Genomic DNA, 140,585 nt, shown 5'->3' with positions numbered 1-140,585 from the left:
AGAATGAAAGCTGTACAAAGGTAAGGGTTTTACCTGGTACTCCTGCCCTTTTAGCCCCAGCCCCTAAAACCATGCTTGGGAAACGCAGCGCTCAGTATGTATCTGTGGTTTGGTGTTTGGTCCATGCACTGTAGGAACAAATGACTTGATTCATGAAATGACAGAGCTACCATTTCTGGAGTGTTTACTGTGTGCCAGGCCCTGGGTCAATCTTCACCCCCGCCCACGGCTCCGAGGATGGTCAATTACTATACCCATTGTACAGCTAGGGAAATGGAGTCCTAGAGAGGTTGAACAACTTGCCCCACATCCTACGGTCTGGCTTTGAACCTCTGCATGACTGAGCCCAGTGCCCATCAGAATGCTTCGTCAACGCAAGGTCCCTAACACTCAAGTGGTCTATGTCAACAGAGCATCTCCTGGCCTTGTTATGAGCCACACCTCGTACCTCAGTGGAGCCCCAAGCACGTCCAACCTTCTCGGCTTCTTGCTCTTGCCAAGGGGAGAAGCACTGAGGCTCCACAGGAGCCCCGAGTACAGAGCCCTGGATCCTTTTCCTCTCATGGGCAAGGGTCCAAAATTGAAAACAAACACTTTAAAATAAAAGCCATATTAAAAAACAAACCCAACTTTCTGCCTTAAAATATTGTGAGTCAGGGGGGCAATTAGCAATTATGCTGTATTTTATTATGAGGAGATGGAATTCTAATTGGACTGATTTGAATTCCACACACCTCCACAGATTGTTTTGGGAATTAAGGTATCAGTTGTATCGGTAATTATGGTTTACCATTAAATTACCCCCCCACAGAAAACTGTTAAATTGTCTGTGACGGTGCTTAAATTTAGCCCAGACCCATGTCCTATGAAGACTGCGCGAGTCAACACAAGCCACCCGGAAACCGCTGGGTGCCCTGTGCCAGGCGGTAATTAGGGGTTGAGGTTTCCAAAATTTCACCTGAGACAGCAAGGACAAGCCCCTGGGCTGCAGGATACTCACGTGGAAGCCTTGGACGCCCCCCACCCCGAGCGATGTTCTTGGATCTTGTCCTGCTTTGCTGAGCTGTAGTAAGCATTCTGGAAGGCAGTGTGCCTTGGCTGATAGGTGACACTTGGTGACAGCAGCACAGCAGGAGCCATGGGCCCACGAGGGACAGTGTGTGGCTCGAGGGCATCACAAGCAGACCCCCCTGGGAACCTCTGTCTGATCTTTCTGTGCGCGACACACACAGCTGTCAGGACCAGTCGGGAGGGAAGGCTGGTGGTCATGACATTGAAGGGTTATAAACAGGGCTTGTTGCTTGGGATAGTTTCAGTGTGTGAAAGATCTTCTCCCTCTCTCACCTTGGCTTCTGCTGTGTCTTCTACCCAGAATGATGTCTCCCCATCCAGATTTTACAATCCTACCCACTCTTGAAAGCTGGATCCAAATTCCCCTTCATGGAAGAAGTTTTCCAGATTTCTTAACCAAGTCAGACCTCTCCTTCCTCTGGCCCTAATAGGGCTTGCTTTCATGGTCCTGGCCAGGTTCTGCGTGGCTGGGATTTTGTTCTTAGACTTGTCACCCAGGCAGCAACTCTGAGAGGTGCCCCCCCCAACCCCACCCATCGCACGGTGTTGGATCCAGGGAACAATCACAGGGTGTGTGTTAAATGGAACAAAACTGCCCTCCCAAAGTGCTTTTTCTCTTTTCAATATTCGCTTCATGCCAGATCCTTTATAAACCCATATTCTGTATTCCTCCCCATCCCTATGAAGGGTAATTCTCTGTTTTATAAATGAGAAAACTGGGGCCACAGAGAAGTTAGATAACTTGCCCACAGTCACGTGACTTCTTAAGCAGGGCAGCTGGGATGCAAACCCGGGCCGCCAAGCACCATGGCCCAAACACGAAACCTCCATGCCAGGTGCCCTCTGCATCTCTCCCTCTGTCTGACAGTGCTTTGAAAGGACCCAGCCAATGCAGGAGTATTTTCTCTGTATTTTCTATTTCAAGAATTCCCCTTACCCACAAAAGATTCTATGGGCAGTTCCTTTCCTCTGAATACAGAACCAAGAAGTGGTCATAGGAAACTGGGTTTTTAAATCTTATGGTGCAAAGGAGCTAGTTTTGCCGTGGCCTCCTTGCCATGACCTGATGGAGCAAGGGTAGGATGAACCACACCACGTGAACTAAGGAGATCACCCTCCATGGGGGGTGGAGTAGAGAGGAGATAAGGAATCCTGCAAAAGGGTAGTCTTTGAGGAAGATAAGGATCACGGGCAGGGTATGGATGGTTCCTTCTGGCACCATCAGTGGTTGACACATGGCTTTTGGCTCAAGTCCTGGTTCTCTACCAATTTAGTTAGTAGCTGTGTGACCTTGAACAAGTCACTTGACTTCTCTGATCCTCGGGGTCTTATGGGGTTTTGTGGGGGGCTATTGTGAAGATCGAGGGAGATGATGAATGTAAAGGGCCCCGTATAAGACTTGACATTTATTAAGTGTTAAGGATATATTAGCTGTTTTTGTCATAGGATTCAAGGCTTCCTCATCTCTGGCACAGACTGCTCCCAGAGCCTCAAGCCCACTATCACTCTCCACAGTCCAGTCATACCAAGCAGCCACGATGGCCTGAGCAGCCTCTGATTCTGTCATGCCTCTATGCCTTTACACATGCTGTGCCTTCCACCTGGAATGCCCTTCCCTTTTTCTTCTACCCGCTCGAGTCCATCTACTTGTCCCTCAGACCCAGCTAGACAGTAGCTTCTGTGTGATGTTGTCCTAACTCCTGGGCAGGCCTGCTGCTCCCTTGACCATTAGCCCCCCTCCCCTTTTTAAAGATTTTATTTAGTCCTTTGACAGAGAGAGAGAGAGAGAGAGAACGAGGGCGCACAAGCCAAGGGAGTGGCAGGCAGAGGGAAGGGGAGAAACAGACTCTCTGAGAAGCAGGGAGCCCGATGCAGGACTGGATCCCCAGACCCTGGGATCATGACCTGAGTGGCAGGGAGATGCTTAACCCACCGAGCCACCCAGGCACCCCGAACTTTAACCCCTTTAGTTCAACCCTGACCGCTGTGAGGATGAGATGGGATGACCTCTGAGAAAGCCAACGGACAGCGGCTGGCAGGGAGTAGGTGGCCGTAAATGATAACCAGAGCTGAGGTTGTTTTCCCATCCATGTCCCTGCCTGGCCGGGGCCTGGCTTCCTCATGTCTGCATTCCAGCACAAGAGTGATGCCTGGGACACTCTCAGTAACTATTAGACATTTGTCATTTGGGGCTGGGGGGGCAGTCTGCATCCCACTTGGGGTGTGGAACAGGCCTGGAGTAGGCCTGGAAGGAAGAGATCCTACCACACTAGTCCGGGAGTCCACATCCTCTACCCTTGTCTGGGTTTGGACGTGTAACCCAGGCTGGGCCCACCGGATGCTTCCCCATCTTGCCCAGAATCCACACGTGGCAGTGACCTCACAACAGAGCGGTGGCGGTCAGCAGGGGTGGTGCCTGGGCAGCCTCCTAACCCGATTTCCTGAGGTGTGACACTGGCTGGTTTCCTGTCCCCCGGCCTCCCTTGCCCATGCCATCCCGATGCCCAGCCTTCCTGCAGACCCCCTGTGCTCATTAACCGCCTTCCAGTTAACTCCTCTGCTGCTTCTCAGCCAGCGTCGTTTCCTGTCACTTGCAGCCAAGACCCTGATCAGGCCGAAGGAGTGGGAGAAACAGCTGAAATTGACCCATGTGCATTTCAGAGCTGGGCTGGACACTGGTGTTCAAATGCCCTGTAAGTGCCATGAGCGGGTCCTGACGCTCTGGGGAGCCAGACGCTGTGTGAGCCTGTGAACAAGAACACGGCATGAGGTTGGGCTAATGGGCCCGGCAGGCACTTGGGGACGATGATGTGGAGCGTGTATCGGTGGGGACCAACACAAAGTATAAAATAGATTATGCCATTAGAACCGGAGGCACTGGGACAATATTCCAGATTAGGGACTGGGGCTGAAGGGACTGAACAGAGTTGAGTGGGGCGGCAGGAGGGGATTGCCTGCTAGGCAGCACTTGTGGGAGAACACGGCTCAAGGCAGGGAAGGACCAGCCTTGAGTGAGCAGCCAAATCCCCCAGTTTATACCCATTTCCTCCCAAGGGGGAGTCAAGGTAATACCATGACCAGTCCAGGTAGTTCCCCTGGGTGTGGTCTTCCCTCTGTCCTCTCCGGCAGGGTAGCCAAGGGGTCATGAACTTTACCCAAGGGGATGGAGAGTCAGAGGCACAGCTGGATCCCAGGGCCTGGTTGGCGAGTCCGAGTGTGATGCCCTCTGGGGATGGTGTGGTGGGAAGTCCCTTGGGCAGCAGACCACGGACGAAAGAGTGGGGGGCTTTGGGGTCAGCAGAAAGCACTGTGGTACCTCAGGCCAGGCTCTCCTTGGCAGGTAGTCATTTATCCCGGGAGCCTTCAGACTCCCTGTCCTGTCCTCTCCCTCCTCCTTCAGATGCTCAGACTTGTCCTGCCACTGATGGGGCTGACCCACCCAGAACCTCATCTCCTGAGCCAAGTTGGGACTCACGCCCCCTGAGCGGCTTAACCAAAGAACACACGGGTTTCTACAGAAGAGGAGAAACCAAGTCTGCCCTCCCTTTGCCCAGCTGTCCCCTCCCATTGTCCCCTCTCTGTGGGAGACAAAGCATCACACCAGGTGCTTGGAGTGTGGACAGGAGACAGTCTGTCTTCCGTTTCACCTTACAGTCCCGGTCTTTGTAAACACAGAGGGTGCCACTGCAGCCCAACCTGGAGAGGACTTGGCTGCTCTGAGAGGGCCAAGAAGGACGTGGTTTCTCCCGGCGGCATCTCCAGCTGCCCCTGCTTAGCCCGTCACTAAGGGCTCAGCTCCACTGCAGGAAACAAAGATGACAAGAAGCCAAAGGCGAGAATCTCTCCCTTTTCATGATAAGCTGGCTCAGCAAATCTGCTAAAGGGAATTCTGAGGGCTGGATGGTGAAATGAGGGTTTGGGGGTGACAGGTCTGACCATCTGACGGAGGGGACAGGGCAGGAGAGGGAGTCCAAAATCCAGGAAGTCTGCCCTTCCAGAAAGTGCCGACATTGGGGGAAGGGCTCTCCCAACACCCACCGCTCTGGGTCACCCTTCACCTACCCCCACCTTGAGCTGCCCCCAGGGACCCTCTCTGCTGATCCCCAAGGTCATACCTCTTGCATGTGGCTAGCAAAGTGCTTGTACACTTTTGGTTAGCTCCTCCTTTAAAACTGTAAATTATCAGACACAGCCCTTTTGGAAAGCAATTTAGCAATAATACCAAGTGACATAAAAATGTTCATAGCCTTTGGCCCCATAATCTTCCTCCTGGGAATTAATCCTAAGGAAATAATTCATCAGGAAGAGAGAACCATTCCATATCTACAAAGACATTTACCGCGATTTTATTTATGATAGGGAGAAACCCAAGACACCTCCAGCCAACACAGGGGGATGGTCTTGTAAGTGTTGGTGTGGCTGTTCAGTGTAATACTGGGCCGCGAGTATTTCCACGGGAAAGTGGAAAATTCTCTAACAACCAAAACCAGTATTTAGTAGTTAAAGTGATGCGGGGGGTGGGGTGTAGTTAAAAAAAAAAAAAAAGGAGCGCGGTATCGTACCTGTGCTACGATTACTACATTACTACAACGCAGACTGATCTGTGCCGTGCAGGGGTGAGGATGGGCCCCAAGCTAGGAAAACTGAAATCCCCTGCAGGGGGATGGGAAGGCGGGTGTCACCGAGCTTCAAATGTCCTCCTCCCTGGCTGCAGAGCCCTTACTGAGAAATCATGTGTGTGAGATCATACTTGGCCACCGCGGGGGTTTGGCTTTCTTCACCGCCTGGTGCCCCCCCACCCCACCCCCGCCGCCCATCTCCCACCAAGCCTTGGGTTTGGCGCCCCCGAAGGAAGGTGCCGCTGCTCCCCCAAGTCCGCACGGTCGCGGCTCCCATTTTGCTCGGAGCTCTCGGCGGCAGGTAGAGACTTGGGGTGCTTTTTTCACGATCCTAATTCAAATTAGCTGTGGAAGCCGGTCCATGAAAAAATAGCAGCTCCGCCCGCACGCGGGCCTGCGGGGGCGCGGGGAGCGCCGGGGCGGCTGCAGCGCGCTCTCCGCGGCGGCCCGGCCCTGAGCTCATTTCCTGGGGCGCGCGCGCCGGGCTATTTCAGCCTGGCGCTGTGCAAACAGGACAATTTACTGCGGCCAAAAGGCGCCCAAATTACAATCGTATCGCACACAAATATCCGCCACGCCAGGCCTCCGGAGGCTGGGGAGGGGCCTCTCTCCCAGTGCGGGTGGCCGCGCGGGGTCAGGCAGGTCCGCGGGGCTCAGCCCCTGGGGCCGGGAGCGCCCTTCCTGCTTCGCCCCTGCCGGCGTGGCCCTGCACCCCCCCCAACCCCCACGAGCAGCGCCTGCTCCCCCATTGCTGAAAGGGGGACCGCGGGGAGATGGGCCCTCTCTGAGATGCAGTGCAGAAAACCTTGCCCTTCTGGGGGTTCTTCCTGACTTAGGGGTGCTTCTCTACATCCAGGATGAAAACCATCCCTCCATCCAGCCACTGCAGGGCTCAAAATCCTATCTCTTTGCTCCGAAAGCTCCTGCCTTTCCATCACCCTTAGAGAAAAACCCTGAATCCTTAGCGAGGCAGTCAGAGCACCCGGCATCCGGGCCGGTTCGCTGTCTCAGAGTGAGCCCCCACACCCCTCCTGTTCAAGGCACTGAGAACATGCCAGACCTTTTCCCAACGTCGTGGCTTGGCATTTGCCTTTTCACTTTACCTAAATCTTTCCAGTTTTCTCTTCCTGGTGAACTCTCATACATTCTTCAAGACCCAGCTCACATGTCACCTCTACCATGAAGGTGTCCTTGTCCTCCAGGCAGAAGCAGACCTGTTCCCTTCCCAGCACTGTGCAGAAGTATATGGTACTTCTCCTATACTACAATTATTTGCTTACGTACCAGTGACACACTGCCTCATCGTTCACGAATATTCTCTCCTCCTCTCTGGAGGAGAATTCTAATTCCCTGGTCCATTGGCCTTACTCAGGCTTGGCCAAGTGACTTGTGCTCGCTAGTGAGTGGGACGGGGGAGTCAGTGGGGAATGCAAGCTTCTAAGGCCAAGCATGGTTCCCCATGCTCTTTCCCTCTGCTGTGAGGATGGCCCTGCCCCAGTCAGAAACCTTGTTGCTGGCCTGGCACTGGGGCAAAGCAAGTTTAGACTGCAGCAGGAGCTGACACGTGACACACATGAAGTGTGAGAGAGAAATGAACTTGACCGTGGTCCTTGACACTACTGAGACCCTGGAATCATCGGTTCCTGCCGCACAAACCAGCTGATCCCGACTTCTACGACCTCTCTTCTCTTCCCAGGCTTCACCATCACCAAATCAAGAATCCCGTCTTGATTACAGGGCCGGGCCCTCAGCCCAGGTTCTTCGAACGGTTGATAACATTAATAGCTCAGGTTTGTTGAGTGTTGATTGTGTGATCCCTCTTGCCAGGCATAGTATCCTTTCCACAGCATTGTGTGGTGGTTACTCTCACAGAGAGCTTGCAAAAGAGAAAGGGGCTCAGAGGAATGTTGGGGGCTTGCCTGAGCTCTTAAAGTCAAGAGAGGTGCTCAAATCCATCCGATGCCAGAGATACGGGACTTTCTGCCATTCAATGGTGCGTGTTCTCACTCCACCAGCACTTCTCAAGGAGGACCTGTGGAGGGCAAGATGGAGGCTGTAACTATGGTGGACACCTGTCTCCTCCCCTGGGCTAAGAGCAGCGTGACAGCGAGGGAGATCTTCATCATCCCTGATGCCCCATTCATTCAGTAACTCCACAGAGATTTACCAAGTCCCTACTATGTGCTGGGCACCATCTTATGGGCTGGGGGCACAGAAATAAATAGAACATGTAGAAATCTCTGCGATCAGTGGTTGCCTGGGGTGGGGGTGGGGGTTGGGAAGGGGGGGAGTGGAGGATGGCTGCAACTTTGGGGGGTGATGGAAAATGTTCAATATCTTGGTAGCAGGTTACTTTCACAGGTATATACGTCCAACAAGACTCAAAAATGTACATTTGGAATGTACATTTATAATATGTAATGATACCTCAATTAAGTTGTTTCTAAAAAATCTTTGCTCTTATGTAGAACCATTCTACTGGGAAAAAAAAATTAAATACATAGATAAATAAAACATATCTCAGAAGGTGGTAAGAGGTGCTGAGAAAAATCAGGGCAAGGGGATCAGGAGTGCTGGGTTTTGCAATTTAAGACAAGGGGCTCCAGGGAAACCATCCCCAGAAGGGAGAGTGCAACCAGACCCCTACAAAAACACACCTTCAACTGCACCCCCAGCTCATAAGCCTTTTGGAAGCTCCTTTAAAGAAAAGGCATGGAAAGATTCATTATCAGATTCTAGAAAAAGGTAGTGGGTCTTAAAGCAGCTTTGGACCCAGGGTTCTGTACATTAAGTAAAATTGACATGACTTCTGAAAATCTGGCCCCTCCTTTGGGCGCTGATGAAACTCTGTAGCAAGTCTATACCCAGGGATGGCACCGTTTTCTGCACATAGTGAATCCACAGCAAATGTATGTGGGATGAATATACTCCTCTTCCTCCACCCATTTGTTACTTGGTCCTTAGACCATTCATTCACAAAATTTAGCTGTTTCTGACACCCCCAGTGGGTGTTCCCTGCTCCTCTGAAGCCCAGGGTCTCAGTGTCAGCTCCAGGCCAACTGGCCTGATGCTCCTTTTTCTCTATATAACCCGACCTGTCCAGGATCCAGGTGAAGTCCTGAGCTAACTCTGGTCTTTTCTAAACTTCAGACGTTCTTTTCTGTGCCTTTTTCCTCCTCGTGGAGCCCCCTTCCAGCATTTGGTTCTCTCTTACAGCTCTTTTTACCATCTTTTTTTTTTTTTAAAGATTTTATTTATTTATTTGTCAGAGAGAGAGAGGGAGAGAGAGCAAGCACAGGCAGACAGAATGTCAGGCAGAGGCAGAGGGAGAAGCAGGCTCCCCGCCGAGCAAGGAGCCCGATGCGGGACTCGATCCCAGGACGCTGGGATCATGACCTGAGCCGAAGGCAGCTGCTTAACCAACTGAGCCACTCAGGCGTCCCTCTTTTTACCATCTTGCTATGGCAGTGAGAGTACAAGAAAGAATCCTTTATCAGTCATTTACACCTTAGTGAGAAATAGTTTAGATCTCTCCCAGAGCAGTTACATGTCCAGGCCCCTCTCTGATTCACAGAAGGAAGGTTGACCTTTTACTCTTAAAGAAATTTTAGGCTGAAGTTTGGCTGGGGAGGGGATGTGATAGGACCCTGACATTGCTCTACAGAGAGAGGCAGCAGTCCCTCTCTCCAGAGGATCTACTGGCCACACCATCTCTGCTGCTCCTTGGCAGGTGCTCCGAGAGGCAAAGGCAAGGCTGGGTTCTTGCCAGCTCCTTACAACAGAACAAGAAAAATGTGAAAATTCTCAAACACTCAGTTTTCTGTTCAGAAGAACTCCTAAAACCACCATGGCTCAAGATTCAAGTGCTCCTCAAAAAGACAAGATCACAAGTGTTGGTGAGGATGTGGAGAAAAGGGAACCCTCATGTACTGTTGGTGGGAATGTAAACTGGTGCAGCCACTGTGGAAAACAGTACGGAGGTCCCTCAAAAAATTAAAAATGGAACTACCCTATGACCCAATAATCCCACTTCTGGATCTCTAGCCAATGGAAATGAAATCACTATCTCGAAGAGATACCTTCATTCCTGTGTTCATTGAAGAATTAGTCACAATAACCAAGATATGGAAACCACTTGTATCCATCAATAGATAAAGAAAATGTGAAATATTATTCAATTACAAGAAGAAAGAGGCCCTGATGTTTCGAACGACATGGGTGGACCTTGAGGGCACTAGGCTAAGCGAGATATAAGTCCGCCAGAGAAAGGCAAACTGGATGACCTCACTTATATGTGGAATCTGAAAAGGCTGAGCTCATAGAAACAGGGAGTAGAATGGCGGTTGCCAGGGACTGGAGAAATGGGCAGATGTTGGTCAAAGAATATGGACTTCCAGTTATAAGATGAGTACATTCTAGGGCGCATCTAAACAACGGCATGACTAGAGTTAGCAACACTGTTTTGTATACTTGAAAGTGACCAAGAGAGTAGGTCTTCACATCACACCGAAAGGTAATCATGGGAGGTGATGGAGGTGGGAGCTAACCTGATCGTAGGATCATCTTGCAACATACACATGTATCAAATCATTAGGTTGGACATCTTAAACTTACACAGTGTTATTTGTCAATTGTATCTCAATAAACCTGGAAAAAAAAGATTGGCTGTATATCTTCAAAAAGAGATTTTGGGGCACCTGCCTGGCTCAGTCAGTTAACTTCCGACTCTTGTTTTAGACTCAGGTCATGATCCCAAGGTTGGGACATGGAGCCCTGCGTCAGGCTCTGTGTTCATTGTGGAGTCAGCTTGAGAGTCTCTCTCCTTCTCCCTCTGCCCCTCCTGCTTGTGTGCTCTCTCTCTCTCTAAAACAAATTTTTAAAAACTAATCAATCAATTAATTAACTAATTAATTAAAAGGGAGATTTCAAGTGCCCCAGAGAACATCCAAGATAGGGTACTAGGAGTTCAAGTTTATTTTAACACCCCAAAGCTAAAATCTTTTACCTCTTCCTAACTTTCATGACCTGAGACTTTAGCAGCATCCAGGGGACTTCCCTCATCTGAAGTCAACTTGGCCCCAAAGGTATCCATTCAGTCCTCACTGATTAAGTGCCGTGTGTCAGGGAGCGGGAAAGCAGAAATGAGTCTGAAGGTCTGTCTTCAAGGGGCTCAAAGTCCATGGGAAGGAAGGACCTGGAAGCAAATTAGAGCACAACAGTGTGCTGAGTGCCACAGTAGCCATGTGCATGGCTGGCTGAGAAAATACAAAGCAATGAACCACCACTTCTTATGGGAAGCTCAGGACCAAGTTTGAGTTGAGCTGAGCCTTGAAGGTTGAAGAGGAGTTTCTCACACAGAGAAGATGGAACAGTGTCCCGAATACTCTAGGGGATGCCTAGGGGCTCAGTCATTAAGCAACGGCCTCTGGCTCAGGTCATGATCCCAGAGTCCTGGGATTCAGTCCCGCAGGTGCCCTGCTCAGCAGGGAGCCTGCTTCTCCCTCCACCTGCCTTTCTCCCTGCTTGTGCATGTACTCTCTCTCCCTCTCTCCCTCTCTCTGACAAATAAGTAAATAAAATCTTAAAAAAATAAAACACAAACAAACAAACATGAAAAATGTCAAGTGCTTACCAAGCTCAGATAGGTAGCATAAGTAATGGGTAGGCAGGATTAAGGCAGCAGGGATTATTGGAGGTGGTGAACTGGAAGGCCCACATTCACCTACAGGGCCTCTCTGCTGGGCAGACAGCCTTGTTTGGAATCAACTTCCATTTGACCCATCCACCCAGTGCCTTTGTGCAGTGCACAACCCACACAACCCAACATGGCTGCCCTGACTGCCTAAGCTGGCCATCAGCTGCATATTGCCCTGCTGAAGAAGAGAGCTTGGTTTTGCTACATTCTGCTTTTTCAAGAAAAGCCAGACACCCAGGGTGTCAGGTAGAATTTTCCAATTTATTGAACACTGTCAAGGCCAAACAAAATCTAACCTTAGACTGGATCAACCCTAGAGTTCTGGTTTGCAGCTCCAGGGGCAACAAATCCCCCAGGACATGTTTTACCCTCTCTCCTTCCCACGTGCATCACACAACACAGCCTTTTGCTGGGAATTGACAGGGAAAAACACAGTCATTGATGACCCCCCTACAAGACGCTGCAAAGGCCTGACAGAAAAACCAGACAGGCCACCGAACAGGAGGAAACAACGTGGAGCTGCCCAACAGCGGCCACCCCATGAGATGAATGGGCAAAACTTTAATTTATCTTGGCACCTTGCTTTGAGAGAGCCTCCCCTACCCTCTCAGCTGTCCCGACCCCAAACCCCTCCTGTTTTGCTAATGATAAATGACAAGTAGGGGACGTGATTAATTAAACTGCCCCCAGTAGTCAGCGCTAAAACCCACGGCCACAAGCAGAGGACGTATTCAAAGCATTCCTGCTGCCCCCCTGCCTGGGGCACAGGCCCCAGTCTCCTTCCTGCCCTGGCTAGAGCAGGCCCCAGCTGCCTTGCACAAAGGACCTTCCTAGGAACTGTCTGGGCTCAGACCTGTCAAATGAAAATCACCCATACAGGTCATACAGTAATTAAACTCCTGGCATTCTGTTGACAGAAAGTGTTCCTCTTGGGGATTCCCACAGGCTGCTGAAGAACTGTCTGGGCCCTACAAGCTCCCAGCTGATTACCAAGGGATTTTTAAAGTTGGCCTTGACTGTGTATCAAAAGGGGGATGGGAGTTCAGGGGGTGAGGGCAGGGGTGGGAAGTGCCTTATAACAGAATTTCACATGTGGTCTTTCGGCTTGAAGCACTAACACCTGCTTCTGCAGGACCAAGAGGGGCACAGATAAAAACAGAGGTTCAAGGTCCTTTTCTTTATACTTCAACTGTTCGTTCACTGACGCATCCCGAGCACCTAAAACGGAGCCTGGCATCTAGTAGGTGTTCAATAAATATGTGCAGACATGAATTCTGCAAAGCGGCAATAAGGAGCAATTCCTGATTGAGGTCCTTGAACCAGCGATTTCTAACTGTTGCCACAAGATGGTAGATGTGATAAGGATGAGGCCAGTGTCTTATTCAACAGACTGTCCCCAGAACCAGGCAGAATGCCCAGCCCAGGGCCGACACGCGGTGGTTTCTTAACAGTAGCTGTTGACCGAACGCCCCCAGGGGGTGAACCGCATTCCCGAGCTGGTCCTGCAGAGCCTCACTGAGGCCTGACCTGGCTGTCCTTTGGCAGTGCCTTGAGCTGCGGTGGCATCAGCCGCTGCGGGGGCAGTGACAAGGTCAGAAAGGCCTGGAGTCAGACCTGCGGCAGACGCCACAGCTGCAATCTGGTGCTCCTACCCCACTTGACTACTGTCTTCAGCCTGAGCTGTGGATGTCCATGAAGGGAAGGTCACCAACCACAGGGACATGCAGAGGAGGGAACCCAGGTGATCCGGCAGCATTTGGTCCCCTGAATGTCGCCCTGGAGGTCAAGAAAGCAGGAAGGACTCACCCCAGGCACAGAGCATCAGGCCAAGAGCCCTGAGCCCTCCTCCTGAACCAGGCCCTACCCCAGGTTCTAGCACATTCTGCTGTAACAAGCTGGGTATGTGTCACTGTTTTAAATCACGGCTCAAAATTCTCGGACACTCTTCCTCTTCAGACCTGGGGTCTATGTCTACTTTTCTTGTGCATCGTGACACTGCTTCAGTGAGTAAAGAATAGCAAAGTGGCACCTTGGGACTTCCAAGTCGAGGCCATCCCAGCCCCCTGGTTCCTGCTTTGTTACCTGGAACACTTACCTTGAGAGCATGAGCTTCTGGGTAAAAGGTCCAATTACACCAAGGCTGCTATGCTGTGCGGAAGCCCAAGCCACATGCGAAGGCCCTGTGGTCGACAGTCCCTGCTGAGCCGTCCCTCCCGGGCTTGGGACATTTGAGAGAAGAAGCCTCCAGTACTTTCAGCTCTCGAGCCACGTCCAGCCACCTGAGTCTTCCCAGCTGATGCCGCAGACATTGTGGAGCTGAGCCGAGCCACCCCACTGGGCTCCGGTCAGATTCCTAACCCTCTGAATCTGTGAGCCTAATACAATGGTTGTTGACTTATGCCACCAGGTTTGGGGCAGTTTTCTCACTCGGCCACAGATAACTGAGATGGGGTGCCATCTGGGCCTACCGGGATCGTCTGGTATCCATGCTTCCGTCAACCCAAGCCGTATCTGCCGGCCAGCGAAGGTGTGATGGCGACCCTTGCTTTCGGGGACTTGGGTGAATGAAGCCTTTGCCATGTGTGGCTGGTGAGAAAAGGATATGGATTCCGGAGAGGCACCCTGGCAGCATCCCAGGGGAGTAAAGGAAGGGAAGTGAAACTGACTGGCAAGTTCCCGGCCCCAGCCATCCTCCTTTTGTTTATTCAACTAGGGCTCTTTGAGCATGGATGAAGGGCCAGGCCTTGGCGCTTAGACTCTGGGACGTGGATACAGGCCCATCCAGCCAGAGACAAACATTAGATGATTCTTTATGCACGTGCCTTGAATGAGGTAGGCTATCCTGAGAGTCGGCAGGGGGGGACTTGCTTCTTGTTGTGACATCCTCCTGAGGTGAGCATTATCATTTCTTTTTTGGAGGGGGACCCTGAGGCCCAGAGAGGGTAAGTGAGCTTCCCCAAGTCACCCAGCAGGGGAGACACAGATGGAAAAGAAGCCCAAGCAGGACCCTCCAGTGCCCCTAGAAAAGCCCAGGCACAAATGACCAACTGGGCTGGCTCTGGGAGTGACAGCTGCGCCAGCACACTCAGACTGGCCACATGAGTCCCGGGATCAGGAACAGCATGAGTCCCTGGGAAGCCACAGGCACTTGTTAAGCTGGCTGGGCCACCCCATCTTCCCAAGAGGAGGCGGTCCTCTCCTGGGAGAGGCTGATGGGGCTTCCAAGTCCTCTGCAAGTCCCTGGGCCATCACACTGATTGGTCGCCTGTTAAATGCAGGCAGGAACAGCTGGGATGCCCAACCCAGGCCTTGATTTTGAGTCCCAGGGGCCAGGGGTAGGGCATCTGGGGCTGAGGTGGGACGCCCAGACTGCCTCGAGATACTGCAGGGGAGTGGGTATCAGACCTTGGGGTGTGGAAGGAGCACCTGCGGAACAGGTCAAAATGCTCAGCTCCCACCCGGAGAGCTTTGATTCAGTCTGTCTGTCTGTCTGGAGGGAAGGCCCGGACACCTCTCTTCTTGAGTTTCCCTGGGGTTCTGACACACAGGGTTCACACCCCAGCATTTGGGTACTGCTGTCTTAGAGCACGCTCTCCAATGCCCTCAGCGGACAGAAGGGGAAATTAAGTCAGAGGACTGTGAAGAGTGCCCTCACCTCTGTCAGAGCCCTCAGCCGTGGGCAGATGGGAGGGAAGTCTGATGGAGACACTCAGCCTCGGCCTCCGACCCCCACCTCCAGCTGTTTCAGAGTCCAGGGGAAATCCTGTCTTCCTCTTCTCATTGAAGTGGGGAGCTCAAAGTCACTGCCAGGGGCATCAGACTGGCTGGATCTGACGCCCAGCTCTGCTACTCACTAGCAGTGGGACCCAGCAGTTTGGGTAAAGAGCCAGCAGGGTATTCTAAAACATATATATTTTTATGTTTTATCCTTTTTATGCAGTCTTTAGAATAACCGAAAGGGGAGAGAAAGCTAGGACACTGGAAGAGGCAGACAGGCAATTAAGCAAATAATTCATTAGGTGAATTGGCTGCAGGCTAATCGTTTGATTCCCGTGACACTGGACAACTTACTTGTCCATTCCAAACCTCAGTTTCCCCACCGGTAAAATGTAAAATGCAGCTGATAAAACCTATTCACAGGGTCGCGCAAGGGACTTCGTAAAGTGGCGTGAGTTACGTGCCAGGTAGATGGTAAATATTCAATAAATTTGACTTCCCTCCCTTCCTGAGCATTCGGACCACACAGAGGCCTCCCCTGCTCTTGGCTTTGGCTTTGAGGAGCTTGTGGTCGCCGGCAGGATTTCACACTGGAAGTACATGCATTCCAAATTGATACCTAACTGTATATTTTTTGGTGTAAACTATATGTCGACTCTAACTTTAGCCCGGGGTAGCTTTGCTACTTGTTTCCCTTTCATGAAAGCTATAATAGAGGAAGAGAAAACCTTGCCTTGTACATTCCAATTCCTAAATACACAATTTACAATTTTCTGGGATATTATTTAAGTTTATTTTAGTTCTGGAGTCTCACCATCCCCACGGGGAGCTTTTTTTCAGTTCCGGGTGGGCTCTAGAAAGGCCTGGAATGTCTCAGAGGGTGGGAAGGATAATCTTCACGTACATTAAAAAGCAGGGCCTGGGGTCTTTGCAGGATCTAAGACTTGGAAGCTTCCCAGATACCACCGAGGGTCTCAGGATGAGGGCCGAGCTCACACCAAGCTGTCCTTCTCATGGCCCGGAACTCCGGTAGTTGGGCTCCCTGACTTTTTCATTCTCTGCTCATTCTGAGGTCACTGAGGGACATGCTGGACCACGGTCTGGCCATGGTCTGGCTTCCTCTCTTCTTTCTGGAAAGGATCACAGGACTCTCTGCTCGTAGGTTGCCCCACTGTGTGAAAGACCTGTGACATTCGTCTGGTTCTCAGAAGACTCAGGGGACCCCTGAGGAATAGATGCCACTGGCCATATGGTCATAGATGCCACTGGCCATATGGTGTCTCCCTGTGTCCCACCCACTCCCTGCCTCAAGCCCTGTTCTTGAGACAAGACCTCTGGCATTTCATGACAGGACCCCAAGGAAGGCCCTGGTCTTGATAAACATCCTCCAGGAGGACTTCCATTCCTGGCCCTGCAGGGCGTGCTGTCCTTGCGGGGGACAATGGTACGGGACAGCCTCACACGATCTCCCTCCTTGTTCTGGCTGCAGATAATAAGTTCCTGTCCTGGAGTTTCACACTAGGATTCTCAAACTTCCTTGTGCGAGAGAATCTGGTGTGTTTTTAAAAGCACCCCGAGGGATTCAGAGGCAGGTGGTCGCTTGGAGAAACTCTTGCTTACTGAAGTTGTTTTAAAGCTGTTCCAACTTGCTGGATGTCTTTGAACTGTTCAAAGTCCAGAAAAAGGAGGCGCCCTTTAAGAAGGCAGATTGTAAAACAGAAGACCCACTCCCAAGGAGAGCAGGCTCTTGGCCCCATAATCACAGGAGCAGCGGGGAATGGTAACATCATGGGGTACTGGGCACGGTTCCCCGCGCTCACAAACCACAGCCCCACGAAGGAGGCACTCTTTATGTTTTCATTTCCCAGACGAGGAAATAAGCCCAGAGAGGTTAAATGGGGTGTCCAAGGCCCCACAGCTACCTTGGGTCTTCAACGTAAGAGTCTGGTGGAGATACAACCCAGGTCTTTGTAGAAAATGGCCAGAAGCTCTCTAACCCGAGCCAAGAGCACACAGAGAGGGATCGAGGGATGCACACACTGGTGAGGGTAGCTTGGCACTTATATACTAAAAAATTTGCCTGGTCTTCATGGGTTTATGGGAGAGAGCTTCTAAACCCTTGAAATTTCCCCAGTGATAGGAGTCTTGGTAGGTCCCTGAGATCACCCTGAGTTTCTGTGAACAAGGTGACTCATGGGGACCCCTGATAGTTTCAGGTTAGGGGCTGGTCATCTGAAAGGGTTGGGGTTCTGAGCCATGTGATACCAGCCTGACCTCCAGGGAGGGAACAGGGGCCGCAGATTGGGTTCTGTCCTGTGGCCCATGATCCAATCATTGATGCCTATGTAATGCACCTCCAGTAAAAACTCTGGTGATTAAAAACAAGTTTGGATGGGGCGCCTGGGTGGCTCAGTGGGTTAAGCCGCTGCCTTCGGCTCAGGTCATGATCTCAGGGTCCTGGGTTCGAGCCCCACATCGGGCTTTCTGCTCAGCAGGGAGCCTGCTTCCTCCTCTCTCTCTGCCTGCCTCTCTGCCCGCTTGTGATCTCTCTCTGTCAAATAAATAAATAAAATCTTTAAAAAAAAAATAAAAAAAATAAAAACAAGTTTGGTTGAGGGTTTCCGGTTGATGAACACATTGCTGTGTCGGGAGAGGGACACATTCTGATCCCACGGGGACAGGACAAGGAAGCTCTGCGTGCAGGACCCTCCTGAATCACTTCATTTGTCTTGTCCTGATTTGCATCCTTTATAGGATAAAACTGTAATGGTAAGTAAACTGCTTTTCTGACTTCTGTGAGCCATTCTAGCAAATTATCAAATACGAAGGGGTCGTGGGAAACTCCAAATTTATAGCCAGGGACTCAGAAGTTCAGGTGGTCCGGAGACCCCCAAACTTGAGGCTGCTGTCCGAAGGGAGGGCAGTCTTCTCGGCACCCTTAACCCCCAGAGTCTAACACTCCTTCCGGGTCGTGCTGAATTGCATTGTGTATCGTAACACTAGATTCATGAGTGCCTGATTCGAGAGCTGGACTTTATTTGCTTAGTGGCTGGGAGTCACAGGCTTATGAGAAGGTGATTGTCAGGATTAGTAACTGGGATTCTGGACGAATAATCCAGCAGAGACCGAGGCTGGCCAGAGTTCTCCTTGAGCCCCAAGCAGCCTTGGTCATGCAGGCTCAACACAGGCGGGCAAGTGCTGGTTACCCACGATGCTTCCTTTCCAAAAATAAGGAGCCGCTACAAAGCAGCCCGCATGCACTGGGAGCTTTGGAGCCCATCGGGGTAGGCCAGCCAAGAAGCTGCAGAAAATTCTCAGTTCTGGGAACAGAGGGGCAATTGCATCTTCCTGGTTCACGTTCTGCAGACATCAAAGGCCATGAAAGAGTCCTGGATGCAGGACTCTCTTTAAAACAAGGGGTGTCGGAGTGCCTGGGTGACTCAGTCAGTTTAAGCATCTGCCTTCGGCTCAGGTCCTGATCCCGGGGTCCTGGGATGGAGCCCCACGTCAGGCTCCTTGTGAAGCAAGGAGTCTGCTTCTCCCTCTGCCCCTCCCCATGCTCCTGCTCTCTCTCTCTTTCTCTCTCATGCACGGGTGTGTGCAAAAATAAACTAAAAATCTTAAAAAAAGAAAAAAAAAACCCACACAAGGGACGTAGCAGCAAGAAATCAGGGTACAGCTTCCCCTCAGGTATTTGGGAAACCCAGAGCCCCTTTTCTTAAGCTTCCTGTGCTCTCCAATCTGCTTCTTTCCAATGACAGCTAAGCGCTGGGAAATTATATTCCGACATTTCTTGAATGTCCACGGCAAGCTGGGCATCGGGCCTCCTGCTCCCCCTGCCCTGCCCCGCCCTGCTCCTGGCTCTGATTCAGCCTTCACTGCAGCCCTACCCAAGGAGATGACTTAATCTCTGGGCCCAGTGAGTGGAGCCACGAAGTTCAGTTGGATTTTGCAAGACAAAAACCTAAATCTATTTTGTGGCTGCTGATACACATTCCGACTTCACCACATCCGCGGTCATTCCGACCACAAACACAAAAGGTGCTATAAATTCATTTCCATGCGGTATTTCATTGTTTCTGGCATCCTTCATTTCTTGATAATTCAGCCGGTCCAAATAGCCCGTCCAGGTCTGTCATTGATCCCAAGAGCCCCATCGCGGTGTCCTTGATTTACTGACGGTGTTAGGCCTTAATGGCTTACAGCTGTTTTTTTCCACGAACTCTATTTTCTCATCGAATTTGATGAGAAAAAAATTTTGAGAGAGATGCTAGTCAAGAAGTTTAATTGCACTCACAGAAGCAGCAGGCTTTTTGCATTTTTATTTAATCTTTGTATTAAGTAGTGGTCAGCAGAGAAAACTAGAAAAATATGAGCATATAAAGAGGTGGGGGAAAAGCACCCAAAATTTCATGGCCTAGAGATAACTGATGTTAACATTTTGGCTTGCTTTCCTCTTTTTTCTATGCACATGTACATGCTTGAACCTCCCTGGGATTCTCTCTCTAAGATTTTGCCCTTGGTCCCAGCAAGCAGCAGAGGGATCGCCTGGGAGCCTGTTGAAAATGCAGAATCTGGGGCGCCTGGGTGGCTCAGTGGGTTAAAGCCTCTGCCTTTGGCTCAGGTCATGATCCCAGGGTCCTGGGATCAAGCCCCACACTGGGCTCTCTGCTCATCGGGGAACCTGCTTCCCCCTCTCTCTCTGCCTGCCTCTCTGCCTACTTGTGATTTCTGTCTGTCAAATAAATAAATAAAATCTTAAAAAAAGAAAGAAAGAAAGAAAGAAAGAAAGAAAGAATGCCACTTCCAGTCGGTGAATGGGAGAAGAATTAGGCACAAACAAGTCAGCTACAAGAGAAAGGGAGCAGGGGACAATAGTCAAAAAGACTGCTGCCCTGAGCAACTCCACAGTCTCACTTCTATTAGATAGAAACAATAACCAACAGAAGAGCAAACAGAAGGTCAAACAATCACAGGTCTTGTGGACAAACAAGAAGGAGGGTAAAGTTTATAGTTAAACAAGCACATTCAAAGGTCTCATCTAACTAACAACAGGCGCTTTTGGGAAGAGAAAGGATATACCGTCCTTTCCCCCAAAGACCTGTTCCCTGTATATGTTTTTTTTTTTTAAGATTTTATTTATTTATTTGACAGGCAGAGATCACAAGTAGGCAGAGAGGCAGATAGAGAGAGAGGGGGAAGCAGGTTCCCCGATGAGCAGAGAGCCCAATGCGGGGCTCGATCCCAGGACCCTGAGATCACGACCCAAGCCGAAGGCAGAGGCTTTTAACCCACTGAGCCACCCAGGCGTCCAGTATATGTTTTTCTTAAGGCCATATCTAAATGTGCTTGGTAACTAGTAGAATCATCCAGGGGTTATAGTTTAAGTAATACATTGTTCTGAGGGGCAGTTGCGTCTCCCCCTTTTGTTTGTGAAGAAGTAGAAAAGTTGATTTTGCAGCTTCCTGAGTCTTCAGTCGTTAGAAGAATTTTCGCGTGCATCTGAAGACTAAGCATAAAAAGATTATAGCAATAAAAAGAATAATCATTCCATCTGTAACGCCAAGACCAGTTTGTTTGATCCAAGTAAAAGGGTTTAAATCAGACAGAATATCATTAATTCTTTGAGTAAAACTCACTCCTGGAACTGATTGTAAGGATGAGTGAGTAATACTTAGAATAGTTTCTTGAAGTTGTTTAATATCTAAAGTTAGATTATCAACATAATGATTAGCAATATGCCGGCAAATTTTGCTCCAAGATATTTCTGATTCATTATAGGCATGGGGAGTAACACAGAAAAGAAGAAACATTCCGGTCACATAAAATATGAAGTCTAAGCTTTATATTTTGAAGATCATCTCCTATATATATCATGGCTGTTTCTAACTCAGAGATACTTTCATCTAATTTTTGATCTATGATCATTTGCTGATTCCAAGCCTTGCTAGCATTCCCGTGCCACTTCTGTACAAATTGCGTGGTTTGTACGGTTTGATGCAAGGTTATTCCTGCAGTGGTAGCTGTAGCAGTAATGGCTCTAATTCCTAAAATAGCTGTTATAAGCAACCCAAGAAAGCTTTTTGTTCTACGGACCCAGTCCTTTAAAACTGTTAAAAGTATATGTGTATCTGGAGAGCTTCCCAAACACGGTGGTGTTTCACCAGCAACCACATGTCTATTCTGTATCATGTCTGTATCATGTCTGTATCAACATTCTCATCTACACAGGTGAACATTTTACATTTCAGACAATTTATTTCTCTATGGCTATTATCAAAAGTCATTTTTCCAATAACAAAAACATAGGGATCTCTAACACAAGCTTTTACCCATTCTTCATCCATTAGGAAAAAAGAAAATGCATAGTCATGGGGCGCCTGGGTGGCTCAGTGGGTTAAGCCGCTGCCTTCGGCTCAGGTCATGATCTTGGAGTCCTGGGATCGAGCCCCGCATCGGGCTCTCTGCTCAGCGGGGAGCCTGCTTCCTCCTCTCTCTCTGTCTGCCTCTCTGCCTGCTTGTGATCTCTCTGTCAAATAAATAAATAAATAATCTTTAAAAAAAAAAAAAAGAAAAAAAGAAAATGCATAGTCATTAGACTGATGAATGTAAGAGCCGTTCCAAACTCTTATGAGATTTAAAGTGGTGGTGACCTTCCCTAAATTCTTTTGTCTTTTATGATAATTAACAAAAGGAGATGGCATAGAAAGTCCTTGCCCAAGCCAGACCAGGGGTGCATCCCCTGCGGTTAAGGTTTGTGGTAAAATGAGATCATCAAAAACTTGCCATTTTAAATTTTGATGAGAGGAGCAGGGTCCCCCAGTGCAACTGGTGACTGCCATCCCCTTAGGGGACCAGTCCCATACAACTCCATAGGAATCATTAATAACAATACTGGGGTGAAAAGCTCAACAATCCTCCCATAAAGGATGAATTCCCTCATCAGACCACATTTGTGTTAGTTTGCATTTGGGAACAGGGGGTGCTGCTGTGTTATAGCTAGGACCCTGATAATCATTGGCTTGGAATCCTTTAGTGGAGAGTAAATGTAACTGAACTTTAGTCAGATAATTATCAGTAGGAAAGTCCACCAACTATCTTTGATCATCAGGGATAAGACAACTAGAATGATTGCCGATACATATTGGTCTATTCTGATATCCAAAGGTAAGATTAATATTTGTGCCCTCCTCTAAGGGTAATAGCAGCAATCTAGGATCCAAAATTCCAGGTACCCATTTTGAGGCATTCAAATAAATTGGTATTGTATCTTCTCCCCACTCTACTGGACGGAGCAGGGGAGGAGTTATTTATTTGTGCATAACATCCAGGAAGACTAACGGCTACCGTGATGAGAGTCATCATATTACATCAGATGTAGAAACAGTAGTAGTTTTGATATGCTGTAAAACATATACTGTATATAAAGAATCAGATAACAGATTAAATGCAGAAGAAACATCTTGAAACAATGCAATAACCGCCATTAATTCTGATTTTTGTGCTGAGAGACCGGTAGTAGATATGACCTTCGAGGTAGGACCATAATAACAAGCTTTGCCTTTGACAGAGCCATCAGAAAAGTAAGTAGGGGCATCTGTTATCGGATTTTTAGAAGTAATTTTAGGAAGGACAAAAGCAGTATGTTTTAAGAAGGAAACAACATGGGGCACCTGGATGGCTCAGTGGATTAAAGCCTCTGCCTTCGGTTCAGGTCATGATCCCAGGGTCCTAGGATCGAGCCCCGCATCGGGCTCTCTGCTCAGCAGGGAGCCTGCTTCCTCCTCTCTCTCTCTGCCTGCCTCTCTGCCTACTTGTGATCTCTGTCTGTCAAATAAATAAATAAAATCTTTTTAAAAAAAGGAAATAATAGGTAAAGAGGGATAATGAGAAGAGGTGTTTCCAGTAAAGCCACTAAGGGCAATTTGCCAATTTAAATTATTTTGGAATGCCATTTCAATTTGTGTCTTATTTAAAGGCAGAACAATAACCTGTGGATCATACCCCTGTATTTGTGGAATTCTTTTTCTTCCTAATTGAGTAATACTGCCAATACGGTCTATATAGGTAGTGAGTGTTTTAACAGTATTATTTGGAAGAAAAATCCATTCTACAATTAGTTTCTTCTGGATAATTAATCCAGTGGGTGTATGTGGGGTATGAAAAATGAGAAGATCTAACGTTATCTCAGGTTGGACTCTATCCATTTGCATTGAATGAATCTGGCTTTCAACAAATTGTAATTATTTTAAGACCTCTTTTGATAGGGTCCTAGGGCTGTTTAAATTAGGATCTCCCTTTAAAGAGGCAAATAGATGCTGTAAAGCATAAGTGGAAATTCCAGTTTTAGGTCTTACTCAATTAATGTCTCCCAATAATTTTTGCAAATCATTCAAGGTTGTAATTTTATCTCTACGGATTTGAACTTTTTGGGGTTTAACTGAGATCCTGCCCATAATGAACCCCAAATATGAGAAAGGTGTGGTGACTTGTATTTTTTCTGGAGCTATAATTAGTTTGTATTTTTCAAATTGCAATGGAAGCGTTCTGAATGCCTCCTGCAATTGCATGTTGTCAGAGGCTGCACATAATATATCATCCATATAATGGATAAGATAAATTTGTGGAAATTGATTTCTAACCGGCTGTATAACTTTTGCCACATACTCCTGACAGATAGTGGGGCTATTCAACATTCCTTGTGGAAGAACTTTCCATTGATATCGTTTGGCTGGTTCCTTTAAATTTACACTAGGAATAGTGAAAGCAAAACGGGGACAGTCTTCCTTAGCAAGTGGTATAGTATAAAAGCAATCCTGTAAATCTATGATAATTATTGGCCATTCACATGGGACTAGATTAGGCGAAGGCAATCCAGGCTGGAGAGACCCCATGGGTTGGATAGCAGAATTAACCGCACGCAGGTCTGTTAAAAGTCTTCATTTTCCTGATTTTTTCTTAATAACAAAAACTGGAGAATTCCAAGGACTGTGAGATTCTTCAATATGTCCTTTTTCTATCTGTTCCACTACTAGGGTTTGCAGAGTAAGTAATTTCTCTTGTGTTAAGGGCCATTTGGAATTTTAATGGGAAGCTTGGTAGGCATTAAAAGATAATCTTTGGGAATGGGGATATCTAATTTAACACTATCGGGCTCTCAAACAACAACACTGGAGCTGCTCAATAGCTTGATCATTCATTAGTACCTGGTCTTGCACCTGGGCCCATGGTCCAATACCCATGAGCTGCTCCGTGGAAATAGGAACATCACGAGCTCTGTTATGGACAGCTGCTGTTTCTGCACGATCTTGCCACCATGTTTTAAATTGCAAGAACTCACTTGAAGATAGACCTGTCTTTGCTAACAATGACCAGTCAGTTGGAATAAGTCGATTGCCTTCTGCGATGCCTTGAATGATTCCCGTTGTAAATGGAGAGTTAACTCCATAGTTTTGTACTGCTTATTTTAGTTCCTTCAATAATTTGAAGGGAAATGGCTCATGCTTGGCCTCATAGATACCATTAGGGTTGTTAGGATTCTGTCCTGGAAGGACATGTTCTGTAATAATAACTGGGAAATTAAAATGTAAGGCATCTAGGTCTCCCCCTCGCTGTGCTTCAAGGAGGCCTTTCTGAACAGCTGATAGCGTGTATTTTTCATCTTTAGCCGATGGCGGCAGTGCCATTTGCATCTTTTGTTCCGTTATTGGAGGAGGAGGTGGAGGAGATTCCTCCTTTATATATTCCTTTCTGATGGCCTTAGTAATTTCTTTCTCCTCCTGAATGGCATGTTCAGGTTCCTCTTTTTTTAGTTTCTCCTGAACATTCATTATCACTCTTCAAATCAGGGGTTTGTAAAGACTCCAAAACGGAGCGAATGAGGGTCCACGTAGGCCATATAGTAACTGGAATTGGCTTTCCTTTAGTATACGAAAGTTTTAACTCATGACCTACTTTTTCGCATGTTTGTAAATCTAAAGTCCCTAATATAGGGAACCAGGAGCAATGTTCTTTAATTACCTTTAAAAGCTCCATAAGTTGGCCCTCACTGACTTTTGCTCCTCTGGCCTTTAGGAGCCGTCTCAGTAAACAAACGCAAGGGTGATAATCATTTGTGCTCTCTAGATTACCCGTACCCTGCGATAATTACCCACAACTCACCAGTGGGAGAAAGGCATGGCCGTACAATACTCACGTGCAATACTCAGGTTGGGGCTTCTACTCCTGTTTTGTTTCAAGTCCCTATTTGGGCGCCACTTGCCGCTTCCCGTCGGCAAACCGGAGAATTGGGCACAAACAAGTCAGCTGCAAGAGAAAGGGAGCAGGGGACAACAGTCGAAAAGGACTGCTGCCCTGAGCAACTCCACGGTCTCACTTTTATTAGATAGAAACAATAACCAACAGAAGAGCTGATGAAGGTCAAACAATCACATGTCTTGCGGACAAACAAGAAGGAAGGTAAAGTTTAGAGTTAAACAAGCACATTCAAAGGACTCCTCTAACTAACAACAGGCGCTTTTGGGAAGAGAAAGGAGATCTCGTCCTTTCCCCCAAAGACCTGTTGCCAGTATATGTTTTTCCTAAGGCCGTATCTGAATGTGCTTGGTAACTATGTGCTTGGTAAAATCATCCAAGGGTGGGGCACCTGGGTGGCTCAGTGGGTTAAAGCCTCTGCCTTCGGCTCTAGGTCATGATCTCAGGGTTCTGGGATCGAGCCCCGCATCGGGCTCTCTGCTCGGCAGGGAGCCTGCTTCCTCCTCTCTCTCTCTCTCTCTCTCTGCCTGCCTCTCTGCCTACTGTGATCTCTGTCAAATAAATAAATAAAGTCTTTTAAAAAAAATCATCCAAGGGTTATAGTTTAAGTAATACATTGTTCTGAGGGGCAGTTGCAAAAGAAGGAAAATGCAGAATCTCGGGCCCTACCCCAATCCTATGGAATCAGAATCTGCGTTTTAAGGAGGGAACTCTGTGGGTAGTAAAGGTTGATGAGCGCTGGTTTACCCCTTGCTGTTTGCATTCTGCGTCACATTGCAAGTATTTCCGCATGTCATTAAAAAAATTCTACTATAATATGATTCCTAATTGCATAACATTTCATCATGCGTGTGAACCACAATTTGCTTACCTCTGATCCTCTTGTCTTCCCTATTACAGGGAGCACCCCAGGGAACGTTTTGAATCCACTTTGCTCCCTATCCCTGATGGTGTCACTGGAACAGTCCCTAGAATTGAAATTACAGAGTTAAAGGCTATGATGTTACAGAATGTTTTTCATGCTTTTAGGCTGCTCAGCACCTTTTGAATACCCTTCCTGGATTTGATCAATTTCCCACCACGGGAGCCCCATCTCCCCATAGTAGAAACCCAAACTCCCGTTCTCAGAGTTCCTCAATGCTGACGTCAAGCCTGTGATCTGTGCTCCACTGGTGAGATGCACCAGTTCAGAGCAGAGTGGTTCAGAGTGGTTCAGAGCAGAGCCAGAGAAGGGGGAGGCACCCCACCGAGTCTGCTCTGGGAGGAGCAAGGAGGAGCAAGGGAGGGCCACCGCCTTTCAGGGGTACCGGCTTCTAGGTCCTGGGCCCAGCCTGCAGTGTGAGCCGATGCCTGCAGTGGGTTTTTTCCCGGAGCGTTATGTCCAGGGGGCTTGGTCTCTGGTGCCCTGGGGACAGGGGAGATGGCCAGCTCCCTCAAATCTTTAATTTATATCTGCTTAAACTGGCTATGAACCTGGCTGACCCCCAAACATTTTTAAGACTTTTGATACACGTTGCTGACAACTTTGTAGACATTCTTTTTTTCCTTTTTACTTATTGAAATGTATTTATTTATTTTTAAGATTTTATTTATTTATTTGCCAGAGAGAGAGGGAGAGAGCACAAGCACGGGGGAGCGGCAGGCAGAGAGAGAGGGAGAAGCAGATTCGCTGCCAATCAGAGAGCCCGACCTGGGGCTCGATCCTCGTACCCCGGGATCTTGAAGGCAGATCACGTCTGTCAGGAGCTGAAGGCAGAAACTCAACTGACTGAGCCACCCAGGTGCCCCAACTTACTGACATTTAATAGAACACTGATACAAGGGCTGAACTTAACTCAAAAGTAAAGTATAAAACCCATAGGAAACTTTCCATAGACTTCTACAGAAGCACAATGCCCATCTTAGTGCGTAAGTCTAGTCATTAATTATACCATTATAATATCCAATAGGCTGATTACTGTATTAGAGAACCCATTATCCTAACCATGTCAGATAACAGACACTCCATTATCTCCAACATATAATGCAGAGGATACATCAAGTCAGAGTAATTCTGAGACCAAGTTCCAGATTATGTAAGATGTTGTGGGTTCTATATTTTTAAATTTATTTTATGAAGATATAACTCATATACAAGGCACTCAACTCAGTTGGCTGGTGTCCGATTCTTGATTTCGGCTCGGGTCATGATCTCAGGGTCATGAGATCAAACCCCACTTTTGGCTGTGTGTTGGGCATGGAGCCTGCTTATGATTCTCTCTCTCTCTCTCTCTCTCTCTGTCTCTCTTGGCACTCTCTTGGCTCAGTTGGTTAAGTGACAAACTCTTATTTCAGTTCAGATCGTGATCTTGGGGTTATCAGATTGAGCCTTGTGATAGGTTGGTGCTCAGAGCAGAGCCTGCTTCTCTCCCTCTCCTTCTGCCCCCCTCCCTCAAAGATATAATTCCTAGACCACAAAACTCACCATTTTAAAGTGTACAGTTCAGTGGTTTTCAGTATATTCCCTGTCCCACATTCCCTGGCAACAACTGATCGACCTTCTGTCTCTAAGCATTTGCCTCGTCTGGGCATTTCACATAAATGGAATCCTGCAGTACGTGGCCTTTTGAGTCTGGCTTTTTTTGCTCAGCATCATGTTTTTAAGGTTTGTCTGTGTTGTAGGAGTCTATCACTTCCTTTCATGTTATGAGTGAAGAATGTTCCATTGCATGGAATTAGTCCATATTCTGGACATCCATTTCTCAATAAATGGACACTGGGTTGTCTCTACTTTTTGGCTGTCAGTAATGCTGCTATGAATACTTGTGTGCAGTTTTTTATATGAACGTATCTTTTCAGATCTCTTGGGTGGATATGGAGGGATGGGCTTGCTGGGTCCTCTAGCAGCTTTGTATCTAACTATCTGAGGAGCTGTCAAACCACTTTCCACAGTGGCTGCACTATTTGGCATGCCCACCAGCCATGTATGAGGGCTCTGATTTCTCCACAGCCTTCACAACACTTATTATTTTCCTTTGTTTAGATTTTGGATGATTGCCATCCTAGTATGTGTGAAATGGTATCTCACTGGGGTTTTGATTTGTGTTTGCCTAATGTTTCATGATTTCGGGCATCTTTTCCTGTGCTTACTGGCCATTTGTTTCTCTTCTTTGGAAAAATATCTGTTCAGACTCTTCGCTCGTTTTAATACTGGGTTATTTGTCTTTTCAATGTTGAATTTTTAAAGTTTATTATATATTCTTGCTAACCTATAAGATACATGATTTGCAAATATTTTCCTTGTGGTTTTTCTCTTCACTTTCTTGATAGCATTCTTTGATGCACAGAAGTTTTTAAACTTGATGAAGTACAATTTACCTATTTTTTTCTTTTCTTGCTTGTGTTTTGGTGTCATATCTAGGAAACCATTGTGTAATCCAAGGTTGTTGAGATATACAACTATGCTTTCTTCTAAGAATTTTATACTTTTAACTCTTTTTAAAATTAAAAAAAGTTTTTTAAAGATTTTATTTATTTATTTGAGAGAGAGAATGAGAGAGAGAGAGCATGGAGGGGGAGGGTCAGAGGGAGAAGCAGAACCCTCACTGAGGGAGCCTGTTGCGGGACTCAATCCTGGGACTCCAGTATCATGAACTTAGCTGAAGGCAGTCGCTTAACCACTGAGCTACCCAGGTGTCCAACTCTTTTTTTTTTTTTAAAGGTTTTATTTATTTATTTGAGAGAGAGAGCACAGAGGGGCAAGGGGAGGGGCAGAGGGACAAGCAGACTCCCTACTGAGCTCGGGGCCTAAGAGACCCAATGGAGGGGGCTTGATCCTAGGACCCTGAGATCAGGACCTGAGCTGAAGTGAGATGCTTAACCAGCTGCATCACCCATGGGCCCCTGAACTTTTAACTCTTACATTTGGATCTTTGATCCATTTTCTAGTTAATTTTTGTATATGGTATGAGGAAGGCTCCAAATTCATCCTTTTGCATGTGACTCTCTAGTTGTCCCAGCATCAATTGTTGCAAAGACTATTCTTTTCCCATGAAATGGTCTTGGCACCCCTTCTCAAAAAAGAATAGAATACTTAGGAATGAACTTAACCAAGGAGGTGAAAGACCTGTACACTACAAAACACCCCTGAAAGAAATTAAAGACACCAATAAAAAGACATCCTGTATTCAGAGATCACAAGACTTACTATCATTAAGATGTAATATTATCCAAAGCAAATCTACGAGTTCAATGCAATCCCTATCAAAACTCCAAAGCTGTTCTGTATGTGTGTGTGTGCCAAAAAAGAACAATCCATCTTAAAATTCATAGGGACCACCCCAAAGATTTTGAATAGCCAAAATCATTTTGAGAAAGAACAAAGTTGGAGGTTTCACTCTTTCTGATTTCCAAACTTACTACAAAGTGAGTAATCCAACAATGTCATACTGGCTTAAGTCAGACATATAGACCAATGGAATAGAGAACTCAGAAATAAAATCTCATATATATGGTCAAATAATTTTTGATGAGGGAGCAGGTCCATTCAATGATGAAAGAACAGTCTTTTCAACAAATGGTGTTGGGAAAATTGGACACCCACATGCAAAAGAATGGAGTTCGACCCTTCCATTAAACCTTATGCAAAGATGAACTCAAAATAGATCAAAGACTTAAACTATAGTTTTGTAAGAAGTACCACAATAAAATTCATAGAAGAAAACACAAAGAAAAAGCTTCATGACTGGCTTTGGCAATGAGTTTTTTGGGTATGACCCCAAAACACACACGAAAAGAGGAAAATAGGTAAATTGGACGACATCACGATTAAAAATTTAAGCGAGTCATTGGACGCATGAACAAATGAACAGAGTTAAAAGGACAATCCGCAGAATAGGTGACAAGATAAATAGATAAACAAAATGAATGACCGATGAATGGATGAACAAAATGTGGCATACAACGGACTATTACACAGCCTTAAAAAGGAAGGGCATTCTCACACATGCTGCAATATGCATGCACCTGGAGGACATTGCATTAAGTGAAATAAACCAGCCACAAAAGGACAAATACTGTATGATTCTACTCACGTGAGGTCCCTAGATTAGTTGATTTCACAGAGACAGAAATAGAATGATGGGGCCAGAGGCATGGGGTTATGGGACATTATTGTTTAAGAGATCTAGAGTTTCAGGTCTGCAAGATGAAAAGAGTTCTGGAGACGGACAGTGAGTCTGATGGCACAGCATTGTGAATGCACTTAATACCACTGAACTGTACATTTTAAAATGGTGAAGATGTGGGGCACCTGGGTGGCTCAGTGGGTTAAACCTCTGCCTTCAGCTCAGGTCATGATCTCGGGGTCCTGGGATCGAGTCCCGCATCGGGCTCTCTGCTCAGCGGAGAACCTGCTTCCTCCTCTATCTCTCTCTCTGCCTGCCTCTCTGCCTACTTGTGATCTCTCTCTGTGAAATAAATAAATAAAATCTTAAAAATAAATAAATAAAAATAAAATGGTAAAGATGTTGAATTGTATGGGATGTGTGCCTCACTATAATTAAAAAATTTTCTAAATCAATTGACCATACATATATGGGTTTATAAAAGCTTTTTATTTTTCTTTTTATTTTTTAAGATTTTATTTATTTATTTGACAGACAGAGATCACAAGTAGGCAGAGGCAGGCAGAGAGAGGAGGAAGCAGGCCCCCTGCTGAGCAGAGAGCACGATGCAGGGCTTGATCCCGGGACCCTGGGATCATGACCTGAGCTGAAGGCAGAGTCGTTAACTCACTGAGCCACCCAGCTTAGAAGCTTTAAAAAAAAAAATACTGTAGAAGCTTTTTAAAAAATACTTTTTCAGTACCCCTATTCCTATGCCCCAAGAATCTATTGTTCCAATAAGCGGCCATGCTTTGCCAACCCGACCTAGGATGGGATGACCTCCAACATTTTAGCAGCTTGCCTCCATCCTAGTTGTTCTTTGAGCAATAACCTCTCTCCTGTTCCATGCGGTCCTGATGCTACTGGTCATGGTGGGGCACCGGCGCCCTCCCCTCCCACCACTGACCTAGCTAGAGCCATCAGGCTAGTCCCCCAGGCATTTGGATCTGGAGGGAGTCATCAATGGGGAAGAGCAGAGAGATTCCTGCCAAGAGCATCACACTGCAATGTCAAGGCCTTGGGGGTTTCTGAGAACCACGCTCCATCTGGCCCGGCTTTAAGACCTGCAGACAGCCTGTGCGATATTCACTTATCGATTCAGTGCAGCAACATCTACTAATGACCCTTAAATCCTGTGCAAATGTATTCAAAGTGGCCCCAGGGGTTAAACATCTGGCGGTTCTCTCTCCAGCAGCGGTACTGCTGCCCCACAGCCTGAGAGATTTTCCATTCTGCTTGCTATTAAATATTTAGTTATTGCATATTAATATATGTCAGAAAGGCACCCTCTTCCAGCCTGTTTGGGTCACGGGGTTATAAAGTGGTACCTACCTTCTGGAAAGCAATCAGGCAATATACGTCAGGAACCCCAGAACTATCCTCCTCCTGGGAAAATAAATAATAATAAGTACAGAAAAATCAATTTGGGCAGAGATGTTCAACATCCGCATTGGCAGAACCACATGCCTTGCATTCTCCCCAGCCTCTCCGTGTGGGACACAGGATGTAACCAGTTTCTTCTTGGTTAGGGTGGATCTGTAATGTGACACTCTGATGATTTATGATGTTCCAAGGCTCCCTGTCCAGTAGGGATGAGGACAGAGACGGGAAGGAGGCTGACGAGACCAAAGAGTCCCATCTACCATATTTATAATAATGAAAATATTTCAAACCATCCGATGTTTCAAATGCCCTCTTGTGCAGCCAAGGCTATGGCCAGAGTAGGATCCCAGGGGCTGGGGATGGGGCAGGGAGGTACTCTAAGCAACAAGGCATCAGATCTGAGGATGGCAGGCCAAGGCCAAGGGCCAGTGCTAGAGAAGCACTCTGGATTACATATATATATTTTTTTTAATTGGGTAGGGCGGGCGGCAGAGGTTGTCTGGAGGGCCATGGGTCCAGATCTAATATTCTCAATGGGTCTCCCATTTAGCCTTCTACCATTCTCTTCAAGTGTAGTTGCACGCTTCATGCTAGACAGTGAGTCTGATAAGACCCAAAGAGGACATTTGTCCCTTGGCCTTGATCGTGTTAGTACCCCTGGATAGTCAGTGCTGCTTGTGCTGCCTTAGGAATTGGTCCTTTCCTTGTGAGTTTCATTTTGCTACACTATTGTCTAATGAGAGCATCCAGCTGTTCAAGGTAAATATTAAAACAGCTGGTGATCCTTATAGCCCTCTTTTGGCATCTCTTCATGGCACGATATTCTAGGAGTCTCAAAAATGGTAGGTAAATCAGGTTTTTCCAGTCTTTGAGAAGGCATCTTCTAAGTTGTGAGATCTGAAGGGTGAGTGCGATCCTCAGACCGGAAGACAAAGCACAAGGTCTGCAGCCATGAGGACTCAGGAAGAGGTCAGGGAGGAAGGGATAGGATTGAGAGCACCAGAACTTGGGACTTGAACAGGACTGGGTACACTGAGTGGGGGCCTGGCCCCAGGATAGGACACAGTGCACTAAGGGGAGGGGGGCAGAAGACCACAGCCAAACTTTAAGGAAACCATGGCCCATCAGCTCAATGGCCCAGGCAACTGTTAGGAATAATGGTTTGGAATCCCCCGCAGCAACATGAAAAATGCTTTTGGGGGCACCTGGTTGGCTCAGTGGGTTAAAGCCTCTGCCTTCAGCTCAGGTCATGATCTCAGGGTCCTGGGATGGAGCCCCACGTCGGGCTCTCTGCTCGGTGGGGAGCCTGCTTCCCCTCTCTCTCTCTGTCTGCCTCTCTGCCTACTTGTGATCTCTGTCAAAAAAATAAAATAAAATATTAAAGAAAAAGAAAAATGCTTTTGTTATTATGCATAAGGCATCACTTTGTGGATTTCCAACACATGCGCACGGAGGAAGCAAAACTAGAGAGTTACACCTAAGTGTAAGCCATGCTTGTGTTGACGGGGGGGGGGGGTGGAATTGTGGCTGGGTTTATTTGCTCAGTATTTAAAAATAAAATAATGGGGGCGCCTGGGTGGCTCAGTGGGTTAAGCCGCTGCCTTCGGCTCAGGTTATGATCCCAGGTCCTGGGTTCGAGCCCCACATCGGGCTTTCTGCTCAGCAGGGAGCCTGCTTCCTCCTCTCTCTCTGCCTGCCTCTCTGCTTACTTGTGATTTCTCTCTGTCAAATAAATAAATAAAATCTTTAAAAAAATAAAATAAAATAAAATAATGGCACAAATCAGGGATCACTGAGTCCCAATCTCATCCAGCAGCGCTCGGACCCATTGGGAGAAGCCCAGGGCATGCCAAATACCCACAATATGGCTGAGAAGGCCTGGGAGGGCTCAGGGTCTCTCTCTCTCTCTCTCCCTCTCCTGGGGCCCTGAGCCACCTTCCGTGGGGGACCAGGCAGGGATTAGGGACAGATGTTGAAGCTGGCAAGGCCCGCCTGTGTGTACACCAGCTCGCTCTGGCTCCTGTCCCAGTTCCAGTACCTTTGAGGTCCATCTGAAGCAGCCTTGAAGAGGGTCACGCCCACCCCACACGTGCCCAGTTCCCCAGCCAATCAGGCCCAACGGCCTCCAGGAAAGTGTCTTCCTCACTGCTGTGCTGGGGAGGGAATCTGCTTCTTGCTCTAGCGGCTCTGGAGACCGGCACAGAAGGTCCTCAGAACACGGGCTGCTATGCTGCCCCATGTGTGGGCCTGAGCCCACCAACCACCCACTTAGCTCTTCTAAGCATTCCTGGGAAGGTAAGGAGACTTTCTCGGGGTCAAGGCATTGCTGGGCCTCCGTGTCCGGGCCAGGCTCCTGGCAGGGCTCCACACCTCACCTCTACACTTATGCCCACAGCCTCCTCCCTGGCGGTTCGCCTTCAGCCCTTCAGGGAATGTGGGAACATTTAAATCCCCTAGGATTTAAAAGCCCCTTGAGGGCTTTCAGTGAAAGTAACATATGACCTATAGGGACTTACAGATATTTTGACAGTAATTATTGTTAATAGATGATGAAAATGTCACTGATTTTTCTGTTAGAAGAAACAGAGGTTTCTTCTATTGAAGAATCCAAATTAAGCTATAAAAAAACAGATTCGGGCCGGTCAGAGTCAACCTGGTATGGTGGACTGCCTGAGTCAGAATCACTCGAGGCGGTTGGTTAGAAAAATGCAGATTCCTGGGCTCCGCACCAGAGCCACCAAACCAGAATCTCAGGGAGGCGAGGACTGGGAACCTGAATTTTTAACAAAGTTCCCCAGGTCATTCTGGAGGACAGAAGTTGAGTGGCTTCTGGACCTGGGTCCCTGGCCAGGGTCCCACACCCCGAGCCAGCAGGCACGTCCTTGTCCCCAAGAGACTCTGAGATCTGGGGATGCAGAAGACACAGCAGGCAACGGGGGCTGCATTATGGGTTTGTGCCAAGTCCTCTAGGAGCACAGGGTTGGGGGGGGTGTAAATCGTTCAGGGTCAGGGCAGGGGTAGGGGGCCGAGCAAAGAAGGCTGAGGAGCTGGGTGGAGGAGGCTCTGTGCCCTGGTTCCCTTAAACTGAGAAAAAATGCTTCCCAGAACCCCCTTCTCCACAGGGGCCTGCAGCAGAGTTGCTCAGAAGAGGAACTTCCAGAAGATTTGGAAAAGAGAAGAGAGGCAGCACCATGGCTCTCAGAAGATTGTCTTCCACCGGTACTGCCAGAGACAGAGGCGGGGGTGTCCCACTATGCCCGCTTGTCCTTGTGCTCCTCTGCTCCCTGTCCTGCCCACGGGCCTTGCTGAGCAACGGCTGCCACAGCCTCTCCATCGGCTCCCTTCCCGCCCCTTCGCTTCTCAAATTTCTCGGCGAGCTCCAACTTGTCACTCATGGCAAGACTTTCTCTGATTGCCCCAGTCTCCTTTCAGAAACATCACCGATTTCAGCTCATCCCACATTTGGGTAAAGTCTAATGCCTGTAATAATTCCTTTATTCCCATATGCGTGGCTGCCCTGGCTGGACCCTTTCCAGTCCTTATCATGAATCCCTTTTCAAGAGCAGAAAAACCTTCTTTGTAACCATCTCTCCCAAACACACACACACACACACACACACACACACACACACACACACACACGCAGCTTACCTGGGACAGATCTCTTAATACCCAGGGCTAAAAAGGAGAGGTCCCTCTCACCCCCACATGTTAGGACAGCTGTGCCCTCTTTCGGGCTGCCTGCCAGGAGGAGGGGGAGGTGACCCGGTCCTTCCGTGAGACACTTCCTCAGCTTCAGGTCCTCTCCAGGAGTCCTGGAGGGCTGTTCTCTGGTTTGGACTTCTGGAAAGCAATCAGGCCTGCTAGAAGACAAGATCGGACAACAGGTTGTCTAGGGCTCCTCTTTTCCCCCAGGGGCCTCTAAACTCAAAGCAGTTTCCCTCCAGGGAGATCAGATCTTCCCCGGTGGAAGATGGTTCAATTCATATCCTTCAAGTCTGGCTGCGCCTACGAGTCCCAAGTCACAGGATTTTCAAATCAGGGTCTTTCTTCTCTGCAGTCCTGAGCGTGACAGCCAGCCCTCATCCTTGGGATTTGGCAATGAAAGAGCACCGGCTGGCCAGCCGGCCGTAGCAAGAGCAAACTAAGGGAAACTACAACCCACCGTGAGAATACCATGGCGGCGGGGCGTGGGGGAGGGGTGGTGGTGTTGGGGTGGGGGGGGATGCTCGGAGGGGGCTTCCAGGAGGAAGTGATGTAAACAGAGGCGAATGCAGCAGGTGAGGCAGGAGAGACTTTCAGGTGAGGGGCGATCGGCATGAGAGTGGGAGGTGGGAGACAGCTGGGGCTTCGGGGAACAGAATGGGGCCCGGTGAAGCACCTGGGAAGTGTCCAGGCAGCAAGAAGAGAAGGAGCAGGAAAGCTGGGAGGTCTGATCAGGTCTACCCCAGGGCCTGGCCAAGGTGAGTGCTCACCATTCTGGGACCACAGTGTTAAGCAGTGGAGGAGCAAAATCAGATTCTGCTTGAAGACTGGCTTGGAGGAGGTGAGACCAGAGGCCAGAGAACCCCAGAAGCCAGGATAAGGGCAACGTGGCTGAAGCAGGGAGAGGCACTGGAGAGAAATGAGGGCATTTGAGGGACATTAGGCAGCTGGAAGGGGGGTGAGACCACGTACATACATGGTGATTGGTGGGTTGGATGCAGGGGTCGTGGAGGGGCAGGAGGAGTCATGGGATCTGGCTGGAGTCCCTGAAGGGTTGCAGGTACCCAACTGGTCAGCCCTGAGAGCAGAAGCTTCAGCGTGAACAGTATCGTTAGTAGAATCAAGTCTTTAGGGAAGGCACGATCATCAGAAAAAAAGGGAGAATGTGGTGATTGAGGGAAGGGAAGCATCTCATGCACCAAGAGACTAAGAACAAGAGAAAAGTTCAAAAGAATTTTCCAGGTCTCGGTTCTCCCACCCCTGCTCCAGGAAGGGGGCCAGGTGGGCCAACAGACGTGATATTTCAGTGACACCTGCCCCGGTGGCTTAACCGTGTAGCAGGGCTGGTGGCCGCTTCCCCTTGCTGGTTCACGAACTCGGTAAACATTTATGAAGCGCTTGCTGTGTGCAGGGCTCCGTGGCCTCAGCACTGGGCACACCGTGGGGAGAAGGTCCTCAGCCCCCACCTGACAGAGCTTTTGATGGGCCAGCAGAAGCAGACATGATGTGACACTAATACAAAGTGACAAATCATGAGAAGCGTTGGGAAAGAGAATAGCGGGGTCCTATCTCAAAGGGGCAGAGGTCAGAGGCAACGTCTGAGCCAAGGTTGGAAGGCAGAGAATTCAGGCAGAGCGTCCCAGGTGGTGGGAAGAGTCTCGCCCTACGGGTGGTGCTTTCAAGGAATGGCAAGAGAGGCAGTGTGGGTGGAGGGGGGCCAGGGCTGGGTGGGGGCTGGGGACTCCGACAGTGGGAGACCGGCTGGAGAGGAGATGGGGGCTCACTGTGCAGGGCTTGGGATGTTTTAGCAAAGTCGGGACCAAATGGTACCTGGGGGTCCTTGTCACCCCAGGTTTCAAGGACATTGTTCCTGTTCCCACCCCCCCCCCCCCGCCGTCATAGCAAGCTCTGGAGTCCACTGAGAAGAGGGGGCACTCGGACTCCTAAAACAGGTGACCCAGAAGACACCCCTCGGTGCCCTGCACACCGTCTAGTAACAGTTTTAGAAAAGTTCCCCCTTTTAAATTCAACTTCTCTTCACCAAGCTGACCAGGGAAAAATAAGTCCCTACAAATAAGGGAGAGTCATTATCTTAAATTGAGGCTGGTTTCTAAGAAAAAAGAAAAAAACCCAAATGCCACTGGCCAAAACCTCACCCCCACCCACCCCCAGCACATACGCGAGGACAGTGGCTCACCGCCCTCCTTGCAAGTCCGGGGCTCAACACGGGCCCCTGTGTAAAGGGAAGGAAACAGGCAGAGGAAGGAAGGCCAGAGATTAGAGAAGCTGACAGATGTACATAGCCTCAGAGGAGCCACGCTGTCCCGGCGCTCCTCCCCAGGGAGCCTTTCGTACCAAGGAATCTGGTTGCCTGAATGAAAAATGATATCATTTACTTCTTTAGTCAGAGCTGAGCTGTTTTCTTCAAACATAGAAATAACTTAACACTGCAACTCCAAATTGTTGGCCAAGTGATAGAGATATCTGTAATTTGGGCATTTGGTAACAACCTAAGTAAACAGCCAGGGACTTGGTTTCTTGGGAGGGGCCCTGTTCCCTGCAACAATGAGACAAAGCTCAGAGGGACTCAGACGGAAGGAAAGCTTTTGGAAAAGTTGTTCCAGAGCTCTTGCTTGCTGCCGAGCTTCAAGGAAGCTGGACTTTTCCTTCCTGCTGCTCAAAGCATGCTTCACCGACCAAATGCCCGTTAATTCAACAGATATTTACCGAGCACTGACTGGCGCAGCCTGTGCAAAGGCACTGGGGCTACAGATGTGCAAAAGCTGGGGCCCTGCCCTCAAGAGACTCAATCCAGAGGGAAGGCAGCCAAGTTCAGCCCGTGTGGCAGCCACTATGAGGCAGTATTCCCTTGGCACGGCAGCATTTGACTTGACTTGGAAATGAAGAGGACTTTCCAGGCCAGAGAAGTGGAAGGAGGGTGTCCTAGATGGAATGAACAGCAGGTGCAAAAGCACAGAGGCTTCAAAACTACTTGGACTCTTTGGAAATTAAAAGAAATACACTATTGCATGGAATAAAGTGCTATAGACCACTGGCGGTCGACGGTGTGACTGGACAGGTAGGCAGGAACTAGATCACACCTCTGTGAGCTACAGTGTTCAGAGTTTATCCTTTAGGTAATAGGGAGCCAAAGAGGAATCTTGAGCAGGGAAGTGATATGATTAGATTTTTGTATTAGAACACTCACTCCTTTCTATTCTGAAAAAAACTCTACCATACATCATATTAGGAAACTAATGCACGCAACTTCTTTACAGCATTGTTGGTGACAGTGAAAAAGCAGAAAACAAAATAAACATCCAGAGGTAGAAAAATGGATAAACAAATCATGGTGTAATCATACAATGTAATAGGACTCAATAGTTAAAATGATCCACATGGCCAGATTTTAAAAGCATAATTTTGAGGGATGCCTGGGGGCTCAGTCCATTAAGCACCTACCTTCAGCGCAGGTCATGATCCCAGGGTCCTGGGATCAAGCCCCAAATCTGGCTCCCTGTTCATCGGGGAGTCTGCTTCTCCCTCTGCCTCTGTGATATCTCTCCCTCTTGCTCTCTCTCAAATAAGTAAAAATAAAATCTTTTTTTTTAGAGCATGATTTTGAGTAGGAAAAAAAGGTGAATTTTAGAATATGTATGGTATGGTAAAATGTGTATAAAATTTAAAACCACATGTCTATATATTATTATAAATAATATATATATATAGAAAAGCATAAAAACATGGATTGTTGCTTCTGAAGAGTGAGGGAAAGGCATGAGGAAGGGGAGAAATACAAAGAGAAATTTATCTAGAATGTTCTATTTGTTTTTACGAGAAAAGAAATAATGGAGCAAAAATGCTAAAGCAGTAAATTCCCTGCATTTAAAAAAAACTTGAACTTTGTTTTTTTAAAAAACCAAAGATCCATCTGGAGGTGCTATCGAGGATAGGGGAGAGACTGAGAAGGGACCTAAGCCAGCTCTCCTGATTGGAGGAGAGTTGGGGGCCAGATCCCAGGAGCCTCCAAGAACAACGCACAAGGAAACATTTCCACCACCCCCCCCTTGGCCACTTCTAGCCTCTGGGCAGAGCTGATGTGCAGTTCTGGCCTCTTGTCTGGTGTCTCTGGAAGATGTGGGGCTCGGTCTTGTCCAGACCTGGCCACCATTCTGATCTGATGTGAAGCACGGTTCACAGTCCCCGGATGCCAGTACTGTTCTTGGACACCTGCTAACCAAGGGGGCAGAAACAGGAGGTGCTTAGAATACCTGGGAATATTTGACATTGTATGCTCAGAGTAGAGATAGTGTGTGTGTACATGCGTGTGTGTGTGTGTGTGCATGTATACATGTGTGACTGCATGTGCAAAACCGAGGAGCAGGGTGAAAGCAAACCTTCTAGAAAAGGGTTTGCAGTGCATTCTGGGACTTGATGGGAATATTCTTATACAGTTCAGAGACGTAAGGATGAATCTTTCCAGAAGGAATTCATTTTTAGACAACTACTTACCATTCAGATCTCCATCCCCTGACCTAGTGGGAATACAACAAACACATCTATGCATCCACACACATTTATGTGTCTGGGCTAGAGCTGTGCCAGAAAAGAAGAATCGATACATTTATGTTCCTGCTTTCCTGGGCCAAGCTAATCCTTGCTTCCTCCCCAGCCTGGATTTTGTGGGCATCCAGTAAAGAAAACTGTGACTTTTCTGCAATTACGTATAAATTTCATGACTTAGGTGTATCCTAGAAGGAATACATCTGCCGGATGCCCATAGCCTCACTTAAACGAATCTATCATGCTTTTTTAAAAAAGTTAATTTATTTGACAGAAGTCACAAGTAGGCAGAGAGGCAGGCAGAAAAAAAGAAGGGGAAGCAGGCTCCCTGCTCCATCCCAGGACCCTGAGATCATGACCTGAGCTGAAGGCAGAGGCTTAACCTGCTGAGCCACCCAGGGGCCCCTATCATGCTTTTGAAGAACAAAGGCATCCATAGCTACATAATGAACAATATGCAAATCATTTCTCTCTGGGAACCATCCCTTCATCTTTAATATACAGAGCCAGGAGAACATACAAAGAGAGACTCACTCTCTTGTACACACACACACACACACACACACACACGCACGCACACCCTTCCCCACTATAATTATAATTATCATGCTGGTTTCCAGATCAGGGGTTAATAGCCTTAGCCTGGAGACGCCTGAAAGGCACCGAAGGCAATTAGCGGTGTCCCTTCTTCACCCCCTACAGACTGTCAGAGCCTTTGCACTCGCTGTCTGCTTTCTAGCCCATGCATCCCCAGGTCCCTCTGTGGCTCATTCTCTCCCTGAATTTCGGTCTCAGCTCAAGTCCTACCTCCTCAGGGAGGCCTGGCCTGGCCACCTCCAAAGCTCTCTCTCCGCTTACCAGCTGTATTTTTTTTTCCCCCCCGGAACTTTTCACTCTTGGGATTACGCTGTGCCTTTCTTTGTTATTCAGCATATGTCTCCCTGCCGGTCCTAGACCACGAACTTCATGAGTCCCATTCATCATAGCCATATGCCCAGAGCCTAGGGCGGTGCCTGGCGCACAGCGGGCATTCTGTCCATACAGATGGACGGATGAATGAGCACCCCCTCTTTTCCTCTCCATGCCTACCTTCTCCTTTCCCCAACTTCCTCTCTGGCCCCATCTCTCCTGCCTCCATCTTAAGCCTGCTGGCAGGATCAGCGCTCGGGAAGCTGTAGGGCTGGTGAGATCCACTAGCTCCCCTCCTCCTGTCTGTGGCCCACCCTCCCTTGTGAGTATCTCTCTCCCACCTGCAGCTGCCACCACCAAGCTCAGGCACCTCAGATGATTGTAGGGAAACTGGAGAGTGGGGGGAGGGGGAAGGAAGATTGTACCAAAAGCAGGGCTGCCAGGTCACAGGGTAGAAGGTCATTCGGGTCATCCTTTAGCACCCAGCACCCAGCTTCTTGCTTTTTCCATAGGAGTCAGCACTGCCCTAGTAGGGATTCAGCCCCCTTCTCGAGCTACCGGAAGCCTCCTCCCTCCTGCCCCGATTGACAGTGTCTGACCCCACCCCAGCCCCGGCCTCTCTCTCCTTCCAGGCTTCTGCTTCTTTGTGCAATAAACTTGGAGCGGGAGAGCCAGCTATGTGCCGGGTCCCAGGCCAGCCTCGCCCCAGCCCACCGGGTGTGCACCGCCTTGCTTCTTTTCCTCCACTGCCTCTTCTCCCTGCCCCTCCTCACCGGGGCAGCCTGCGAAGCTCAGCTCAGCCGGACCCCACCCCCACCACTACCTGGCTCCCCAGAAGCCCCGCCCCCCCCTCAGGTCTCTACCGCTCTGGTGCCAAATGACCACATGCTCCACAGCGGTATTTTCCACCTGACTCCCCAGCAAGATTACAAACTGCTGGAGGGGAGGAGCTGTGTCTTACCCTCAGAGACCCAACCTACAAGGACTACAAAAACCACTGCTTTTTGCTAGAAGCCGGATAGTCCCTTCCCTCTTCCCACGATCGTCCACCGGTCACAGTCCATTCCATCCACCTAATCCCAGAGCAGAAGAAATCCAGAATACATTGAACACCGATGCAATCACAATGCGCCTTAGACACGTACTGTATGCTGGGTACTAGGGGTGCCCTGGTGAGCGGCCACAGACCCAGAGTCCCTGCTTTTCCGGGTTTCAGAGTTGGGGTGAGGGGAGAGATTTATCGAACACTTACAAGAATGAGTCTATCCCTGCGTGCCTATGAAGGTGAGCTCTCTGGAGGAACAGAGCCTTGCTCAGGAAAGATGAAACATGGTTTGGCTGGTCAGGGGAAGTTGACACTTGGCTGAGACCTGGAGGATGAACAATAGACCTCGAGGAGGCATGCAGGGGACATCCCAAAAGGGCCAGCACCTGAGTCCCAGCCATTCCACAGAGAGCTGTATCTCTTACACCTGCAGCTGTAAAAGTCATGTAACTGATCGAACAGGGTATTCTTGAGAGTAAAAGCAGGAGCTATTAATAACTTCGATGGGCCAATAGGTGTCCGTGTCTGGACAAATCGGGCGCCTGGTTGCGTGAATTAAGAGTGACATTCTCCCTGCTTCCTGCCACTCTAGCGATGGAAGGAATTTCAACCCCTGGTCAGAGCTTCTGGAAGCCTGAGTTTTCGCCTGCCCTGGGACAAGGGAGAAGACAGACGATGCACTCCAGGAACGTGGAGGTGGAGGGGAGGGGGAACCAGGAAAGTTTACGCAGGTCCCAGAGCTAGAACCAGTGATGGGGAACGAGGGCAGGCCCCTGCCAGGGAACAGGTGGGAGGTGGGCGGGTGGCACCAGTTTCTAGCAGCATTGACTCTGAGCTTGGTGTGTGAGCTCCCCCCACTCCCTGGTGGCCCAAGTCCTTCCCACTTTAGGACAGGCATGGACGTTTGGGTCCCTGTGGTTTCTTCGAATTTCTTTTGCTCTACCTCCTTAAGCAAAGGTGGCCTGATTGGTACTTGGTATATAGGGAGAGCCTGATGCAGTGTGTGTGTGTGTGTGTAAGAGAGACAGAGCCCTGTTTCCCTCTGCCCCTCCGTCTGTCTGACTCTCAAGACTATTAATACAAACCCCACGTCTGGCTGAGCCACGAGAACATGAGCTCCCCACAGCAGAACACCACCCCTCCCGGCTGAGCCTGTTGTCTGTTCCGTTTCTGATCGGCGCCAGGCTCATAGACCCCATGTAGGTAGAATATAACTTTCCATAAATAACCCCTAGCCCGACCTACAATTTAGGCTTTGGGTTTTTTTCCCCCACCCCTCGTGGTAATGGGATTATAGGCTGGGCTGATCCCTCCTGGGTCTCGGGGTCCCAGAAAGCAGACCCTAGGTGTACCTGGGATTGGGCATTGCTTGGGATTCCCAGTTTCCTCCCCATGCTACCTGGCCCACGGTGAGGACTCAGTACATGTTGAGGAATGTGGCAGATCAAGTCTCATGCCCTCACAAACGCAGCTATGCACCTTCAGCCCCAGTGCCTTTGCTCGGGCCACGCCCCCCACTCAGAACCCTGTGCCACCTTCTCCACTGGCCAAACCTCTAAGCAGCACCCACCTCTGTGAAACCTTCCTGAAGTGTTTCCCCTCATTCCTACCACAAAGTGGATTCCTCCTATGCTTGATCCCATAACACTCTGTACAATGTGGCCTGATGACTTGCCCATGTGCCCACCAGGTTGGGGCGGCTTGAGTGAGCGTCTGAGCAGGAATGGAGCCCACATCAGGCTGTGGGCGAATGCTTAACCCCTTGATGCCCCAGTTGCCTTAGACCCAAACACAAGCCTGGCTCCAGAGCCCGTGTCTCCATCCACTGGACCACAGGGCGTCTGGGGACTGGACCGTGTATCCATTTCCTACCTGTTCTCACTCCCAGCTCTGAGACACTCCTCTCGGTGCGTGGATTCCCTGCAGGCTCTCGCTGGGGCGTCCTCGGGGTCTAGAGACAAGACACCCGCTGCCAACTATCAGAAACTTGCTGGTGATGATAAGGAATTGAAGAGGGATCATTGGGAGTTAAAGTGAAAAGTCCTTGGGGCTGGGGTGGGTGCTTTGGGGTGGGGTTACCCCAAGAGGGGCTGGACTGGATTCAGAGCTTTGACTCATCGCTCCCTGTGGTGACTGAAGAGTAGCTCTTGTGTGTGAGGCAGTGTCCAGCGCTGTGAGACACCTTGGTGACACAAGACCGAGGGAAGGACAAGCTGCTGTCCCTGCACATGATCTTCCATTCTCACCAGGGAGGCATACAATTTATGCTTGGGAAAACACTTGACGGAGCCCCCCGGGGAGCTGGAACCGAGTTGTATGTGGCTTGTGTTGCTCTCAGCACTAAACAGGGCTTGGCTAGGTGAGACACATGATCCGTGAACCAGTATCAAATGGAAGACATAGAATCAGAAACCAAAGTCATGGCAGGGACAAAGGGCCTGGGGCATCTGAGGAGACTCAGCCGGGTTTGCAACATCCCTGGAAGGTTCAGATTCAAAGGTGGCAAGGAATATGAACCCTAAAACTAAAACGAGAAGGAGTCATTGGGGTGGTCTTTAGACGTGGGGCTAAACTAAGGCAGAGACGAGTGTAGCAGCAGAGTGTGGCTACTTGGGAGTCGGAAGGAAGTTTGGTAGAGCAGGGTGGGGGTGGGGAAGGGGACTCAGGCAGGGAAAGGCCTCTCCAGTCAGGCTGAGAAGCCGGAACTCAATCCTGGGCAAGGAAGAGCTCTGGAAGGATTGTGAGTAGGGGTGTGGCGCAATGAGAACGGTGTTTCTGGAAGACAGTGTGGAGGGCAGGCTGCTTGAGGGAGACCAAGCTTGAAGTTATGACAATGGTTGCGGTGAAGGAATGAGGTCTAGGTTTGGAAAGGAAGGGACAGACATGACTTTTCAAAGGGAGGACATAATTGCCACAAGGGCCCCCGTGGCACGGTCAAAGGTGCCTCCAAGGTTGAAGTCCTAGTGACCAGGAGGAGAAGGATGTTACCTTTGACTAAATGACTGTGTGTGGCTGACAAAATGAGACCACATCCTCTCTGAAATGATTCATTGTCTTTATTAACAATGCCTCTGGATTCGGAGAGAACAGACTGGTATTTCATAAAGCAATATTAACATGGTCATTTCTCTACAAGAAAAACTTTTGCATAAATAACTTAAGTGCGAAAATAAATACGTAACTTAACTCTTTTTAAGAACCACGACTCTCATTCTTGTGGACAAATCCCACATGAAAGGATTGCAAAAAACGACCAGCCCGGCAGGCTCTCACATGGTCTGTGCTTCTGTTTTAAAAAAAAAAAATAAAAAAAAAATATATTTTTTTTAAACAATGAAAAACTACACAGAAAGTAAGAGGTGTCTGGAAATGACTTTCAGAAAGATTTTTGGATGACAGCTAACGGGCTTTGCAGTTTTTTTCAGCATATGTACAGCACTTGTAATTTTTCCCCAAGTAATATTATTTTAATGTAAGATGCGCCACCACCGGTAACAGTAGTAAGAAGCTACTTGCTAGACAGAATCATGTCTGTGAGTGCTAGGCGGAAGGAGACACCTCCAAAGGGATCTGCTGGTCTTTGAATGGGGGGCTGGCTGTTCCTTGGGCCTGGCAAGCCCAGTGTCCTGGGACTTCAAGCTTCTCTGCAGAAGGTGACTTTAAAACATGGCCATGGTGGGAGATGCTATTCTTTCGGAATAGGGGATTGATTCCTGGCCCCGCTCCCCCAGCCCTCCCCAGCCTTGGGACCTTCTCCTTCTCTACCCCAATTGCTGGTATCTTTTCTGCATCCTTTGGGGTGGAGTGGTGGAGGTAGGCAAACATCTGGGGAGCCCAGGCTGGAAAGAACGAGCTTCTTCCAGGAGCTTGTCAGCCCTAAAAAAGACTCCCCCCACCACCCTTGTTTGGCTGTCAGATCAGAGGATTACAGCTCTGAATTCTAGCCATGACCATGACCATGGCAGTAATCCAATCCAACCCCTCTCTCTCTCCTTTGCCCATTCAAACGGCACCCAAGGCCTTGGAATCATGTGACAGTAGATTCCTCGAGATACAAATCCCAGGCCCACCTTCATTTTCCAAAGAGGAAATTGAGGACAGACTCTGGACAGAAAGGGAAGAGTGTGGTCCAAGGTCATCCAGCAAGTTAGTGGCGGAGTCCAGACTGGAAATCCTATCTACGGACCCCAGTCCTGGGTTCTTGGCACAACAAAGCACTAAAGGCTTTAGGAGGGGGCAGAGAAGTGGAGGAGGAATCTTAGCGAACTTTCTTAACCAGTCCCCGGACTCTCATTCCCCACCGCTCCCTTAGAAACCCTGGGCGGCGAAATGCTTGCTTTTCTGCCTTCCTCTGAAGTGGGACCAGCAAAGGTGGGCGGCCCCGGTGGGCGGGGCTGCGTGGCTCAGTGTGTGTGACTCTCAGCGCCGTCCCCTGCCCTGCGGGACCCCCCCTGGGACGCAGGGGAGTAGGGGTGGGGAGGCTCTGCTAGCCCCCCTCCCCGAGATCCGCAGGGCCTGGCTCCCTCCTGCCGGAGCCCGGAAGGTCTCCGCCCCCTGCCCCGGGCTGCAGACATTTACAAGGAGATACAAACTGTCAGACCGCGCGCAGAGGGCAGAAACCCCGGCGCCCGGCTTAGGGCGCGGGTCGGGGAGCGCGGCGCGGCGGGCGGCCTCTAATAGGCGTTCTCCAGCTCGGCCTGGTTGGCTTTGGCGCCCCGGGCGCGGGGCCGCGACTTTCGGCCCTTCTGCGGCCGCGCGGCCTCGGGCCCGAAGTCCTTGAGCTCGGACTGGTTGTGGAAGCGGGTGAGGCGCTTGCACTTGCAGGAGGCCACCAGGCGCACTTTGCGCGCGCGCGGCGCCGCACCCCCGGGGCACAGCAGCTGCACCCGCTGCGCGCGGTAGCGGTCGGGGATGCAGCGGAAGTCGGGCCCGCTCGGGCGCCACCACTTGCCGCGGCCGATGGCGTTGGGCAGCAGGCGCGCGGGGCCGCACTGGCCGGAGCACACCAGCTCGGTGACCGGCTTGGCGCTACGGCAGGGCCCGTCCGTCACGTAGCGGGTGAAATGCAGCTCGCGGCAGCTGTACTCGGACGCGTCTGCGGAGAGAGGGCGCGTCAGGCCAGGCGGCCTCCTGCACGCCACCCACCCCGCCCAACCCGCCTTTTCCAAACCTGCCACTTTCCAGCTGCGTTTGCCCAGGTATTCTGGGGCTGGTGGAAAGACCTCTGGCCCACCCTTTCCCCCTAAAACTTTGGAGCCAAGTGTCTGTTGGGGTTCAAATACCAGCTCCAACGCTGTGTGATCTTGGGCAAGTCATTGAACGTCTCTGTGCTTCCTATCTGTAAAATGGGTTTGTCCTGAGCAGTTAGGGAGTGAATCCATGGCGTATATAACGCAGGGGCCGCGGTGAGTATGCGACAAGAGCTGAAAGTACTGGCTTTTATTATGTGTTCTTCTCCAAAGGGGTCTTTTTCTCCCTCTATAAGTCACATCGTGTTGCAGAGTGCCTGGTCTAGGCAGAGCAGGTGCTAGCCACACCCTCTGCATGATGGCCTTGGCTTCTCCTAAATTCTTTTTCCAGCCACTTGGGAGGGTTGGTGAGGGAATGGAGAAAGGAGTAGGGGTTAATTGAAGGGAATAAATCAGGGCAGCTGCTGCGGAGGAGAGAGATGGAAGAGGAGGTGGGGAGGAGAAGTCATTAGACTTGAAAAGAGCCAAAGGCTGCTTGTCCAGCCCCCTCATCATCACAGAGGACCAGGAAGTCTAGAGAGAGAAAGGCTCTTGCCCAAAAGGCAGAGCTGGGTGTCCTCACTGCGCTTTTCTGGGGCCCCAGCCCCTCTGGGTTCCTATAAGAGTGGAAGCTGTGTGTCTGAGCACCCACGTGGGAGGTTGGGGTGGGGGCGGGCACAGGGCTGCCTCTCACTACAGTTACTTCTCTATCAGAGGGGATGGAGCTCTGTCTGAAAACCTATAGGTTCAGCTGCTGCAAACACTTACTAAGCACCTGCTGTGTACTAGACATGCTGCTGGGCACATCTTTTTTTTTGTGCCATTTTAATGGATCTCCGATGGTGGCCCAGCCTTGCTCCTGGGTTGGGGTGGGGACAGGGGATAGGGAAGATTGTGCTCTAAGGTCTGGCTTGGTCCCCCGAAGACACCTTAATCAACTCTCCTACTGTGGGCTTAGACAGATGGGAGCTTTTTAAACAGCTGGTCCTCATATGAACATCTGTCTGTCACCCAAGGGGATGAAAAACAGTCCTGGGACCAAAAGCAGAGAAAAGGCCAAGAAGGCCAGGCCTCCACTCCCCAGGCCCTGGAGAACTAGCAGAGCAGGGGAGAGATGGGTCTGCCTTCCTCCAGTGGCTGACCTTCTGGTTTCTGGGCTGGCTTTCTACCCTCACCCTTGCTCCCAGGCTAGGGGGAGTGTGTGGGGGTGGCCTGTTTGCCAAGGGAAGGAGGCTTTTGGGGCTTTCCAAGAATAGCACTCCACATCAGGCACTTCTATAGAAGGTGACTTTGTTTTGAGCTTACAGCTTCCTTGGGGGCCTGCGGCCTCTCCTGGGAGCCCAGGGAGGTGGGTATTTTGTATTTGGACCCCATAGAGCCCAGGAAGCAGTCCCTTAAGCTTAATCGACCTTGCCTGGGGCGGGCGGGAGTGGCAGGATGGTATGCTCCTGCCCTCCCTTTTGAAGACTTGAGGCCTTCAAGTCTTCAGGCCCCCGGTGAGGCTGCCCCCTTGGCAGAACCCCACATTCCCAGCTGGCTGTGGGACAGGGAGAGATGAGATGAGGGGGCCTGGGCAGTGGACTCCTCTCCCACCCAGACAATGACTGGAGGGCAGTGAGGCCCTCCCCAAGAAGTGTCATTCCGCCCCCACCCCCAGCTGCTCCTGCCAGCTGCTCCAGCCAGCTGTGCACACGGCCCCCTAGGCTTGTGCGTGCAGACCTGACCAGAAGCCCAGATGTGCCCTCCACGAGAGCTCTTGCCTTGTCACAAGGGTCAGGCTCCCTCCCTAGTAATGAGGCAAGGCTTGGACCTGGGGACAGATGGGGTTACCTGCATCCACTGCCCGCACAGAGGATGCTACCTCCCCTCCAGGCCCTGGACAAACTGCTACCCGGGTCAGACTCTGCCTACAACTTCCCGTTCCTTCAAGGGCCAGCTCACCAGAAGACTCATGGAGGCAGGAGTGTCCTCTTCCCATTGCTTTGTGGGGACTTGCTCTGGCTCTCTGTCCCCAGCACTCCCCCCCCAACCCCACCCCCCGTCTCCCACCAGGGCTATCTTGGCATGGGATCAGACTTGGGTGAAATCTCAGCTCTTCTACTCCCTACCAAGTTCACGTCTGGAGTTTTTGTTTCTTCACTTTCCAATTGGGGGTTCACCTCCGGGGGCTCTCCTGCGGTGGATCCCCGGGGTAGGTTTTAAGTACAACCTGGGTAGAGCGTCTACCTCCAGCAGGTGTTCACGGATGGGAGGCTTCCTTGCCTGGTTCCCCGTCCAGGGATGCCAGCGGCCAGACCCGTCTCCTGTCTTCTCAGGAGGGGATTCTTGGAAATTGTCTGCCTTCGGAGGCTCTGAGCCGTTCCCAGAGTTATATTCTCACCATCTCAGCATCCCTCCTGCCCCAGGCTCCTGTGGCCAGCCGCCCCCACCCCAGCCTCATGCCTCCTAAGCTGGAACACCAAGGCTATGCTGGCTTGCCACCCTCCCCCTGCCTCTAGGCAAGGCTGTCCCTCCATTAGTGCTGACAACGGGGCGGAAAGTCTACCCCAGGCTTCAAAACCTTCCAGAGAGCCACCCCTCATGTGGAAAATGCTCTCCTCTACCCCCATGCATACCTTTGGTCTCAAAGGGATGGTGAGGGGGCCTCCCTCCGTTCTCCGCCCGGTTCATGGTCTTGTTGTTCTCCAGCTCTGGTGGGGGCTCTGGGTACTCGCCAAGCTCAGGGATGATTTCTGTGGCATCATTCTTGAAGGCCCGCCAGCCCTGGCCCTCCACCACTCGGAAGGCCTCATGCACCAGCAGGCAGACGAGACACAGAGCGAGAGAGAGCTGCATGGTGCCAGCCGGAGGAGGGCAGCCTGCCTTCCAGTAGCACAGGCTCCGTTCCCTAGCCTGGGACACGTTTGCCTTTTTAAAGCCCCCTCTGCCTGATGCCAACCAATGAGGACAGGCTGGGGCAGGGCTGGTCCCACGTTTCTCTCAACCCAGGGGGAGGGAACAGGGTGTGCTCACAGCAACCCCTCCCCAAAGACTTCCCAGGAACAGCAAACTCCCACATTGCTCTGGTGCTCCTAGGTGACCTAGAGAGAGGGGTGTGTGAGGCGAGCCTGCCCTCCAGCACCTCCCACGTGCAGGCAGCTGTGGTTTTCAGATATCAAAATGAGTTCCAGCTCATAATCTTTACCTCCTTGGTCCTCTTGGGCTTTCTCAAAAACAAACTGTGGACCAGCATCACAAAGAAAACGATGGCTCTGAGCCCTCCACGGAGCTGAGCCTCGCCAAATCCCTTTCTCAGGCCAAGTTCATTTGTTACCCCAACAACAAATGGCCCAAGGTCTCTATCTTTGGCCCCCACAGACCGAGGCAGAGGCAGAAGGAGGCTTTTTAAGAAATCTCACTGGTCCCAATTCCATGAGGTTCCGCATTGGTTATCCTGACCAAGAAAGCCCCTTGTTGGCAACCCTCTGGAAGGCAAGAGAGAAAACTGGAAAGCCACAAGGAGGGGAGGGCTTCTGCTTGAGCGAGGAGGCAGGATTCTGGTTACAAGTCCAGGATGAGCAAATCAGCGGGCACTGGTGATGGAGCCCAAGAAGATCTTGGGGCTTCCGCGCATGGTGACAGGCACTTCTTGGCCAAGACGCTCACTCCTGCTTGCAGACGCATGTACCAAAGGCAGTCATTTCCCTGGCCAGGCTGTGGTTAGGAATGGAGAGCACAAAATCCCTTTTCTTAGCAAAAGCCAAGGCCAGCATTTTTACTGCTGATTCTTTTTTTTCTCTGGTCTCTAGTCCATTAAGACTAGGGTCTCTAGTCCTCAAAAAGAGCTTTGAGTCTTATATAGAAAACCTTGCTGGTGCATGCTTTGGGACGCATTCCGCGAAGCCATCCCAGGTCCGGCTAGCCACAAAGAAGCCAAAAGGAACTACCACCTTGGCCCCGGAGCAGAACTAGGGGAGGGGTAGAGGTACCCGGGGAGGAAGGTTCACACCTGAGGTGCAGGAAAAGAAAGGAGAGCCATCAGAAGCTTTCACTGCCGGTGAAGGAGGAGGGGCACCGGACTCCTGGACCTGAAGGAGGCAGGGAAGAGGGCTGTGGCCCAGGTCCCCTTGGTATTTCCACTGGGCAATGAATCAGCACGCCCCACCTGCAGAGCCTGGCGGAGGCCTTTGCCACCTGCCTTGACTTGTAAGCCGCTGTGTCCATCTGAAGCCGTCTGTCCCTCCTTTCCACCATCCATCACTCCACACATAAATGCAGCTGCTCTGACAGTTTTACAAGCCAGACAGAAGCCCCTGCAGGAAGGGCCCTCTCTGATACCTGCTTCCTAAGTCAGCTTCCTTCAGGGCAGACAAAAACAGCTGTGCCCATTGTTGGACGTGATCTATCTCTCCCAACAGAGCCCGTGGGTGTTGTGAGAAGCTGGCCCTCTGCGCCCCCTCCCCTTGTCTCTGACCCTCCAGCCCCCTTTTCCCTTGCTCTGGAATGTGGACCATTAACCCGATCATGGCCGGACAACTGCCTTCTTGCCTCAGATTTGGGAAAAGTGCAGTTCCGAGGCCGGATACTTTAAGCGGCCGCGATCTGGACGCTGAAGCCCCACCTGCTGGTGGAAGCTACAGACCCAACCGCCTGAACCGGAGCCTGTGGGGCCCATTCCCGGAGCGCTGCTGCCACCTGCTGGAGACATAAGGAAGAGCCAGCGGCTGGAGGATGGCGAAGGATTTTATTTCATTGTTTATTTCATTGTTTTATTTGGAACTGAAGTCTTTGTTAAAAGAAAAAAGAGAAGAATCCAGAGGGTTTGAACCTATGAAGTGTGTCCATCCTTTTGAATTATTCTCTGCCAAGGTATAGCCCTGCTCTTCCCAGAACGGCTCACAGAGAACCTGCTAGGATATCATCTGCTTTTTCACTTCATGCTAATCCAGTTTTATGTTTACTCAGTTTGAGAGCTTGTCATCGTTCAGAGTTAAACCCCCAGGAGTTTTAGCTGACATCTGTTGCGGGTACGTTAGGTTATTTCCAATGCTTCCCTAGCCTCAGTAGGGATGCTATGAATGGATTCCTTGTACAAAGTAATTTTTTGAGTTAAACTTTTGAGATCATTGTAAATTCACATGTACTTGCAAAGAATAAAACAGGAAAATTCCATGTACCCTTGGCCCAGTTACTCTCAACGGTAACATCTTGCAAAACTGTAGTACAACCAGGATATTGACGTTGGAACAACCCACCAATATGCATGTACACATGCGTGTGTGTGTGTTTCAGTCTATGTCACTTTATCACATGTGTAAGTTCTAGTATCCAACCACAGCCAAGATAAAGAACAACTCTGTGACCATGAAGATTACTCTTGTTTTCTTTTGATAATGACATCTACCTTCTTCCCATGCCCCCTGCATCTTCTCCCTTAACCCATGATACCACTAATCTGTCATTTCAGAAATGTCATATAAATGGAATCAAATAGTATGTAACCTTGTAGATCTGCCTTTTTTCGCTCCACATGAAGCCCTGGAGATTCATCTTAGTTATTTCATGTATCAACGATTTGCTCCTTTTTACTGCTGGATAATATTCCACAAAATAATTTAAAAAAAAAAAAAAAGGGTTATTTCCAGAAGTGAACAATGGGTTTGGGAGGGTGAACAGTTGGCCGTGGTTTGCAGGGTTGTCTCCCAGAAAGCTCAGCCAGGTCCCTGGTCCCACCAGTGACATACAGGTAGACGTGTGCCTAAGTTGGCTAGGGCTGCCAAAACCAAGTACCTCAAACTGGGTGGCTGGAAGGACAAAATTGCATCATCTCATAGTTCTGGAGGGCGGAGCTGTGAGATCCAAGTGCTGGCAGGGTAGGCTCTTTGTGCTCTCTGTGTTTCATGCCTCTGCCCTCGCTGCTGGTAGCTTTACTGGCAATCTTTGGCATTCCTTGACTTCTAGAAGCTTCGCCCAATCTCTGCCTTCATCTTCACAGGGCATCTTCACTTATCTATGCCTTCATTCCCCCTTTTTTTTATAAGGACCTCAGTCATATTCAATTAGGGCCCACCCTAATGACCTTGTCTTATCTAATTATATCTGCTACAACCCTACTTACAAATAAGGTCCTGTTCTGATGTACGAGACGTTAGGATTCGAGATATGAATTTTGGAGGGGCACAATTAGCCCATAGTGGTACGTGCCTCCACGTGGCCAATGCTGGGTTTGGGCTAGAAATCTTTAAATTGCATTTAATAATTTAACAGTTGTACCTAGCAAGGCTGCTTTTCTACATGATGATTTGCTGGTTCTCCTTTCTACCAAGCTGCCTGTTCATATGTCCATTTGCTAAACATTTCATGAAGCGAGACCCCAGCCCCTCCCACCAGGAGCTGTGAACTGATTTCACGGTCCCCCTCCAGGAACTCCTGTACTGGGGAAGAAAACAATTCTTCAGCGAAGAAAGGGGTTAGTGCCACTGAGGAAAGGTTCAGTTGTTTTTTTTTTTTTTTTTTTTTTAAAGGGACAGGGTGTTATGCGCCTTCAGAAGGGAGAGCAGTGTCTTCTGCCTGGGGTGGATCTGGGGCTCTGACAGGAAGATATGGCGTTAGGACCACGCTTTGAAGGACAGGTCAAGTTTGGAAAGGAAGTTATGCTCCTTTGAATCCTTGGGATTCTAGAATCTTTGATCTCTAAGAAGCCTCCAGGGGCATCTCTCTACTTGCTTCTCAAGCCATCTGTCTGCAGTTCATGGGAACAGAGGGCTCCCCTTATGGGCTACATCTCTACACAGACTTTGCTCCCACAGGTCAGGGTAAAAGGGAGTATCCGGATTTGGAGGGCGATCTGTTTATAAGCAGTTGTCTGTGATAAGGGACATCCAAATCACCCTGTCTTTTTTTTTTTTTTAAGATTTTATTTATTTATTTGACAGAGAGAGAGAGCACAAGAAGGGAGAGCGGGAAAGGGAGAGGGAGAAGCAGGTTCCCCGCTGAGCAGAGAGCCCGATTGATCCCAGGACCTCCTGGCATCCTGACCTGAGCACCTGATCGATCCGAAGGCAGATGCTTAACCGACTGAGCCACCCAGGCGCCCCAATTCAGCCTGTCTTTGTTCAGAATTGAGAGCTTGTTCCATGGAGAGCATTAGTGTCTTGGCACAGGTGGAAAGTGGAACTCTTCCACTTGTTCATTCAGCAGCTTCTGGGACAAAGCGAAGAGTCTCAAAGAGCACTGTCTCACACACACACACACACACACACACACACGCGCTTAGAATGGGCTAATGGTTCCCCCAGCCCTAGCAAAATTGTGCTTCCATGTCCTTTCCGGTAACCAAGCCCTCTGAGGTGGGTCCCAGCTCATCCCCAACTGTCATTCAAGCTACCACCCTCTGCCTGGAGGGCCCGTGTCTGCAAACCCGAAATAAAAAAGTATTCGTGAGACTTGTTAAAAATGGTAAAGATGAGGGGTGCCTGGGTGGCTCAGTGGGTTAAAGCCTCTGCCTTCGGCTCCTGTCATGATCCCAGGGTCCCTGCTTCCCTTCCTCTCTCTCTTCCCCGCTTCTCTGCCTACTTGTGATCTCTGTCAAATAAATAAATAAAATCTTAAAAATGGTAAAGATGACTTTGCTCAAGGGGGGGCCTCTGGGGATAGTAACATCTGCACTGGGGTCTTGCACTGGCGGAGAGAGACCCGGCTCAGCTCCAACCACAACAGGAAAGTGGGAATCTGTAGCCCAGGAGCAGGGTAGGGTCACTGGCCGGAAAACTCCTAAGAGGAGCAGGGAAGGTGGGATAAACCAACACAACATGATTCCTACTGAAGGCAGCCCCCGGCCCTCAGACTTCACCTGCAGGATGGTGAGGGTGAAGAACCCGATTTGATATTGAGGACGATCAGATGTGGAAGTTGGGGGGATTCTGGCTAAAATGGGACAAAAAGGACACAAACACGGAAGTCCAAATGTCGGGGCCCAGTTGAAAAAAGGAGAATGAGTAAAGTCTGGCCAAAGAAAGGCTCTGTCTCCCTGTGTGTTTGGAGACTGACTTCCCTCTTCCAAGCCCAGCTGCGCCTGCCCTCTGCTCTCCGTTCTCCTTTTCAACTCTTCTCTTCTTTCTGCCCTCCTGCCTTTCAGGGAGGCTGCCCCAGTGCTCCGTGCACTGGGAACGTTCCACTGGAAGGCCGTCCTATTCATGGGCTTTCAGACTAGGTTTCTTAGAACTCCCATTTCCACACGGATGTCTTATGGTTTTAAAAATATGGGGCGCCTGGGGGCACCTGGGTGGCTCAGTGGGTTAAAGCCTCTGCCTTCGGCTCGGGTCATGATCCCAGGGTCCTGGGATGGAGCCCCGCATCGAGCCCACATTGGCCTCTCTGCTCAGCCGGGAGCCTGCTTCCCTCTCTCTCTCTGTCTGCCTCTGTGCCTACTTGTGATCTCTATCAAATAAATAAATAAAAATCTTAAAAAGAAAATATGGGGCGCCTGGGCGGCTCAATGGGTTGAGCCTCTGCCTTCGGCTCAGGTCATGATCCCAGGGTCCTGGGATCGAGCCCCACATCGGGCTCCCTGCTCAGTGGGGGGCCTGCTTCCCTCCCTCTCCCCGTCTGCCTCTCTGCCTACTTGTGATCTCTCTCTCTGTGTCAAATAAATAAATAAAATCTTTAAAAAAAATAAAAATATGTACATTTTGGGGCACCTGGGTGGCTCAGTCCATGAAGCATCTGACTCGATTTCAGTTCAGGTCATCATCTCAGGGTTGTGGGATCGAGCCCTCTGCTGGGCTCTGCCCTCAGTGGAGTCTGCTTGAGATCCTCTCTCCCTCTCCTTCTGCCCCTCCCCTTGCTCGTGTGCATGCTCTCTCTAAAATAAATAAAATCTTTAAAAAATGAATAAAAATATATTAAAATATGTACATTTCCATTATTTAAAAATATAACAAAGGAAAGAAAGGAGGGAGGAAAACAAACCACAAGAGACTCTTAATGAGAGAGAACGAACTGAGGGTTCACGGAGGGAGGTGTGTGGGGGATGGGCTAAATGGGTGATCGGTGGTGCTATGATGAGCACTGAGTGTCGTATCTAAGTGATGAATCACTGAATTCTACTCAGAAACCAATATTGCACAGTATGTTAACTAAGTAAAATTTGTTTTTTAAAAGATTTTATTTATTTGAGAGAGAGAGAGAACACAAGCAGGGTGAGTGGGAGAAGCAGACTCCCCACTGAGCAAGACCTTGGAATCATGACCTGAGCCAAAGACAGTTAGATGCTTAGCTGACTGAGCCACCCAGACAACCCCAAAGTAAAAGTTAAATAAAAATAAATAAAAATATAAACACACACACATTAATTTTAAATGTGGTGTGTTTCCATTTTTAATGAAACGGAGATCACCCATTCATTGCGTTGCCTCTAGGTTAACCCATTTTAGTGTAGACTTCGAAAACAGAATCTCTGTGCATCTGAACTTCTTATAAATGGGTCATCAATTCAGAAGGCCACGGCTCAGGGACTCTTTCTAAAAATTAGGCTTGGGCAAGCCACCCCTATAAAATTATATATATTTTTTAAAGTCATCTCTACACCCCAGCGTGGGGCTCAAACTCATGACCCAGAGATCAAGAGTTGCACACTCCCACTGAGCCAGCCAGGCAGGGCCCCCCCTCCACCCCCATAAAATTATACAAGAAGCACAGAACAATCCTCCTTAGATTTGAGTACTGGGATGTGTTTGACACGGTGCCATCATAGCAGACGACAAAAATTAAGAGGATATTAAGCAGACAAACTGCAACTGTTATTCCTAAGTGTCATTTCGACATTCTGTGCTCATTAGAGCAGTCTGGACCTCTGAAATTAGAGTATACAGAAATCACAGCACATCATACACAACGGAATGCTAAGTAGCTAGTGAAATGAAGGGTACTCTAAGAAATAACTATCTGTTGGGCACCTGAGTGGCTCAGTTAATTAAGAAATAACTATTTGGATTTTTTTTTTAAATTTATTTGACAGAAAGAGAGCACAAATAGGCAGAGAGGCAGGCAGAGAGAGAGGGGGAAGCAGGCTCCCTGCTGAGCAGAGAGCCCGATGCAGGGCTCGATCCCAGGACCCTGAGATCATGACCCGAGCTGAAGGCAGAGGCCCAACCCACTGAGCCACTCAAGCACCCCGAGAAATAACTATTTGTTAAGCACAAAAGCAAAGTGCAGAACGTTTTCCATGGAGATCTCTAAATGCACACGTTCACGAATGGGTACTTACGTATGCGTGGAATTTTTCTTTCTTTTTTTTTTTTTTTTTAAGATTTTATGTATTTGTCAAAGAGAGAGACAGAGCGAGCATGAGCAGTGGGGAGCAACAGGCAGAGGGAGAAGCAGGCTCCCTGCTGAGCAAGGAGCCCGATGCAGTGCTCAATCCCAGGACCCTGAAATCATGACCTGAGCTGAAGGCAGACACTTAACCGACAGAGCCACCCAGGTACCCCAGAGAGAGTTATTTCTGTCGGGGAGAAAAGGCACCCAACTCTCTTGAGTTTTTTTTATCAGAGAAAAAAAGCCAATGCTTATCACAAGGGAGATAAATGCTAACAGCAGAACTGAAGGCATCTGGGGGCAGGGTTGTGTTTGGGGGCTGCCCATTTGTAGGACCATTCAAACCCCAAATGCCTCCTAAGGGCCCACCCAAGGGCCACCCAGTCTCCTACTTTCTTAGGAACGTAAATCTACCTCCCTCATTTAGGATGGGCCTCTCTAGTCAAGACTATTCCAGTCAATTATCCCTCAAAAAAGCTGCAATCTTTTAGAAATTAAATAAATAAAAAGATTATTCCCATCACGGGAAATTTCTGGTAGTGGCAAGATGTTTAGCCAACATCTATTGCGTAAAACTAATCATCACAGGACTGAGAATGAACTCGGAAGGGCTAATTTTTAGATGATACTTATTTTTGGAAGTTAGAAAAAAGCAAACATAAGAGCATCAGAGAAAATCAGCAGAGATAAGAAAGACCCAAAAAAGACCATTTCTGTGTACTGTAAGACATTTATTTTGGTTACAGTTAGTGTTTTAACACTGATTTGTGATACAACAGACGTTAAACTCACTTTCCTTTAAAACCAATGTTAATTCCTGCCCCTTTTCTGTCCCGGAAACTCACGCTTTCACAGTCAAATTACCCTGAAAGCTGACAGGAGATAAATCAAGCTTCCAACCACTCTGCTCTCTCAAGGGGAGAGGGCCTCTACTTCCAGTCAGGATAAAGTCTTAACTTGGTAAGACCAACACTGTTGGCTCTTCAGTGGTTCTTGATACTGCCTTTATGGCAGAAATCTCCTGCGAGGAAAGTGCATATCTTCCTATTTTAAGATCAGTGCTTATTTGGATTAAAACATTAGCATCTTAACATTAACTTGTAACACAAAAGGCACCTACATTCCCTTTCAAACCATCCATCACCATGGGTGGAACACAGCGCCACCTGCTGGCCACCGTTATTATTACATACCCTATAATTCCCAGGTGGTGGTAAATTCCAGGTGGGGATTCTCAGAGAACCCTATACAGTGTCAGAGCCAAAGGGACCTTAGAGGTCTTCTAGATGAGTCCCCTTGTTTTGACAGATGGTGGTTTCTGCTCTCCAGAAAACTCAGAGTGGCAGAGAAACAGACCAGCCTGTGGAAAGTGTACTGCTTTTAGATTTGAGAAGAAAACCATCTGGTGCTCTAATTTGACCGAGGTGGGGGGTCTGCTAGTCAAAGAAAGGGATCAGGTCACGGGGGAGGGTAAGGGCACCCTGAGTTCCTATTCCATCACTTCCCAGGGGGTAGAAAGCCGTCCAGAAAGCGACCATGGGCAGCTGGGCACGTGCTGGCTCTTACACCGTAGAATTTTATTTTACTCAAAAATTAGGAGCTAAATTTCATGACGTAAAAATAGGGTTTCTGGGACCAAAGACTACCAAGAAATCCCCGTTATCAGCATAAAAGTAAGTGCCCAAGTAAAGGCAGTAATTTTCCCAGTGGCCTTTTCTCTCTCAGGCCCCCACCAAAAGCCTTCAAGAGGTCCTGATTAAAGGAGCCTGAGTAGCTAGCTGCTCCGTCCCATGGGGAGACCACTGCCAAAGGGCGGGAGGAGGCGCCCTTCCCCCCAATCCCAGAGCCTCTTCCAGAAGCAGAAGGGAAAGCTCCAACTTAGGGATGCTATGTGTTTCCTGGAGGAAGAGGCACACCTTCTAACCAAATCAGGGACCTAGGCTTCTTGCTTCCTGCTCCTGGAGCAGAGATGGGCTTGTATCAAATCCCTCCCACCCTCTTCCGGACCCCCGCCCCCGCCATGGCACCCCAGCTTGAATGGTTGTACTCCATCCACAAAACTGGCTCCTAGGCACACTGGCTGGGTCAAGGGCGTATGCCTGCCCCTGGACACTCCAAGGGGGATCTTTTCTTGATGGGGAGCCTAGTATGGGACAAAAGATTCAGTTTCAGGAAGCAGCAAACCTGAAATCTTGCCTCGGCTCTTCCTCAGAGTTGGGACGGCCTGGGTGCCCTGCCCTCCATCAGTCTGAACCCCAGGTCCTTTTTCTTCAAAGGTCACAATACATGAAGAAGCTCTGCCAACTGGATAGGGTTATTGGAAGAATCAAGTTAGATCAAGTGGGATGGTTCTTGGGAAACCGGAAGGTGAGGTACACGGGTTAGAAGATGGCCATTTCACTGAGGTGGGCTTCTGTGGGCAGTCCGGTCTCTGGGAGAGACCACAGCTCCTAGTTTGTTCGATGAGGCTGTGGTCACAGAGGAAAGTGACCGTCCAGACCCCACGCTCTGGCCCTGTGGCGGGAGAGGCCATGCGACACCCAGGAGTGAGGCCCTGCGGCACCCTGCTTCTCTTCGTCTAGCCCGACGCCCCTGGTCAACTCTGAAAAAGGCACATTCCCCACCTCGACAGGTGAACACTGCCTGAATTTCCATTTACAACGGAATTTTGAAGACTTGACAAAAGTCCTTGGTTTTTCACTTCTGGTAAGACTCCTTCTGCAAATCCTTGCAAGGGATCCTACCACAAATTCAGGTTTCTGCGAGCTTGACACACCCACCAGAACATTACCCTGCATGGGTCTGGGTCTCAGAAACAGTAAGAAAAAGTTAAATTCTGCAAACTTTTCTAGATCTCTGTGTGCGAGGAGCTGGGGCAGGGGGGTGCAGGTATGGCTGAGGACCACCTCTCTGCTGTCCGGGAACCTGAAGACGACAGGAATGCATCCCTTTTGTGGCAACAATCACTCAAAGTCCTAACAAGACTGTTTTCAAAACAAAACTCCTATATTCTGACACATGTGTGCACACGAGGGACCATCATCCTTATGGATGACTAATGTCATCCTTAAATTAGTCCTTAAAAAAAGGTGGCTCTGGTTTGTTTGTTTGCTCTACCACCAGTAAAGTCTCCACTTGGAGGCTCCGCTGTGTTTCATTTTGGCCTGGCTGAGTCACTTTTGCTCCAAGGGCTCCGGGATCCTTCTTGGCACCACAGAGCCCTAAGACCCACCTAGAAGTGGGCGGGGTGAAAGCCTGCTCCTCCATCCTCTGGCTGTGTTTCTGAGACACACACTCCCCCTCCACACCCACACACGCACCCTCTAATTGGCCAACTTCCTCCTTCTGTCCTTGGAATAGCAACAGAGACAAAAAGCAGTTGGCATGAGTGGCTCGAGCTCGCCCACACTATAATTCAGGACAAAACCTTTGTAATTCTTCAAATGGTGGGGGTTTTAAATAGGCTGGAACTTCAACACCCTGTTTTCTCAAAAAAAAATAATAATAATATAAAAGAAAACCATGCCCAAGGCATCAGTCTTCTAACAATCCAAGTGACTGAGAGCAGCGGTCCGAGAGAGACATTCCAAAGCAGCGGATTCTGAATGCAAGCCTTCCAAAGATTCTCACATTCTAGATACTGTGGACTGACTGGAGTCCTCCGGAGGAATGTCTGCCCACCTGACGGCCTCTTTGTTTGGGTATCTTTAATCCTACTGAAATACTTAAAATGCAGTCTCTTCATGGGAATTTCCACCCACTAACAACTGCTGGCCCGGGGGCCAGCTTCAGCCCTCAAAATGCGAGCCTCTGCCTATGAACAGCTGGGATGAGCGGGGAGGAGGCAGGCAGGGTGGGGAGAGGGGGGCCTGTGTTTGCATAGTTCCCTTACAGGGCTCGAGGTGCTGAGGTCCCCACTCAGGAGAGGACCCAGGGTGCATGGCAGGGAGCCGGGGAGGGAGGCAGGGGGCAACAGAGGTCAGGAAGGGCCCCTGGGGGCATCTCAAGCCTTTCACTGCCACAGACCTCCTGCCTTGGGTCATCCAGGAGAAGCATGCATGTCACACACCTTCCCCCTCTGCGCCCCCACCACAGGGAGAGGACATCATAAACTACAGGCACAGGACACACCAGGGAGCGACAATGCCTTCCTTAGCAAGCTTGTTTATGTGCTCCCCAGGGGGAAAGTGGCCCAGGGCTGTGTTGGGACAGACTTGTGGGCAAGTGCCTGGTGATGCTGGGAGCAGGGTACACTGTGTTTCCTAAACATGGCGGCTTCGGACACCTCGACCAGGGCCTCCCCGGCCTGCCTCTAGAGAAGAGGCCGAGGGGGTGCCCTAGAGTTTCAACTTCCCCTCCTTGACTAGTTTGTCATTGAGCTGGCACAGCTGGGCCAGGAAACCATCGTTGGGGCCGATCTCACGGTTCTGCCTCACGATGCTCAGGGCAGACTTGACGTCCATCTTCTGACGCATCATGAGGTAGGCGATAACTAGGGTTGGGGAGCGGCTGTAACCTTCCCGGCAGTGGACGAGGACCCGGCCTGGAAGAGAAACAGGGGCTCGTGAGCTGGAGCTGGGGGCTGTCCGCACACAGCCTGACTCAAGTCCCAACTCTTCTGGGGGGGCACCGATGAGTACCCAAGATGCTATTGTGCTGTGGGGCGGGGAGATAACGTACATAAGCACATCACCCTGGCAAACTGTGGGGCAGTATGTACTCAAGTGGGACACACGCAACCTCTACGGCCCAGCGGGGATGTACACACGTGCCCACAAAAGACATGCACCCAAATATTCTGAGGGCGGCACTGTTCCTAACAGCTGGCAGCTCCCAGAGGCCCATCAATGGCAGGACAGATCGCTAACAAGAAGGACGGGTGCCTGGGCCACCCAAGCGCCCCTGACTTTGATATTTCAATCAAAACCAAAACACATGGGGCACCTGGGTGGCCCAGTTGGTGAAGTATCTGCCTTTGGCTCAGGTCATGATCTCAGGGTCCTGGGATCGAGCCCCGAGTCAGGCTCCCCCACTCAGCAGGGAGTCTCTGTTCTCCCTTTGCTCCTATCCACTCCGCTCATGCTCTCTCTCTCCCTTGATCAAGTAATTAAATAAAATCTTCAAAAAAAAAAAAAAAGAAGAAAACACAGAAATGACCCAAAGGTCCACCAGCAGGTAAACGGACAAACTGGGAAGACTCGTCAGCATTCAACGGGAAAGGCCACGTGCAGCCACACGGATGGAACCCCTAGCGATGACGCGGACAGGGCGGGGCTGAGAAAGCGAACCCGCCATGTCATTCCATTTATACAAAAGTCTACAGAAAGTACACTCCTGTCTGGTGACAGAAAGCAGAGCAGTGGTTGCTTGGGAATGGAAGGCAGAGGGAGCAGATGGGAGAGGTCACAGAGGCGCCTGAGGAATCGCCAGGGGTTGGGGGGGCGACGGGCAAGCTCACTGTCGCCCTTGAGGTGCTGGTTTCACAGGTGTACACATATGTAAAAACGTCAAATCATGGGCTTTGAATACGTGTGATTTGTTGAATGTCAATTATACCGCAACAAAGCAGTTTCAAAAACATAAAAGGAATATCTGTATCAAATACAAACACAGGGACAGAAAATCAAAACACACAAACAGAAACACCCTCTCACGCCCCGACTCCCGCCATGGCCCATGAGGCCCGACGCAGTCCGGCCCCCGTTCTGCCATCATCTCCTCCTCTCCCTCCGTCCCTCCAGCCAGCTGGCCTCTCAGCCTGCAAAGCTCTTTTCCCAGGTGTCTGCTCCCCCAGCCCTCCTCTCTACAGGCATAACGCCCTCCCCAGCCCTTCTCCTCCTCCCTGTTCTAGTGCACCGCCCTCCCCTCCTGCCCCCCCCAACAGGCTGGAAATCTTTTTCACTTGTTTGCTGTCCCCCTCCCCTAAAATGGGGAAGCTCCACAAGGCAGGGCTGTCCATCCGTTTTGCTCCCCGCTGTATCCCCAGCACTTGGTGAAAGGAAGCATCAACCAGTCCCACCACATTGCATTTCCACTGGGGGGTCCCTGGGAGCCCCAAGCCTTGGCTTCTCTCTGCCACCACAGAGCCTTAGTTCACCACCCCTCCCACCACAGAGCCTTAGTTCAGGTCCTCGTCACCCTCACCACAGCCCCCTCCACACCTCCAAACCCAGCTCTCCCTCTACCCCCATCACCAGCAACCCACACTCCACCCAGTAGCTGGAAGGGGCTGTCTAAAATTCAAAATACAACCTGTCACCCTTTCAGGGCTTCTAGTCTCTAACGTGTGGCTTATAAGGCCGAGTGCCCATGGCCCAGATACCTTCCCATGCTTTTCCCCATTCCTGTGCCTCTGCACATGTCATTCCCTCTATCTGGAACGTATTCTCTCTCTTGGCCACCTGGCAAACTCCTACTCATTCCTTAAAACCCCAGTTCAGGGGGCTCCTGGGTGGCTCAGTGGGTTAAGCCTCTGCCTTCGACTCAGGTCATGATCTCAGGTTCCTGGGATCAAGCCCTACATCTGGCTCTCTGCTCAGCAGGGAGCCTGCTTCCCCCTCTCTCTCCACCTGCCTCTCTGCCTACTCGTGATCTCTATCAAGTGAAAAAAATAAAATCTTAAAAAAAAAAAAATACCCAGTTCAAATATTTCCTTTGTCAGCACAGGGATTTAGAACCAAAACCTTTGGGGCACCTGAGTGGCTCAGTTGGTTGAGGGTCTGATTTAATTTGGGTTCATGTCTGAGGGTCATGAGACCAAGCCCTGCGATGAGCCCTCCCCCTACCCCCACCCCGGGGGCACATGTGCACACAACTCTTTCTTTCTCTCTCAAGTAATAAATAAATACAACTTTTTTTGAGAGAGAGAGAACACTTGCAAGCCGGTGGTGGGTGGGGGAAGTGTCGGGGGAAGAGGAAGGGGACATAGAGAATGGGAGAGGGGAAGCAGGACTCCTTGCTGAGCTCAGAGCCAGAGGCAGGATTCAATCTCCAGAACCCGAGATCATCATAACCTGAACCGAAACCAAGACTGGGACACTCAACGGACTGAGCTACCCAGGTGCCCCAATAAATAAATCTAAAAAAACAAAAAACAAAAAAGAAGAAAAAGGGGCGCCTGGGTGGTTCAGTGGGTTAAAGCCTCTGCCTTCGGCTCAGGTCATGATCCCAGGGTCCTGGGATCGAGCCCTGCATTGGGCTCTCTGCTCAGCAGGGAGCCTGCTTCCTCCTCTCTCTCTGCCTGCCTCTCTGCCTACTTGTGATCTCTATCTGTCAAATAAATAAATAAAATCTTAAAAAAAAAGGGGGGGGGAGAAAGAAAAAAAAACCTTGAAGTCACGTGAATATGGGTTTAAATGTTAACTTGCTGGTTGTGATGGTTACAGGTGTAAACTCAGCCTGTCTATGATGCCCAGCTGTCTGGTCCAGCACTGGTCTAGAAGGTATTTCGTGGATGTAATTAACACCAACTATCAATAACTATCAGTTTCCTTCAGTAAAGGAGACTGCCCTTGGTCATGTGGCTGGGCCGCATCCAATCAGTTAAAGATCTTAAGAGCAAAAAGTGAGGCTTGCTGGAGATGAAATTCGGCCTCAAGGCTGTAATAAAGAAGGCCCGCCCGAGTCTGCAGCCTCCCAGGCTGCCCTCCAGATTTCAGATCTGCCAGATCCTACAACCGTGTGAGCCAATTCCTTAAAATAAATAATATCTATTCTTCTCTAGGTTCTATCTTGCTGGCCGGTACACTGCTTTTGAACTCTACGACCCACTACCCCCCACACACCTCCACTTCCTCATCTGTGGTCATAGTACCCATTGCGCAGTGTTGTTGGGGGACTGAAGGAAACATCCTATAAAGTCCTTAGACCAGCGCCCAGCATACGAACTAACTCCTAGCCAGCAACAGGAGTTGTCTGGTGGAGCCCAGTACTTTCTAGGACAGCAGCCTGGCTCTGTGTCCCTCCCAGCCATGCACGGATCTACCCTCCTCCGCCAGACCGCACGTGCCTTAAGGGTAGACTGTGGGGTACTGATTTTTGGATGCCCTACAACTTCTAGTATGCACTTGGTGCTCAATAAATGTTGGCTGATTAGCCAAGTGGTTGAGTGTCCACCAATGCTTCTATCCTGCCATTATTTTGAAGGAAATCTGGTGGCCCAGAGTCAAACAGAGTCTCTTCTGTTCCTATCACCCTCTGCTCAAAACATGACTCTATTCTCCCCATGCCTCCCATGCAGGAAGGAGGACCTCGCCCGCCCCTCCCCTGCCCATTCTCTCTCTAGCCAGCATATCCAAAGGGTGTGGAGAGAGGCTTTCCCTGCCCAAGCCCTGGTGAGAGAACCCTTGCGGAGCCACTGCCTCACCAGCTGGAACATACTCAGCAGCCCAGGACTCCCAGAGCCGATCAGGAAGGGGAAGGTTTGATTTCCAGCCTTCCAGGCCCCACCCAGATGCCATTCCTCCCTAGAGGCCTCCCTTGATCCGGACTGGAAGTGACTGCTTCCTCCTCTGGGCACTCCTGGCTCTTCCCACTTCTCCAAAGTGATGGGGGGCTGGCTCCCCCGAGCAATCCAGCCTGTGGGAGGCTGCTGTGTTTCTGTTGACTCACTTGGCCAGTCAATCTTAGAAGCATTTACACTTGGCTTGACAGCCCATGGAATTCATTTTTGTCACTCCCTCAGTAATTATCTGCCGTGTGTCTGCTATGGCCCCAAAGCTACCTTACGTGCTGGAGGGACAGACAGGAACCCCGTGGATCCAGCCAGAGGGCAGGTCTCACGCAAGAGAGTTTGCCAGAAGACAAGGTAGGGAGAGGCAGAGAGAACTTTCCAGACGGACAACTCAGCCCACGCTGCCTCCCACTAAGCCGGGAGGTCACAAAAAGTCAAGGTCTGTTCCTAGTGGGATGGAAAGGGGAAACAGAGTCGGAAAGCTCTAAGTTTCCTGAGTGGCTGACCAACCCATGTACAAGAAGAGCAAAATCCATCCCCTTAACTGGGACCCTCGTTCCCATCTACATGGGGACTCCATACAGCAGGAACAGAGGGGGTGACGTACATGAGACCATGAAGGACCACAAAGGGCCTGACAGTAAAGCCTACAGATGCCCCAGGTGATACCTCCCTCCTGAGCTCCAGACACATGATAACCAACGTCTAGTACATGCTGTTCACTAGGAATCATTCGAGGGGGAGGCTGCTGGGCACAGGAAGCAGAGGCAGGCTGGGAGCAAGGGGACACGGGGCTCACCTCCCCTGCAAAGGTTGTGGGAGGGGGAGGAAGAGGCTGGGAGAGGCAGCTTGAAGGTAAAGGCAGTCCCTGGGAGGAACAAGCTATAAGCAGAAAGGGCAGGTGGCCAGGGCTGGTCAACTGATGTCTGCCCTCTGCGTTCTAGGGTTTGCCCCCCAGGGACGGCCTGCCTGACTGCCAGTGCCTCAGCAGTTCTCCCTCAGTCGCAGAAAGGGAGCCCCAGGAAGCGTTTAGAAAGTGGCTGGAAGATGTGGCCTGTGGGCCATCACCTGCTGAGCACCAGCCTAAGCCCAGCCATGGTGGCCCCATTCTCCTGGCCAGGCATTCCATGTAAGCCAACTCCAGCCAGTGAGATCTGAGGGGAACCCCCACTGAGGATTTCTGAGGGCCCTTCTACTTGCTGTTCATTTTTATTTATTTACTTATTTTTAAGATATTATGTATTTATTTGAGATAGAAAAAGCACAAACCGGGCCAACAAGCCGAGGGAGAGGGTAAGGCAGACTCCCTCTGCCAAGCAGGGAGCCTGACATGAGGCTGGATCCCGGGACCCTGGGATCATGACCTGAGGCGAAGGCAGACGCTTAACTGATTAAGCCACCCAGGCACCCTCCTACATGCTCTTTAAGAAAGGGAAGAAACATGGGGACCAGATGGCTGCCTGGTCTTTTGCCGTACTTTGTCCTGCTGGGATGTGGTGACTGGGTCTGCCACCACCATCTTGGGACCATGAGTGGAGAGCCCAGAGGGTAGCAGAGGTGGGGAGGGGGAAGCACCTTGTCCTGACACGGCCACTGAGCTGCTGAATCAACCAGCCCCAGAGCTCCTTTACCTCAGCACTTCTCATCACAGAAGATAAATCGTTACTGCTGAACCTATTTTGGGGGCACGGCGGGGAGTGGGTAGAAATGAACTCTCAGCCAAAGTCCACTCAAACACCAGGACCCCAAGGCTGCCGCTGTGAGAAACATTTATACATCTTGGGTAACGTGGGGCCTCTTGACAGAGAGGAAGCCGGTGGCTGGCCTGTTTTCTAGAGAAGTCTGGTCAAAGCTGCCTTGCCTTGTTTCCTGGCCCGCAGGTGCCTTACCATTCTTTTGAGCCAAGGCCTGGTCGATGAAGTCTGCAGCCCTTTCAAAGTAGGCGCTGAGGTTGAACTCCTGCGTGTCGTTGGCCTTAATGCCCAGGTAGGTGATGCCGGAGTCCTTGTAGAAGTTGGCATTGGTATTGACATGCATGAAGGACCTGCCTTCCGCGGCATTCAGCACATGCGTGATACCTAGTTTCTGCAGCTTGGGGATGTCTTGAGCCACAGACCTGGACAAGAGACAGCGGCAGGGGATGACTCACTCACCAGCTGGCAGCCCAGGGGGAGGAAGATGGAGAAGATTCTAAGTCTCCCGGCAAAGCGAGGAACCCTTGGTGCTCGGCCCCTACCAGCTTCCCCTCATCTTATGAGCCACCTCCCTCCCTCCAGCCGTATCTAATTACCAGCAGCTTCCCCAAATAGCCGGGGCGGTTTCATGCCCATGTCGTTCCCTCTCTTTGAAATGCCCTTCTCGAGCTTCTCCGTGGACAGACACCCTCTCATTTTTCACCACCCTCTGCAATGTGTCCTCATCTCCCTTCCACCCCCAAGGTGGCATCTGGCTTCCTACCCTGTGGTGGTGGGGGGTACAGCCTAGTGGGCTCAAAATGGGCTCTAGAGCCAGACTGCCTGCGTCTGAATCCAACCCTCAGACCTACCATCCAGGTAACCTTGAGCAAGCCACTTAACCTTCTGGTGACTCAGTTTCCCTGTCTGTCAAATGGGGAGGCTATCCCTTGGGGTGGCCTGTGTTACACGAGTGGTCCTATAGACAGAGCCCACACTGTAGTCCGTGCTCTTCTAATGCCTGATTGTGCTTCTTTGTTCTGATCCCCTCAAGTGAGTAACCCACTCCACTGTCCAGCACCTGCTATCAGCTCCCGGTACTTAGTAGTCGTCAACTGACTACGTAGTGAATCCAAGAAAAAGGAAACCAGCACATCTGAGGCAGCCTCCTTCCTTGGATCATAAAATATGGCAGCCCCTCCAGTCCCCCAGAGGGACCCTTTCTGACACCGAGCACTAGCCACATCTCTGAGGCTCTCCTGGGTAAGCACTTGGGGACCCAGTGGCGCCAACTCTGGAGGTTATAAAACATTTGATCTCAATAGTCAAAGGGCTCCTTTATGTCATCTCCCAACAACGTCCTAATTCAGACAGCAGTTTGTACTTTACAAAACGCCTTCTCCGACAGGAGATCTCGTCTGCCTGAAGCCCTGGCCTTGAGCTCTGGTCCCACTGGACGGCGGAAGGATGAGCTGCGGGCTCACGCAGACAGCCGAGCGGCGAGCTGGGAGGAGGCCCAACGCCAGCCCTGTTCTGTCTCCCCCTCACTCTGTCATGTTCACATCAACTGCATATCCTGAGTTCTAGAAAATGAGGCTCATACAGGCTCCTCTGCTGTGTGAGCCCTGATTTGATTCAGGGGCTCCCAACAGGCAGGGAGCATGAGGCGCTCCATGCTGAGCGCCCCCCCTCCCCCAACACACACCCCTGGCCAGGTCAAAGCCAGATTCGTTAATTGGCCAGGGGACGTGTTTTTCTACAGTGGCCATCGGCACAGGCAACTCTGGCTGCCACCAGACATTTACAAGCTCGGTTTCCACTCAGGAAGTGGAGGCAGCTGAATGTGCCCAAGTGCCCTGGAGAGCAGGGTCTCCGAGGGAGCCAAGGCCACTTGCTGCTTCGGTGTCAGGACAGGGCGCTATCCTCAGAACTTTGCAATTTCCTGGGCCCTTTGGCTGAGGCTCTGGGACTGTTTTAGCTGTCCCTGCTCACCAGGCTGCACATGGTTGTAGAGCAGTGATCGATTCTCTGAAGGTGAGCTCCCATTCACCTCCCTTCTCCATTACACATTCAACAAATTCACCATTACCATTACTATCACTGTGAATGCACACTCAAGTGCCTGACACACGGTAGGTGCTCAATATGGTGAATGAATGGACAGAGTGGATGAGATTGTCCCCCATGACAGTGGGACCTGCTTTAGAGACCCTATTTAGCCCCACGATGACCCCTATTTTTGTGGCACCCTTTAGCAGGATAAGGAAGCAACAGGTTGTAGTACAGGATAGGGGATACAGACATGAACGAGACATTGACCCTGTCCTCACGGTCCCTCAACCACCCTGTGCCACCATGTCCTCCAGGGTAAAAGGAGAGAGGGGAGTTAATTCTGGGTTTCCAAAATGCAGACCCTGGCCCATAGAGCTTAGGGCCTTAGTAAATCAAACCCTATCTGTTAGGCAGGAGAAGGAGCGAGGAAACCCCAGCCCTGCCCTCCGGATCCCTCATCTGGATTCTCTGATCTGGTCGCCCAGCCGGGGAAAGTTCCACGCCCGATTTGTGACGTCAGCCGGTTGCCATGGCAGCGAAGGCAGACATTCCGCGGTGACCTCACTGCAGAACCAGGCAGCTGTCACATGACGCGCGGGCTGGAGACCGGCCGGGTGACAGAGGGCCACCTGTTAGGTGAACACGGTGGCCCGACCCCGCCCAAGGCTGAGCCCCTAGCGGGTGGCGGCTTCGGGCGGACGCCAGGCTGGCCGAGCGCCCCGGAATCCGGGCCCCCCGCGAGGGGAGGAGGACCGCGCGGGGCCGGGGCGGGGTCTAGCCCCTCCGCCTCCCCCCGCGCGGGGGCGGGCGGCGACTCCAGCCCCTGCCCGGCCCCCACGGTGTTCCCGGAGGTCGACCACGCCCCACAAACCGCCCCCCCTCAACCCCGTACGCCCGTGACGCCCCCACCCCGGCTTTCGGGTGGGCGGGGCGCCCCAGCGGCGACTCACGCGTTGCCCACGTAGATCCTGGGGGTGACCTCGTTGCAAGGCTGGCTCGGTAGGCTGTAGCAGCCGCTGCCATCCGACAGCAGGTCGTTGAGATCCTGCACCGAGAGCTCGAACGGGCCCGACATGGCGGCGGCCGGGCCCTGCACGCCCGGGCAGCAGCCTGCGAGGGGAGAGCCGCCGGGTCAGCTGGGCGGGGGCTCCGGAGCCGGGGCCCGCCCCGTCCCGCCCCGGAGGCGGGCCCGCCGGGCGCGGGAAAAGGCGGAGCGCGGAAGTCCGGCGCGCTCAGCTCCCCGCATGGAAGCGGGCCGCCGGGGCCCGCGGGGACGCTCCGGGGGCCCCGGGCCTGCCCTCCCTGCCGGCGGAGGTGGCGCCACCCAGGTGTTTTAGGGGGTCCTCGGTCCACCCCCAGCTAAGGGCTTTTCTGCATCATTATAAACGGGGAAGTTCTGTAACAACTTTGGATTAAACGCAGAGCGACATTAAATGTTCCAACTGAACGGGGTACGCACAGGTTTTGCTGTTTTTGCAGTTTTAGCGGGACACCCGGATTCCGCTTGTGAACTGACTCTGCCTGCTGCGGACCAGCGGCATTGACATCCCGGGGAGCTCATCAGAAACGCAAAGTCTCTCCCCAGCCCCGCCACGCTGAATGAGGATGTGCATTTTACAGCCCGCCCTCCCGCCCCCCGCGATCCTTACAAAGGTTCAAGTTTGGGAAGCCCAACTCTGAGGCACATTTCTTCCAACATTTATCCGGCTTCAAAGCTTGGACTCTGTGCAGCCAGGCTTCGCATTCTGACCCTGGCAAATCAGCCTCTCTGAGCCTGTTTGTTGGGGGAGGAGAATAAATGGGGATACTAGTAGCACCTAACTCCTAGGGTTGTTTGGAAGATTAAATGTGACACCAAGGAAATCGCCCAGCACTGTATAGTGAACACCCAGTAGGTTTCTGCCTCTACATCAGCCAATGCCGTGAGCACCCACTAGGTGCTACTCCACCTGTACTGGCCTGGAAACCATCAGGCTCCCTTCGCAGCCCTTCCAGGAGCAGCTACCAGCCCACTCTGAGCCGTGATCGCGTTGGCAACCCCTCATTTGCTGAAATCCCACTAAAAGCAGAAGACAGACTCCGTCTTTCCCCAGTGCGGATGGCAGACTCCCGCCCCACCCCCACTCCTCCAAAGTGCAAATGCCCCGGGAGTTTAGGAAACCCCCCATCCTGAGCCCAGCCGCAACACGAACTTGGTTCTTGAGCAGCAGAGCAGCCTGTTGCTTTGAAGTTCAGATTCTTCATCTGCAAAACGAAGAAATTGCATGAGCTTCTCATTAAGGCCATCTTTCACCTGCCCCCATAAGCCTGGGGTCTCCCACCTCCGGAAGATTCATTGTGGTGGAGATTCCTGAGCTTACAGCTGAAGGTGTGTAAACGAGCCTGGACTTCTCCATCCCCACCCCTACTTCCCACCGGGAGCCTTCCTACCCCTCCCAGCACACCACACCTTTTCCCCCTGCTGTTGGGGGGATCCACATGCCAGGCAGGTTCTGAGTCTTGTCCCCCATCTTGATTTGGACCTGTGTTAGCCTTCAAACAGAAGTCCAGGGATAGCCAGGCATGCTCTGTAGCTCCTCTTCCTTCCCCAAGATCTGTCCCTGATGTCATAACGGGGTAACTATGACAGCCTGTCGTGGGGACAGCTAACTACCTCACAGAGGAGCCTGGGTGCCTCATTTCTGAAGTGAGACTAGGAAGAGAAGATGAACAATTCCCTGGATTATCTAGCCTACCCTGTAATCGTCTCTAATCACAGACAGAGCACAACCTTCAGGAAGAAACTGGACTTTGGCCACTATGTATTTCATAAGAATAGAATACAAATAGGTATGTGGACAGTTGGGGTGGGACATCTGCGATTAGGGGTTCTGGAACGGTTGGCCTCAGAGAGATTGGCAGTAAACCAGACCACTACTGGCTTTGTGATGATATGGCCTTATCAGTTGGCTTGGGTCAAGAGGGCATCGGCATCTGTGACATTTATCTCCCAGCAGGAGTTCAGTGGTTGGAAACGCTCACTTAAACTTTTAAAGCCGGAGTAAGCTAGAAAGAGGCTAGGACTCCAGCTCCCAACAGGCTAGTCATACTGGGAAAGGACGCAAAGGACATTTATCTCTTTTACTTGTTCTGGCCCTCACGTTCTGTTATTTGTGCTACAAACTCTTCAAAGATGTCCGTTTGGGAAATTAAACTAACTGAAAATCCCTGAACCAGAGTAAGGTCAGAATTCAACATCGTCCTGTTTACTAATGGGGGGCAGTTGTCTAGAACGGGAGCGGGTTTTCAAGGCGGCTAGGAGGACCCCTCTGCAGTAACGTGGCTCTCTTTTACCCTCTTAGTGAAGGCGACCGTCGACACAAAACCTCCAGTGGCACACACACATCACATTTTGAAACTCAGCAAACTACAGGTATTGGCTCTTGCTGTCTGTGGATGTACTTTATTGATTTTTTTATCTATGTCCCGAAGAGGTCCGGTTTCCCAGAGCCTCGTAAATACCCTCCTCATCCAGAGATTTGCTAAGACTCCCTGCCCTTTGCGCACCAGCCGTCCCTGCGCGGTCCTCCCAGTCTCCACTGCAACCCTCGATTTGCCCCTTTCCCACCATCCCAGAGGAGGGTGATGCAGAGCGCCGGGGGTGTTGGCCACTGTCACCACGGAGGGGGGCGCGGTTTCTTACCAGGGTGAACAGAAGCGAATTGACAAAATCGAGTATGAAAACAAACAACTGTGTCAGAAGATTGCAAATGCCCATCGTGGTCCCGCCAAGGTGGATTGCTGGAACGAGTATTTTTCCAAGAGGTAGTGTTCTTTCTCCTCTCCTGTGTTTGGGAAGTCAGAGTCGACTTTCCCCCTTGTCAGGTTTTAGTGCGAGATTCTCCTGAGCAGGAGGCGTCCTAGAGAGAAAGCATCTTGATGGGAGACCAGGTTAGGGAGAATGAGAACTCTCCAAAACAAGGTCCAAGCTGCACCCAGACCAATAGAGTAGAATCCTCTAGGGAACATCAGGGTTGAGAACCACTGATAGGAACCTGCCAGTGTTGTGTACGGACCCCACAGTGTCATCTAGTTCAACAGGTGTAGGGGGGTCTCGGCTCAGCGGGAAGCCCTTAGGCAGCCTGGGTTTATGACATCACGACTTCATCCAAGAGGGGAATTTTTTTCTCCAGCCATCTCAGGATTTTGTGTTTTTCAGCTTAAACAGAGAAACAAGGAACCGGGAACTCGTGAGAATCACCGTGGAAAACCAGGGCATTCTGAAGAGGCTTGGTGATCGCAAACCCTACTATGACCGCAGGTTGTCCGAGATGGACTGGCAGGCACGTGGCTGCTCTGTGTGCCTCCCTTGTGCCTGCACAGTGCATCTGTGTTCAGAGTAGAGTCAGTCTCAGAAGGCATTCCCTAAGCAGCTGAAGGAGAAGTCATGCAAAATGCAGCAACTGGTAAAAGAGAAACCATCCAGAGCAAACAAAGCTAAGGACAGGAGGGGTGCCTGGGTGGCTCAGTGGGTTAAAGCCTCTGCCTTTGGCTCAGGTCATGATCCCGGGGTCCTGGGATTGAGCCCCACCTTGGGCTGTCTGCTCAGCAGGGAGCCTGCTTCCCCTTCTCTCTGCCTGCCTCTCTGCCTGCTTGAGATCTGTTAAATAAATAAATACAATCTTAAAAAAAAAAAGCTAAGGACAGGAGCAAACCATCCAGGAGCTAATCCATTTGCTCCCTGGGTAGCAAAGCCGCCATGTATCAGTTTCAAAAACTATCTAGTGGCATCTTCCCTCAAGCTTTAATTCATTAAAAAAAGAATGTACAAGCAAGGAGGAGGAAGGGTACATGATTCAGTGTGCGGTTGATTTCCTTCATTTAGGAACCAACTTTCAAGAAGGAAAAAAAAAAAGTAAAAAGCCTTCTGTGGTGTTTTTTTTTTCTTTAAAAAAACAAAAAACAAACAAACAAACAAAACCCAATCCCTGACTTTTGTCTGTAAGCCTTCTCTAAGCCAGCCTTAGGAGCTAGACCTCCAACTTTAGCCCCAGCCCCGTGGCATTGACAAAAATCTTTCTGATTTTTTCCCTTCAAGAATTCAAGGCGCTATATCAAAAATACAACAAGATATCTTCTCTCCCGAGATGAATAGGTATGTCTTAACATGGCTGCTTCTTACTGGGAAATAACAGTGATCACGTTTGATAGCAAAGCCCTAAGAGCCATACAGATGGAGCACAAGGGACCCAGTTTTAAGGGGATGGATTTTAGCCCTTCTGTAATATAACAGAACTTAGAGCCCTCGGTTTCCTCTCTCCAAAAGAGTAGGAAATGGCTGGCTTTTGTCATCAGCCTTGAGTCTTTCCATGAGTCTAAGGGGAAGTGATTTGTTCCAGTAAAATATAAACAGGAGGTCTCGTGATTTTCATATTGGGCAAAAGTTACATTACAGGTCTCTGTCACTATTCACGTACTATTGTGTTGGTATTTTGTAGTATTTAACATTATTAGGAATGACTAAGTTGTGTGTGTGTGAGTTAGTGTGTGTTTTGTCCCTGGGGAGAAGGATAAATGGACACTCAGGCTCTTCAAAGTATAGTTCCATATAATTGATGTTTCTCCATTTCTCTCCCTCTATTCTCCCTGAAAACAGGGTTACTCACCATGGAAAAGATACAAAAGAAAGCCCTAGGATTTCTTAGCTGCTTAGAATTTCAAGACACTCCTAAGTGGCTGAATGCTTAATCTTAGGATGCTACAATAAAGCTTGGAACATAAAATGAGTAAGTTACATTGAAAGTATGTACCCAAAGGCGTTAAGTCCCATCCCAAAATGGAGACAGAGTCGGGCAGGCAAAAGGCAGGATGCAACAAGCATTTTTATTTGGGGCTATAAAAAGGAGTTTCTATGAGAGCGTAAGAGAGAGAAATACCTTTTTAAAACACACGCCATCGTCAGCATCCTAGAGGGGAGGAAGGTGAGGTAAGATGACCCAGCCCTAAGTACAGCTCTGTCAAAACGGGAAACAGAAGCACGTGGTAAGATTAAGGTTCAGACAACACAGAGAACAAATGCCATTAGTCTCTCTGTGAATACACAGCATTGGAAAAGAATGCTTCATTGAAGTTTCCGTGTACTCTGTTCATTTATAGGGAGCAGCAACAGTGAAAGTGTCAAACACATCTCAAAACATAGGCAAGACAACACAGCTTGAGGGCTGTGACTGGTCGTGCTGGGTTTGAGCCTGACATTTTAAACTTTTTATGGAGAGAGGGTAGACCTTAAGTGTTCTCACCACAGATAAACTTTTTATTTTAAAATAATTAGATTCACAGGAAGTTGCAAATAAATGTTCGGGGGTGGGCGTGGGGGTGGGGGACTTCTGCACCCTTCACCCAGCCTTCTGCAAAGTTAGCACCTGGTGTAACTGTAATATGATATCAAACCAGGAAGCTGACATTGGTGAAATCCATAGAGTGTATACAAATTTCACCAGTTATGCATGCACTGATGTGTGTGTGTAGCTCTCTATAGTGTTATCAGATGTGTAGCTTTGGGTAACTAGAGTCACATTCAAGGTACATAGTTGACTATACCATCATCAAAAGACTTCATGGTACCCCCCCCTTTTTTTTAATTTGACAGACAGAGATCACAAGTAGGCAGAGAGGCAGGCAGAGAGTGGCAGTGGGTGGGGTGGGGTGAGAAGGAAGCAGGCTCCCTGCTGAGCAGAAAGCGGGGATGTGGCACTAGATCCCAGGACCCTGGGGTCATGACCTGAGCGGAAGGCAGAGGCTTTAACACACTGAGCCACCCAGGCACCCCATGTACCACCCCTTTTAATGACAGCTCCCCCTTCCTCCCATTCCTAACCCCCGGCAGTCACTAATCTGTTTTCCATCTCTGTAATTATGTTATTTCATGAGTCTTACATAAATGGGATCATGTGGTAAGTATCCATTCTTTTGAGCCTGGCTTTCTTAAATTCCATCTAATTTCCTTGCGGTTCATCCAAGTTGTGTACATCAAAAGTTCATTCCATTTTTACTGCTGCGTAGTATCCCATGGCATAAATGTACCAGGTGTTTTGGAACCATTTAACTGTTGGGAGGACATTGGGGTAGTTTCTAGCTTTTTTGACTCTTATGAATAAAGCAGCCATGAATATTTGTTACAAGATTCTGCCTGAAAATAAGTTTCATTTCTCTGAGAGAAACACTTGAGAGTATAATCAGGGATGAACACTTGAGAGTTGTATGGTAAGCCCATTTTATTTTATTTTATTTTTAAAGATTTTGTTTATTTATTTGACAGAGAGATCACAAGTAGGCAGATAGGCAGGCAGAGAGAGAGGGAGGAAGCAGGCTCCCTGCTGAGCAGAGAGCCCGATGAGGGACTCGATCCCAGGACCCTGGGATCATGACCCGAGCCGAAGGCAGAGGCTCAATCCACTGAGCCACCCAGGCGCCCCTGGTAAGCCCCTTTTAAAAGGAACCACAAATCTGTTTCCTGAGTGGCTGTACCATTTACATTTCCACAGTGGATGAGTGATTCCATTTCTCCACATCCTCACCAGCATTTGATAGTTTTCATTTTAGCCATTCCGATATGTGCATGGTGACATTTCCTGTGGCCCTAATTTGCAATTCTCTGGTGATTAATGAAGTTGAACATCTTTCATAGGCTTACTTGTCAGCTGGATATCCTCTTGTGTGAAATGTCTGTGAATGTCATTTGCCCATTTCCTAACTGGACTGTTCATTTTTTTTAATATTGAATTTTGAGAGTTCTTTATATATTCTAGACCAAATCCTTCATTGGATATAGGACATGCAAAACATTTCCTCCAAGTCTGTAATTTGTTTTTCCTTCCTCTTAACAGAGTCTTTCGTAGAGCAAAGTATTTTTATTTTGATGTCATCCAGTTTATCAATAATGAAACTGTTCTGTGTTTTGACCATATTGATAATCAATATCCTGGTGACACTGTGTCATAATTTTGCCATGTGCTACCCCTGGGGAAATGGGGTAAAGGGCACACACTCTCTATGTTATTTCTTACACCCATGTAAATCTCCAATTATCTCAAAAAGTTGAAAGAATAAATCATATGTCTGATTGTAAATTCATTATTCACTGGTTCCAGTTGATCTCAGTTTGAGGAATCACCTTCATCTAGATTCTTCTCTAGAGATACAGGTTAGAAACCTGGGAGTCATCCTTTACTTTGCTCTCTCTTTCTCCTTCTCCCTGAGTACATAATTTCTTTTTTTTTTTTTTAATTTTTAAAAGATTTTATTTATTTGAGAGAGCATGAGCAGGGAGAGGGGTAGTGGGAGAGGCAGACGCCCCCCTGAGCAGGGAGCCGGATGCAGAACTCAATCCCAGGACCCCAAGATTATGACCTGAGCCGAAGTCAGACAATTAACTGGCTGAGCCACCTGCACGCTCCAGCTCTGCCTACACATTTTCAACCCAGCACCCGTACCGCTAAGTGTCTGCATATGCTATTGTTAATTTTCCCTCATCTGAGAATGTCTTCACTTCCCTTTCGTTCCTTAAGGGTAATTTCATCGCATATAGAATTCAAGATTGACGGTTCTTTGCTCTCAGCACTCTATAAATGTTGCGTGACTTCTGTCTGCCTCCATAGTTTCCTTTATAAGCAATACTGAAATAGAACTCAAATTGGTGTTCCTTTCTGGTTGTTTCTCCCTGTTTTTCAGATTTTTTCTTAGTCTTTACTTTTCAGAAGATTAGTTATGATGTGTCTTCTTTGGTCTTAACCTACTTGGAGTTTATTGGCTTCTTAAATCTGTAGGTTTCTATCTTTCACCAAATTTGGGGAGTTTTCAGCCCAAAAAGTATTCTTTGAGTACTTTTCAGTTCCACATTTCCCCTCTCCCAGGATTCTGATTTTTCTTTTTTTTTTTTTTAAGATTTTATTCATTTCATTTGACAGACAGAGATCACAAGTAGGCAGAGAGGCAGGCAGAGAGAGAGGAGGAAGCAGGCTCCCTGCCAAGCAGAGAGCCCGATGCGGGGCTCAATCCCAGGACCCTGGGATCATGACCTGAGCCGAAAGCAGAGGCTTTAACCCACTGAGCCACCCAGGCGCCCCAGGATTCTGATTTTTCAAACATTGGTCTTTTGTTATTGTCCCTGATCCTTGTCTTTTTTTTTTTTCCCCTTCCAGTCTGTTGTTCAGATTAAATTCTATTGATCTGTCCTTAAGCACTCTGCTTTGATCTTCTGTCATTTCCATTCTACTACCGAGTTCATCCAAGTTTTACCTTTCACAATAATTTTTAATTTCTATAATTTCCATTTGGTTCCTTCTCATAACTTCTATTTCTTTGCTAAGATTTTCCAATTCAAGAGAATTTGCAATTGCCTATTGAAGCGTTTTTATTACAACTGCTTTAAAATCCTTGTGAGATAAATTGTAACATCTGAGATAAATTCTAACATATCAGTATTGGTATCAGTTGATTGTTTTTTCCTTACATTGTTGTTTTTCTGGTTTGGGGTATGATGAGAGATTTTCTATTGTATCCTGGACTTGTGGGTTATTATGTTAGGGATCTTTTAATTTTATTTACATCTTCTAGTTTAGCAAGTAGGAGATCTGCTTAGGTGTAGTGCATTGTTTTTGATTTTTTTATGGGCTTTAGTTCCAAGGGAAGTTCATTTCTCTCTCCTCTTTCTTTCTTTTTTTTAGTTTTATGGTTTTATAAACACAAACACGATATGCATATAAGCTGTCTATGCGTTTTCTTCACTGTGCCACCAGGCATTGGGATTGGCATCTCTGATGGCCAACTGGGTTGTTCTTTCCACCACGGCTTTGCAGTTCTTGGAGACATCGTGACCAATCTCTGCACAGTGAGATTTATTGCCCATCAGCAGCATTTCAGTCTCCTTGATGTTGTGGACTAGGGACTTCCAGAAGCCACTGGGCAGCATGTGTTCTGTTTCCCTGTTGCTCCTGTAACCAATGCTGGGCATCAAGATCTGGTCCTTGAATCTTCTGGGCACCATACTGTCAATGTCTCTGGGCTTTCACTGGTTGCACTTAATTTTGACATGCCAGCCTGAGAGGTGCCGAAAAACTTCTTGCTCCTCTTGTTAAGCACCTCAGGCTTCACCAGAGGTCTGAGGGCGGCCATGATGCCGAGTAAGATGGCTGCCACCAAGCCAGGCAGCCCTGAGGAGGAGACGGCAGTGCGATTTTCTGACCCCTGGCAATACTGTTCTGGTCTGCGTTGTTCTGTGGGTGCTGCTAGGGTTCCCGCTCAGTCCCTGCTGGTGTCTTCTGTGGTGTCAGAAGGTGCCTCCTTGGATTGCATGGTATTGCCGGGCCGCCTTCTGGAGAGGGGCAGGGAGACACTGGGCTTTGCTGCTGCTGGGAATGAATTGGGCCACTTGCTGGGACCCTGGTGTGAAACTCCCCATAGGTCTCCACTGGGCTCCCTGTCCTTTGGCAAAGAAAATAAGCTCTCCTTTGTTTTTTTCCTTTTTTCTTATTTCTCTCCCATCTTCCTTGTCTATGTCTGTTGGTGGTTCTGGGTTGCAGCCCCTTCGGAGCTTAGTCCAGGGTATATGGCAGATGAAAAGAAAACCCAGGAAACGCCCCACATTGTTGTCCCTCAAGTCCTGAGGTCCCTAGCCAGCCCACCATCGTCTTTCTTTTTTTTCTTTTTTAATATTTTATATATTTATTTGGGACAGAGGGTACACAAGCTAGGGCAGGGAAAGGAACAGAGAAGCAGGCTCCCCACTGAGCACAGAGCCCAACACAGGACTCAACACAGGGCTCGATCTTAGGACCACAAGACCATGACCCAAGCCAGACACTTAACCTACTGAGCCACCCAGCGTCCCACCCACCCCCCGCCACACACACACACACCAAACCATCAAGCTTTCAGGGTCCTTTTATCATTGTTTTTAAACTTCCAAGGTTTTCAGTGGTACTTAGAGGAGAAGGAAAATGTGATTCTACAACATCTTGTTCTGAAACCACAAGCCTGACTTTTAAAGGAAGCAATAGATTGAGACTATATTCAAAGGGCAGGGGAAAAAAAGTAGAGGAAGAAATTGCCCCACATCAACTCCTCCAGAAAAATGCTTATTGGTTCTGACCTGGATGACTCACGACTGGGCTTTGGGCTTGTGCTGGTGTATTGTCATTAACTAAATCACCGAGGGCTGTTGCCTCGGTGTGCATAATCCCTGTGACTGGGGTCGGGGCATCGGTGATGGGACACTGGGTAAATGGATGTAAAATTGTGAAAGGCTACACTCTTGATGTATGTATTCAAACATGCAAGGGTAAAAGCACGATTGGTTGACGTTGATCCTCGCTAAGCGCTACCTGAAGGATGGATGGTTGTAACTTTCTTAAAGCCCCCTCTTGCAGAGAGTGGAAGGGATGGCAGGGGAACTTACAAATTGCTGGATCAAGGATGGCAAACAGGATTAATTCACTTGCTCATTCTGCCCAGTTGATAACTGGATAACTTTGTCCTGAGAGATCCCAAAGCCATGCCTAGATTCAGCAGGCGTGTCATGTTCAATGAGTCCCATCGGCCACAGATATGAGAATGGGCAGTGGCAGCAGATATGCCCCACCTACTGGACATCCCCAATCTAGAATAGTCCTCTAGAGCCCACATTCTTCTTGTAGACACAGAGCTTACCCGAGTTTAAAGGCCCATGGGGGGAAGAAAGCTGTATCTTGAGGGGGTGTGTAATAAAAAGATTTCTTGGTGTGGGGCCCCAGAGCTTTTGCCAAGATTTTGCCCAGGGGTTCAGAATGTATGTAGTTCTAGCTGAAATGGGACTGGGTGTATCATTTACACACACCCCACCACTATCTATGTGTAAACAAGTGTGTGTGTGTGCGTGTGTTTTTTAACAAGACTTTTCCACTTTTTACAAACAGTATAAACACTTTACAAACAACCTCTATCTCTGGGGCCCTACCCACTCTACTGTCGCAGACCAACAGCAGGTAACAGCATATCTCAGGGGCAAGGAAGTTACTTGGATGGGAAGTGAGGCAGGCACCCCACTTTCATGCCCTGCTTCGTGATATGCACGAAGAGAATTATTGCCATTTTATCTGACGATTGCGTAAAAATATTACAAAGCCAAAAACACCTGTTGAGTAAAATGACAAAGGGAAAAAAAAAAGCCAACTGGTGTTCAACCCCTCTGTTCGTACACTGGAGGAAAACCCACCCTAATGGGATTTTGCTAAGAGTCGGTTAGTATCTCTCAAGAGTCATTTTGACTTAATTGTTTTCAGCCTCAGATCCTGACTTTAGGTCCTGGCTCTCCCGTATAATACACACAACTTTGTACGTGTCCTTCACACTTCAGGGCAGTTGTCCCAACCCCCACACCCCACCCCCACCTCCACCCCCGCTGCTATTTGGGAAAACTCGAGACTCATTTCACTTGTTAAGGATTTGTGCATGATCAGTGCAAAGAAGTCCTTATCCTTTTGCTAGAAAGATCTGAAGAAAGAGATCCTGGCAGGTGGACCTACCAGGTTAGTGGGCTAGAAAGTTGCAAAGGTGGCTTTGGGTGAGGATGCAAAATGGAAATTCCTAAAGAGGCAGCACATCTTCTTCCTGGCACTTTGCCCTGAACCTGGCCCCCTTTACTTCTCATGAGGGAAAGAGCTTGGCATGGGTAAGCAGCTTCTTGGCAGTCTCAGAAGTTACTGCCACGCTGAACTTTATTGTAAATTCAAGTTATGGTGAGAAGGGCGAGAGGGACAAGGGATAGAATGGAAAAAAGCAAAGCCAGGGCTTAAGGTTAGAAGTCTGAGGGGATCTAGAAAGGGGACAAGCAGCCTTACATTCCTCCAGAGTCCCTGAAAACACCACCGTTATCATACAACAGCACAGAAATTCATGATAATGAAGTGTGCCTTAATCTTCAAAAAAAAGTTTGTGTGTGTTTGCCATTTAAGAAGGCAGAGAACCAAGTTTCCTACTGCCAAGCAAACATGATCACAAAGGTTAAAACCAACATTTTAGTGCTCGAGGACAAGGGAGCTTCGGTTGCAAGGAAAAATCTCCGTGGGTAAGGATAACTCCATTTCCAGCAAAGCTGAATCAGTGAAGCATCCCTCTGTTTATCATCTCTGCAAATCGGTACCTTGTAAATCCGTCCCCGCAAAAGACAGTGGCTACATAACTTCTATATAACTTCCAGGCAAAGAATCAGGGTCAACTTGCTTCTGACACTTGAGTGAGTGAAATGTTACTTTGTGATACATCCTCTTTCCAATTCACATTCTCTGCTCCAAAGGGATGCAATGAAAAACAACAGACAAAACCAATAACGGACCAGACTCCACACACATATTCTTCTGCACGAGGACGTTTATGGAAAATTCTGCTCCTCTCCACACTTAAGATTCCTTGATGGTAGCATGGGGGAGGGCTGGTTGAGGGGGTCCTCCTCCAGCTCCTCTCCAACCCAGATGTTCTAGCATACAGTTACCTGACCCAACTAATAGGCACCCAGTGAGTGTCCTTGCCCAGCTTCTCCAAGAGCGCTCTGAGCTGGCTGTGGGCGCTCTGGAGGTCCTCCTTCACCAGCACGCTGTCCACCAGATGCCCGTAGTGCTGATCTATGAAGGCGGCGGAGGCGGCCATCTCTTGCTGCTCCTCGTCCTGCAAGGAAAGGGGCCGTCATGGAGCCACTGGGTGGTCCTCCCTCAAAACAAGAAACCTCCAGTCTTTTTCTTGGGTGGTGTTCTCAGGTCTTGCTTTTAAGTGATGGGTGGGTGACTTGGGACGGTGAATAACCCATGGCGTACACAAGAACAGAGTGTGGTGATAACACCCGATCACACGTCCGATAATGTGGCCAGGAAGTAGGCACAATCCTTGTTTGTCTTCTCAGAATATCTACTGTTAGCTCTTAGGACCTGTTAACCTCACCCATGACATGGGCTTTGGGTGGACGCTAATTCTACATCCGTGTGTACAAATAATGTCAGTATCACACTTCCGGGTGGAAGGTATTTCCAGAGAAGGGGGTACCATTGTGTTACGTGTCAAGGCGGTTAAGTCATTATGGCAAAGAACTACAAATACTATTAACTATAAGCAAAGCAAGCATTTCTGGAATCAGCGAGGGGGAAAAGAGGGAGGATAAGTAACTCTCATGCCCTCTGAATTCAGACTCCTAAATTCATCACATAGAACTTAATTCTTCTTGCCATTTCCTCATACCAGAGCCCATTACGAGCAAAGTAGCTAGAGTGGAGTTCTTTACAAAAGTGCTGGGACAATCCTGACCAAACACCCCATTTCCCTGGGGTCCCCGACTTCCTTCATCAGACTGCTTTCCTGGCCCCTAACACTGAGGGACAGGTAGCCGGCGAACCCTCCTTTGCCCGGCCTGCATAGGGTTTGCTTCTTTATTCAAAAACACCTCGAGGGGTGCCTGGGTGACTCAGTGGGTTAAAGCCTCTGCCTTCAGCTCAGGTCATGATCTCAGGGTCCTGGGATGGAGCCCTGCATCGGGCTCTCTGCTCAGCAGGGAGCCTGCTTCCTCCTCTCTCTCTGCCTGCCTCTCTGCCTACTTGTGATCTCTGTCTGTCAAATAAATAAATAAAATCTTTAAAAAAAAAAAAAAACACCTCAAAGGTGCAGAACCTCAAGCAGGTAGTTGACTGACGGTTAGCTTCTGCCTTCTCTCTTGTGCTCACAGAAATTCAGTGCTCTTACAGTGTGGGGGAGCCGTCCTCCCCCAAAAAGACCCACATTCCAAAATATTCCCTCCTCCTCCTCCTCCTCTTCTCTCTGTTGCCATCCGCCCCAGGTCCCAAATTTAGCAAGAGCACTTGTAGGGTCAGAATATAGGTTCTAAAGGCCTAGGAAAGGGTTGGGCATGCTGCCACAGAGATGGGAGAGATTGGATGCGAAGCTGGTATTTCAATTAAGACGACTGGGGTGTGGCCTGGGAATTGAACAGATCAGTGCGATCGAGTCTTTGACAGATGTCCCCTATTTTCTGGGAGGATCCTTCTGTGAAGGAGTGAAGGGTGGGGAGTGATCCTTGTCTGAAGTGGGAGGAACTTTCAGCTGCTCTACCTGGGCTTTCCAGTGACCCGACCATCTAAATCTGGCCAATAGGCAAACGGAAAGACAGCCCCGTGCAGAAGGTACGAGGACACTTAGGCAGCTGTCATGAGCCCTTTCAGGCCCTCAGAAATGATCCACTTTAAACTTACAAGTGGGGCAGCTGTGTCCTCACAAGCAGGGGACATGGGTGGTGTCTTCCTCTTCTCCTGAATCGCAGGCTTGACAAATATAACATAGGGCTTGAACTCTGAGGTCCTCAGTTGTTGAAGTGCCTGAGAAAGAAAGTTCAAAAATATTACACATTTGAGAAATATTTTATTATGAAACACTTTCTGAATGCTCCATAAGGGTGTGCTGTATCTCAGAACCTCAGGGGCAAGGGTCCTGATCGCATGGTCTAGTGACAATGGACTTCCACTGGGCAGACCAGCTGCTCATTTTCCCGTCCTCCACTTTGACACTGGACTTGGCCGGGCCCCAGAGGCCCGCTTGCTGAGAAGGAACGTAGTGAAGCCCCGGGTCCAGGTGTTGCCGTCTCTCTTAGCTCTGACCCCACAAGCTCTGATTAACCTTCATATGCCCTTCTCCACATGCCCTGTCCTGATAGAAGATTTAATGTGCAACTCTTATTAGTCAAACGTCAGTTTGGACTACACTAATTCAAAATATGTGTTATCACACAGGCCTCCTTATGATATTCAGAGAAGAAAAGGTTTGCTAAGCAAATGAAGAGACTAAGAAACCATTTGAAACAAATGGTACAGACATTAGAAGCTTTTCAATGTGCAAATCATCCTGTTAGCGCCTATGACCTATAACGTAAGGGCCTCAGTTTGGAAACACTGGCATTAAACGTATATGTACATTCTGCAGCCCCCCATTCAATAAAATCACTTTTCAGATAAAATTTTGCAATTCAGACTTTTAATTTTGATGATCAACCCTCAGCAAGTCCAAATGCAAGAGGGTTTTTCCTTCATAAACATAATGTGCTTTTTGGACTCTGTCTCAAGCCAACTCCTGTTAAATAAAGCCTACACCTTCTAGCATAAAATCAGAGCTCCAGTTCTATAGAGGAAAAAAAGAAAAACCCAGAGTGAGTTCAAAGCTTCGCAGTTTTTGTCAAAGACAAGGTTAAAAAGATGCTTGAGCCCCCGTCAAACACACGGCAGGCAGGGCACGCAGAACTGGAAACAGGTTGGAAGCCCTTCACAGGGTCATGTCTCCTTCCCTTTTCTCTTTCAAACGGCTCTCTGGGTCGTCCCAGATTCTCTGGGAATCTCTCAGAGATTCCCTGAGTAGCTGACTTGACTTGTCCTGGGGGCACAGGGGCGGTATCCCGGTACAGGGAGCTGGGCCCCGGCATCCACCCGTGCCCTGGCATCTAGTTCCCCGTCCTGTCACCACAGACCAGCGGCACCCGTGCTACTACCTGGTCCCCTCCATGCAGAGGCCACGACCCCAGGTCTGCAGGCCACTAGGGGGTCTTGGAGCATCCTCCAACAAATGCCATTTCGTGTATACATGTGCACGTTTCAGGGTGCAAAGCTTTCCTTAGATTCTCAAAGAGAGACCTAAGGAAATTTTAACATCCAGTCCCTTGGACTAAAAAAGCCTTAGACGGAGGTCAAATGTCCTGTGTAATATACAGCTCCCTCATTATTATTTTATTTTGAGAGAGAGAGCAGAAGGAGAGACTTTCACGCAGACTACCTACTGAGCACAGAGCTAGACGCGGGGCTCGATCCCATGACCCTGAGATAGGACCAGAGCTGAAATCAAGAGTCAGACTCTCAACCGATTGAGCCCCCTCATGGATATATTCCGCCAACAGAAAATGCCCAACTGGCTCAGAAACTCACGTCCGGCTCCACGTCCACCAAACACACTTTGTTTTTTGCCATCACCGCCTGAATGGCATCCAGACTGGTTCCGTAGAGGTTTTCCTTATATTCGCCATGCTCCAGGAACCTAAAACACCACCAACAGGCCTTCAGCTCCTGAGTTTGCCTAAATTAGCAGGTAAAGCTGGATGGACTTTCCACCACCACTCCTCTCCCGCATCCCCTGCCTTCCCAAAAGTGCTCCCACAAGGCCAAGCAGAACACCAGCCGGGGGCCCCCAAGGGCCAGCTGGGCCGTCAGGCCCACGCACCTGCTGTGATGTAAGTCAGCCTCGAACGCTTGCTTAGAGACGAAGTGATATTCCAACCCCTCCTTCTCATGGCTCTTTCGGGGCCTGGTGGTATCTTTGAAAAAAAGGAAAAGGGAAACCGGGCAAAGAGATGTCACCTCGCAGTGCGTGAGAACAGCAGCGAGCCTGGGTCTCCCCTTCCCCTCCAGAGCTCATTGCTGTTTTGTGAAGGAAACCAGCATTCCCATTTCTCAGTGTCACTGGGGGGCAGACACACTCCGCGATGTGGGAAACGAGGCCTCCCACTTTGCAGGGGAGGACAACTGAGATGGAAGGAGATCAAGCCCAAGCTGGGGTGTGAGCTCTGTCCCATGCCAAGTGTTTGCCCCTAGCGGCCCCGCTAGATGGCCTGGCCGAAGTGGTGTTGGTTGTTAAGAATCGCAGGAGGGATCTCTAGCCCTAACTGTTGATTTCCTCCTTGTTTTCCTTTCTGCGAGCCATGGGGCCCCAGATACAGACGGCCCTGCTGGAGGCCTTTAAATCCTTATTCAGTGACTTCTCATTTCGAGAGCAGAGATGTGAAGACAGACAGTCCCGTGATGGACAAGATGCGGTTTAGCAAATCTGGCTCTCATACAACTTAGCGCAAATCAGGCAGCACTTCTCCACTGGTTTCTGTGATAGAACTGAGACATGCACTTCAGGGGAAAACCAGGTCCTTCCCAGAAGGAGAGTACGCATGAAGGATCACATTGCTCTTTTCTAGAGCATTCCGCAAGAAACGATGGGGGTCCTGAAGGACAGAATTTTCATGACCTTGGGGACCAACCCAGGACGCTCTGTGCTCAACATGTGGCATCTCTGCCCCACGTTGGGGAGAGCTGCTAGGGTCACTTTTCTGATCATGTCATTCACTTGCTTAAAAACTTTTTATTCACCACCGATAACATTCTAAAGAACTTAGATGAGTATCTCCTCCCACATGATCCACACTAGCCCCCTCCCCCAGTCCCTAATGCTGCAACCCTGGGTCACACCTCCATCGCTTTGCACAACCGTATCCCTCTGTATACAGAACTATTCCTTTCTTCCCTGCCTGGAAAACTCCTATTTATGCTTCAAAACCCAGGATTAAAGTCACTGCCTCTCTGAAGTGGGAAGTCTTGGGAAGCCTTCCTCCACTCTTTCAGGTCCTAAAAGCAAGGGGCGGGGGGACGTTCACCTATCTGTGGGGTGCCTGAAGCGGGTAGGCCTGACCAACCATGTACCCCTGCCCCGGGGGATGGATCTGGAGGTTCTGAAAGATGAACATATGAGCAGCTTCCACAGATCCTGCAGGTTTCAGTCCGCCCTGGAAGGCAGTGGCCCTCGGAAGCCTACCTCCCAGGTCCATCAGAGGTGTGTCGCTAGAATGGCTTCTGGAGCCCTGCTGCCTCCCGCCCATCCCTGCCACTTTAGATAGGGCTCCGAAAGACAACTCTGACAACCCACAGACTGGGGTATGGGCCCTGAGGCCCAGGGGTCTGGTAAAAGAAAGGATTGGTAGCTGCCCTTAGAACACTCTGGAAAGGTCTCATTGCTGCCACCAGAGCCTTCCCTTTCGGTGACTACCAGGTGCCCACACTGTATCCCTCTGAGGACAGAAGGACTAAGGGCTCCAGAAAGGGAAAGGACAGCCAAGGACAGGAGTGGCAGGCTTTGTGCGGTCTCATCAAGGATGTGACTGGACAGGCTGCCTGGGTTTGAATCTTGGCCCCACTACTTCCCAACTGTGTGACACTGGGAAAGTTACTTAACCTTTCTGAGCCCCAGCGTCTTCCTCTGCGGTATAAGATGGTGATCACCTTTCTCCTCAAGGGTATGGGGAGGGCTGCCCAAGCCACTGCCCATAGAAGCTCCCAGACCCTTCGTTCCCCTCTTCTGCATCACATCCAGAACCAGGGCCTCCTGCCTCCTCGGTCTCAGCTTCCACAGCTGCTCCTAGCCTCAAGAACTGGCAGGGGGTATGAGCACTTTGGAGGGCACCCAGCCATTCTGATGGCCCAGAAGCCGGCTACAAGGGAGTGCACGAGCAGTCTCAGAACTTACCAGGCTCCCAGCTTCTCTGTCCTACTCTCTTACTCAAACAGAGGGCAGGGGCTGTCGGAGTCAGAGTCACTGTGAAGAGGAAGCTGGATCGTCCCCTTGGTGCCCAAGGTTGCTACTTTACCTGCAGTGTGCTCTAGACCTATCTCCCATTCCAGGAAGGAACTGAGAAGATGGTCCTCCCGCTTCTGACTCAGAGGGTCCTAGTGGACCCCTGAAAGTGGGTTTCTTATCATGCCTAGGTCCCATGATCTGCCCACAGCAGGCAGTGCCCATCGGTCCCTCAGACCCAAAGTAAGGATTAGGATGGATTTGGGGAGTCAAGTCCCTATGAACTCTTTACACACGGGTGTGCACACACAACCTCCCCCCCACTGTGGGCCTCCTTACGTGGAACGGCAACGCCAAAGTGCTGTGGGTTCTCTGCCACCACCTTCTGCTTCAGCTCATGCAGTCGGGCTCCTAGAGATCCTGGGAAATGAAAGGAAGGGTGACCAGGGTCCCTGCTGAGCTCCCTCCCCACCAGTCCAGGAGGAAACCCGCCCACTCCTTGGAAATGCAGGCCCTCACCTACCAATCAGAACCACCAAGCGGGGCCGTTCACCAGGCTGGTGCTGGTACCTGGTTACCTCCTCATAGGTCAGCAGCTCTGGAGACTCCGCTCCTGCACACCCCTTTCCTTCCTGGGGGCTTCCCGGTCTTTCCCTTCGGCCCAGCCGGAAGCTTCTCCGAAGACCAGCTTTGCGGGAAGGGTGGGGAGAACTGTGGCATCTTTCCCAGGATCTCCCAATAAAGACTTTCTCTACCTGGCCACACCTGGAAGGGGGAGCTGAGTCCCACTGGCCTCTCCCAACCACCTCCTGCTACAGGAAGGGGCTGATCAGGATGCCTAGTAAGATGAAGAAAGGGTGACCATCTGGCCTCCAAAATTAGGGTTCAAGGTTATTGTTTTATTTAAAGATGTTTATTTGTAGAGAACACAGGGGGAGGAGCAGAGGGAGAAAGAATCTTAAGCAGACTCCACGCTGAGTGTGGGGCCCAGCACAGGACTCGATCCCACGACCCTGAGATCAGGACCGGAGCCGAAACCAAGAGTCACGTGGCTGACTTTGGCTGGGTCATCACCTCTCTGAGCCTCGATTTCCATATCCATGAAATGGGAATACAAATCTACAAGGGCAACATGTGGTCCTGGTTGGGGGGGGCCGGGGTCCTGGATCCGGGAAAATGCTCTACAGGGTATTACTGGGGTAACTGGCCAAATTTTAATATGAACAATGTATTAGATGATGGAACTGCTTGCATGTTAAACTTCCAGAATTTTAATAACTCCCCTGGGACTGTAAGAGAATGTTTCTGTCCCTAGGGAATACATACTGAGGCATTTAGGGGTGAAGGGACATGATGGCTACAACCGAGTCACAGGACTCAGGAAGAAACCGTGTGCGTGTGAAAAAGGGGATGACAAGCAAATAGGGCAAAGAGTTCTGGGTATAATTCTTGCACCTTTTTGTTAAGTTTGAAATTACTTCAAAATGAAAGGTAAAAAAAATCTCTGCCGGTTTCTAAGGCCTTTAAAAAGACCAAGCAATATAAAAGCAGCAAAGGACCTTTGGAGACTGGTAAAAGGCTGGTAGAAGGCTCCGTCACTGAGCGGTGGTGGTGGTGGTGGTGGTACACACGGACTAGACCGTGGCTGAGACTGTGATGATAAGAGATCGGTGGTAACGGAGTGCTCCACGTCCCTTCCCTGACAGAGCTCTGCTCCCAGAGGGCTGGGTGGAAGTTGGGGAGATCCCAAAGCCTGGGCTGGTCAGCCCCCCTCCCCTGGCTGACAGAGATGAAGGGAAATGTGGGTCCCCCAGGCTTGGCTGCTCTTGGAGCTCAGATCACCCTGCCTCTGTCTTCCCCTAGTCCAGGAGCCATGGTTGGCTTTGCATAGGCGGGGCATGGGGAGCTGGGGGACGAGGCCTGATTCTTACCCACGTAGTGTCCTTTGAGGTACCCTTCACAGTCACAGGTCTCTGGGAACCAAACAGAGAGAGGCAGACAGTGAGCCTTGCTGGACACATATTCTGACCCAAAGGGACCCGGCTCCTAGGTGGCCACGAGGAGGCCACTGGGATGATGTCTCGTTGGGGGTGGGAGAAATGCCATGTCCTGGCTCTCCAGGAAACCAAGTCCTTCTGTTTCACTCAATTCTCCATGCTTAGGCCCCGAACAGACTTTGCAGGACCCTGGCAGGAGTTCTGGGCCAGCAGGCCCCTCTGGATTAGGTTCACTGTGCAGGAGGAGGGGACAGTCACTCGCCCTGTCACCCCTTCCTATCTTCTGCCTCCCACCCAGCCAGCATCCGGTGGGGACGAGGGGGCTATGTGCCGGGTGGGCAGGGAGGAGCTCTGTTCCCTGGAGCTCTTCACACCTCAGGGCACGGGGGGTGGGGAGGAAAAGAAGCCCCTCCAGCTCCAGACAGTCTACACTCTTGTCCGGGTGCACGGGGGATAAACACCAGCCTACCTTTGTCACAAGGCTGATCATCTTCGGTTTGCACAAAAGACAGACGGAAGAGCGTTAGTGGAGGGGAACCAGGAGGTTCCGCAGCTGAGAGGCAGCCGTGGCCTCGTGTGCACAGGGAGCCCTCCATCTGTCCCCTCTTTCTTTCCTCCAGCAAACCTGTGATCCGAGCTGTGGTGCATTATGAAACCAAGCCTAACTCTCATTAGTCTCCCGTGTGTGTCTCATTAGTGGCCCAAAGCAAGCCGGTGCAGCACTGGCGTGAACAGCTCCAAGGCCGATTTACTCAACAGCCCTTCTGCCTTGAGAGCTGGTCTGGAAGACTGGCCGTGGGCAGTGGCCCCCAGCCAGGGAGCAGCTCACCCCAGGATGCCTGCCATGGGGCCGGGACCTGCTCTCTCTTTTCCGGGGCTTGAGACGGGCCTGTTCAAACTCAGGTGCCGGAGGATGGAGCGGTGCAGAGCTGGGCGGTGCAGAGCTGGGCTCCCAGCCAGCTCTGCTCTGGTCACCTGACACCCCTCTGGGCCACTCATTTGGTTCCGAGTCCCCCCCCCCCCGCCCCGGCCTGAGCCTGAGAGGCCGTATTGCGGGCAGCTTCGTCTCTATACAGGGCTCTAACCTGGAGGCTGAGGGCACAGGCCCTCTGAAAACCTGACCCCAGCCCTGCTCCCTTGACCTCACGAGCCTCCATTTTCCCACGTTGGAAAAGAGGATGTCCTGACTCCACTCCTTCACACTATGATGACTGAAAGGCAAGGTGGTAGGTGAGTGTGTCTTCTGAAGGTACGGGTTGCACGGGATGGGGGGCCAGATAAAACAGAGGACTCTCAGTTAATTCTGAATTTCAGATACACAACAAATAATTTCTTAGCATAAGTATGTCCCAAATATTGCATGGGCTATACTTACACTAGAAACCCATTTATAATGTATCTAAAATGCAAATTTAACTGGGCATCCTTTATGTTTATTTGCCAAATTGGGTGCTAACATGGGATCACTCGCAGCCTTCTCCACTCCTGTCCAGCATCAGTGGTTGTAAAACTGTCAGGATCAGACTGCTTGGTAGTGGACACTCTCCCAGAGAGAGAGACACACACACATGCACGCACACACACACACACAGACATGTTTGCACGCTATTTTGGAAGAGGTATTTAAAATGTCCCCTCGTATCATCTATGGGTCCCAAATACAGTAGCTCCTCTCCAGAGAATAGCTCCCCACTCCCTGACCTATTCCAGTTTCCCCTCCTGCCTCTGGGGCCTGCCCAGCTCAGACAGGACCCCTGGTTGCCCTCTCCAGTCCAGTGCTTGTTTCTTCGGGGCACAAAGCCCCTGAGTCCTAACCCCAGCCCATTGCTGCCCATCTACTCACAGGGAGGCTTCCTGAGGCTCTGCGGGCTTGGCAGGGTGCCAGTGGCTCTCCGGTAGCTTAGTCGCCTATGGGGACACAAGGAGATGGGCAGGCCCATGAGCTCAGCCATGAAACCAGTCAGAGAGAACCTTCTGGAAAACTCAGAGAAACCAAGGCCTGGATTGCACATGTGGGTGCATCCTGGCATTCCAAGGGCCTCCCTCCACAGTCAGTGGCCATGAAGAGAGAGACTTTCACAGAAGCTTGTTGGTTCACAAGCTGGAAGAAAGCAAGTCTCTTGCTCTAGGAGAAGCTCCTCCAGCCCAAGACGGTCACACACAGGGATGGGGCCCACGCCACACCGGTGATGGGTGGTTACTTTCCTAGGGCTGATTCTCAAGGAAGGGAGGCCTCTCGTTCACTCTCATCCAGCCTCCCTAGCTCTGGGGACGCTGGGAGATTGCACAGCAACTCCCAGGAGAGTTGAGGGCAAGAGTTACCCTATTTAGCCCCCTCCTCCCCGTCATCAGGGAGCTAAGCCGGACACATTACCCAATTTGATCATCAGTGACCAGGCAATCACCAAGGCCTCACCTCGGATCTGAGAAAACACCCAGGGCTCTTGGAGGGGTCTAGAGTCCCACATTTAAATGCAGCTAAAGAGCTCTCCCCCGAAGACCCAGGAATCCAAGATGCACGTGGGTCTGAGGTTCCTGAGGAAAGAGGGCAAGGGTTCTCCAATTTCACCTCGGAACCATCTCTGTTGGAACACGGAGCTCAGGGCCGGCCCCTAGAGTTTCTGATTCAGCAGGTCTGGGGAAGGGCTCAAGGGTTTACATTTCTAGCCAGGTCCCAGGGGATGCTGACACGCCTGACTTAGGGACCGTGTATGGGGGTTGGGGGCACTGAGGCAGATGACCCCTGACATCTGTCACTGCAGCATTCCACACCCCAAAAGATGGAAGAAGGCTACAAGAGAGGCAATGCAGGCCGCCCCACCCTCCGGGCCAGCATTTACACTTCTGGAAATCTATCCAGAGGAAACCATTCGAAATAGGAGGAAGAGTCTCGCAAGCAAGGTGATGACTGCGGTCACAGCGGAATGGTGCAGACAGCTTAAAAGTACAGCCACGGGGAAGGAGCAAAGTCACCCAGAGATGCCTCTGTGCACACCCAGGTGAGGCCAAACCCTCCCAGGATGCAACCTCGCAGAGCCTGGTGTCCTCCTCCCCCAGAACCTGTCACATTTCTAGAAAGTGTCTGAACCACGTGTGACTTTCCGGCTACACTCATCAGCTCCTCGGTGGGGCGGGGGACAGAAACCATCCTCGCTGCCCGAGAGTGCATGGTCTACTTTCTGATGGAATATCATAGAGCTATTAAAAACCACACAATAAAGACGAGGTAATAATGTGGGAAATGCTAAAGGCACCATGTGAAGGGACACGGGACACATGCCCCCCTACCCTGCCCCGGCCAAAAGCATGACTTCCCATTCTTTCTGTGTCTCTCCCATAAAAAGCACACAAAGGGGGCGCCTGGGTGGCTCAGTGGGTTAAAGCCTCTGCCTTCAGCTGAGGTCATTATCTCAGCATCCTGGGATTGAGCCCCGAATCGGGCTCTCTGCTCAGCGGGGAGCCTGCTTCCCTCCTCTCTCTCTGCCTGCCTCTCTGCCTACTTGTGATCTCTGTCTGTCAAATAAATAAATAAAATCTTAAAAAAAAAAAAAAAGCACATAAAGGACATCTATCATGATGCCTCGATGGTGGCGAGGCTTCGGGGACTTTGTTTTCCCTCCTCCTCCTCTTCTGTAATTTTATATTTTATTTTTCAACTTTCTCGAAGTACGTACTATAAAACATACCCGTGTTCAGTGACATCATAGATTTCCATACGTGTATTTAAATCGCTAACGGCCATCAGCGCTGGTTAGAGCACAAGAAGACCGACCACAAGGGGGATGGGTACTTAACCTAGGCCACGACACACCGCTTGCCCTTCTGGCTGAAGCTCCGTCCGGGTACCCACGCCTCTAGCCACGCCACAGCTGCACCCCCGCCCACCCCAACAACACGCCCCAGACCCACCTTTCCTGGAACTGCTTGGAGGGGATGAGGCCAGCTCGAAGGTTGGTGTCCCCTACTCGCTTGGCCTGCCACCACGTGGGATCGTCCTGGCTGACCACCTCCAGGACCTGCCTCCGCTGGAAGGGCAGGCCCGCCTCCTGGCAGGGGATGGCCCGGTCCTCCCGGGGGTCATAGTGGAAGAGCGCCCGCATGAACACCTGTGGGGAGCGTGAGCACAGGTGTGTCTCTGGTGCATCAAAGGCTGGAGGACACCTCTCATGGGCCAGCAGGACGGGCAAGCAGCCTTGAGGACAGAAAGCTAATGGTTTCCTCTTGTTCTTCAAACCATTTTGAATATTATAGTCGGGAAATCCGTTCAGGTTCAGAAAATTAAGAGATGGGCCCCTCTATCTGAATTTCTCTTTCCAGCCTAAGTACTTCTTTATTTACCCAGTCTGCTGTCCTTGGAGCAGCCTCTTAGCTTTACACAAAGCAACAGCTAGGCCTAGGAACCAGCATGATTTTAACAAAAATGTTATTTTTTGATATGCTGACTGTCCCTAATGAAGTCAGTGGCCATCTGTTAAATAAGTGATCTAGACGCTTTGATGAGAGCACAGATACCAACAGCACAACTGTGACTGACTTCTCGTCACCACTCTGCAGTGGGCGACTGACATCCACTTTTTTTTTTTACAGCTCACCCTGCCTCATCTACCCCATCCTCGGCCACCCCAGCTCTTCCCTTTACCCTGAAGTCACCCCTCTAGAGAAGATGGCATTTGTCACACTTTCTTGTCCTATAATTCAGTGGATGGATTTATTTTATTTATCTCTATGACCAGACCACTAGGGCCCAATTACTTTAACAAACAGGAAAAAAAAACAAAAAACAAAAAACAAAAGAGTTTTCTGAGACAGATCTAAGTCATATTCCTTTATGTGTCAACCAGAAAAAAGATTCAGTTAGGGGCACCTGGGTGGCTCAGTCGGTTAAGCGTCTGCCTTCAGCTCAGGTCATGATCCCAGGGTCTTGGGATCGAGCCCCGAAAAGGGCTCCCTGCTCAGTGGGGAGTCTGCTTCTCCATCCCCCAATACCCCTCCCCCTGATTGTGCACACGTGCGCGCTCTTTCTTTCTCTCTCTCTCTCTGTCAAATAAATAAACAAAAATCTTTAAAAAAGAAAAGAGTTAGATAAGGTAAGAACTTTCTGGCCAGATATTCTGAGGACAGACGTTCTCACCCAGCCACAGATGTTATCAGGGTCCCAGGCATTCGGAAGAGGGTATAATCTTATATGGCCATCCCAGCTCAAGCTTCTGGATCAGAAGAAATATTTAGGAAGGATGGGCTAAGGGACAGGTTACCCATTTTCCTCCAGGAAAACCATGTTTTCCTCCCTGTGCCAAGTTAGAACCTGCACAAGCTGTCTATGGAGATTCATATAGCATATCCAAGAAAGAACCAGCTTCCATCAGGTAAGAGTCTATACTAGCAAGCCCTAGGGTTCAATCTAAGTGTGCAAAGAAGAAATAGTCACACAGAGATGATGTCTTCGTTTGCTGTCAAAATCTGACATCCGAGATATTGCCCATTATTGATCCCCAATCACCAAAACACTTGTCGACATCTACTCTGTGCCAAGTGCTGTGATGTCCCTTCTCTTCCTGCATTCCAGGCCCAGAGGCAGAGGCTGGGAATCATCTTTCTTTAAAGAAATGGGCATGCTTCCTTCCATCTGTTGAGGAAAAGTGTGTCCTGCCTTTCCTCTCCTTTCTGCCCTGGTTGCTAGTTCAGATCCCAATTTATTTGAAATCAAAGCAATGCCTTCTCTTGTCCTCTCTCCCACCACCTCCACTCGGGTCAGAATAATCTCTCCCAGAGGCATTTTACAAGAGCCTCCCTAACAGGTCTCCCTGCCTCCTGTCTCTACCCATTCCAACCCCACCCCTGCCACCGGAGCTCCCACATCCCCCAGGGTCTCACCATTTCAGTGTCCCCCCAGCCAGACCTCCAGCAGCCAACCCTGGTGTCTCTCTGGCCAAGGGCTTTCTCTGGCCACTGCTCTACTCTAATGCAGCCAGCAGGGAATGCTGGGAATCCGTACCCGGATACAGCCTGGCAGGAGTGGGTGCCCAGCTCCCCTGGCTCTTGGGTGGGAAGACACTTGTCTATGTGGGATCCCCGAGTTCCCACCGGGATGACGCACGCTTTGTTGCACTCACTGCCTTCCCTTCCCTGGGGAGTTTCCCGGGGTTACCTCCAAATGAACTACTTGCACTCGGACTCTTCATCTCAGGGCTGGCCTCTGAGACCTCAAACCAGGCCAGGATTATGTCAGCACCCTTAGGAAAGCATTCAAGGCCATTCAGAAGATAGCCTTAACCTACCTCCCAGCACAACACCTCCAGAGCCCGACCACGGTGCTCTCACCAACCCCCCGAATGTACTCCTCTCTGCACCTCTGAGCCTCAGTAGATGCAGACCTCTGAGCGCGAACTTTCCGCCCCCTCTTCTTTGCCATCGATGTCCTACTCACCTTCACCTGTCTCAAGCCTCACTTCCAGTACCCCTACTACCCAATCCCTTCCACAGTGTCCATGACTCTGCTCGGAACCTTTCTGAAACATTAGCACTAATCACATAGCAATGAAACACCTGCTCTCCGGCCTCCCTCTCTGAACCAGGAGTCCTCAAGGCTACCAACTGTCCCTGTCTCCAGCATCTGGCAGAGCGCCCGGCACAGAGGAAGTGCCCAAAAAAGGTAGGCTCACCAAAGAATTAAGCAAATGGCAGTTACTTAATTGGTCCCAAATCCAGCACATTTGGTACTTTCTCCTCTTCGTGGCCTTGATTTTCTATTTCAATTAAAATAACCTTGTCTTTTATTAGTAAGCCACGTCAAATCCTGTTTAGAAAGAGGCAGGTTACAAATAAATGAATCACAGCGTGACTGAGTTCAGTTCTCTACTGAGCGCGTGTTTGGAGAACCAGACATGTGATCTCTTCCAGAACGACTGCTTCAAGGCCCTCCCCCACCTCCAACCCCTCCATACCTTGCTGTCCTTTAAACGGTCCTCCTCCTGGGTGGCTGGAATGATTTTCAGGGTAATGGATCCTTGGGACTGAGCCTAAGAGGAGAGAGTTTGAAGCTTACCACCTCCCACGTCTAACCCTCACCCTCAGTGAGTTCAAGTCTTCCTGCCCTGATCTGGAAACTCACGTTCAGAAGGAAGTCAGACACGCCGCCTCCCCTGTGGGCCACCCTCCCAAGGCGGCTCCCATGAATTAACTAAAGCAAAACTCAAAACCCAGTATCCGCCTTGTCATGGGACAGAGGGACGTGGAACTCTGAATGAGCACCAAGGACAGAGCACACACTGAATTCGGCCTTTCCCTCCCTCCTGACTTCTAGAGCCCACAGGTCACCCTTCCTTTCTCTTTTCTCAGGGTTTTTTCATAACTAAGTTCAGTTTCACTTCCCTCCTTTGCTCCCATCTTCCCCATCAGTCTCTCCAACCTCAGGCTACCCCTGCCTTGCCAGGGTTTCCCCTTCCCTCTATCTGACACAGACCCTGCATCTCCATGGGGGGGGGGGGGCACAAGGCAGAATGTGGTCTGCCCATGAGAGCACATCTGGCCCAACAGTCTCCCCGAACCAGCACTGCCCTAAAACACAAGGAGCCCGGGGCCTCGAACCAGGGAAAGGGCAGGGGGCAGGGGCAGGAAGACCAAAGGAGCCTGCCTGCAACGAGGGGTCCCAACAGTGGGGTTCCCTCTCTTCAGATCGGCCCATTTCTGCCCCCTCCTGAACCATCAGAAACTAGCAAAGAGGGTCGTGTTGGGGGAGAAGGATAAAGAAGTGTTGAGCCTGAGGATAAAGAAGATAAAACTGTGATTGGAGCTTTTGACAACCGCAACTTAAACTAGCAGAATGGGTTCTGGAGGTTGTTTGCGTCCTAGCACTTAAGACCCTAGAATCCCCTCACAGACAGGAAGTGCTGTATCCTTTTCCTGATGTTTACATTCTGATCACAACCACACACTGGAGGAGGAACCCTCCTCCCTGTTCCTACTTTCCAGGAAAGGAAAGTGGAACCCAGGGGGACCTAATGGGAGGCCCAAGGCTGCCCGGCTGGAAAGTAGTGGAGGCAGGATTTGAACCTAGGACCAGCTGACCCGCAAAGCCCTTGTTCTTGGTCCTCCCTGTACCACAGCTTCTTTTTCCATATTCCTCAGCCCGTCGGAAGAGGAGGCCCTTTTGAGGGCCTGTCACAGAAGGGGCCTCGGGAAAGGGAGTGGGGCTATGCTGAAGAGGTCTGAGAGGCAGGTGGCCTGGGAATGCCACTCTTCTGTCTCCCACCCCAACCCTGGGCGTACTGCAAAGCCACTTTGCCTACAGCCTCCTCGTGAACACGGAGACTGAGGCAGAATCCTCCCTGGCTCCTAGAAGTACCTTGTTTGGGTCTCCAAAGACCACCCCCCACTTCCCCGCTACCCCGGGACACATGCAGCACGTACCAGAATCTGGCTGATCTCATCAGGGCGCTTATGCAGGACTGTGATCCCATTCACTTCTCGGAGCTCATCTCCAACGTGGACCAGACCTAGGAGACACAGGGGCTGCCCATCAGCACAGGAAGGGGCCCCAGGCCCGGGGCACCACTGGCACCCGCAGGAGGAGCCCACCACACGCACGGCAGACTCAAGGTGTGAAGACGGCCGGCAGGCCCGGATCTGGCTGAGTCCTACTGTGCGCAGGGTGCCCCACTCAGCATCGCGGCCTCCGAACTCCCCAGGGAAATCCCTGGTCTGCAAGCAGCCAGCTGAGACCCAAAACCCAAGGCCATTCTGCTAAGATATAATGGAACCTATGTCCAAACACACTTATTTTGGCATCGAAAGCCTGATTCTTTCCATTATAACCTCTGTTTCTTTAAAAATATCATTAACTCTTCACCTTCCTGGGTTAACAGACATACTCTTAGAACGTCTTTCTCAAATCCCAAGAAAACTTAAAGATGTCGTCGAGAGTATTAAACACACCTGCCCACTGGCCTCTGCTCTAACAACAACTGTCTCTGCCCACGAGGCCATAATTGCTTGTCAAAGAGACGGCCGGCAGCATGGGCAGCCCCCAGAAGGCGGTCAGGTGTGCAGGATCTCGGGGGTGGTCCCTACACCTGCTGAATCCGAATCTGCATTTTAACAAGGTGCGGGGCGGGGAGGGGGGGGTCGGTGTTTGTTAGTGTTTGAGAAGCACTGGTCTCCACAGGAGTGATCCCGGGGCTTCTGGGGTAACACCTCTCCCCACCAGGAGGTTTGCCTCCCAACCGAGTAGTTGTTTCACACAACAATGATTCTCCACCTGTTTTCCACCCAAACAAATCTGGGGCGTGAACACCCTTTCCTCCATAAGCGTGACAACCGGGGTGGCGGGGATGGGCGTCCCTGCTCCGCAGTCAGGAAACCCGTCAAGCCTGTGCTGTGGGTTCACCGACCCCAGTCCTCAGCGAGGCCAGTGCAGGAGCCCATCTGACCAACCCCAGCGTTCTCCGTGCCTGAAGTATGTTCAAACAATTACAATTTCTACCAGGCTCGGGAGGAAGGAAGAGAATTCCAGGCCCACTCCCGGAGAGCAAAGCACATCCCAAACAGGGGACCAGAGAGGAGAAGGAAAGGAGACTCATGGCCTTGGGGTGGGGTGGGGGAAGGCTGGGGCACACTGGCTGTCACCTCCACCAGGCCACCAGGGATATCACTCACCGCTGCGGTCTGCCGCGCCCCCTCGCATGATTCTGGCCACCACAACAGCCCCGGAGTGCTCATCCCGCCGGATGGTGGCGCCCTGCATCGGAGACAGAGCAGGCAGGCTCTTCAGAGGCAGCCCCAAACCTCAGACCCCGAGTCTCTGGACCCCACAGAGCCTCCCCGTCTCTCCATCACCCCAGAGGGCACATCAAGGACAGCTCTTTCCAGCGCTGAGGACGCACGAAACCAGCCTCTCATGTTGATACAGCACAGCGATCCCCACATCTCATTTTGGGGATGAGGGACAGAGGGTCGGTGAAGGTCAGCATCCCCAACGTCGCCCAGCTGCGAAGGCATGAAGGCTTGTGGGACGCTGAGTCCAGGGCTTGTCTCTCCTATCACAGCCCTTGTCTCTTGGAAAGACATTTAATAATAATTCGGAGAAAACGCGGTTGCAAATTCTAAACCTCTAATCAATCACAGAGTACCAGACCCTCTGTGGTTGCCGAGAGGCACCAATTATGACCAGCCAGAGCTCTGGGACCAGAACTTGGCCCGTGGAGCCCAGCAGAGATGATGTCTCAGATGAGAGGTGCTAACAAGCCCTCAATTTCGTGCACCCCGCAGGCGGGACCACGGCAGGCATGGCAGCAGGCGGTGACGCACTGCGCTCCGGTGCTGCACGGCCCTGGGTTCGAATCCACCTGCCACTCCCTGAAAGCATGCAGCCTTAGCAAGGAAGCCCCTTATCTCCTCTGAGTCCGCTTCCTCTGGGGTGGGGGACAGCATTTAACTTCCTGGGGCTGGTGCACGGATTCTATTGGGTGATGCGGGCAAGCCTCAATTATGTTGCACAGCCTAAGTGCATGCAGTAAGTGCTCAATAAATGTTAACCTTTTATGATTGGCTGTTACTGCAAACACACGGGCACGTTTGTTACTAACTCTGTTTATGTCACCTATTTGAAGTCTGCAGGACAAATACTGCTGGAAAGAGAAATCATCAGCCAAAAACCCCATGGTGTCTTGCCCCCTAGACCTTCCAACTTTTTGGCATCTCCGTCCATCCTGTCCTCCTTTCTCTACTCTTAGCAGAGTGGCTCCTCCCGTCTGGGCTGGTGCCTCTGTCCCCTCCCTCCCTCTCCAGCAGACTCAATACTTGCTCCCTGCTGACTCCTCCTGGCTCCAAAAATACTATCACGTCCCCCTCATAAGTAAAAAGCCTGCCCCTCCCTCCGGCAGACCCCATCTCTGCTCCCTTAGAGCAAGCACCTGCTTCCTCTACCTCTTGCCCTCCAAGTCACTGCCACCTGCACCCTCGAAGACAGCGGCCACCGCACTGACCGCCCACCAGCTGCCGGCTCCCACACACTCTCAGCCTTCTTGCCTCTGCCTCCCTCCTGTCTGCCTCCAGTGCCCCCCACACTTTGGGACCCTCTCCTAGCCAGGGTGCTGGTGACACCCCTCTCTCCCGGGTCTTCCCAGCTGACGATAGGTCTCCACGGCCCGGTCCTCCTCTATCTGCCTTTAGGATTGTGATGAAAGGGGCAGGATTCAGACCCGGACCCCTTCTTGCCTCACTGTCTGTTCTCTACCTATGTGGTCCCGACCTCTCAGGTGTGATTTGAACCCCTCCCGGGTGCAGGCAGCTGCCAGATCTATGTCTCAGAACAATTATCCCTCCACTTCCTGGAAGCCTCCGCTTTTGCGTTCAATGGGACCTAAGCTCCATTCCTTGGACGACGGCCACAGTGCCCACTAGTAGTCCCAGCTGGACATCTGGGCGCTATCCTGGACATCCCCTCCCCCCAGACTCCTGCCCAAACCAGGGCAGTCACAAAGTGATACTAACCTTTTTCCAACATATTTCTTGCATTTCTCTTCCCTGTTCCCACAGGCCTAGGTCAAGCCCCCTCTCTGGACCTCCCCGTCGGCTCCCCACCTTCACACCGGTCCTCAGCTGGCCTCACTCTCCGGGCCACCTTCTATTCGGCAGCCGGGAGATCTTCCCAAACCGCAAATCTGATCATGTTATTTTTTCTGTAAATTTTTTCTGTAAAACCTTACAATGGCCTCCTGCTGCCCTTGGGAACAAGCTGTGACACTGCGCATGGGCCATCGGCATCTCCCGCTGGTTCTGCCCTACCTCCGTCACTCCTAACCACAAACTTGGCTTTCCACATCCGCACCGGGAAGCCCAGAGCACCTTGAATATGACAGAGTAGGCAATGAGCTAGACAGGAGCAGGGAACAAGTGTTTTCCCACTGATGAAAGGGTGGAGGCCAAGTTCCAAACAGCCAGGACAGACCCCAGGGGATACGCCCATGTTCTTCCCTATGACCAGTGCCTTATAGTAACCTAGAGCTTCATTGTAATACATTTACATTGCGGTTTTAACCCCTTATTCTGTCCTCCCTCCCCCCTCCCCCAGAATGGCTACCAGAACAGGTCAGACAAGGACCATATGGGATCCAAAACATCTACCCCCAAACAACAGGAGTCCCTTAGATGACTGGCTGCAGCCTTTGGCAGAAACCAGCCCAGCTATGACCCATAACTTATCCAAACGTAAAAAGACAACCCTGATCTCCCAGTGTCCCACCTCCAGAGTGTCCTTTCCCTTAAACTGCTATTAAACCTTTGCTTGCTCCAGAGTCTGGTTCTGAATTCTTTCTTGGCCAAAATCAAGAACCAAGGCCAGGACACAGGACTCTCCGTTGACAAATATATCATGCTGTTTCCCTTACCCTGAATTTGCTCCGGTCATTCTACTGTGTGGGGTGCTCTTCCTCTCTCTTTTCCTCCTGGGAAACTTGTTCCTTTTCTTGGAATTCAGCCTGGGCATCACCTCTTCCAGAAAACCCCCATCACTCTCCTGTGACCTCCCAGAGGGCAAGGACTAAGTCTTCATCACCTCTGATCTGCAGGTGCCCAACACGGTGCCTGGCACACGGTATGTTTGCTGCGTCAATGGATGCCTGCCCCATTTTGCAAGGGGGGAAACAGAGGGGGCAGAGAGCTCCCCTTCCATTTGCAAAAGTGGTTTAGCTGAGGGCTCTTGCTAAAAGGTGAAAATTCAAAATGCCAGCTGAGACATTCTCTGGGGCAAGCAATCAACTCTCAGACTTCCTCCACACTCCCCCGTGTAATAAACAACCCTGTCCCTTTGCTCTGTAAATCAATGCTGCACTTGGCCCAAAATCATAACAATCTGTCAGCTGAGGAGAAGAATGGCTGCTGCCCAGTGCTCCCTCAGTATTCAGAGCAGGATTTGGCCAACTTTTCTGTAAAGGGCCAAATGTAAATATTTCAGGCTCCGCAGGCCACACTGTTTCCGTGGTAACTACGCCACATTGCCGATGCAGCGCAGAGGCAGCCACAGACGATACGGAAATGAACAGACATGGCCTCATGCCAGTAAAACTTTATTTACAAAAACTGGCAGTGAGTTGGTTTTGGCACTTGGAACCTAGTCTGCCAACCTCTGATGGGGACCGTGATGATCAGGGCTGCCCTGTACAGCTGCGCAGATTATGTACTGCACAAAGGAGCTTGGCCACAGTCAAGGGAGGCTGTGTACACCCAGAGAAAGAGGTACCTTGCACACAAAGATGTCACGGGGACTACTGGCAGCCCCCAATAAAGCTGCCATCACTCACTCCAGAGACTTTGGCGTGGAGGGGGGGGGTCTCTTCCCAGTTTTCTAGGTGGATGGGAGATGGAAGGGGTGGGGAAAGAGAGGTGGGCGTCACATACCAGGGGCTCCTTGTTCTTCACCAGGCGGACAATCTTCACTGATTCTTCATCAAAATCCTCATCAATATTATCAGGCAGAGGGGGAAGAACGGGGTCGAAATTCTTTTGGGCAACGGTGTCATGTACCATGAGCATGGCCTGTCAGGAAAGCAAGAGAAGTGACGGGCCAGCCCCAGAGCTCCCAGGGGTCAGGGGGCCTTGGCCGAGCAGTGATTTGGGGGTCTCAGGTCGCATGCCAGAGAAACCACCACCCAGACACTGGTACTGAGGACTCCCCCACTCAGAACTCTCCTTTCCTCAGCCTCCCGGCTGAGCGCTCCCCAGGGCCCCCACTCCAGGGGGACATGAGCTGCGTGGGCAGGCAGGGACTGTGTGACTACCCTGAGGTGGGGGGTGGACAGCAGCTGGAGCAGCTCCCTCTCGTCGCTGTGCACGGAGGCAGCCTGCAGCTCCTCCATCACCTGTGGAGGAACGAGGCAGAACGTCACACGTGGCTGCCCAGGCTTTGAGCCTGCTGGGAGTCTCTAGGGAAAACCCTGCTTCCTGAGCTTTGGACCCAAGGGTCCTCGAAGGAATGGTGACAGCACCCGAGAGTGCATGGGACACTCAGCCACACCAGGACTGACACTCTCAGGGAAATCACAGCCCGGATCAGAAGAGCCTGAGTAGCTCGTGTGCGTTACTCCTACTGGGAGCTAACTTACTAAGCCCTCACTAGGTGCTATCTGCTTCATGAGGACAAATTTTTTTTTTAAAGATTTTATTTATTTATTTGACAGAGGGAGAGAAATCACAAGTAGGCACAGAGTCAGGCAGAGATAGAGAGGGGGAAGCAGGCTCCCTGCCAAGCAGAGAGCCCAATGCGGGGCTCGATCCCAGGACCCTGAGATCATGACCTGAGCTGAAGGCAGAGGCTTAACCCACTGAGCCACCCAGGCGCCCCTCATGAGGACAAATTTCACAGTAAACTCAACATAGCAGCTATTCTCATCTTGCCATGAGACAGACGAGAATGACACAAGAGAGACTGAACATCTTGGCCAAGGTTGAAAAGCCAGGATTTGAACCTGGGTCTGTGTGGCTCTATTATCTGTGCTCTCACTGCTGTGCTATTTTCTAGATGAAGAAACTGGGGCTCGGGGTGGTTGAATGACCTGCGGTAGGTCCCATAGCTGGTAGGAGAGGCAGTGCCGAGCCTGGGAGCCTGAGAGCCTAACGCGCTCCTCATCACATCACATAGCGCAGAAAGGAGGGAAGGTCTGCACCCACGCCCCGCCAGGCCATCTCCTGGGGTTAGGTGAGTATACCCAGGAGCTGGCCTTGGCAATCAACTTCCCAAACCATGCAATATAGAGGGCAGGTCCGCGGGAAGTTAGGAAGCATTCCTTTAAAAAATGAGAACCCAGAGCCAGTAGAGGCGCACCGCAAGTCACGTGACCCCAGGACTTTACACTGGGCCTCCCCAAAGCACAGCACAAGGCGACTGTTTGACCTTCATGTCACCAGACCTCAACAGTCTAGAACTGCTGATATGATTCAAATGTTCTCATTTCACAGCGGGGGGGAACAGACTTTCTCGGGAACACACAGTAAGTGGGCATCCTCATGTCCCTGTGTCCCTTGGCCCAGTCCAGGGCTCACAAGTCCCTTTTTGCGCATTAAGAAGCCCAAGGAGGAGCAGGAGGAGAAGCAAAGGAGATGTCTCTTCCCCCTTTGGGCTCCAAGCCCCTATGTCCCCGACAACTTAAGCAATCGTGATGGAACCCTATGGAGTAGGGAGGGGGGCTAACAACGTAGGGGAAAACCTGGGGCTTACATCCTCAGCAAGGGCCACAGCGCTGTGCAGAACAGGGGTTGGACTTTGCCTCTCGTAATAGCGAAGCTTCTCGTGAATCTGCAAAGACAGCCAGTTTCAGGCTGGGGACTCCCAAGTCAGCAGCCCAGGTGCACCAGGGACACCCCATAGCCTGCCCACGAGATGGCCACAGAGTGGGTCACGGCTGGGTCAGCCCAAGAGAAAGCCACCCATAGTGGGCCAACGAAGACCCTCCTGGGGCAGGGGAATGGTTAAGATGCACTTGGGGCCTCAGCCAGCTCTGAAAACCTCTAGAAACCCTCAGCAGATGGGATGAAATGGGGCTTTACCTTCATTAAGTAACTGAGGCTTTTTTCACTGAAAACATCCCTCAGGAAGCCCATCTCTTCCTTGTGATTGGAGTCAGGTCTGAGCTGAGAAGTCAACAGTGCCAGGGTCTCATGCAAACCTGAGAAGAGGGTAAGAACACGAAGTATAACCCATGCCCTGGGTACTTCTGGCTCCGTGGGACCCCAAGGGGATCCTGCAGTGTGGACACTGTCTCCCCAGGCTCTATCTCCTAGGGCTCGCCAGCAGTCCCTGGGGCTGGTGGGCAGGGTCTTATCTCAGCGGCTTCGGGCAGGCCCCAGGAAAGGCACTCACCGGAGTCCTCCGACAGCACGGGCATGTCTGTGCCGCTCAGCTCCCGGGCTCTGCCTGCAGATTCTGGGAGAAGGAGGGTAAGTGGGGTCGATCCATATTCATTCCACCAACAGGGTTTACATGCCTGCTGTGTCTGTCCATGACCAATTTGGGGACAGAGGGTATGGGAACAAATAACTCTCCGCATGTTTTTGTTTGTTTTTTCATTTGTTTGTTTTCAGAGAGCAAAGAAAGAAAACTAAGACTTGCTGGCACCCCAGATGTGCCAAGCATTCTGCTGAGAGGTTTCATATGACACTTTTCTTTTCTTTTTTTTTTTTTTAAAGATTTTATTTATTTATTTGACAGAGAGAAATCACAAGCAGGCAGAGAGAGAGGAGGAAGCAGGCTCCCCGCCGAGCAGAAAGCCCGATGCAGGGCTCGAACCCAGGACCTGGGATCATGACCTGAGCCGAAGGCAACGGCTTAACCCACTGAGCCACCCAGGCGCCCCATATGACACTTTTCTTAACGTGCACAGAGCCCTGCGGAATGGGCGCTAATATCCCCATTTTGCTGATGAAGAAACTGAGGCTCAGAGGCGTTCAGTAGCTTACAGTTCAGAATCCATACTCTGGTGGCCTTTTCCGGATGGTATCAAAGGTATGAGGTGGCCCCTGCTTACAGGGGGCGCTCTGCTCTGTGGCACCCCCTGTGCCCTGTTCCTGTCGAGAGGCCCTGCTCAGGTCCCTTGTCCTCCACAAGTCCCTTGTTCACCTTCAAGCCTCTGGTCATACCTTCAGCAAGTACCCATCTGGGCCTACAAGCTTCCTCCTTCCCCACCGCCCCCAAGTCCCAAACTGAAGGCAGTACCCCCCAGAACAGAATGCGAAGAGGTGGAGAAATGTGAGTCGGGTCTCCACTACGCAGGACTGGGCAGCCCTAGCTCAGGAGCCCCTCCCCCCCGACCCCCCAACGTGCTCTGCAGCACGTGGACCTCAAAAGTCCTCCTTCGGAAGGGGACAAGGAGAGTAATGATTCATTCATTCCGCAGACATGGAGCCAGACCCGCGGCGCGGAGCACCGGGGACACCAAGATGCGAAAGAATGATACTGGGCTCTCCAGCCACCGCACCGCCCTCCGCCAGACTCACCCTCTGGCTCCTTCTAGCTGTGCCCCCTCTCCCGCGAGGCGGCCAGGCACAGACTCCAGCTCGCTTTCGGAAGAAACCTGTGGGACGAACAAGGAGCGCGGCTGGCCGAAGGGACGGCGAACCCCGGGGGCCGCTTGCGGGAGGTGCGGAGGAGACCCAGCGGCGGGAAAGGAGCGGGGCTCACCGGGGTGGGGAGGGGGTGAGCGCGGGGAGGAAGGCCGGGGGCCGAGGGGCGGGAACTCAGCGCCCCCTCCCCCAGGCGGGGAGCTCCGGGGGCCGCGAAGCCGCCGCGCGCACGAGGGGCGGGGCCCGGCGCCGCCTACCCGCCCCCGCCGCGCCCCCTCCCGCCGCCTCCCGGCTCCTGGGTCGCTTCCCTGCGGGGATTCCTACCTGGGCGCTCCGTGATCTCCGTTCCGCCACCGGGAGCCGCGCGGGTGCCGGGAGCCTCGGCCGCCGCTGGCTCCGCCTCCCCGGCCCCTCCCTGTCGCGGCCGCGCGGGGCGGGGGTGGCTGAGCCGGAGCGGGCGGGGCGCGGGAGGAGGCGGGGGAGGAGTGCGGGAGGAGGCGGGGGAGGAGCGCGGGGAGCCTGGGCGTCCGGCCCCGCCAGTCCTCTAAGGATCCGGGCTCGGCTCTCGGGCCTCCTATGTACCCCGGCCTGGAGTCCACCCACCGAGCCCCCAAGGAGCCCTCCGCCTCTGCCTGTGTCCTTCTACGCGGCCCGCGGCCGGCCTTGCCTCTCCCCCCGCCACCGCCCCCCGCACATGCCCCACCCCCGCGAGTTGAAGGCTGGACGCTTGCTTCACATATTATTCAATATCGCAAACATTTATGGAGCGCTCTGCAAGTACCAGGCACTGTGCCGGGGGCTGGGGCTTCAAAGACGACCAAGACAGACAACCTGGATTTGAGGAACTCGCGTCCCGGACGGGGACCAGTCGGAGGCGAGGGCGAGGGGCTGTAACAATGCCGCGTACTGGGAAAGATTTATCGGTGCCCTGTGCCCTGGGGGCGCGGGGAAGGGAGGGAGGAGAAGTCGAGCTGGGGAGACCGCCTGGCTCAATTCTGCCCTGGTGTAGGGGGGTGGGGCTGCGGAGCGGGGGCGAGGGGCGGGGAGAGGGGAGGCGGCTTGTACACCGGGGCTTCTCCCGGGCAATGGGCTCTGTGAAATGGCCGTGAAGATCACTGACTTTTATTGTGCTGTCTTCATGCCCAGGTTCTGCTCAGATCACTTTGCATCCCATTAGCCCCTGAGATAGACACCATTATTATCTGGGCTCCGTAACTGAGGAAACGAAGGTTCAGGGGCGGAAGATGTGTCTGGAAGAGAGGGCAGAAGAAGCTGCTGGGTGAGTGAGCAGGTGGCTGTGGGTATTAGACAGTGAGGAGTAAGCGACCGAGTTCCCTCCGCTGTCTCCCAGCAGCCCAGACCGCGGCAGCTGCACTCGTCGGGAGTGGCGGACCTTGAGATTGCGTCTGGGAGTGAGTCTAGCATATTCAGAAGACGAAATGAGTTCCCAGGACCCCGCAGTCTGCAGTACAAGGGGAGGCTGTCAATGGCAGAGTGTGTCAATGTGATATTTCCCCTCCTTCATCAAAAATGATCTACACCAGTGCTTCTCAGAATGTAATGTGCCTGTGAATTACCTGGAGGTTGCATAGGGCTAGAGAGATGCTGGATTTGGTATTTCCAACAGACTCCCAGGTGACCTGATGCTCCTTGTCTTGGGGACTTACTTTGAGTACAGAAAAGACTGCATGAAACACATTTTTACTTGGGAGCTTAGTGTTGGAGAGATACCTAGAGCCCTCCGATATATGGTCAAATGATTTTTTTTAAAACATTTTATTTATTTACTTGACAGACAGAGATCACAAGTAGGCAGAGAGACAGGCAGAGAGAGGAGGAAGCAGGCTACCTGCTGAGCAGAGAGCTGGATGCAGGGCTCCATCCCAGGACCCTGGGATCATGACCTGAGCCAAAGGCAGAGGCTTTAACCCACTGAGCCACCCAGACACCCTGGGTCATATGATTTTTAATGAGCGCACCAACAAATGATGCTGGAACAACTGGATATTCATGGGAGGCGGGGGGGAAGGGGGACTGCCATCCCCATCTCACACCACACACAAAGGTCAATTTAAGAGAGACCATAGTCCAAAACATAAACTTAATTGATAAGTCTTCTAGAAGAAAACATAGGAGACTATCTTCTCAATCTTTTGGTAAGCAAAGATTTTCTTAGAAAGGACATCAAAAGCAGAGACCCTAAAAAATTGATCAGTGGATCTCACCTAAATTTAAAACTTCTGTTTATCAAAAAATGCTGTCAAGAAATAGGCAAGCCACAAACTGAGAGAAAATATTCGTAGCAGATATATATCTGACAAAGGACCTATATCTGGAATAAAGAAATCCTGCAACTCAATAATAAAAAGACAAACAACACGGCCAACCAACAAACAAAACCAGGCAAAAGATGTGAACACAAACTTCACAAAAGAAAATACATAAATAGCCAATAGGCATAAGAGAAAGTGCTCATCCCGTATCATTTGTCATCAGGAAATGTAAATTACAGCCATCAGCAGGTATCACTGTGTGTGGAGCAAAGAGTTGCCAGCTGCAGCTCTCCAACTATTATGTGCCTCTAACATGGTACCACCACTTTGGAAACTGTTTTGCATCTACTTTGAAAAATTAAACACACATCTACTGTATGATCCAGCAATTCCATTCCTTGGTATCCATCCTAAAGAAATAAAGCCATCTGGCCACAACAGCCATATAAGACTATCCAATGCATCTTTATTCATAATAATCAAAAATGGAGAACAACCCAGATGTCCTCCAGCAAATGAGCGGATGAACTGTGGTATACCCACACGGTGGTATATTTGCTCATCGTTAAAAAGAAATGAGCTACTATTCATGGGGCGCGTGGGTGGCTCAGTCCTTAAGCATCTCTGCCTTCAGCTCAGGTCATGGTCCCAGGGCCCTGGGATCCAGCCAAGCATCCCATCAGGCTCCTTGCTCAGCAGGAAGGCTGCTTCTCCCTCTCCCACTCCCCCTGCTTATGTTCCCTCTCTTGCTGTCTCTGTGTGTGTGTGTGTCATATAAATAAATAAAATCCTTTAAATAAATAAAAAGAAACAAGCTACTATTCAAAGAATATCCCCACTATGCAACAACGTGGGTGAATGTTAAGATATATTATGCTGAATGAAAGAAGACAGACAGGAAAATACATGCTGCGTGATTCCTGGGGTGTTGTGATCTTGATGCTATCACTGCACTCAGAGGACTTGACTGGTTCAGAAACCCAGAGTATTATTACCATTATGCGTATTAGTTAAATTACCCCAGAAGAGGGAGAAATAGGAACAGACCCATTTCAATAGGGTAGAGTGGTTGGGGTTTCTGGCTGACTCAGTCAGTAGAGCATTTGACTCTATCTCAGGGTCATGAGGTCAAGCCCTATGCTGGATGTGGAGCCTAATTAAAATTAAAAAAAAAATAGAGTAGAGTTGTTAAAAAAATTGATCCCTCTGAAAGCACTGGATAGTTGTGCAGGAGAATTCAACCAAACACTTCAACAGGTATCCATACCTCTTCTAAAACATAGAAACAGAAGGAAATTTTCAAAATTCTTTTTATGAAGTAAACGTAGCATTGAGATGAAAACCTGTGGGAGAAAGCAAAAAACAAAGAAACCCAACCCACAACCTATCTCACTCAAGAAAAAAATCCTGAAAACTGTGAGCAATTTTACCAGGACACCCGAAGAATACTACACCATGATTAAGTAGGGTATATTTTTAAAAAGGGCTTGGTATTTGGAAATTTAATGGTTTGCTATTTGGAAATTGACTACTGTAACTCCATATAGAGTAATCTATGAATAGAATAAAAAGGGGAAATTAATATTATCTCCATAGATGCTTCCATACATGATTTTTTACAAATATCTTTCAAAAATGAAGGTGAACATAGGTTAAAAGTTAAACCTACGAAGGTTAAACATAGAATTACCGTATGATCCAGCAACTCCACTCCTAGATATGTACCCGAGAGATGAAAATGAAAACACAAAAGCCTGCACAAGAAGGTTCAAGCAGCATTATTCGTGATAGCCAAAACGTGGGGAAAAAAAACCCAAAAACAACCCATGTTTATCAACTGATATAAACTTTTTCTTTTTGAGGTTTTCATTACTTTCAGATTTAGTTATTTCAAGAAAAATGAGTATATGGCCAGAAACTTCAGAAAAATTACATTTCTAATAAAATGTAGCATTATGTCTATCAACTGATAAATGGATACATTAAAAGGGGCATCACAATACAATGGAATAAAAAGAAATGAAATAATAAAAAAGAAATGAAGTCCTGATACGTGCCAAAAGAGCCTCAACACATGAGGGTAAATGGAAGAAGTCATTCATAAAAGACCACACATTGTATGATTCCATGAAAAACCCAGAATAAGCAAATGTACAGAGAGAAAGAGATATGGTTGCCTAGGCTGGAGGAATGAAGGTGAGGAATGAATGCTGATGGGTACCAGCGTTCTCTTTAAGATGATGAAAATGCTCTAAAATTAGATTATGGTGCTGGTTTTACAACCGTCTGTTGAATATACCAATCCCTGTGAATCTACTAAAAATTCCATAGTCAATCTCTGTGTATGCTAAAAACCATTGAATTGTACACTTTAAATGGAGAGGTTTTGTGGTATGTTAATTATATTTCAATAAAGTTGTTTTTTATAAAAAGTCAATGGACGGCAGCCTCCAAATTATAAGGGATCATCAGGCTGCATTGAAAAAAGCAAAACTTAACTGTATGCTAGCTAGAAGAAACTCACTTTGAATATAAAAATACAGATGTGATAAAAGAAAATGAAGGAAAAAAGATTTACCCTGAAGATACTAATTAAGAAAGCTGAAGTGACTACATTAATGTCCGGCAAAGATAGACCTCAAAACGAGGAATAGTGCCAAGGAGAAGGGGGATATTTTATAATGAGAAGGAATCAGTTGGCCAAGAAGACATGTCAGCCCTAACTGTGGGTGAACATTATAGTTGAACCTCAAGGTATCTGCCATTACCACCAGAGTTATTTAACACTGCTCTGGCTGTGGTGGCCAATATGTTTGGATGTTTGGGGGCAAAAGAGCAGCATAGGGTGCCCGGGTGGCTCAGTCAGTTAAGCATGCCTTCAGCTCAGGTCTTGATCCTAGGATCCTGGGATCGAGCCCCATGTTGGGGTTGGGGGGTTCCCTGCTCAGTGGGGAGTCTGCTTCTGCCACTCCCCCTACTTGCACTCCCTCTGTCTCTCTCTCGAATAAATAAATAAAATCTTTTTAAAAAATAAATAAAAATTTTGGGGCGCCTGGGTGGCTCAGTGGGTCAAGCCTCTGCCTTTGGCTCAGGTCATGATCTCAGGGTCCTGGGATCGAGCCCCACATCAGGCTCTCTGCTCTGCGGGGAGCCTGTCTCCCCCTCTCTCTGCCTGCCTCTCTGCCTACTTGTGATCTCTGTCTGTCAAATAAATTAATAAAATCTTTAAAAATAAATAATAAAAATTTTTAAAAATTAAAAATTAAAATAAATAGAAATAGAAGTCCTGAGGAGATAAAGAGAGCAGAATACGCAATTCATATTACAAATTCGATGACTTTTTTATGAACACAGACAAATAATTATAAAGTATAATGAAAGAAAAAAATTGCATAATAAGAGAGTAACCAAAAGATTGAATACTTATTGATGTATGGGGGGGACACTTAAAAAACTAGTAAAACACATATACAACAAATGGTAACTCAAAAGATTCAGAAAAGGATAGCTTAATGTCATAAAATCCTCTCCAAACCTGATGTAATCGCAATTGAAGTATAAAAAGGATCTTCAGGGGCGCCTAGGTGGTTCAGTGGGTTAAGCCTCTGCCTTCAGCTTGGGTCACGGTCTCAGGGTCCTGGGATCGAGCCCCGAATCAGGAGCTCTGCTCAGCGGGGAGCCTGCTTCCCCCTCTCTCTCTGCCTGCCTCTCTGCCTACTTATGATCTCTGTCTGTCAAATAAATAAATAAAATCTTTTTTTTTTTTTTTTAAAGGATCTTCAGAGGAAACTTAAAATGCTACCAAAATTCAGGGCACCTGGGTGTCTGAGTCAGTAAAGTGTCTGCCTTCAGCTCAGGTCATGATCCCAGGGTCTTGGGATAGAGCCCCACACTGGGATCCCTGTGGGGAGCCTGCTTCTCCCTCTGCCTGCTGCTCCCCCTGCTTGTGCTCTTTCTCTCTCTCTCTCTTTGAAATAAATAAATAAAATCTTAAAAAATAAAATAAAATGCTACCAAAATTCATCGGAAAAATGAGCCTTGGCGAGCAGCAGGAAAGTTCTAGAAAAGAAGTTATAGGACCAGGTGGGGTGGTGTGCCAGGTGCTAGCCCCATCTGATATGAAACATTTCTGACACGAAAACAACTTTTTCAAGTTTAGTACTGAAGAAACCATCAACAGCTAGACAAATAGAACAGACCAGAAAGTGCAGAAATAATCCTCATGTATATGGTAATTTAACTTTTTAAAAAGATGACATTATAAATAAGTGTGGGGGGAGGAATTACTAAAAAAAAAATAGTGTGGGGACAACTAGCTATTCCGTATGCAATAAGGAAAAAAAGAAAGCTGGATCCCCACCTCACTCCTCACACCAAAATACTTCTCCAGTGGATTTATTTTTATAATCTTGGAGTGAGGGAAGGCCATGCTAAGCTCAAATCTAAACCCAAATCTATAAAGAAAAAGATCCGTGTGACTAAGTGAAATGTAAACACTTTTATGGACAAAAAATATTATTTGTAACATGGGAGGATATGGCATGCTCTATGATCAATATTTAAATTCCTTAATTTACAAGCATTCCCATAAATCAAAAAGGTGGGGGAAAAAAGGAAAATGGCTAAAAAATACTTCGCTACAAAAGAAAAAGATACAGTCAATAAACATACAAAAAGATGCCCAACTTGACTCAAAATCAAAGGATTCTAAACCAAAATAAAAAGTGATGTATGTCCCTTTTCACCTACTAAGACACAAAAATGTGTAAGTTTGTTGACAACTAATGCAGTCAAGGATGTAGGGAAATCAACAGGTTTATATTGGAAGGAGTGTTAATTGGTGCAAACTTTCTGGAAGAGCATTTAGCACATTATTTACCAAAATGTTTATATGTACCTGTCCTTTAGCCCTGGGGATATTTGGGGAAGCAGGCTGGAAGGAAAAGTAGGCAGAGAGAAAGAGAGGGATGTTTGGGTGGAGAGCTGGGGACAGGCTTGCGCCCCAGGACAAAGAAGGTGACTCAGGGCACAGATGGCCAAGATGGGCAGGCGGGGGTGGTATCCCCGGGCCAGGGCTTGGTCAGGATGCAGCGAGAGAGGGAGAAGCAGACCGCTGAGCAGAGTCCAGTGCGGGCGGGGCTCTATCCCAGGACCACAGGATCATGACCTGAGTGTAAGGCAGACACTTAACCGAATGAGCCACCCAGGTGCTTGGAGTCTATCTTTACAGGCAGAGGTGGGGAGAGGAAGCAACTCTGAAGAGGACAGAATGCCAGTGATCCTCAAAGAGGTGAAGCAAAGAACCCTTGAGGCTATAGGTCTGCCTCCCTTGGTTTGGCACTCAGCCCAGACACGGAAGGGAACAGGGAATCATTCCAAGAGGGGAAAGGGGCTCCTTCCCAGACAAGCATCAAGAGGGTGAGAAGAAGGGTCTGAAGAAAGGGCGATTTTACCGCTCAAGGAAAACCAGGGAAAGTACTTGTAATTGTTTTTTTTCCTGATAACTTTTCCTATTTATTATTTTTGTCACTCCACCTCAAAAACACAATTTAGTTTTGTGAAACAGGACGGGCACACAGGAAAGTACGTGAACAAGACAATGTCCCAAATCAGTGAAAAGTGAACACTCATGGAGCCACCACGGCGGGGGGGGGGGGGGGGGGGGGCGGGCGAGGGGAATACAGGTCCCCCCTTCCCGCCAGCATATATAGTAATTACTTCTGCTTTCTGGTTTTACCATCTAAATGTATTTACCATCTAAATGTATTTACCATCTAAATACAATACCATTTTTCTGGTCTGTTTGTAAATTTTCTAAATGGAATCATACAATGTGTCTTTTGTAAGCCTGGCTTCCTTCACTGAGCATAATCTTTTATTAGTTGATGAAAAGACCATCCTTCCCCCTCTACTGTACTGTGTCTCCTGTCACCCATCAGCTGTCCATACTTTACCTCCTTTGGACCCAGGCAAGAGGGGCCCATGCCCTGGGCTGCCAGCTCTAGCAGCCCTATTAGAAACATGCACACGGAGCACGTGGGTGGCTCAGTCAGTTAACCATCTGCCTGCAACTCAGGTCATGATCCCAGAGTCCTGGGATCGAGCCCCACATCAGGCTTCCTGCTAAGTGGGGAGTCTGATTCTCCCTCTTTCTCTGCCTCCTGCTTCCCCTGCTGTGCGCACACTCTCAAATAAATAAAATATTGGAAAAAAGAAACACACACACACCCCATACAATGTGTCAAAGAACATACCTCATGTTTCATCACATTTGGAAACTTCTTTGCAATTATTTCTTTCAAGACTGCTGGGTCACATCTTCTCTCTTCTCCCAGAGTCTCCAGTAAACTGTATTCTAGACATTCTCACTTGATTCCCCATTTCTCTTACCTCCTCTGTTTATCATCCTTTCCTTTCTCGGTGCTTCCTTCCAGATGGTTTCTTCTGACCCATCTTTCAGTTCACTGTGACTGTTTCAGCTGTGTCTAATCTAAACCTCATGCATTGGATTCAATTCTTCATTTTCATTATCACAGGTATTTTCAGTCTTGGAATTTTATGTCGTTCTTCTTCAGATCTGCTCTGTCATTTTGTATATTTTCCACTCGTCTGCCCAACATTTCAAGCTTGACTTGTACTACCCTGAACAGAGTAAGAATTCTTGTGTTAAGGCTGGTCCTGCTATTTTCAACATCTGGCACTTCCATGAGTCTGTTTCTGTGCTCAGCTACCTCCGGGCGGTCTCGCTGATGGAGTCTTGTCTCCCCATACAGCTGGTTGTCTTCGATGGTATATTGGATTGGATTTGCAAAAACAATTTTTACAATAACTGGAGACTCAGGCTGATGCTATTTTCCTCCAGAAAGGATTTTGCATTGGTATCTTTGTCTGGATGTAGGAGTAGGGAGGGTGTTACCAGAACAGGACCGTTTTATTTTTAAAGATTTTATTTATTTATTTGACAGACAGAGATCACAAGTAGGCAGAGAGGCAGGCAGAGACAGAAGAAGGGAAGCAGGCTCCCTGCTGAGCAGAAAGCCCGATGCGATGCGATGCGGGGCTCAATCCCAGGACCCTGGGATCAGGGCCCGAGCCGAAGGCAGAGGCTTCAATACACTGAACCACCCAGGCACTCCAGAGCAGGACCATTTTATTTTTATTTATTTTTATATTTTTTAAATATTTTATTTATTTATTTGACAAAGAGAGAGATCACAAGTAGGCAGAAAGGCAGAGAGAGAGAGAGACAGAGACTCTCTGCTGAGCAGAGAGTCCAACGTGGGGCTCGATCCCAGGACCCTGAGATCATGACCTGGGCCAAAGGCAGAGGTTTAACCCACTGAGCCACCCAGGCGCCCCGAACAGGACCACTTCAAATTCAAGTTTAAAGCTTGAAGCTTTCGGAAACACCTAAATGGTAGGAGGCTGAGTGAAAGTCCACAGTGGCCTTGTTTTTTTGCAGTTGATCCTTCTCCCAAAGTGTAGCCCTTTGGGGTTCCAGCCTAATGTGATAAAAATACATATACCACATTCCCCACTCTCGGAGGGCCATAGACTCCTAGCTCATCCCCTCTGAGGCTGCTTCTGAATCAGTACATATTCTCAAGGACAAAAGCACTTTGCAGCTCAGCTACTCTTTCTGGGTTTCTACTTGCAAACCTCAGCCTGGTAACCCCTCACACTCATGTTCACTCGTCACTGATTGCTTAAAAAAATAAAAGAAAGAAAGAAAGAAAAAGAAAAACTTCTATTGTGAAATAACTTTAGATTTACAGAAAAGTTGCGAAGATAGTATAGAAAATACCTGAACATCCTTCACTCTGTTTCCCCTAATGTTAACATCTTGCATAACCTGATACATTTGTTGCAACGATGCAGCTAACATCTGTACATTACTATTAAGGAAACTCCAGACTTTATCAGGATTTCACTAGTTTATCCACTCATATCCTTTCCCTATTCTGGGATCCAATCCAAGGTACCCCATTGCTACATTTAGCTTTCAAAGATTTTGCAAAGATTTTAAAATATATGTCTGTTTCATCCCACTTCTGATGGAAGATGGTCTTAATCACCCCGTGTTCTGGGCCGCCCTCCCCCTTTGTCTCACCATCCTTCCTAGAACTAAAAAGTCCGTCACTGAGTCAACATAAAAATCTCAAAAGAAGTTTTCAGATTTGTTTCAGGGGAGGAGGTTGAAAGATTGAGTTCACAACCGGCTGGGGCTGTGGGAGCCATAGGTGGGCTAGAGAATGGGATGTGGGCGAGAAAACGACTTCTCCTGTGGTTTCAGCTATGACACAGCAACAAACAAACTGTAAGATCTCAGTGGCTAAACACTTGGAAGTCTGTCTGTGGCTCACACCAAGTCTGCTGCAGACTGGGGAGCTGTTGGGGCGGCTTTCTCCCAAGCAGTGAGTCAGGGATTCAAGTAGGCTTTTCCCAGCCTGTGGCTCATCGCATCTTAGTGGGGGACATTTCATTCCCCCTCCTGATGTTTCCTTCCAAGAAGGGAGAGGCCCACTGGCATAACACCCTCGTGTCTCTCTCCATGCCTTCGATTACTGGCTTGATGAACTTGGAAGGAGAAACAAGGCATGACTCGCCCAGCTCTCTGTTCTCTCTCTCTCCTGGGAGCTGGCTCGCCTGCGGAGTTTTCGCTCTGGATGGTCTCTATGGCTGGGGTGTGACAGGGACAGCCCCAGCCCCACGGTGGAGGGAGGCCTGCAGTCTTCTAGCACTGTCTCGGACAAGTCGGAAAGTCGGCCTAATTCTGCCCACTCTGCTCTATCCAAAGCCATGTGAATGCACCTGTGCAAACACAACTTACACGATTTATACTTTTTTTTTTTCATGGATTCAGTCATCCTCTAAGGTAGAAGCTCTCAACCCAGAGTAGGTTTGCCTCCTAGAGGGACATTTGACAATGTTTAGAGCCATTTTGAATGGTCACAATCAGCATCTAAACACCCTACAATGTGTGGGACACCCCCTCCTAACATAGAATCATCTAGCCCAAAAGGTTGGTAGTGCTGATGTTGAGAGACTCTGACCTAAGAGGGAAAAAAATCACCATTTTCGATCAGAGGAAGTGACTTAGTCCGAGCAAGTCCAATGCAGAGGGGAGCCAGACCGGGGTGACGGGCGAGCTGGGCTCTTGTCTGGCCAGATGTTGTCTGCCCCGATAACAGACCTCGCTAACCCCCACCCCAAAGCTGGGTCTTCAGTTTCAATGCAGGTTTTCTCAGAGCACTCCAGGGAAACGTGAGAGTTCTCTCCCATTCTCCCTTCTCCCAAGGGTGGTTCTAAGTCCTGGAGGTTGTTAATTACCACCAGGACCTAGAAAAGTAGGGAGCCTTTACTGTTACTTGCCTAAGCCAGCATCCACTGGGCTCTCCACTTCCTAGGGGCTCTGGAGTGGCTGCTTCTCCCTAGGTCTGCTGCCCATCCCATCGCCCCACCCTTGGCACTTCCAGGCTCACAGATGCCATGATGATGTGAGGAGGCCACCAGAGAGCCACAGGGTCAGGAGCCCTTTTGCCTCACTGCTCTCCTATAGGAAGCAGGACACAAGTGCGCTCTCCTCTCAGATCCCCAAACCCATGGAGGGGGGAGGTCAATCCATTGCTCCTCGTATACCCGAGGGGGCAGGACTCCCTGCAGCGCCCACACCAATGCTTCAGTCGAGACCCTTCTCCCCAACTCATGCACTGCTTTTGAAGCTTATGATCTGTTTCTAATGGAGTCCTCAAGCCTCGCTCCCACCTAGGTGCAGGGCTGGGAGGGTAGAAGGAAGGACTTCGCAATATGCATGAAGGAAACAGGGATGATGCATATGGGACCCAAAACTGTCTTCATAAAAATACAATTTTGGGTACCACTTCCTTTACTCTCCATACATGACAACTATAAACAATATGACTCCTCGTATACTTAATTTTTAAAAATCACAATACCATACCTGGACTGTAACAGAGGGGAAAAAAATAAAAGGAAAACAATTTGTAACCAAATAACACATATTTCAAAATGTCAGTGCTTGGGCCCCACGACACTAGAAAACAGTGAAGTGTCAGATACTTGCCACTGCTTAAAATAAATCACTTAGGATTTAAGAAAAGTAAGATCAGATTTTATTCTGTAGAAGGACAAAAACAGGAAAGAGAGAGATGATGATCAAAGGCTACAATAAATATGATTTTAATCTGTGTTTTTAAAACACCAAAAGCTGATTAACTTTTGATGTTTTTTAAAAGATTTTATTTATTAAAAATATTTTATTTATTTATTTGAGAGCAAGACAGAGATGGGGAGAGAGAACACAATTGGGGAGGAGAAGAGTAAGCAGGCTCCCTGCTAAGCAGGCAGTGGGATGTGATCCCAGGGTCCTGGGATCATGACCTGAGCCAAAGGCAGACGCTTAACCGACTGAGCCACCCAGGTGCCCAACCTTTTGTAGTCTGTACATGTGATGGAATCAGAGCCTGGGGTCCCTGCTCATTCAACACCAGCAGTGCCCCCTAGTCATTATGAAATTGAGACACGTCTCCCCACGTTATCCAAATCACACACACACACACACACACACACACTCACACACACATATTTGCACACACACACACACACATTCACACACACACTGCACACACACAATCTCCCCTCCCAGAACAACTGACTTAATGCTTCAAATATTAACCCAGCAAATGAGAAAACTGTCAATTGTACAAGTAGAAGCACGTATGCTAAATGTTAACCCTGGTTTTCCAAAGGAGAAGGGAGTTACAGGAAACAGTCCCATTCTTTTTTATTTTATTTTTTTAACGTTCCTGAATTGTGTAAAATTTTGCTTGCAACCAGTATGAACTTTGCAATCAACCCCCCCCACCCCCAACCACAGAGCTATTTGAAAAACGATGTGTCAGGGCTCCCTCTAGTGTGCGTGTGTGTTCTGTTCCTTTAAAGGAGGGTTCAATTGGGGCGCCTGGGTGGCTCAGTGGGTTAAAGCCTCTGCCTTCAGCTCAGGTCATGATCCCAGGACCCCACATCGGGCTCCCCTCAGCAGGGAGCCTGCTTCCCCCTCTCTCTCTGCCTGCCTCTCTGCCTACTTGTGATCCCTGTCTGTCAAATAAATAAATAAAATCTTAAAAAAAAAAAAAGGAGGATTCAATTTTGTGATAAGAACTTGCTAATTCACTTTTTTAAATGCCCAGACAACTCAAGGTGAATGGGGAGACCTGGCCTAACAGCGTGGCTCGCAGGTGCTTCCCGGTATCCCGCTCCACCCAGCCCTTGGGCTTCCCGTCTCCCCTTTCGCAGCGCCTCCTGGTGACCAAAAGCGGTACTGCGTCCTCTGGGAAGCGACGGAGGAGGGTGGGGGGCACTGCCAGAGGGACCCTGAACCTCGGTACCATTGACCACTTAGCAGTCTGGTAAAGCTTATGGGCCTCGTCTCGGAATAACCGTCTTTTAAATATATATATATATGAAAGCCAACAATGTTGAAGTGGTTATCAAAATATTTGTGAATGTGTGATATAGTAATAAATGGGCTTTATTAATGCTTTCAGTAACCAGCTCTAGTGGCAGGCCTGATAACTAATTATTTTCCAAGTAGTGAGAAGCACATATGATATTTCAAGCTATCGGCGACTTGATGTGCCAATGGCTGATTTTTTTGGTGACAAAGTCACAGACAATGCTGGCACAATAGAAGGAAAAAGATTAATCCCTTAAAGGTTAATAAAAGTCAGTATGTAATTTTTTCATTCTTGGACTGCCTGAATTCTTGGTCTGCACACAGGCCCTCTGAGGGTAGGCATGGTTAAGACCCCCCCCCCCTCCTCAAGGGGTACGGGTTTGGGAGAGGTGCTCGGGTGGTTTGGGGGGTGGAGAGGCGATAATCCCCGGTGGCTGGCAAGCGCGCCTAGGGTAAGTAAAGGGAATGCAGAGGCGCCTCCCTCTGCGCAGGGAGGGGGACTCTGCGCGGCCCCTCCCCCCTTCATCCTCCCGTGCCTCTGGAGGAAGTTAAAGCCCCGCGTGGTTCTGAGAGGAGCTCCCAGTTTCCGCGTGTGCTCCTGCATGTCCAGCGCCCACCATGTGGGCCCTCGTCCTGGTGTGGGGCTGCCTCTTGCTCCCAGGTGAGATGGGGTGGGAGAGGGTGGAGTGGTGAGGGGATGTGGGGCTCATGCCCAAGCTGGCAGAGAGAGAACCTATCTTTCATTCTCGCGACCCACTGCTGCCTGATCCTTCCGGGTCTCACCCCCACCGCACTGGTCCTCATACCACTGGGGGGGGGGGGGGTACAAGCACTAGCTGTTTCTGGAACGCAGAGCCAGCTTTTCTCCCAGGCGTCTGGGCTCCAAACCCTTCCTGGTTAGGTGGCTAGGAGGGAGGCTTTACCTCTCTCATCTTTATTTTCCTACTCTGCACCCAGCCTGAAGGCAGACAAGACACCCTGTACATGGTTGCCATGGTAAACTCTGCAAATATTTCTTGAACCTCTACTGTACCACTCACAACAACCCTGAGAGATAAGGCATTGTCCTGATTCATCAGTTCACGGCTCTGCCTCTTTTTTTTTTTTTTTTCAACCTTTTAACATCAAATGTCAGGATGCGTCTTATAAAGGATGGCAATTGTTCAAGTGACTGTGCTTTTTTTAGTGGTATATAAAATTATGGTGTATCTTACATATGAGAGCATCTTAATTTCAATGTACCTGGACATTATCATCATCATCATCATCACCATCATCATCATCATCATCCATAGATGGGAAAACCCAGATACCCAGGGAAGGCAAGCAACTTCCCCAGGGTCACACAGCTGCTGTGTGGCAGTGCTGGGATTCAAACTCTAGGCTGTCTGAATCTCGAGCTTTCCCATCACCACCCTTCCGTACGCCAGGTTTAGGGTGTTTAGGGTGTTAGGGTGTTAGGACACAGCAACAGCCCCTTCCCAGTCTCCCTTGGTGGGGAAGGGACCACCAGCCCTTCTGGGGCTGCCACAGAAGGGAGTGACTGAGGAGTCTGTTGGTCTTGACCGTGGTACTTGGTGCTCGGAACTCTGACCTCCGTCCCTGCTATGGTTTCAGGTTATGGAGCCATGGTGGGCCCCAAGGAGATCAGTGGGTTTGAAGGTGACACGGTGTCCTTGCAGTGCACTTACCAGGAGGAGCTGAAGACACACCAGAAGTACTGGTGCAAGCAGGGCGGGTTCCTCCTGTCCCGCTGCTCGAACACCATCTATGCAGGAGAAGATGGCCAGGAGACGACAGAGGGCAGGGTGTCCATCCAAGACAGCCCCCAGACGCTCACACTCCACGTGACCCTGAGGAAGCTCACCCTGCAGGACTCCGGAAAGTACTACTGTGGGGTCTCCAAACTGGGGCGAGATGAGTCTGTTCTGGTCTCTCTGCTTGTCTTTCCAGGTAACACATGTCTCTGCTTCCCTGCATGGGGGACAAGTGATACAGAGGGGAGGAGGGACAGGTGGGTCGCTGAGCAGAGGCAGACCCTGTCTCCCGCTCGTCAACAGGTGTAGCACTTGTACCACCCTCCTGGGGGTGGGGGGCGGTCAAGGGCTCAGTGAGATGATGCTGGTCAAGTGCTCAGCCGTCCTGGGAGCAGAGACGGTGCAGCACGAGGCTTGACTGCTCTTTGACAAGGTCATACCACGCAGATCTGTTAAACTCCCAGCTCAGTGCCTTTCCTCTTTGCCCAGAGGTGGGAGAGAGATTGCATGGGCTGGGGATGAGATGTGCAGCCCACAGAACGAAAAAGGCTCCCTCTTTGGAGTCAGAACTATTCCTGAGGATTCCACAGCCTGGACCCGCCATTGTGCAGCACCCCAGACCCGCTCCACAGCGCCCCCTAGCCGCGGCCACACTGTCCTCGCCCACACTGGCCTCGCCCTGCCTGTGGTCTCCGCTCTTCCTTCCTGCTTCCCGTCCCCAGATCTCGAAGCCCCAAAGGTAGGGGCGAAGAGGGCCTGGGATCGAGCCTCAGAGGAGCTCGTTGAGCTCAGGGACACTAGGGGACTCTGGCATCGGATGGAGCACCTCTCTGTATGTCCAGAACCCCACTGGACCTGCTGATCTGAGATGAGAGAAGCCAGAGAGGGCCTAGGAGAGTGGGCAACCCTAGTCTGCTGGCCAATGAGGGTGAGGCAGGTCTCTGTATCCCATTTCACAGATGGGGGGCGTGGCGAGGCTCCCGAGATGAAATGATTTGCCTGAGGTCTCATGGCAAGAATTAATGGAGTCAGGATTCAAACCCAGGGTTGTTTTTTTTTCTCACTTTGGTGTCTGCTCTTTCCCTCTCCTGGCCGTATCGCTGGGACCCTCCCCATCCCTGGGCCATCCCCACTGCCAGATCCCCCGACATTTGTGGGTCTTTCTTTTAATTCAAGGAGATAGAGCTAAGCTCACCAAACAATAGCAGCAGTGTTGTAACCATATTGAACCTGTTCTGTTATTTACAAGCTTCTCTGATCTCTGATTCTTATCAGTACTCGGACCTCCTTCTTACCTAGTGGGGGTCAATTTAGCTATATTTGAGGCTCTCTATTTTAAATTTTGACCTCATTTGTAATTATTCGTTCATGCATGGTATGTGTGTTATTGTGTTATCCTGTGTCAGACGTTGATGACCTTTTCCTGATGATAGTTGGGATGTAGAAAATAAAGGCTAATGGCCATGGTGTACCTGTGAATGCTGAGCTGGGGAAACTCTAATCTGTAACGCTTGCCGGTTTCCGCGGTTTAAATGACCCCCGCCCTCCCCCATTTCCAGCCACTGATAGTTTAATGACCAGCTCACAGAATTCCTGAAAAGTGAACAGTCAGCTCTCCCGAGTCAGTGGGAGCTGTCTGCAGCCCACCATTGAGTATGGCAAGTGAGGAGAATTTCTAGGAAGATCATAACAAGACAAGAGTACGCACTATCATTTCTTCTATTCCCCATTGCCTGGAGGGTCTAAGCCATGAAATACGACAGGATAAAAAAGTATACATATCGGATAGGAAAAGATAAGTACCGTTTATTTGTGCAAGATGTGGTCATTTCCTCAGAAAAATCAGAGGAAACCTGACTTCGTATTAGAATAGAGAATGAGGGACGCCTGGGTGGCTCAATTGATTATTCGTCTCATTCAGCTCAGGTTATAATCCCAGGGTCCTGAGATGGAGTTTCATGTTGGGCTTCCTGCTCAGTGGGGAGTTTGCTTCTCCCTCCTTGCCTGCTGCTCCCCCTGCTTTGTACTTTCTCTCTCTCTCTCTGACAAATAAATAAATAAAATCTTAAAAAAAAAAAAAGGAATAGAGAATGATGGGGACAGGGAGCGAGTCCCACATGGCACTCCAGCAAGGTGACAGAGGGGCACCCAGTGGCCGGTGGCGGGGGGGGGCAGGGAGCTCGGCGGCTCCTGGGCGATTGGCCACACCACGTTTCTGCCCACTGTGCTCGGCACAGAGGCTAGGCATCTTGTCCTTGAGGGATCCCAGCCTTGCGGGGACAGAAAGATGTGTGTCAAGCAGAGGCGGAGAGGAGAAGCATGGCACACAGGGGAACGGTGAAGCAAAGACGGTGGCGGGTGGGACGCTCACTTAATTGGGACTAGAGGCCAAATAGGGGAATGAATGTCCCAGAAGCCGACACAGGGAACTGAGGTCTGAGTCTGAAAGGCTTTGAAAGGCCTCTAAGAAGCTTGAGCTTCAGCTCCTAGGCCATGAGGGCCATTGACGGCTCTGAAGCAAGAAATGATGGGATCCAGTATTCCATACCCAGCTCTATATTCTACAGACAAAACCAGTATTGGTGTGAAGAGTGGCACAGAAAGAGTAGGCTGCTGGGCAGCTGGGGAGCAAGGGAAGCTGAAGGTCTGAGCTAAGTGGGAGGCCAAGGGAGCTGCAGGATGGGGAGGCCAGCAATCGACTAGAATCTTCCATCCATGCCTCCTAAGTGGCTGGGGGAAGAAGGTGGTGGAGACTCTGAGCAGAGAAGTGGGGGCAGGAAAACTCCTGGCTGCCACCAAGGCAGGACATCTGCCTCAGAGCGGTGGCCCTCACCTCCCCTGAGACCAGCCTCTCCCTTTCCCCTAGGTCCCTGCTGTCCTCCCTCCCCCACTCCCTCCTTCCAGCCTCTTACTACAAGGAGCTTCCAGCCCAAGGCAAAAGCTTGGCAAACTCAGCCCCCAGAATTGAGTGAGTGAATGGCTTTTCTGTTTTCCCTCCACCCCTCTACAAAGCGGCATCCCATGAGTGCCTGCCCATGGCCAGGCACTGCGCCCCGGGGCCCCCAGAGCCTAGGAGCTGCCCTCCACGGAGGAATCGGGGGCCCTGTGGGGTGAGGTCCCGCAAGGAGCAGCAGAGCCCTGGGAGGAAGTGCAGCCTGAAGGCCAGGCTTGTGTTCTGTCTGCTCTACCTCGGGCTGCAATGTTGAGCAGGAAATGTGGGGCGTCGGACCCTGACCTCTGGACCTGTCCCTGCCACCCTGCCCTGCAGACCCAGTGGCTGTTGAGGGAGGTCAAGGCCTGTTGAGGCAGAGGTGGTGAGGGTGGGCATGGGGCAACATGAGTGATAACTGGCCAGGACTGGGGGAGGTAGGGGAGGGCAGGCGGGGCTGTGTGTCCTGCATGGCCCGAGGATGGGTCGCAGAGTGGGGCAGGGGTGTGGCGACCCAGGCAGCGGGCACAGGCAGGGGCTGAAAACTCTGCATGTGTGCGGGGTGACCTGAGACTGGGGCAGCCTGCTCACGATGGCTTCCTCTAGGTCTCTGTTTGCTTCCTGGGGGGTCCTTTAGCTGGGGATGTGCTGACAAGTTGGTCCTGGGGAGGCTAGGATTCAAGGGTCAGAGGTCTGGGGAATGCTGGGATGCAAGGGTCCGAGAAGGTGCTGAGGCGTTGCTTTTGGACTTGTAGCTTCTCCCGGTCTCCACCAAACAGTCACCACAGCCAAGCAGGGGAAGACAGGGGCCGAGGCCTCTCCGCTCATGGGGACCTCCCCAGCCCAGCACCCAGGAAGCTCCCCAGACACAGGAACATCTCTGTACACGGGGACCTCTCCTCACGAAGCAACCTCTCCTCATGCAGGGACCTCCCGCCCACCCACACAGCCGGACTTCACCTCCGCGGAGGACACCCCTCTGTCCCCCAGCAGCAGCAGCTCCATGTCCAGGTGAGCCCACAGTGACCAAGGTCACCTTTCAGGCCATCTCCACAACAGGAGGTGGCTGGGAGCAAGTGAGGAGGACTTGGCACTCCTTCCTCTAGTCGGACACAGCCTCCTGTTGGGGCCGTGGCTAACAGCACAGAGGGCAGACGCAGCCCCCGTCCCCCCTCTGCAGGATCCTTGAGCAGTGGAAAACCTACACTGCAGGGCCGGCACCCATGTTGCTCTGGACACACAGGCCCACCTGAGGTGAACGGTCCACGATGGCCCCGGCCCCCACCTCTCTCCCCACCCCAGCCGCAAGGGCAGCCAGCCCACTTTTGCCGATGCACCTTGCACTGGGCCCTGTGCCAAGCACGAACATGGGTTTTTTTCTTACCCAACTGGAGCCTCAGCCTGAAGGATTGGTTCTTGGGGGTTGTATATAATCGCACTTCGTTGCTGACGGAGGCTTCCTGCCTGAGATATCCAGGTAACCTGTTGCCAAGTTCAGACCTAGCTGAGAGTGTTTGTTTCCTGGGGTTAGTAGTGAGGGCTGGGGTCCCTCCCACTGGGACCACCCAGGTGCTGTGGTTCCCAGTGCCCTCTGATCTCTTTGGGAAAGACAAGGGACATGGCTGGGACATAGACAAAGAATGCTATGGTATACAGCGTGCCACTGTGATCTGGTGACAGCTGCTGGGGTCCTTCCGTCTCGCCCACAGTGTCTCCATCCCAACGGTCCGCATCTTGGCCCCGGTCTTTGTGCTGCTGGCTCTCCTCCTGGCCGCAGGCCTGGCGGCCCTCAGCAACTATGTTCTCCGCTGGAGGAAGGAAGGTGAGCAAAAAGTAGACGCCAGGGACCCCACTGAGACCTGCAGTCCCCCCACCACCCCAGGGAGACCTTGGTGCTCAGTGTGTCCCTCCAAGATATGAGCATCAGGAGCCGTGTTCCTCCCTTTTGAGGGAACCACAGGTCAGCCAACATTAGGAAAAAGACATTCAAATGTGCGAATGGGAGAACGGGGGCTCTTGGCTTGCTCCCATCTGTCCAAGCTCATCAATCACTTCTGTCCCTATTGATCCCAGCAATCCACATCCGACCTCCACAGGTACGGTTTCTTGTGTGACTACGGCAGGGAGTGGGGGTGGGAGTTAGAAACTAAGCCCTGAACAGGAAGGCTACTGGGGCCTCACACATACTGTGGGGTCTCAGGAGGTGCATAGCTCCTGGGAAGACTTGGCTTCAAGTCCCAGCTCTGCTACTTTTTAGCCGTGTGATCTTGGGCAAGTCACCTACCTCCCCTGAGCCACGGCTTTTCCGGATCACAGATCTAGAATACAAGAGAACTAAAATGGAAATAGAATACGAGTCCAACATATGTAGAATCCAAGCCACATATGTAATTTAAACTTCCCTAAAAGTCACATGAAAAAGGGTAAAAAGAAACCAGGGATGTTAATTTTAATAATATACTTTTGTTAGCATGATCTATCCGAAACACGATCATTTCAACGTGGAAACAATATAAAACTCTTCATGCTACGTATTCCTTATCCTGCATTTTTCTCATATTGAGTCTTCAAAACCTGGCGTGATTCGGAGCAGTCGTGCTTCCGGGGTCAGTGGTTGAGTGCAACTCGGGGCTCCCCTAGCAGACAGTATGGTTTAAGAGGGGTGGCCAAAATACCAGCCAAAGGAGCTGCTGTGGGCTGGGCGTTTCTGTGTGGCTCATGTTGCTTTTATCTCCTCTAATGCTCTCAATACTGTGGCATTAGAAACTGCCCATTACAAGCGCCCCCATTTCACCGGGAAAGAAACTAAGGTAGAATGGTTAAGCAGCTTGCCCTAAGTCTGCACAGCCAGGAAGCGGTGGAACCAGGAAGACGTATGCCAGAACACTCTGCAAATTGGCAAAGTTGTCTTACTGCTCCTGGCCTTGGGTGGGGGAGGGCGGTGGTCCTGGGCCTGCCTCAGACTTTGCCCTGTGTGGCCCCCAGGAAGAAATGTCAGCTCTGCCCACGCCCCCAGCTCACCGCAGAGGAGTCTGGAGGAGCACACAGGGTGGGAATATTCCTGATCGAGACCTCAGAACTTCTTAGCACCTTGCCTCTCGAATTGTGGTCCCCAGCTAGCAGCAGTGACATCCTGTGGAAGCCTGTTAAAAGGACTCTCGGGCTCTAGCTCCGACCTGCTGCAGGAGAGTGGACATTTTCATACAATGTCTCGGGATCCTGGATGCACACTGAGGCTGAGAAGCAATGACCTTAGCTCATAGAATTACTTCCCCAGCCAGTTTCTGGCTCACACCGGGAGATGTCCGAGTTCCCATCCCAAAAGTCTGGATCATGGCTAAGGGACTGAGCTGGAAGTCCAAGAAGTCTGCCTGTCCCAACCTGTCTCCTACACATGCTCACTCTGGGAAGCCCCCCGGTCCCAAGTCCAGGGGGGCCCTTCTACCCCTGTGGGAGCTATTGCAGGCTGCTCTGGGCTGCTCCTGGCCTCAGGGTATGCCTGCTGGTCTCTTTCAGCTCACCTGGCCACAGAGACCCAGAGGAACGGGAAGGTCCACCCCTCACACTTGGTAAGGAAGGCGGCCAGCCCCAAACCCCAGCTCCGATCCCTGTGGGGCCGGACATCGGGAATCCTGGGCCCTGTCTGTGCATCTCCCTACCTGCTTGAGCTCCACTCAAGCAAGGCTTGCTGCCCATCTCTGGGGAATCTGTGTGAGCCCTGAGACCAGCCTTTCAGGGTGCGAGCCAAAAGAATGCCCCACCTCACCCTGAGTGCCCAGCGGGTTCCAGGCAGGGGTCTTCCCCAGGCCCAGCACCCTCTTCCCCTCCGCCTCTTAGAAGCAGAGACTGTCAGAGCCGGATCCTCGTGGTCTTTGGGAGGGCTGCAGGGTCATGGGTTCAGGACACAGAAGCCCCACCCCTGTACCCCCGCTCTGCTGTTTATTGAGATGCCTCTACTTTATTCTCCTACACATCGTGACGGGAAAGAGGGGCTCGCCATGGCCTTCTTTCCTGGCGCCAGTGAAGACAAAAGACTTGGGCCTGATCGCCCTGGGGAGGGGCCCGGGCAGGAATGAGGTTCTGGGCTTTGGCTTAGGAAGCAGCTGTTGTTGTCTCAGGAAGCCCGGCAAGGCCAGAGGTGGTGGGCAGGAGTGAGGGAAAGGTCAGAGACCCAGATGGGGAGGGGGTCTGCCGCTGTCCTCCAGAGCCCAGCTTCCGGTAGTGCGTCCTGGGGGCGTACCCTGCGCTCTAGAAGAGGGGCGGGGCCAGAGGGGAAGTCTCTGCTCTGGGAGGTCCCAGAACATCTCCCCTCTCTCCAAGCTGCTGCTACCCAGCCCACCCTGGGAAGGGCCGCCTGGGACTGCTTCCCACCTGCCCACCTGTCCCTTCCCCTGCTCACGTGGGAGGGGCCAGGAAAGGGCACAGGGCTATGGGCTGAGGGGCTGAGAACGGGGGTTGGGCCCTTGTTGAGGGAAGGATGGAACAGGGTCTCCCGAGAGGATCAGAGACAAGACCTCTGTGAACATGGCCAATTGAGAGCTTTTGGCTTTTTGGTTTATTTCCCTTTGGGCTTCTTTGTGATTTTTAGCGGGGGCTACAGGTGGAATTGAAAGGGTTTGGGGTTTTCTTTGCCCACATTCCGGTCAAAGAGGGAAGGGGGCAGTCTGCTGGCTATGCCCTAGAGCCCCAGGGGGTGTGAAACTCAGAGGGAAGTACAAGGGCTCAGGCCAGCATTTCCCTTGCCCACAGAGCTATTTCAAGATGCTCTCATTTTACTCTCTAATTGAACACCTACTGTGTGCCTGGGGCTTTACCTATGTTGCTGAATCTGCGTGAGTTCTCATGAACCCCTTCTTACAGAATAAGAAACAGAGGCTCAGAGAGCATAAGTAACTTGCTCCCAGAGGCCCCGCATGAAAGAGGCAGAACTGGGAAAAGGGACCCAGTCTGTGGCGCTGAGAGCAGTGCCCGAGCTGCTGCTGCCTCGCCACACTGGGGTGTGGAGGGCTTGAGAAGTGGAGCCGACTGCTCGGCCCGCTCAGGCCGGATCCCCTAGACTCAGAAGAAAGAGCCATCCTCAGTCCGAGTGAACATGGGACAGCCAGGCCCCTGACCCCTGAAACAGGCAAGGGGGAGTGCTCGGCTCAGATTAGGGCTCAGCTCCCTCCTCCCAAAGCTTCCCTGAGTCCCTGCTTTTTCCCTAGTGCTTAGACTCAGAGGCTCTCATATGTATCTCTATATTCAACGACCTAGAAAACGCCTCCGCACTTGCTGGAACAGGCCACTGGACCCACACTGGACATAGGGTAGGGGTCCTGGCCACTCCCTGCATGTGTGGTTTGGTCCCTGCCCCAGGAGAGTTCGAAAAATGCAGACACCCTTGGGTAAATGCCGCTTTCGTGGCTGCCGGTGGGCAGTGGTGGTCAGCTGGGGCTGGTTGGGGCCGAATCACAAAACTGTAAAGATGGGACTGATGGGGAAATGCACCTGACATCAGAGTCATCAGATCGAGCCCCGGCTCTGCCATGTCCTCACCATAGGCCGGACCAGGAGAGACCAGGATCTGTGAAATCTCCTTGCACTCCCCCCATTCCCTCGTCCCCTCGTCCCTCCAGCCCCAGAACCCCTCAAGGAATTCTGCTCTGATTTTCATCTGATCCTGTAAGACTGAATGTGTCACCCGAGATGGCTCAAGTGTCGACCTCTGCCTCAATCCCCTGCAGTCAGGGCAGTGATAGAAGCAGGGGAGAGGGGCAGTTAGGGGACAAGGACACTGAAATGAAGGGAAGCGTGTGCTTCACGTACCGCCAGGATGGTGGCCAGGGATAGGAAAAGAGCGTGGGTCTGAAGTGTCTTGAGTCCGAGTCCCAGCCCAGCTGTGTGACATCCGGCAAGTTACCTCACCTCTCTGAGCCTCAGTATCCCCATCTCACGGGGTTGCGGTCAGGAAATTGTGAGAGGAGACCACCAGTAGGTGTCCAGAAGACAGGAGATTCCTTCTGTGTCTTCAGTGCCTGTGGGGCCATAGGACTTGCCAGCCGGGACCCCTAAGGGCAGCTATGCCCTTGGGAGACTTGGCTGGGGCCCTTGGCTGGCTCCAGCCCCTTCTACCCGGCTGCTGGCCCCAGGACAGCCCCTACTTGCTCTGGACCACCTGCCTCTCTTCCCTTGGCCTTGGCTTCCTTATCTGATCAAGGGTGGGTGGTGGCGCTCAGGCTTACGGTCGTAAAGAATTTTTCCTCTGCGGTTTGTTATTCGGTGAACCTTGGAGGTGTTCAACTTTGCTTTCCCTGACCTGCGGAGAGCCAACAGCCTCCACATTCTTTCTGCTTGGAGGAGAAAGGTGACAATAATGAAAACAAATGAATCATTGCGGGAGTTCCCAGGTGTTGAGCGGTAAAACATTACCAGGAATATTCATTATAATCCCAAGGGAAAAATTCTTATCCCCATTTGACAGCTGAGGAGACTGAGTCTCAGAGAGGTTAGTGGTGTGCCCAGGGTCACTCGAAGATGCAGGAAATTGGATGGAAGGGCTCTGACCCTGCAGCCTGTGTTCCTCCTCTTGCCCACGCTCTCCCCTGGCTCCCTCCTCTTGCTATGGATGGGGGAGGCAGGGGACCATCACTGCTGCCAGGAATGGGCTGTGCTGACCAAGTCTCTGTTTCAGCCGCTGGAGTACACCGTGATCAACCTCGAAGGGCCCCCTGGGCCCCACGCCAGCCCCAGCCCATGCACAGAAACCCAGGGCCTCAGCCAGGTGTGAACAGAGGTCTCAGGGGAGTGGGGAGGGGTGGGGGAGGGTTTGGAGCCACCTAGCCTGGCTCCTCTCAGACAATGCAGGGAAGTCGGGGGAGGGGGCTCTTTCATCAGCATCCGCTCCTGAACATTGCCCCCTGAATCCGCCCACCTACAGGACCATAACTGCAGATGCTGGCCATTTCATTCGGGAGTCACGACTTCCAACCTTGCATCCTCTTTTTCACCCATCCAGAAAGTTCTTGAACAGCTCGGTGGTAGTCACAGTTTAAAAGCGCTCTGGGCTGGCAGGATTCCAATATCTGCAGGCAAAAACCTGGCCGGAGGCCATGAGGAGGGGGTGGGGGGCATGGATCAATGCCTGGGGGTTCTGGGGAGAGCTTGTTAGTCTGTGCCCCTTAGAGGCCCAGAACTGTGGAAAAGGCTGGGGTGGACCCAATAGCTACCTGGAGAACCCCCTACCCTGCCCCCGGCTGGGCTCTGATTTTCAACCCCTGACTATTGTCTTTCCAGACTTCAGAGGAAGATGAAGCCCCTTCCCAGGACCCGGAGGGGGACATGATTCCAGGGCCTCCCCTCCACATGTCCGGGGAGGAGCTTGGGTTCTCCAAGTTCATCTCAGTCTAGCACCAAGGGTTCCCTCCAAGCCGGTCCGCACTAACTCCGATAAGCTTTCCAGGACAGCTTCAGAGTTCGCCTGCCAGACCCCGGGCTCTCCTCCTGCTTGCCCAGCCTGACCCGGAAGCCTTTGTCAGCCCCCAAACCTGCAGTGGTGGCCTCAGTGGTGCCAGCAGGACCCCCGGACCTCCTCAGCATGTTCGCATCCCTGGGAGGCTGGGGGGGGGGGGTATGCAGCCCCCCAGAGAGCTCGCCAGAGTCAGGCGAGGCTCAGGAGATCTGGTCTGAGTTTGAATCTACTACCAGAAATCCCCCGTGCCTGGGTGCCCAGCAAAAGACCCCCACCTACTTCTCCCTTCCTTCCATCCTGACTCAGCACCACTTTCTCTGGCATAAGTGGGCGAGGAGAAGAAAGAGGAGCGTGCTGGGAATAGACGGGGTTCTGGTTTCTCAAAATGTGACTGCATCCCAGTCCTTCAGGAGGCTGGTTAAAAATGTGCTTCCTGGGCTCTCCCAAGACCTACCAAGACCCTCTCTGTGGCTGGGCCCACAACTTTACATTTCTAACAAGTGTCCAGTGACTCTAATACTTGAGTTTGAGAAGCAGTGGGCTCAGGTTAAAGTCTACACTTGGTTTGCGGGGTCTCCCGCCTGCCCCCTCCCCATAGGGTCTGCTCTGCCCACGACACCATGACCCAGCTGGGGGCTTTCCTGGGCTGGTCTGAGTCCAGGCCCAGGTCAGGTGCCCATTGGAAGGCCTGAGCCCCCGGGACTGGCAGGGAGGGGTTACTTTTCCCAGCTCCCTACCCAGCCATGCATCCCAGGCTTTGGAAGGAAGCTGGAAAAAAGCTTGGCTCCTTCCTTGTTAAGAAAGAGTTAATTGCCTTTGGGTTGGGGTTAGGAAGGGGTAGGAAAGCACAGGTGCCTGTGGGCATCTAAAAGGCTGGAGAGAGGGGACAGGGCAGGAACCTAAGAGAAACCTGAAAGTGACCCTGAGTCTGGACCCCTGGAGATTGGGAATGGGGAGGGAATAGAATAACAGGACTGCTATTTGTTTCTTTTTTGGCTTTCTTAAAAAGTGAAGTGGGTGGTCGCTTGGTATACAAAAGTTAGAAACACAGCGGGGAGGAGAAGAAAACGCACTCAGGCTCAACCCCCACCCCACCCCCCCCCACCCCACCCCCCGCCGCCCCACAATCCAGCTACATTTTGTTGCGTTTCCTTCCCATTTTTTTTAAACTCCACATCGTTCGCTGGTGTTCTCTGACAAATGAGTTTGTATACACAGATTTAAATTCTGCTTTCTCCACTGAATTCTTTCTTTTTTAAGATTTCTATTTGTGAATCATCTCCACACCCATCGCGGGGCTCAAACTCATGACCCTGAGATCAAGAGTGGCACACGCTCCACCCACTGAGCCAGCCAGGCGCCCACCCACTTAATTCTTAGAAACGTTTCTCCATGTTTCACCAAACTTTATAAATAAAATGTGTATCAGCTCTGTGATATTTCCTCACCATTTGCTTCCATTTATTTCAATTCTCTCATTAGATATTTGTTTCTATTTTTGCTATTATAAATAACAGCATGGGGAGTCTTCCCACAGGCTCGATTTGTCTTTTTTTTTTTTAAGATTTTATTTATTTATTTGACAGAGAGAGAGAGAGATCACAAGTAGGCAGAGAAGCAGGCAGAGGGGGAGGGGGAAGCAGGCCCCCTCCTGAGCAGAGAGCCAGATGTGGGGCTTGATCCCAGGACCCTGGGATCATGACCTGAGCCGAAAGAAGAGGCTTAACCCACTGAGCCACCCAGGTGCCCCTTGATTTGCCTTTGAAGACTTCTTGAAGAAGGATTTGTGTGCGTGGAAGTGCTAGGTCATAGGGGGTGAACATTTCTTTTTTTTTTTTTTAAGATTTTATTTATTTATTTGACAGACAGAGATCACAAGTAGGCAGAGAGGCAGGCAGAGAGAGAGGAAGGGAAGCAGGCTTCCTGCTGAGCAGCGAGCCCGATGCGGGACTTGATCCCAGGACCCTGGGATCATGACCTGAGCCGAAGGCAGCGGCTCAACCCACTGAGCCACCCAGGCGCCCTTTTTTTTTTTTTTTAAGATTTTGGGGTGAACATTTCTGATGTTACCGATACCCATTGTTGAACAGCTTTCTGAAATGACAGTACCAATTTCACTCCCACCAGAGCCTTCCAAGCAGCCTTTCTCCAGGTCCTCACCAGTGTCTATATCTGTCTCCATGGGTATGGCGGGAGGAGGCACTCAGGAATGCCCCTGCAGTGAGGACCTGGGGGACTGGGCAAGGTAGAGAGGGTCTGATAGAGCAAGGGAAGCTCTCCAGAAAGTTCCAGCCACTGCCCCAGGTCCCCAGGGACAGGTGAGTTCCTCTTACCTTCTCTGGGTAGAAAGGGAGGGCAGGGTGTGAGCTCTGGGGTCTCTGCCCAGGATCTGGGTATAGTGTGTAGCCAGATGTCAAGGGAGGGAGGGAACATCAAGTTTCAGGTGGTATCAGTCGGACCCCAAAAATTTACCCTGTGGAAAACCCCTCAGCTGGAGGGCAGTAAGAACTGGGACTGCTCAGTGGGGAAAGAAGCCTCTTGTCCTCTCAACCTGTCACCTGCTGCAGCCAGGGCTTCCGGGGTACCAAGGGGCAGTCAGCCAGGTCATCCCACTACCACCTATTGCCCATTTTTCGACAATGTGCCAACTGAACAGATCAATGTCTTTTGAGAGGCACCACTCTCTCAAAGGCAACCTACGATTGGCATCCCTGGGATTCCAAGTCTCCACGGATTTATCAGATACTCGAGTACCCTCCATAGACATTTGCTCGCTCCCTTAACGCCCACTGCTGCCACCGTGTGGGCCCAGTCACGCCCTCCAGGCAGGGTTAAGAAAGACCACTCCTTTACCAGTTGTCACTTTGCAACCCCCCATCTTGAAACACCTCAGACCACTTTTCTACTTATCTCAGTATTCTGCAGTCTTACTCCTGACCATGAACTCCTTATTTTCCTGTTTGCTGTAAATTCTTATATATGTGAATTCATGCCTGTCATCTGTTCTAGGCCATTCTCTTCAAATATTATCTGCTTTCCACCATTTTTAATCTTACCACGGACCAGAATTAAATTTTTCTAGGCCTTCTCTTTATCGCTGCCGTATCTCTTAACCTCTCCTTCATATTTCCCTCCTCATCTCTGTTCTGTTGACTACGTCATTTCTACCAGTTTAATATTTCTCAAACTTGGATATGCCTACAAATCACAGGGAATCTGTTAAACTTCAGATTCTGACTCAGTAGTTCTGGGTGGTGCCCAAGAACCTGCATTTCTAACAAGCTCTCAGGGCTGATGATGCTGTAGGTCCAAGCACCATACTTAGAGGAAGAAACTTTCTGGTTGACTAATCTCTATTCAGTTGTGTTTAATCGGATGTTAAACCCCCCAATATTGCTTTTTATTTTCATCCTTGCATTTTTTTAATTTTGAAAAGCTCTGGATAATTCTCTTTCAAACCTAACTAGTCATTCTAGAGTCTGGTTGCTTGTTAATTTTTGTAATGCCATCTTTTATTGCATTAAATATGTTATACACACAGTTAGGTTACATTTTGTGCCAAATACCAAAAGTCCCTGAAGATATAAATACGCTGTTGTTTATGTTGACTGTCCCTCATGGCGATCTGTTCCTTTGTATTTTGTGATCTCACAATGTGAGCTCATCTATGGATGATTTCAACCTGGGGGGCTGAAAATTGAGGATACCTTCCTCCAGAAAGGATTTGCTTTTGTTTCTGTCAGGATCTAGGATACCAACTTGGGACCAAATTAGCTCCTTCCCAGATCCCTAATTTACCAAAACCTCAGGTTGTCCCTGGCTTTATATTTAACTTTCCAAATGTGATGTTAATATTGTCATTTGCCTTTTAGGATAACTCCACCTTTCCTGTCCACTCACCATGCCTCTTGGATATTTCCCTTCCCACAAGCTCAGCAACACAATAAAACTTGTTTAATGTACAATCTCATTGTTTAAAAGCACACTGGTACCTTGATCACCATTCTGCATGAACCAGATTCTGACTCCCATTTCCCAGGCACTATGTAAGTCCCATAGGTCTTTGTGTAACTACAGGGAAAGAAGGAAGCTCTCCAAAACAGGATTGAGATTTCATTTCTTTCTACTCTAATGAGCAGAGACTCATGGAAAGATTTGATTCAAGTTAGAAAAAAAAGGAGGGTATTTCTATAATTGGCATGTGAAAAAATAACATTCACAATCACCATAGTAGAATAAATGATCATTCTTAAACTTAAATATATTCAGTTTAATCATAAGTTTTCTGCTTTTGCTCTTAATTTCCTCATATTGTCACAGATGAGATGGTCCATGGACCAGTGTTGGGGCAAGCTCTACCGCATGGTATGAGGGCAAGTTTATGGGGAACTACAGGGAGAAGATCTATTTCTGGAAGGAAGACCAAGCCCTAAAATAAAATGGGTGGGGCGGGGCTTACACACTTAGATAATTTGTGAAATTGTCAGGCATGGTGCCAAGACTTGTGAAAGTGAAAAAAGAGGGAAGACAAATAGAAGCCACATCCAGACGCTGGATGCAGCCCTTTCACCTTCCTGGGCAAGGAGGACCATCAGAGAGGCACAACTACCACATCTGGTTCCCACAGTGCATGGGGGCTCCAGCATGGTGCTTTTTGAAGACATTTGGCTGCCCCTATGAGCTGGATTCCTGCCACCTGAGAGGTGTCCTTGGTTAACTTGTCCTTGGTTCAGTGGGCTGCTGTGATCATCAGCTTTGTCTTCTGGGAATGTTCCACAGACTCTCCCTTGGGCTCAGCCTCACTTTCCAGTAACTTTTCTCCCTGATCCCTTAGCATAAAATAATTTTTTTGTTTCCCCGGGACAAGCATCCTGAAAATGGCTATCAATCTGTTATTTCATAACTATTACAGACATTGCTGAAATTACTAAGTACTTCAAAAGTTTCCTGTACTGGACGGGACCCATCCCAGGTGTGCAGCTGTAGCTGGGAGTATTTGTGTGTGTGGCTGTGTTTAAAGTGTCCTACTATTGGGGCACCTGGGTGGCTCAGTTGGTTAAGCAACTGCTTTCGACTCAGGTCATGATCCTGGAGTCCCAGGATCAAGTCCCACATCGGGCTCCCTGCTCGGCAAGGGGTCTGCTTCTCCCTCTGACCTCTCTCCTCTCATGCTCTCTCTCTTTCTCATCCTCTCTCTCAAATAAATAAATACAATCTTTTTTTAAAAAGTTTCCTACTATTTAGCTAACTGGTGCCGAATTTGCCTTTATCCTTTTGTATTATTCCAGAAAGATCCTACTTCAAGATGCTTCTAGGTCATTTATCATGAATGCATGCTGAAGGCTAACTGAGCTATAGCAGTGAAAAAGGAAATTAAGGTTCTGTTCCTAACAGGTTACAGGGATAAGAGCTTACACACACACAGTCCACCTCCTCTGTGTGTAACAAGGAGTCACACTCTATCTTATGAAGCCCTTTCCTGTTCAGAAGTTCAGAGACCACTGCCCAACTCATACATTTTTAAGGGAAGTAAATCTCAACAAATGTACCTCAGTTGATTGTACTGGTTTCTTCAAAGAAATGATTTGGGGTTGACTATAATTGTACTAAGCCTTGTGCCAAAGGATAGGAAAGCTTGGCCTCTGCCCTCCAGGAGCACATGGTTATTGGGATCCGGGAGGCAGTCATATAGACAATGACCACGGTGTCCCGAGGGGGTATATGGTGGTACGTGGGGTTCTTGGAGGGTCACAGAGAGAATGAACGGCTGCATGGCAGGCACTTCCAACTATGGAATTGGGTCTTGGAAAATTTCTAAGAAGTTTGCTCAGGAAGAGATACCTTTGGAAAGCCATTGAGTCTCAGTGCACAGGAGGTGAGGCTGGACATGTGCTGGCCCGACAGCCCATTTTGCAGAGGAGAAACAAGAGCTGCAGAAGGACAACGAAGCTGAGATCAGCTTCACGGATCCTCATTCCCTCCTGTTCTCTTGCCCTTCTTAGGAGAACAAAGCTTCCGTCTTTGTATTAAGTAAGTATATGAAGACACACCTTGGCCCCCAAGTAAGCCAAAAGAAGGGCCCTATTCTAGCCCTGCAATTCTAAGTGTCTTCAGTCTGGCCCAAAGCCAAAGTAGGCTGACAGACTAAGGACGACCGTTGTTCCCTTACTAAATTAAAATATTGTGAGTGGAAGGTAAATGAGAATTAGGTGATCTGTGCCTTGAGCAGAAGCTCTGATTCCCGCCCTCACCTCTCACAGGCGCACACACACTCAGTGAGATTTCAGTAGTAGGCGAGGAAATTCAATACCCAAAATACCAATTGTTTTTCAATGTGCAACAAGCATTCATTCATTCACCTATCAAGAATTACCTTATTTTTGAGAATTTACTCCAGCATCATTGCCTCTTGGAAATGCTTTGTGATGCCTCCCACAGGTGATCTGATCAAGGAGCAGCATCTTGGGTCTCCCATAACAGCTT

The 140,585-nt window shown here is 50.2% G+C and overlaps 5 protein-coding genes across 9 annotated transcripts; 2 read left to right on the top strand and 3 right to left on the bottom strand.

The window, feature by feature from the left end:
- Positions 1 to 46,778: 46,778 nt before the first annotated feature.
- On the bottom strand, positions 46,779 to 50,229 carry SOST (sclerostin). The gene is made up of 2 exons (XM_047708820.1): positions 49,949 to 50,229; positions 46,779 to 47,200 (listed from the first exon to the last, which is right to left on the bottom strand). The coding sequence occupies exons 1-2, from the start codon at positions 50,166 to 50,168 to the stop codon at positions 46,779 to 46,781; spliced, it is 642 nt and encodes a 213-aa protein (XP_047564776.1). The 5' UTR covers positions 50,169 to 50,229.
- Positions 50,230 to 58,339: 8,110 nt separating this feature from the next.
- DUSP3 (dual specificity phosphatase 3) lies at positions 58,340 to 72,389 on the bottom strand. Its single transcript, XM_047707435.1, has 6 exons — positions 72,256 to 72,389; positions 71,999 to 72,050; positions 71,456 to 71,580; positions 70,757 to 70,916; positions 67,971 to 68,197; positions 58,340 to 62,172 (listed from the first exon to the last, which is right to left on the bottom strand). The coding sequence occupies exons 1-6, from the start codon at positions 72,314 to 72,316 to the stop codon at positions 61,967 to 61,969; spliced, it is 831 nt and encodes a 276-aa protein (XP_047563391.1). The 5' UTR covers positions 72,317 to 72,389; the 3' UTR covers positions 58,340 to 61,966.
- A 70-nt stretch (positions 72,390 to 72,459) lies between these two features.
- Positions 72,460 to 85,797, top strand: CFAP97D1 (CFAP97 domain containing 1). Its single transcript, XM_047707436.1, has 7 exons — positions 72,460 to 72,635; positions 73,148 to 73,218; positions 73,492 to 73,610; positions 74,005 to 74,128; positions 74,884 to 74,940; positions 75,443 to 75,571; positions 85,586 to 85,797. Exons 1-5 carry the CDS (start codon positions 72,512 to 72,514, stop codon positions 74,938 to 74,940), a joined length of 495 nt encoding a protein of 164 aa, XP_047563392.1. The 5' UTR covers positions 72,460 to 72,511; the 3' UTR covers positions 75,443 to 75,571; positions 85,586 to 85,797.
- On the bottom strand, positions 83,172 to 108,625 carry MPP3 (MAGUK p55 scaffold protein 3). The gene is made up of 20 exons (XM_047707433.1): positions 108,545 to 108,625; positions 108,155 to 108,231; positions 107,022 to 107,084; positions 106,709 to 106,827; positions 106,380 to 106,457; positions 104,944 to 105,024; positions 104,564 to 104,701; positions 100,823 to 100,904; positions 99,578 to 99,663; positions 98,113 to 98,187; positions 95,078 to 95,274; positions 93,012 to 93,076; positions 91,638 to 91,658; positions 91,103 to 91,144; positions 89,695 to 89,859; positions 89,511 to 89,591; positions 87,057 to 87,150; positions 86,765 to 86,873; positions 85,052 to 85,174; positions 83,172 to 83,483 (listed from the first exon to the last, which is right to left on the bottom strand). Exons 3-20 carry the CDS (start codon positions 107,044 to 107,046, stop codon positions 83,307 to 83,309), a joined length of 1,758 nt encoding a protein of 585 aa, XP_047563389.1. The 5' UTR covers positions 107,047 to 107,084; positions 108,155 to 108,231; positions 108,545 to 108,625; the 3' UTR covers positions 83,172 to 83,306.
- Positions 108,626 to 122,511: 13,886 nt separating this feature from the next.
- Positions 122,512 to 135,550, top strand: CD300LG (CD300 molecule like family member g). 5 transcript variants are annotated; one of them, XM_047708173.1, is made up of 9 exons: positions 122,512 to 122,630; positions 123,587 to 123,922; positions 126,593 to 126,694; positions 127,582 to 127,666; positions 128,365 to 128,477; positions 130,172 to 130,224; positions 133,326 to 133,415; positions 133,572 to 133,671; positions 133,928 to 135,550. In XM_047708173.1, the coding sequence occupies exons 1-9, from the start codon at positions 122,588 to 122,590 to the stop codon at positions 133,942 to 133,944; spliced, it is 939 nt and encodes a 312-aa protein (XP_047564129.1). In that variant the 5' UTR covers positions 122,512 to 122,587; the 3' UTR covers positions 133,945 to 135,550. The 5 variants fall into 5 exon arrangements, with proteins under 5 accessions (XP_047564129.1, XP_047564125.1, XP_047564128.1 ...); XM_047708169.1 differs by having other exon boundaries at positions 127,411 to 127,666; XM_047708172.1 differs by lacking the exon at positions 126,593 to 126,694 and having other exon boundaries at positions 127,411 to 127,666.
- The last annotated feature ends 5,035 nt before the right edge of the window (positions 135,551 to 140,585 follow it).

This window comes from Lutra lutra, chromosome 16, assembly GCF_902655055.1.
Source record: "Lutra lutra chromosome 16, mLutLut1.2, whole genome shotgun sequence".
Taxonomy (NCBI): Eukaryota; Metazoa; Chordata; class Mammalia; order Carnivora; family Mustelidae; genus Lutra; species Lutra lutra.
The sequence above is the reverse complement of the archived record's forward strand: the minus strand, read 5'-3'. Positions and strand labels throughout refer to the sequence as shown.

Bases quoted from the DNA above. Each gene is read 5' to 3' on its own strand.
- SOST (XM_047708820.1), bottom strand. From the start codon at position 50,168: ATGCAGCTCTCTCTCGCTCTGTGTCTCGTCTGCCTGCTGGTGCATGAG. The intron at 47,201-49,948 runs GTATGCATGGGG...CTCTCTCCGCAG, and splicing joins CCATCCCTTTGAGACCAAAG to ACGCGTCCGAGTACAGCTGC.
- DUSP3 (XM_047707435.1), bottom strand. From the start codon at position 72,316: ATGGGGGACAAGACTCAGAACCTGCCTGGCATGTGGATCCCCCCAACA. The intron at 68,198-70,756 runs GTGAGTCGCCGC...TCTCTTGTCCAG, and splicing joins AGGATCTACGTGGGCAACGC to GTCTGTGGCTCAAGACATCC. The intron at 62,173-67,970 runs GTAAGGCACCTG...TTTCTCTTCCAG, and splicing joins GGCCTTGGCTCAAAAGAATG to GCCGGGTCCTCGTCCACTGC.
- CFAP97D1 (XM_047707436.1), top strand. From the start codon at position 72,512: ATGAACAATTCCCTGGATTATCTAGCCTACCCTGTAATCGTCTCTAAT. The intron at 72,636-73,147 runs GTATGTGGACAG...TTACCCTCTTAG, and splicing joins TAAGAATAGAATACAAATAG to TGAAGGCGACCGTCGACACA. The intron at 73,219-73,491 runs GTATTGGCTCTT...GTTTCTTACCAG, and splicing joins TGAAACTCAGCAAACTACAG to GGTGAACAGAAGCGAATTGA.
- MPP3 (XM_047707433.1), bottom strand. From the start codon at position 107,046: ATGCCCGTGCTGTCGGAGGACTCCG. The intron at 106,458-106,708 runs GTAAAGCCCCAT...CTGTCTTTGCAG, and splicing joins GCCTCAGTTACTTAATGAAG to ATTCACGAGAAGCTTCGCTA. The intron at 99,664-100,822 runs GTGAGTGATATC...TGTGTCTCCTAG, and splicing joins GGGCGCGGCAGACCGCAGCG to GTCTGGTCCACGTTGGAGAT.
- CD300LG (XM_047708169.1), top strand. From the start codon at position 122,588: ATGTGGGCCCTCGTCCTGGTGTGGGGCTGCCTCTTGCTCCCAG. The intron at 127,667-128,364 runs GTGAGCCCACAG...TCTCGCCCACAG, and splicing joins AGCAGCAGCTCCATGTCCAG to TGTCTCCATCCCAACGGTCC. The intron at 133,416-133,571 runs GTGTGAACAGAG...GCCCACCTACAG, and splicing joins AAACCCAGGGCCTCAGCCAG to GACCATAACTGCAGATGCTG.